This window comes from Scyliorhinus torazame, chromosome 14 (genome assembly GCF_047496885.1).
Source record: "Scyliorhinus torazame isolate Kashiwa2021f chromosome 14, sScyTor2.1, whole genome shotgun sequence".
Taxonomy (NCBI): Eukaryota; Metazoa; Chordata; class Chondrichthyes; order Carcharhiniformes; family Scyliorhinidae; genus Scyliorhinus; species Scyliorhinus torazame.
The window spans coordinates 98,401,897-98,546,075 of NC_092720.1; positions in this window are offsets into that span (position 1 = coordinate 98,401,897).

The following is a 144,179-nucleotide window of genomic DNA, read 5'->3' on the forward strand; positions in this document are numbered from 1 at the left end:
GGGAGCTCCTTTTAAGCGCACCCTCACCACTCACTCCCAATCAACACACAAGCATGGCAGATTGCAGACCTGCTCCTCGTTTTGGGGATGCCGACCTCACAAGACTTCTCTGAATGAGGGGCAGGGCACCCTGTTGCCTTGAGGGGGTTGAAGGACCAGCAGCAGGATCAGCAGTGCCACCGAGGAGGCAGTGGCAGTGACCGTCAGTGCAGGCTACATGAGCAGGAGGACCATTGTCCAATGTAGGAAGAAGACAAATGACCTCCAACGAGCTGCAAGGGTAAGCTATCACCTCTCCCCTCACATCAGTTCCACCTGCCACCCCTTAAATTCCCAAGCCCCCCCTCCCCCCAAAACAAACCACTGGCTGACACCTCCCACTCTCCCCACATCCAATCTTTGTGCTTGTTCCTCAGAACACCCAGCACTCACCAACATAACCCCCTTCATGTCCAGGTGTGGTGCCACACATGCCACTAGCTGTAGACCCCCTTGACCCATCAATCATGAGACTCACAATGCCTTTTCATTGCCCCTGTCAGAGAAGATATTCCATAATAAACACAAAAGAGCCAAGACCTGGGGGAGGAGGCCCAGATATTCGAGTCCTCACCCCCTATGAGGGATGAGCCCTGGAAATTGCGGAGTTGCTCGAGGAGAGAGCAGTCACCGACAGCAAGTGGCCTGTGCCAGAGGGGTGAGGGTCCACTGTCACTTCACCCAGATGACCTGATTCAAGTGAGTTGTTCATGTCAGACAAAATGATCCTTCTTTCTCACTGGCCACATATCCATTGTCTCGCAGGGACTCCATCTGATGAGGCTGGGCCATCCAGAGTTGTACCCTCCCTCCACCCAAGAGAACACCTTGGAGGAGAGCTCGGAGGAGACTACTGACTAGGCATGACAGCTACTACCCACACCTTCCACCAGCGCAGAGACACATGCCTTGGTCGGTGACATTAGCAGACAGGTTTCTGGGGCACAATATGGTGAGCACCACACGGTTACTGATGCACAGCAGGTGGAGGCATGAACATCCAAGGGAGACAGCAGTCTGAGGCCTTCTGGATCACCGGACATAGCTGGATCCTAGCCAGATGCTACGATTCTGGACAAGATTCTCCCAGAACTGACACAGATGATAGGACACAGCTATGAGATTCAGGTTGGACATCAGTGACTGCAAGGCTAATTGAAGGAGTTCAAACGGCTGCCAGCACAGGAGATGGTGCTGAGAAAGAGTGGCACCGAGGACAAAACTACTGGGGTGGCAGCCGTAGTGGAAAGCCTGAAGCATGGAATCCGCATCTTAAATGGTCGTATCCAAGGCTCAGTCAGGGATGACCATGGCTGACGGCCTCGGCATCATGTCCCAGTCGCTGAGGGATGTGTCCCAGAAGCAGGTAAACATCGCTGAGGCACTACAGAGCATGGCCTAGTCACCGAGGAGCATCGCTGTGGGCGTCAACACCATGCTGCAGACAATGAGGAGCCTCCTGGACTGGCAGTGCCAGATGACTCTGTGGCCTCTGGAGCTCACTCCAGTTGTCCCTCCATTGTAGGGAGTCACCCAGAACACTAGTGGCACCATCAAGCAGGAGGAAGGGCTGAAGGCCAACCTAGGACCTGCCACCAAGGAGATGATGGCAGTCTCCAATATTTCTGAATACTGCCCTCCAGAAACCGACGCATCGCGAGGGCAGAACAGCAGGCGACGCCACTGACTCTGGTAAGTCGGCCAGTTCTCAGTGGCACCAGGCCCTCCAGAGGACATCCGCCAAGGTCACCAAAGGCTACAGGGCGCAGAAGACAGCAGGCTGCCTCCACCTCTGATGCCCATCCTGGGGATACACCTAGAAGTAGCAGTGGACCATGGAAACCAAGAAGATTGAGAATCACTGAGTGGGCACTGCAGCGGTGGAGAATTGAGAGGGAGGGTGGGAAATGGAGAAATCGGGTGAATTTGGGGGAGGAGGAAAATGGGATGAGAGGAATTGGCGAGGAAGGAAGGGAAATGGGGGGCTATTTGGGGGATTAAGGGAAATGAGGGAGTGGGTTTTGGGGGAGAGAGAGGAAAATGGGGGGTGGACATTTGGGGAGAAGCAGAGTAATGGGGGGAGGGGGATTGTGAGGAGGGAAGGAAATAGGGGGGAGTGGATTGAGATGATGGACTTCATCCCAGGATAGTTCGGGAGACAATGAGGACTTCCCTGGTCCCCCTCGCATGTCAGTCCCTTGCCACCACCTGTCTTCTATCCTCTGGATCCTCCTCAGGCTTGTCCTCCTACCCCTCCTGATCCACCTCCTCCTCATCACCCTTCTCCTCAGGCGAGGCTGCAAGTCCCTCTACCTCTTCCTGCTCTTCCTCCTCCTCCTCCTCCAGCATGTTGCCCTGCTTTTGTGCCAGATTGTGGAGGGCACAGCTGACCACCATAAAGTGGGAGACCCTATTGACGGTGTACTCCAGGGCACCGTCAGAGCAGTCAAGGCATTGGAACCGCATTTTCAGCAGCCTGATGCACCACTCAATGACAGCATGGGTGACAACGTTGGCCTCATTGCATCAGGTCTCCACCTCAGTCTCAGGCCTCCGAACAGTGGGTATATACCTTGTCCTCATGTGAAAACCCGTCATCTTGGGTTGGTCCAGGGATCTTCACGTGCTCCAGGATTTAGCTGTCATGCATGCTCCCAGGGTATTGGGCACACGTGTATGATTCAGAGGTGGTGGTCGTACAGGATCTGAAATTCAGGGTGTATAACACCTTCCGGTTAATATAGGGCACTCCCTGATGCCCCGGTGCTCGCAGGGCAACATACGGGCCATTGATTGCCCAATGCACCTGGGGAATCCCAGTCATGGCAGCAATACTCTAGCTTGGGAATATGGTTGGGCCTGGTCCAGCTTGAAGGTCATACAGTCTGATGCCCAGGCAAGCAGAGCATGCATCATCTCCTGGATGCACATGTGGACGGATCACGGAGGTATGCCACAGATTTCCCTGCTCGAGTCCTGGAGTGACCTGGTGGCGCAAATGTTCAGAGCTCACTGTCCGTGTGGAGTTTGCACATTCTCCCCATGTCTGCGTGGGTTTCACCCCCACAACACAAAGATGTGCAGGTTAGGTGGATTGGCCACGCTAAATTGTCCCTTAATTGGGAAAAAAAAATAATTGAGTACTCTAAATTAAAAAAAAAAAATAAGTGTTAAGGGCTGCAGCGATCTTCATGGCCACTGGGAGCGAGTGTCCTCCTCCTCTACAGAGTGCCATGTCCGCGAGGACGTCGGGCCACCCCAAAGGTGCGGAATCCTCTGCACCTTTAGGGGCTAAGCCTGCCTCGGAGTGGTTGGCGCTCCGCCAGCTGGCGTGGAAGGCCTTTGGCGCTACGCCAGCCGGGGCCGAAGGGACTCCGCCGGCTGGTGTGAGTCCGCGCATGCGCGGGAGCGTCAGCGGCTGCTGACGTCATCCCCGCGCATGCGATGGATGGGGGTTCACCTACGCGTCACCCATGGTGGAGGCTGATGGTCGCCGCGTAGGAAAAGAGTGCCCCCACGGCGCAGGCCCGCCCACGGATCGGTGGGCCCCGATCGTGGTTCAGGCCACCGTGGGGGCACCCCCCGGGGCCAGATCGCCCCGCACCCCCCCACCCACCCCCCCCCCCCCCCAGGACCCTGGAGCCCACCCGTGGCACCAGGTCCCGCCGGTAAGGGACGTAATTCAATTTATGCCGGCAGGACTGGCCTAGAAACAGCGGGACTCCGGCCCATCGCGGGCTAGAGAATCGCCGGGGCGGTCCCGCCGACAGGCATGACGCGATTCCCGCCCCCGCTGAATCTCCGGTGCCGGAGAATTCGGTGGCCGGTGGGGGGGGGGGGGGGGGGGGGGGGGGCGGATTCACGCCCCCCCCGGCGATTCTCCGACCCGGCCGGGGGGGGTCGGAGAATCCCGCCCATGGTGTCTGTCAGCTCATTGAAAGACCAATGACTCCTGTACACCTTGGGCCGTCGCTGGCCTCACTTTCTGGGTCCCTCCTCAGCCAGATGTGCAACCAGGTCTTCAGGATGTGTGATGGCCCCCTGCATAAGGGGTGCTGCCTCTAGTCCGCAGTATTACTGCTGCCTTCTACAGCGTCTGCCCGCCTCAGCTGCCAGACGCAACACAAGAGCAGCCTCTGCAGGATCCACACTAGCAAACATAGTTTTATCTGGAAGAAATTGGAGAAAGGGACAGACAATCTGTTGGGGCTTCCACCCCGAGACCCTCAAATCCCCAAGCCTGCCCCAAACTTACATGTCCTGGCTTCTCTCAGAGTGCCATCCAGCAAGCCAGTTGTGCTAGCAAACCTTGCTCTCCACACTCAATCCTGGCTGCATCAGGAGCCCCTAGACCACAGGCCCCAGACCTCTGCCAGAAACATTAGTGAGACCGTGCTCAGCTGTCCTCCCCTCATCCGTGCGGTCACGAGAGGGTCCTCGGTGGTGACACCCAGCTCTCAAGTGTTTGATTGTTGACAGCTGCTTCCATGGTGCTGATGCTCCTCGAGTTCAGGCGCACTGTTCAGGCTCAAACGTTTGCTGGACATGCAGCGCACCAATCATCCTCTGAGAAATGGCACCCGTGCCCTCAAGGAGGCTATGAGTTCAGGACTTTATACCACAGTTGGAACAATTGCTCATTTGGATGATTTGCTTCATCTGCTGGCAAGACCGGATCACAAACCTCAAAATCTTAGACCGAGCCTCGACAAGAAGTATATGAGGCAAAGCTCCTGAGAGCCAAACTGTGCTGGGTAGGGCATGTAATTAGAGTGGAGGATCACCGCATTCTGAGACAGCTTCTGTATCTAGGGCTAGCATCCAGCAAAAGAAACCAAGGTCAGCTGTGCTCCAAGGACATGCTGAAGGGAAATCTGAAGTGGTGCTGCCAAGCCTATTGAGCTGGAAGAATCAGCACTGGAAGCAACTCACTGGAGAGCCCTGATCCAGAAGTCCTGCCCTGACACCACCCATTATCACGAGGGGTGGAATTGGAGGTGTATTCTCATGGACACATCCATGGTGTACAGAGGCAAACTACACATGTTTAAATGAAACTGCCTCAGGCTGATCAAACTTTCACTCGGGGGATGTTCAGAACATAACTATTGCACAGTAGACCTGGTAGGAGACCCTCTAAAGCTCCTAAAGAGGTATAGTACTCTTTTGGTGAGGTAAGATACCCTGGGTGTTAAGGTGCCCTTTGGGAGAAGTAAAGTGCCCTTTGCGAGATGGAAGGGGCACTTCGGGATTGTTAAAAGTAAACATGAATGTGTCTAAAAAGTGCATAAGCTTATTGAAACTGTCACACTCGTGTGAACTGTCCAGTTCTTTGGAAGTACCAAGGTTGGTGTCAAAATGAGCTGTCAAGAGTTTTTGAACAGAGCCATCAAAAGGAACCATCAAGAGAGCTGTCAAAGGGTGTCAGGGTGGCGCAGTGATTAGCACTGCTGCCTCATGGCGCTGAGGACACGGATTCGATCCCGGCCCTGGGTCACTCTCTGCGTGGAGTTTGCACACATTCTCCCTGTGTCTGCGTGGGTCTCACCCCCACAACCCACAGGGTAGGTGAAAGGGTATGATGAGCCATGAGGTGGGTGGAGGAGCATGAGATGGCATGGGCTGGCATGCATGGGGGTGTGCGGGGCAAGGGTTAGAGTGGTGTCTTTAGCTTTTTTTTCCCATTGCTTTGACAAATTATCAGTGTGCAAGGCAGGCCTCCCACCCAGCCCACCCAGGTCCTCCACACTGCTTTTGGGGTTAAAGCCCAGCCCAGCCCCCCCCCCCCCCCCCCCGCCCCCCCCAGGAATGAACATCCAAGGTTTCAGGAAACTTTCTCCTGGATTTGCAGAGAATTGTCCCAGCTCTGCTCTTCTGAACTGGGCGTAAAATTCAGGCCGACATCTTCATTGTTCTTACCTCTTCCCTGACTCACCTCTTACCATTGTGGTTTTGAAATAATTTCTCTTTGTCACGTTTGGCCTCAGATGCTATCCTTTTCTGCTGGTTTCTTTTGCCTTTCTAACTCAACACACAATCTCTCATTTTTGCAAGTTCTTTCCAGGTGGGCACCTGCCTTTTCTCCTTTATTGTTTAGAGAAGCTTTTTTTCTCTATCTCACTTCTAATTTGTTTGCTTATACATTAAGTGTCAACAGTTTTTAACCTGTGCTTCTTGATTTCAAGAAGGTTTTTATCCTCTTTGGTTTACCGACCAGCATTACGTCTAAAACACAATAATACTGAAACAAAATGGTGAAGACACTTGTGTTATGGGCCAGGGTTTAGAGAACCCCAAAGTGTACCATGGAGTTCACCTGACCCACAACTTTTAATAAATTGTGGTATGGGGAGCACATGGCCCACTTTAAAGGTATGGTACAGCAGAAATGGAAACATATTTTTTAAAGCAAAATAATGTTCATTCTATGAACTCAAGTTAACCTTTTTAAAACATACAGTGAACATCTTAGCAGCCATTAATTCAAATACAACCCCCAAAGAATACAACACTAAGTAATCCTTTAAGCTTTCCTTTTAACATCCATAAGACGTAAAACACCTTTTACCAGAAGCACATCAGGTTAAAGTCACTACTGTTATTAGTTTTAGATCACCAGGATCGATTTACATTCTTTAGATTACAGAGAGAGACTCTAACACACCTTCTGGCTGTGACTGCAGTTATCCAGCTCTGAAAACGAAACTAAAACACACCCTGCAGCAAACAGCTTAAAACGATAGTAAAAAGCTGACAGACAGCCCAGCTCCACCCACTCTCTGACATCACTGCAGTAATAAACACCTATTTCTCAAAGGTACTCTCACTACAGATATTTATATACACACCCATTTATAAACACCCATTTCTTAAAGGTACTCTCACATGACACTTGAAATTATCATTGTTGCGCAACAGATTTGACAACCTCACCAGATGATAGAGCTAGCCTGTCCTCATTAAAAGGATGTGCTGCAGAGATAATAGAAAACAGGTGAAGTCTAGAATGGCTTTTCATGACATTGCCTCCTCCTGCAGTATCACCCATGCCCTATAAATCCATGATGACGATAAATATAAAATTATGTTTCAATGATGAGAACATAAATTGTAGAATAATTTTAGAATTTGGGTGTTACGGTGGCACAGTGGTTAGCACTGCTGCCTCACAGCTCCAGGGACCCGGGTTCAATTCTGGCCTCGGGTGACTGTGTGGAGTTTGCACTTTCTTCCCGTGTCTCCGTGGGTTTCCTCCGGGTGCTCCGGTTTCCTCCCACATTCCCAAGATGTGCAGGTTAGGTGATTTGGTCATGTTAAATTTCCCCTCAGTATCCAAAAGGTTTGGTAGGGTTACTGGATTACGGGGATAGGGTGGAGGCATGGGCTTAAGTAGGGTGCTCTTTCCAAGGGACAGTGCTGACTCAATGAGCTGAATAGCCTCCTTCATAGAACATAGAACATAGAACGATACAGCGCAGTACAGGCCCTTCGGCCCACGATGTTGCACTGAAACAAAAGCCATCTAACCTACACTATGCCATTATCATCCATATGTTTATCCAATAAACTTTTAAATGCCCTCAATGTTGGCGAGTTCACTACTGTAGCAGGTAGGGCATTCCACGGCCTCACTACTCTTTGCGTAAAGAACCTACCTCTGACCTCTGTCCTATATCTATTACCCCTCAGTTTAAAGCTATGTCCCCTTATGCCAGCCATTTCCATCCGCGGGAGAAGGCTCTCACTGTCCACCCTATCTAACCCCCTGATCATTTTGTATGCCTCTATTAAGTCTCCTCTTAACCTTCTTCTCTCCAACGAAAACAACCTCAAGTCCATCATCCTTTCCTCATAAGATTTTCCCTCCATACCAGGCAACATCCTGGTAAATCTCCTCTGCACCCGCTCCAAAGCCTCCACGTCCTTCCTATAATGCGGTGACCAGAACTGTACGCAATACTCCAAATGCGGCCGTACCAGAGTTCTGTACAGCTGCAACATGACTTCCTGACTCCGGAACTCAATCCCTCTACCAATAAAGGCCAACACTCCATAGGCCTTCTTCACAACCCTATCAACCTGGGTGGCAACTTTCAGGGATTTATGTACATGGACACCTAGATCCCTCTGCTCATCCACACTTCCAAGAACTTTACCATTAGCCAAATATTCCGCATTCCTGTTATTCCTTCCAAAGTGAATCACCTCACACTTCTCTACATTAAACTCCATTTGCCACCTCTCAGCCCAGCTCTGCAGCTTATCTATATCCCTCTGTTCCCTGCTACATCCTTCCACACTATCGACAACACCACCGACTTTAGTATCGTCTGCAAATTTACTCACCCACCCTTCTGCGCCTTCCTCTAGGTCATTGATAAAAATGACAAACAGCAACGGCCCCAGAACAGATCCTTGCGGCACTCCACTTGTAACTGAACTCCATTCTGAACATTTCCCATCAACCACCACCCTCTGTTCTCTTTCAGCTAGCCAATTTCTGATCCACATCTCTAAATCACCCTCAATCCCCAGCCTCCGTATTTTCTGCAATAGCCTACCGTGGGGAACCTTATCAAACGCTTTGCTGAAATCCATATACACCACATCAACTGCTCTACCCTCGTCTACGTGTTCACTCACCTTCTCAAAGAACTCAATAAGGTTTGTGAGGCATGACCTACCCTTCACAAAGCCATGCTGACTATCCCTGATCATATTATTCCTATCTAGATGATTATAAATCTTGTCTCTTATAATCCTCTCCAAGACTTTACCCACTACAGACGTGAGGCTCACCGGTCTATAGTTGCCGGGGTTGTCTCTGCTCCCCTTTTTGAACAAAGGGACCACATTTGCTATCCTCCAGTCCTCTGGCACTATTCCTGTAGCCAATGATGACATAAAAATCAAAGCCAAAGGTCCAGCAATCTCTTCCCTGGCCTCCCAGAGAATCCTAGGATAAATCCCATCAGGACCCGGGGACTTATCTATTTTCAGCCTGTCCAGAATTGCCAACACCTCTTCCCTACGTACCTCAATGCCATCTATTCTATTAGCCTGGGTCTCAGCATTCTCCTCCACAACATTATCTTTTTCCTGAGTGAATACTGACGAAAAATATTCATTTGGTATCTCGCCTATCTCTTCAGACTCCACACACAACTTCCCATCCCTGTCCTTGACTGGTCCTACTCTTTCCCTAGTCATTCGCTTATTCCTGACATACCTATAGAAAGCTTTTGGGTTTTCCTTGATCCTACCTGCCAAATACTTCTCATGTCCCCTCCTTGCTCGTCTTAGCTCTCTCTTTAGATCCTTCCTCGCTACCTTGTAACTATCCATCGCCCCAACTGAAACTTCACACCTCATCTTCACATAGGCCTCCTTCTTCCTCTTAACAAGAGATTCCACTTCTTTGGTAAACCACGGTTCCCTCGCTCGACGCCTTCCTCCCTGCCTGACCGGTACATACTTATCAAGAACATGCAGTAGCTGATCCTTGAACAAGCTCCACTTACCCAGTGTGCCCAACACTTGCAGCCTACTTCGCCACCTTATCCCCCCCAAGTTCACTGTCGGGATTCTCTGGTTCTATATATTTCCTCACACTGTGGACAGGATTCTCCGTGAATTGGCACGATGGCCTAAGCCAAGCGCCAAAAATGGCACGAATCACTCCGGCTTCGGGTCCCCCGAAACGTCGTGAATTCTCCAGCTGGGAATGGGCTAGTAGCGGTTTGACGCCATTCACGATGGCATCACTCATCACGGCAAAAAAGATGCCCCCCCCGGAGACCTGGCAAAATGGCCACACGCCATATCCGTCCTTCACCCATATCCCCCTTCCCCCATATCCCCATCCCCATATTCCGCTTTCCCCCATATCCCCCCTTCCCACATATCCCCTTCCCACATTCCCCCCATATCCCCCCTTCCCCCATATCCCTCCTTCCCCCATATCCCCCTTTCCCCATACCCCCTTTCACCCACATTCCCCCTTCCTCCATAACCCCACTTCCCCATATTCCCTTTTCCCAAAATCCCATGAACCCAATCTCCCCTTCCCCCATATCCCCCTTCTCCCATAACCCCCGCCCCATATCTCCCTTCCCCCATATCCCCCTTCCCAAATAAGTCCATCCCCCATACCCCCCTTCCCCCATAGCCATCCTTCCCCATATCCCCTTCCTCCATTGGCCCCATATCCCCCCTTCCTCCATATCCCCATATCCCCCCGTCACCCAAATCCCTTCCCCCAAATCCCTTCCCCCACATCCCCCTTCCCCATACCCCCCTTCCCCCATGTCCCCCCATATCCCCCCTTCCCCCATCTCTCCTTCCCCCATTTCCCCCTTCCCCCATATCCCCCTTCTCCCATAAACCCCTCCCCATATCTCCCTTCCCCCATATCCCCTTCCCCAATAAGTCCATCCCCCATATCCCCCCTTCCCCATAGCCATCCTTCCCCATATCCCCTTCCCCATTGGCCCCATATCCCACCTTCCCCCATATCCCCATATCCCCCAAATCCCTTCCCCCAAATCCCTTCCCCCACATCCCCCTTCACCATACCCCCCTTCCCCATATCCCCCTTTACCCATATCCCCCCTTTACCCATATCCCCCCTTCCCCCATATCCCTCCTTCCCCCATATCCCCCCTTCCTCCATATCACCTTCCCCCATATCCCCCTTCCCCCATGTCCCCCCATATCCCCCCTTCCCCATCTCTCCTTCCCCATTTCCCCCTTCCGTCATATCCCCCTTCCCCCATATCCCCCTTCCCCATATCGCCCCTTCCCCTTATCCCCTTCCCCATATCCCCACCCGATATCCCCCTTCCCCCATATCCCCCCTTCCCCCATATCCTCCCTTCCCCATATTCTCCCTTCCCCCATATCCCGACTTCCGCTGTATCCTGCCTTCCCCCATATCCCCTTTCCCCCATATACCCCCTCCCCATATCCCCCTCCCCATGCCCCCATCTCCCATATCCCCCATTCCACCCATATCCCCCTTTCCCTATATCCCCTTCCCTAATATCCCCCTTCCCCTATCTCCATTGCCCCATATCCCCCCTTCCCCTATCTCCATTGCCCCATATCCCCCCTTCCCCATGTCCCCGATCCCCCATATGCTCCCTTTCCCCATATCCCCCTTCCCCATATCCCCACATCCCCCCATATTCCCCTTATCCCATCCTTCCCCCATATCCCCCTTCCCCACAACCCAGATATCCTCCTTTCCCTCATATCCCCCACCCCCCATATCCCCCTTCCCCATATCTCCCCTTCCCCCATATCCGCCTTCCCCGAAATCCCCTTCTCACATATCCCCGCTTCCCCATATCTCCCTTCCCCTTTATCCCCCCTTCCCCCTTATCCTCCTTCCCCCATAATCCCCCTTTCCCCATAACCCCCATATCCTCCCTTCCCCAATATCCCCCCTTCCCCCATATCCCCCTTCCCCATATCCCCCATATCCCCATTCCCCCATATCCCACCTTCCCCCATATCCCCCTTCTCCCATATCCCCTTCCCCATATCCCCCCTTCCCCATATCCCCTTCCCCTTATCTCCTATCCCCCTTCCGCCATATCCCACCAATTCCCCCTTCCCCATCTCCCCTTCCCCCAAATCCCCCTTCCCCAAATACCCCTTCCCCATAACACCGTTCCCCATATCCCCCTTCCCCCTTATCCCCCTTCCTCCTTATCCCCCTTCCACCATATCCCCCCATCCCAATATCCCCTTCCCAATATTCCCTTTTCCCAAAATCCCACGAACCCAATCTCCCCTTCCCCCATATCCCCCTTCTCCCATAACCCCCTCCCCATATCTCCCTTCCCCCATATCCCCCTTCCCCAATAAGTCCATCCCCCATACCCCCCCTTCCCCCATAGCCATCCTTCCCCATATCCCCTTCTCCCATTGGCCCCATATCCCCCCTTCCTCCATATCCCCATATCCCCCCTTCCCCCAAATCCCTTCCCCCAAATCCCTTCCCCCACATCCCCCTTCCCCATACCCCCCTTCCCCCATGTCCCCCCATATCTCCCCGTCCCCCATCTCTCCTTCCCCCATTTCCCCCTTCCCCCATATCCCCCTTCTCCCATAACCCCCTCCCCATATCTCCCTTCCCCCATATCCCCCTTCCCCAATAGGTCCACCCCCCATATCCCCCCTTCCCCATAGCCATCCTTCCCCATATCCCCTTCCCCATTGGCCCCATATCCCCCCTTCCCCCATAATCCCATATCCCCCCTTCCCCCAAATCCCTTCCCCCAAATCCCTTCCCCCACATCCCCCTTCCCCATACCCCCCATCCCCATATCCCCCTTTACCCCTATCCCCCCTTTACCCATATCCCCCTTCCCCATATCCTCCCTTCCCCCATATCCCTTTCCCCCATATCCCCCTTCCCCCATGTCCCCCCATATCCCCCCTTCTCCATCTCTCCTTCCACATTTCCCCCTTCCCTCATATCCCCCTTCCCCCATATCCCCCTTCCCCATATCGCCCCTTCCCCCTTATCCCCATCCCCATATCCCCACCTGATACCCCCTTCCCCATATCCCCCTTCCCCCATATCCTCCCTTCCCCATATTCTCCCTTCCCCCATATCCCGACTTCCGCTGTATCCTGCCTTCCCCCATATCCCCTTTCCCCATATACCCCCTCCCCATATCCCCCTCCCCATGCCCCCATCTCCCATATCCCCCATTCCACCCATATCCCCCTTTCCCTATATCCCCTTCCCTAATATCCCCTTCCCCTATCTCCATTGCCCCATATCCCCCCTTCCCCTATCTCCATTGCCCCATATCCCCCCTTCCCCCATGTCCCCGATCCCCCATATGCTCCCTTTCCCCATATCCCCCTTCCCCATATCCCCACATCCCCATATTCCCCTTATACCATCCTTCCCCCATATCCCCCTTCCCCACAACCCAGATATCCTCCTTTCCCTCATATCCCCCACCCCCATATCCCCCTTCCCCATATCTCCCCTTCCCCCATATCCGCCTTCCCCGAAATCCCCTTCTCACATATCCCCGCTCCCCCATATCTCCCTTCCCCTTTATCCCCCCGTCCCCCTTATCCCCCTTCCCCCATAATCCCCCTTTCCCCATAACCCCCATATCCTCCCTTCCCCAATATCCCCCCTTCCCCCATATCCCCCTTCCCCATATCCCCCATATCCCCATTCCCCCATATCCCCCCTTCCCCCATATCCCACTTCTCCCATATCCCCTTCCCCATATCCCCCCTTCCCCATATCCCCCTTCCCCTTATCTCCTATCCCCCTTCCCCCATATCCCACCAATTCCCCCTTCCCCATCTCCCCTTCCCCCAAATCCCCCTTCCCCAAATACCCCTTCCCCATAACACCGTTCCCCATATCCCCCTTCCCCCTTATCCCCCTTCCTCCTTATCCCCCTTCCACCATATCCCCCCATCCCCATATCCCCTTCCCCATATTCCCTTTCCCCCATATCCCCCCTTCCCCCATGCCCCCTTCCCCCATATCCCCCCACATCCCCATTCTGCCCATATCCCCCCTTCCCCATATCCCCTTCCCCCATATCCCCTTCCCCATCCCCGTCGCCCCATATCCCCTGTTCCCCATGTCCACGTTTCTCCATATCCCCCATATACCCCCTTCCCCATATCCCCCTACCCCCATATCCCCCTTCCCCCTTATCCCACCTTCCCCTTTATCCCCTTTCCCCACATCCCCCATATCCTCCCTTCCCTCATATCCCCCTTCCCCATAACCCCTTCCCCCATATCCCCCCTTCTCCCATATCCCCTTCCCCATATCCCCTTCCCATATCCCCTTTCCCCCATAACCCCTTCCCCCATATCCCCCTTCCCCATATCACCCTTTCCCCACATCTCCCCTTCGCCCAAATCCCCCTTCCCCTTATCCCCTTCCCCCATATCCCCCCTTCCCCCATCTCCCCCTTTCCCCATCTCCCCCTTCACCCATATCCCCTTCCCCCATATCCCCGCTCCCCCACATCCCACTTCCCCTTATCCCCATCCCCTTATCCCCCCTTCCCCCATATCCCCCTTCCCCCATAACCCCCATATCCCCCCTTTCCCCATATCCCCCTTCCCCATATCCACCCTTCCCCATAACCCCCCATCCCCATATCCCCTTCCCCCATATCCCCCCTCTCCATCCCCCTTCCCCCTGCCCCCTTATCCCCCTTATCCCCATATCCCCCTTCCCCCATATTCCCCCTCCCCATATCCACATATCCCCCTCCCACATATCCCCCTTCCCCCTATTCCCCCTTCCCCATATCCTCTTCTCCATATCCCCCCTTCCCCATATTCCTCTTCCCCTATAGTCCCCCTCCCCATATCCCCCTCCCCATATCCCCCTCCCCATAACCCCTTCCCCCATATCCCCCCTTCTCCCATATCCTCTTCCCCATATCCCCCTCCCCATATCCCCTTTCCCCCATAACCCCTTCCCCCATATTCCCCCTTCCCCATATCCTCTTCACCATATCCCCCCTTCTCCCATATTCCCCATCCCACATATTCCCCCTCCCCCATATCCCCCTCCCCATATCCCCCTCCCCATAACCCCTTCCCCCATATCCCCCCTTCTCCCATATCCCCTTCCCCATATCCCCCTCCCCATATCCCCTTTCCCCATAACTCCTTCCCCCATATCCCCCCTTCCCCCATATCTCCCCTTCCCCAATATCCCATATATCCCCTTCCCCCATATTCCCCCTCCCCATATCCACATATCCCCTTCCCCCTATTGCCCCTTCCCCCGTATCCTCTTCTCCATATCCCCCCTTCTCCCATATTCCCCATCCCACATATTCCCCCTCCCCCATATCCCCCTCCCCATATCCCCCTCCCCATAACCCCTTCCCCCATATCCCCCTTCTCCCATATCCCCCTTCCCCATATCCCACATATCCCCCTTCCCCCATATCCCCCTTTCCCCCATATTCCCCCTTCTCCCATATCCCTGATATCCCCCTTCCCCCATTCCCCCCATATCCCCTTCCCCCATATCCCACCTTCCCCCATATCCCCCTTCCCCCCATGTGGGGGATATGGGGGAAGGGGGCTATGGGGGAAGGGGAATATGGGGTAAAGGGGATATGGGGCCTATGGGGGAAGGTGATATGGGGGCTATGGGGGGAGGGAGGATATGGGGGAGGGAGGATATGGGGGAAGGGAGGATCTGGGGGAAGGGAGATATGGGGAGGGGGATTGACACACTGACACACAGGACACCGACACACAGGACCCTACACACAGGACCCTAACACACAGGACACTGACGCACAGGACACCGACACACAGGACACTGACGCCCACAACACCCGCACACAGGGGACGGATGGACAGGAATCACCACTCCAGGGGACCCCGGACTTCGGGTCGGATGTAGAGCCACTGCTATCTCCTACACCCTCCACCATCGCAGAGACACTCACCTCGGTTGGGCACTTTTGCGTTGAGGCATCTGGGACACTAACTGGTGCGCACAACACAGCCGTCCCGGTACAGCTGGTGGAGGCAGGAGCAGCCGAGGGGCCGGGCGGTCGGAGGGCAGCCCGGTGCAAGCAACCATCTGCCGCCCAGACGGGTCCCGGGTTCCTGGAGTTACCACACCCATCCATAGACCCAGTGCAGGTACGGACAAAGGGACGACCGAAGGGGGTGACGGCCGGCTTAGCTGCAGACGAAGGTGGAGGAGTACACCTGCTTCCAGGAGCAGGTAGTGGTGCTGGTCGTGCGTGCCATCCAGGCTGACACCGCACGGGTGGCGTCCGCGGTGGAGGCAATGTGTGCGACGGTGTCAGACATGGGTCGCAGTATGCAAGGTGTGGGGTTTTCTGTGCAGGCGGCGGCCGTGGCCCAGGACATGGCTGCCCTCTCACGGGCAGCCGTGAGCTAAAGCCAGCAGCAGATCGCAGAGGCGCTCAACACCATGGCTCAGTGTCAGCAGGCAATGGCCCAGTCTCTACAGGCCATCGGTGAGGACATCGAAGCCATTGCCCAGGTGCTGGCCGGCGTCACCCACAGGGATGGCCAACTCCTTGAGCTCCAGGCTGCAAACTTGCAGACCCTTGTTGATACCAGGGCGGGCCTCCAGGACTGGCAGCGCCAGGTGTCGGGGGGGCGTCGGGTGCTTGGTCCGTTCGCATCCCCGACCCATGTAGAGGCCCAGAGGCCACCGGGCACACCGAGGGAGGAGGAGGTGCTGGGGCCCGTTCTGGGTCCCCCTGTAGGGGAGGTCTCGGAACACCGCGACACCTCGGATTCCCCCCTCCTTCCGTCCCAGATGCATCTGGTGGGCAACGGGCAGGTCAGGCTGGCAGCTCGCCATCCCAGTTGCCCTTGCCGCAGCCTGGCCCATCTAGGCCAGGCCGCCCCAGGAAATGGGCACAAAGGGGTCCCTAGTCACTGGGCAGGAATCACAGGAGTCCACCTCCAGTTCTGCTGCACCGTCTGGGGAACCACCTAGACGTAGTCATAGGGACCCTATGGCCAAAAAATTAGACACTGTGTGATGCGCAATCACTCTCAAGACAAGGTCAGTCATAACTAATAGGCTTTACCCTGCTAGAACTCTTCCCCAGCAGCTTCGATACAGAAAGTGAAGGCTGCTAGGACGGCATCGGTTCTTATACTCCGCCTCTCAGGGCTGAGCTATGTACATTAGCCAATAGTAGACTCCTGGGTCTAACCAATGGTCATCCACCTCTCAGGCACCGCAATACCTGGTATTACCACATTCACCCCCTGTTAAAAAAGAGCCCTGCGGGGTGATGGCCAGCGTTAATAGTCGCCTTTCGCATGGTAAGACCAGGTATGGAGGTACTGTGTTGTTGAGGGTAATAACAAAGTGTTCATGGTGCAGCAATCAATCGATCGGGTGGCCTGGTCGTCCTTCTCGAGCGTCTGGGCTTCGGCGGTGATTCTGATGGGGGTGCCGGCGGTTGCGACTCCGGGAACGTGATGCCGTCCTCCCAGGCAGCTTCATCACCCCTAGGTGGCGCTGACCGTAGGGCCAGCAGGACGGTCTTCCAGACCGTTCCTTCCTCCCTCTTTACCTGCCCGTTTCCCCAGGGGTTGTATCTTGTCGTCCTGCTCGAGGCGATGCCTTTGCTGAGCAGGAATTGACGCAGTTCGTCACTCATAAAGGAGGACCCTCTATCACTGTGAATGTATGCGGGGAAACCGAACAGTGTAAAGATACCCTGGAGGGCCTTGATGACAGTGGTTCTGGTCATGTCTGGGCAGGGGATGGCGAATGGGAACCGGGAGTACTCGTCAATCACGTTAATCTCTGAGTGAATCTCTGCCGGCCAGGTAATGCCTCCAGTGTCGCACAGCTTCTCCTATGGCCTGGGCCTCCTTTTCGACCGAGGAGTGGTGGATTTCGGAAGCATGGAGAGTACGGGAGAAGAAAGCCACGGGTCTGCCCGCCTGGTTGAGGGTGGCCGCCAGAGCTACGTCGGACGCATCGCTCTCAACCTGGAAGGGGAGGGACTCATCGATGGCGCGCATCGTGGCTTTTGCAATGTCTGCTTTGATGCGGTTGAAGGCCTGGCAGGCCTCCGTCGACAGGGGGAAGGTTGTGGACTGGATCAGGGGTCTGTCTTTGTCTGCGTAATTGGGGACCCACTGTGCATAATAGCTAAAGAACCCGAGGCAGCGCCTTAGGGCCTTGGGGCAGTGAGGGAGGGGGAATTCCATGAGGGGGCGCATGCGCTCAGGGTCGGGGCCTATGACTCCACTTCGCACTACGTAGCCTAGAATGGCTAAACGGTCAGTGCTAAACACGCATTTATCCTTATTGTAAGTCAGATTAAGGATATACGCGGTCTGTAGAAATTTGCGGAGGTTGGTGTTGTGGTCCTGGTGGTCATGGCCGCAGATGGTGACGTTATCCAGATACATGAACGTAGCGCGTAAGCCGTACCGGTCAACTATTCGGTCCATCTCTCGTTGGAAGACCGAGACCCCGTTCGTGACACCGAAGGGAACCCTTAAAAAGTGATAGAGCCGCCCGTCTGCTTCGAAGGCAGTGTACTGGTGGTCACCATTATGGAGGGGTAGCTGGTGGTAGGCAGACTTGAGATCCACCGTGGAGAAAACCTTGTAATGCGCGATCCTGTTCATCAGGTCGGCTATACGGGGGAGAGGGTACGCATCCAGCTGCGTAAACCTGTTGATGGTCTGGCTGTAGTCAATGACCAGCCTATGTATCTCCCCGGTCTTTACCACCACTACTTGAGCTCTCCAGGGACTGTTGCTCGCTTCGATGACCCCTTCCCTCAGCAGCTTCTGGACCTCCGACCTGATAAAGGTCCGGTCCTGGGCACTGTACCGTCTGCTCCTGGTGGCGACGGGTTTGCAATCCGAGGTGAGGTTCGCAAACAGGGAAGGCGGGTCTACCTTAAGGGTCACGAGGCCGCAGACAATAAGGGGGGGTACAGGGCCGTCGAATTTAAAAGTCAGGCTTTGCAGATGGCACTGGAAATCCAGCCCAAGGAGGGTGGCTACGCAGAAGTGCGGCAGGACGTACAGGCGGAAATTGTGGAATTCCCTGCCTTGGACAGTGAGGTTCGCTAGGCAGAACCCCTTTATCTCCACCGCGTGTGACCCGGAGGCCAGGGAGATCCTTTGATTTACGGGATGGGTGACAAGAGAACAGCGCCTTACCGTGTCAGGGTCAACAAAGCTTTCCGTGCTCCCAGAGTCGATCAGGCACGACGTCTCGTGGCCGTTGATGGAGATCGTCGTTGTAGCTTTCACCAGCGTCCGGGGCCGACTCTGGTCCAGAGTCACCGAGGCCAGCTGCAGTAATGGAGAGTTCTGGTCGGGCAGCATGTAGTTGGCTGTGCTGGGGGCCTGGGGCCCCATCCAAGATGGCGTCACCCATGGGTCGCACATGGTGTCCGGGGATGAAGAAGATGGCGGTGGCGAGGGACAAAATGGCGGCGCCCACCCGTCCAGAGTGGTGTCCGGGGGGCAAAATGGCCGCACCCGCGGGTCGCACGTGGCCTTAGGATAGGGGGGTGGTGGTGAGCGCTGGGCGTTTGGGGCCTGAAAGGGGGGTTGCCGATAGTCGTTGGAGACCGCGGCCATGGCGCGGGCCTGGCAGACCCCTACATAGTGGCCCTTCTTGCCGCACCCTTTGCAGGAGGCGGTGCGGGCCGGGCAGCACGGGCGGGGATGATTCGCCAGCCCGCAGAAGAAACAGCGGTGTCCGGTGGCGTTAGCGGGCCATCCCGCCGCACAGGCTTGCGAGGTCAGGGGAAAGGTATGAGGGGCTGCCGCTACAGAGTGCCACGCAGCCCAGGGGGCCGCCGCGTGATCGGGAGCAAAGGACAGCGCGTTTTTATATGCAACATCCATGGACCCCGCCAGGGCCCGTGCCTCTGCAAGTCCCAGAGTGTCCATTTCTAGGAGCCTTCGGCGGATATCGGGGAAGGTCATACCTGCCACGAAAGCATCCCTGATCAAAAGTTCCGTGTGCTCGTTCCCCGAAACTGGCGGGCAGCCACAGTTTGGGCCCAGCACCAGCAGCGCCCGGTAGAAGTCTTCCAATGTTTCCTCGGGGCTTTGCCACCTAGTCACCAGCAGGTGACGAGCGTAGACCTGGTTCACAGGGCGGATATAATGTCCTTCTAGCAGCTCGATCGCGGCAGCATAATTCGTCGCCTCCACAATAAGAGGGTAGATCCCAGGGCCGACCCGTGAGTGTAGGAGATGCATCTTTTGTCCTTCCGTGGGGGTGTCGGCGGCCGTGTCGAGGTAGCCTTAAATCACGCCAGCCAATGTTTGAAAATAGCACCAGAGTTGTCCGCGTGGGGGCTGAGCTGAAGGCACTCCGGTTTGATACGGAGATCCATCCTTTCAACTGAAGTTGTAGCAGATTAAATTGATGCGCAATCAATTACTCTCGAGACAAGGTGAGTCATAACTAATAGGCTTTAATCTGCTAGAACTCTTCCCCAGCAGCTTCGATACAGAAAGTGAAGGCTGCTGGGATGGCATCGGTTCTTATACTCCGCCTCTCAGGGCGGAGCTATGTTCATCAGCCAATGGTAGACTCCTGGGTCTAACCAATGATCATCCACCTCTCAGGTACCGCAATACTTGGTATTACCACACTGAGTAAGTTGGCACGGGCGCAGGGCACAGATTAGTTCTGGGGCTAGGGCACGTGTATGAACTGTTTATTAAAATCACTTTCAAACCTACAGAAGCTGCCTTTGTGCTCTGTCTAATGCGTGCGGGGTTGTGGTGTGAGGTGAGCGCCAGTGGGTGTGTGAGGGGTGGTAGAACATCGGCCTCAGGTGAGTGTGCTCCTCCCGCCCCCCCGAGTTGCCCTTGCCATCCCCCCGGGCAGACGACGGGATCGTGCGCTGCACTGTCACAGCCGCATGCAGGGACGGTCCAGGTGGAGGATGGTACTGTGGCCTTGGGTCAGATATTGTCCAACGTTGTGGAGCCCATCGCAGAGCGGGTTGTCATCATCCCCCGTGGCCTGCAATAGACACGCTTCCACTGGCGACCGTGTGAGTCCGGTTAGTTGTGCCACAGGTGGATGTGCAATGAAGGGGTGGTGTGCATGCGGGTGGGGTGAGGGTGGTTGGTGTTGGGTGAGTGTGTGAGGGTTGTTGGTGTTGGGTAGGTGGGGTCAGGGTGGTTGGTGTTGGTGTTGGGTGGGTAGGGTGAGGGTGGTAGGCTGGTGCCGTGGTGTGCAGTCTGTGCCCATACTCGGCGATTGCCACACCCCACGGAACGTGAAGCGGGTGGCTATCAGCCTGTCCCATGCCCGCTGGCCCAGCCGGTAACGGTGGGCAGCCTCCCGTCCATGTCCACCCCATCGGTCCTGACCATTGCCCCCATCCTCCTCACCTGGGGAGGCCTGCGCCTCGTCTTGCTGCTCCTCCCCTTGCCTTTCCTCTGCCTGCAGCACATCGCCCCTCTGCTGGGCTGTGTTGTGCAGGACACAGCAGACCACAACGATGCGGCCGACCCTATCTGACGGGTACTGGAGGGCCTCTCCAGAGCAGTCCAGAGGGGTCCCTCGAACATGGTGGGGATGAAAGATTGCGCCCATACGAATGAGTCATGTACATTACCCGGGTACCAGGCACAGACATGCAGGATCATCATGCGGTGGTCACAGACCACCTGAATGTTCATGGAATAGGTCCCCTTCCTATTCGTGAACACGGCCTTGCTATCCGCAGGTGGCCGCACGGCGACGTGCATCCCATCGATCGCCCCCTGGACCATGGGAATCCTGGTCACGGCAGCAAAGCCCGCTGCCCGGGCATCCTGGCTGACCTGGTACACAGGGAACTGGATGTAGCGGTACGCAATGGCATATAGGGCTTCTGGCACTGCATGGATGCACCGGTGCACCGATGCCTGCGAGATGCCGGACAGGTCCCCACTCGGCGCCTGCAATGACCCTGTGGCATGACGTTCAGGGCCACCGTAATCTTGACGGCCACGGGGAGAGGGTGTCCTCCCTCAGTTCCACGCGGTGCCAGGTGTGCCATCAGGTGGCAGATGTGTGCCATGGTTTCCCGGCTCATCCGGAGGCTCCTCCTGCATGCCCGGTCCGTGAGGTCCTGGTACGACGAGCGGGGCCGGTACACACGGGGCCTCATCGGGCGTCTCCGTCACCGTGACACCACCACCTCCTCCTCGTGCTCCTCCTCCTCGTCCTGTCGTGCGGGCGGCCCTCCAGCCTGGGCGGCTGCCACCTGCTTCGCTGCGGCACGCTCCTCTGTGGCAGCCTCCGCCGCCTCCCTGGCACGCTCCTGCTCCAGCTCCTCCAGGGCAACATGTAGAAGTGCGGCTCCCACCACGGCGGCCAACATCACTGGGTGATGATCAATCATAACGGCCTGCAGGGGATGGGGGGATGGGGGTGGGGGGAACAGACGACATATCACCATTGCCCATACCCCTTCCCCCCCCTGCAGCCAGCAGCCATGGGCTGCAAGGTCGCGACTGTTGCCAGCTGGCACATGGCCTGGCAGACACCCCCCCCCCCCCCCACCCCCTCCCTACAGTCCCCAAACCAACCCCACCCTTCCCCACCGGCATGCACCCTCTCCATCACTCGCCCTTCCCAGGCCCCCCCATCCTCTCCTCCATGTCACGCACCCTCTCCATCACTCGCCCCCCACCCCCCTCTCCTCCCCGGCACGCACCCTCTCTATCACGCACCCTCCCCAACCCCCCTCCCCTCCAGCCCCTTCCCCCCTGCCCCTCCCCATAACCCCTCCCCCCTAGTCCCTCTCCCCAGCCCCTCCTCCCAGCCCCTCCATCCACCCCTCCAGCCCCTCCCCACAGCCTCCCCCACCAGCTCCTCCCCATCCTAGACCCTCCCCATCCTAGACCCTCCCCCACCCCAGACCCTCCCTCCCAGCCTCTCCCCCCCCAGCCTCTCCCCCCCAGCCCCTCCCCCCCTACCCCTGCCCCCAGCCCCTCCCCCAGCCCCTCCCCCAGCCCCTCCCCCAGCCTCTCCCCCCTGCCCCACCATCCCAGCCCCTCCCCCCCCAGCCCCTCCCCCACCAGCACGCTCACTCCAATGGCTCCTGCGACACCCCCCACCACCTGCGGCCGTGCCGTCACTTCTCCGGCAGCCGCCCCACGCCGACCCCTACCTCCGCGCTGGCCGGCGTCAACCATCACGACTGGTTGACGCCGTTAAATAGGTGGTTTGATTTACGCTGGGACCTCGGCCCATCCAGCCCGGAGAATTGGGGCGGCTCCAGGGCCCATTGCATCGCGACGGTGCGATTCACGTCGTCAGGACTTTTGGGGGCCGGAGAATATGGCAGGGCGGCTGGGCAGGATTTACGCCACCTCCCGGCGATTCTATGACCCGCTGGGGGGGGTCGGGGAATCCCGTCCAAGGCGTGCGGGCCACTTCGGCGCCGAGGAGAGCCGTGAACCACTCCAGCGTCGGGCCGCCCCGAAGGTGCAGAATCCTCCGCACATTTAAGGGCGAGGCCGGCGCTGGAGTGTTTGGCGCCGTTCCAGCCAGGCAGAAGGGCAGCCACGCCAACTGGCGCCGAAGGGCCTCCGCCGGCCTGCGCGGGTTGGTGCATGCGCGGGAGTGCCAGCGTGTACTGGCGTCATCCCAACGCATGCGCAGGGTGGTTCTTCTCCGCACCAGAGGTTGACAACGGCCCCCACAGCACAGGCCCGCCTGCGTATCGGTGGGCCCCGATTGTAGGCCGGGCCACCGTGGGGGCACTCCCCAGAACCAGATCCCCACCCCCCCTCACTGCCCCCCCCCCGAGGACTCTGCAGGCCGCCCGTGGAGCCACGTCCCGCCGGTAAGGACCTGTTGTGATTTATGCCAGCGGGACCCGCCGAAAACGGGCGGCCACTCGGCCATCGCGGGCTGGAGAATCGCTGCGGGGAACCGCTGCCAGTGGCCGCCGACCGGCGCGGTGCGATTCCCGCCCCCCCACCCCCGGCGGGGTGTCGGAGAATCCCGTCCGTTATATTTAAAGACAGAAGACAATTCAATAGAGTAAGACAGCAATAGAGAATGATAATCAGAGTGTGGCAAGAAGGGACAGCGCATACTAACTTAAGAGTGAGGCAGCAAATAAGGCCAGAAGTTCTGAAATAGTAAAAGGACAGAAAAAAAGGCTCCGAATTTAAATGCACATAGCACTTGTAACTATTCTCCCCCAATAGCATTTCCCGATCGCGGCATCGGCTAACAGAGAATCCCACCCGTTCTCTTTCACTGAGACTTTGGCAACATCATTTACCTCAGTGAAAACCCTGGTGAAGTACTTTCTTATTACCTTAGCCAGCCCCGCTGCTTCCATGCGTAAATTCATCTTTCACTTCCTGACTGGCCCACCCATCCTCTTCCTACCGTTTTACTATGTGTATGCCTGTTGGATTCAATTTCAAGCTAACTGCTGATCTTTTCTCATACTCAAATGGGTTGAAATGTTTTTGAAGAAAAATAAACAGCCATCCTTTGTTTTTGGGTTATTTTTTATTTCCCCAGACCTTTTGCAAGCACTGACTCTTTGCCGATGCATGATATTAAGGGAACCAGTACATCATCTGGGTCTGTACTCATTGGAGTTTAGAAGGATGAGGGGGGCTCTTATTGAAACTTACAGGCTACTCATCACTATCACTTCCGGTGGCGGCCATGTGAGAGTAGGTCGCGAATACGGCAGCTCCCGCCGTGAACTGACTTACGGGCCCATTTTAGGAGCTTTAGCGGCTCTTCCTTCGTGAAATTCAGCGGGGCAAGCAACGCTGGAAAAGTTCCCCGCATCGGTTTGTGGAGGGGACCAGAAGTAGGGCTGCGAAGTAAGCGAGTGCTGAGAAGCGGGTGGAACGGGCGCGGGAACACAAAATGGCGGCTGGCTCGGATCAGGCAGCATGGGCCCAGTGGTCCCGGGAACAGCAGGACTTCCTCAGAAGCTGCTTTGCAGAGCTAAAAACGGAGATGCTGGCCCCGATGAAGGCCTCAATGGAGAAGATGGTTGAGACCCAGGAGATGCAGGAAAAGGCAATTAAGGAGATCGAGAAAAAGGTCTCTGATAACAAAGATAAGATACTTGGTCTGGCCGCCAGGGTGGAGGCGCATGATGCCTTGCATAAGAGATAGCAGGAGAGATTGGAAGACCTTGAAAACAGGTCCAGGAGACAAAACCTGCGAATTCTGGGCCTCCCTGAGGGTGCGGAGGGGTCGGATGCGAGCACATTCGTGACCACGTTGCTGGGGACTCTGCTGGGGACAGGGGCATTCCCTCGGCCTCTGGAACTGGACGGGGCGCACAGAGTCCTTGCAAGGAAGCCCAAGACTAACGAACCGCCGAGGGCTATGGTGGTGCGATTTCACCGCTTCTCAGACAAGGACCGTGGCTTGCGGTGGGCCAAAACGGAGCTGAGCAGCAAGTGGGAGAACATTGTAATTCGCATATACCAGGACCTGGGAGCAGAACTGGCCAAGAGGCGCGCTGGATTCAACCGTGCTAAGACGGCCCTCCACAACAAAGGGGTGAAGTTCGGGCTGCTGCATCCAGCGAGGCTTTGGGTCACGTATCAAGACCAGCATCATCCGGATGAGGCGTGGACACTTATCAAACAGGAAAAGTTGGATTCGATCTAAAGGACAGCTACACTTTGATGAAACGCTCTGGCGGGGATGTGTAATATGATGCTGTCCTAACATAAGATCGTGAGTAATATTAAATGCTTGAGGGGACTGGGGAGGTGGCTGGAGGGAGGTATGTTATGCTGTTTCCCTTTTTGTTCCCTGTTTCTCTGGCCATGCTCTCTGCTTTTGCGGAGTTCAGCTACAGAGGCGGGAGAGAGGCCCTATACTTAGGGCTGCTCTTCAGGCATCTGGAGCCGTTTCTTTTATGGGGCCAGGGTAGCGTCTGGGATTTGTTTCTTGTTTCACTGGAGGGAGGGGGATACTCTTTGGGGGCTGTAAAGGCAGTTAAATTGGGCCTTCCATGGGAAGAGAGGGGCCTGAATAACAAGGCAACAGGATGATCGGAGACAGAGGCGGGAGCGTCCGGGGTCAGCATGGGTCTGCTGCCTCACAGAAGCGTGGTGGGGGGAGAGTTAGTGTTGAGCTGGTGTTTGACTTGGGGGATTGGGATCGTGGGGTTGCTGGGGGGTGGGGGGGTGCTGCTTTGCTGACAGAAGAGGAGCCAACTTTGGGGAACAGATGGAGTGTCGGGGAGGGGGGCCTCCAGTGGGAGGGCTTGAGTAAGCGGTGGGCGCGGGCTCCTGGCTGCCCGAAAAAGGGGGATGGCTAATCGGCAGGGGAGGGAGGGGTGGGATAACCCCCCCGTCCAGGCTGATCACATGGAATGTGAGGGGTCTGAATGGGCCGGTCAAGAGGGCTCGCGTGTTCTCGCACCGAAAGGGGTTAAAGGCAGACGTAGCCATGCTCCAGGAGAGGCATCTAAAACTCGTAGATCAAACGAGATTGAGAAAGGGATGGGTGGGCCAGGTGTTCCATTCTGGGCTGGATTCAAAGACCAGAGGGGTAGCAATTCTGGTCAGTAAACGGGTGGCATTTGAAGCAGGGAGTATTGTGGCTGACAAAGGGGGCAGATACATAATGGTTAGTGGGAAGCTGCAGGGTGGTGCGAGTGAACATCTACGCCCCGAAATGGGATGACGTGGAATTCATGAGACGCATGCTGGGTAAAATCCCGGATTAAGACTCACATAATTTGATCATGGGGGGTGACTTTAACAGTCATTGACCCTGTATTGGACCGGTCAAAGTCCAGGTCAGGAAAGCGACCAGCAGCGGCTAAGGAACTGAGGGGTTTCATGGAACAGGTGGCGGGCATAGACCCATGGAGATTCGCTCGGACGAGGGCGAAGGATCTCTCTTTAGTCTCCCACGTTCACAAAGTTTATTCTAGTGTAGATTTTTTTTTGTTGTGAGCAGGATGTTCATCCCAAGGCTGGAGGGGAGACGGAATACTCGGCCATTGCCATCTCTGACCATGCTCCGCACTGGGTGGACTTGCGACTTGGTGAAGAGAGAGGGCAGCGCTCACTCTGGAGGCTAGATGTGGGGCTGCTAGCGGATGATGAGGTTTGTGGGCGGATAAATAGGAACATCCAAAACTACTTGGAAACAAACGATACGGGAGAGGTAACAACAACTACGGTTTGGGAGGCTCTGAAGGCTGTTATTCGAGGGGAGTTAATTTCTATCAGATCCCACAGGGAGAAGAAAGAAAGGGCGGAGAGAGAGAGGCTAGTAGAGGAGATACTCAGAGTAGACAGGAGTTACACGGAGACCCCCCGAGACGGGGCTACTGAAGGTGCGCCGGAGACTGCAGGCAGAGTTTGATCTGCTGACCACAGGGAAAGCGGTAGCACAGCTGAGGAAGGTAAAAGGGGCAGTCTATGAGGATGGGGAGAAAGCGAGTAGAATGCTGGCGCACCAACTTTGTAGGAGAGAGGCGGCCAGGAAAATTGGGGGAGTTAGGGATAAGGAAGGTAACATGGTCTTGGACCCAGAGGAGGTGAACAAAGTCTTTCAGGAGTTTTATGGTAAACTGTATGAGTCAGAACCACCGGCGGGTGTTTTGTTATGCTCTTGACATAACATAAGCTGCTTCCTTGATGTGCACTCTGACAAAGGAAGATTCAGACTTGGAGATAGCTTTAACACGTTTATTAAACTATTAACAATTCTCCTACTTGGATTCGACGCTACTGTTAATCCTTCTATTGCTACTCAGACTGATGAAACAGTCTGCTACAATCCACGTGGTGGGTGTGATGTTCAATCAACCCTGTTGTCTGTACTCAGAGTGTCTCCACTGGAAAGAGACTGAGCATGTGTGATGTGTCCTTATATATGGGTTGGTGTCATGCCCTCCTGTGGTAGTGTCACCTCTGTGTGTATCGTGACTGCCCATTGGTCATGTCCTATCTTACTGACCTATTGGTTGACTGGCTGTGTGTCATTTCTCTGGTGCTCCCTCTAGTGTCTAGCTAGGTGTAGTGTATGTACATTAACCCTTTGTGTACTTACAGTGATGTATATCACCACAGCGGGAGGGGAAGAGATGAAGCAATTCATGGACCAATTGAGGTTTCCAAAGGTGGAAGAGGATCTGGTGGAGGGACTGGGGGCCCCGATAGAGTTGGAGGAGATTGTTAAGGGCCTAGAGAGTATGCAGTCGGGCAAGGCCCCAGAGCCGGACAGCTATCCTGTAGAATTCTACAATAAATTTTCGGATCTGTTGAGTCCACTCCTGCTAAAGACCTTTAACAAGGCTAAAGAGAGAGGGACCCTCCCCCCAACAATGTCACAGGCCTCGATCTCACTCATTCTCAAACGGGAGAAGGATCCGCTACAATGTGGGTCCTACAGACCGATATCGCTCTTGAACGTAGATGCCAAATTGCTGGCCAAGATTTTGGCCGCTTGAATAGAGGACTGTGTCCCAGTGGTGATAGGGGAGGATCAGTCAGGCTTCGTTAAGGGCAGGCAACTGAAGTCCAATGTGCGGAGGCTCCTAAATATTATTATGATGCCCTCAGAAGGAGGGGAGGCAGAAGTAGTGGCTGCAGTTTGCGTGGGTTTCGCCCCCACAACCCAAAGATGTGCAAGGTAGGTGGATTGGCCACGCTAAATTGCCGCTTAATTGAAAAAATTAATTGGGTACTCTAAATTTATTTTTAAAAGTAGTGGCTGCGATGGATGCAGAGAAAGCTTTCAACCGGGTGGAATGGGAGTACCTGTGGGAAACGTTAAGAAGGTTTGGATTCGGTGAGGGATTCATAGGGTGGGTCAAACTACTTTATCAGGCCCCCATAGCAAGTGTATGCATGAACAGGGTGAGGTCGGAGTATTTTAGGCTTCACCGAGGGACGAGGCATGTGTGCCCCCTCTCCCCATTACTATTTGCCCTTGCAATAGAGCCGTTGGCCACAGTGCTGAGGGCTTCAAAGAACTGGCAGGGGTTGGTTCAGGGGCTGGGGGAGGAGCATCTATGCGGATGATCTGCTCCTGTATATTTTGGACCCACTAGAGGGGATGGGGGAGGTCATGCAGATTCTGAGTGACTTCGGTAACTTTTTGGGGTACAAATTAAACGAGAGGAAAAGCAAGATGTTCATGATCCAAGCTAAAGGGCAGGAGAAGAGACTGGGAGAGCTTCCGCTTAAAATGGTAGAGAAGAGCTTTCGGTACCTAGGCATACAGGTGGCTCGAAACTGGGATGCCCTCCACAAGCTTAACTTGTCCCGGCTGGTAGAGCAGATGGAGGGGGACTTTAAAAGGTGGGACATGCTCCTGCTTTCTCTAGCCGGGAGGGTGCAGACAGTTAAGATGACGGTCCTCCACAGATTTTTGTTTGTCTTCCAGTGCCTTCCCATCTTCATCTCTAAGTCCTTCTTTAAGCGGGTGAACAAGATCATCTCGGGATTTGTATGGGCAAATAAGACCCCGCGAGTAAAGAGACTGTACCTAGAGCGCAGTCGGGGGGGGGGGGGGGGGGGCGGTTGGCGCTGCCGAACTTTTGCAGCTACTACTGGGCAGCTAACATAGCCATGATTAGGAAATGGGTACTGGGGGAGGGGTCGACGTGGGAGTGGTTAGAGGCGGCCTCATGCAAAGGCACCAGCTTTGGGGCACTCGTAACGGCACCTCTGCTGTTCTCGCTGGCGCGCTACTCCACATGTCCGGTGGTGGCGGCGGCACTAAGGATCTGGGGTCAGTGGAGAAGGCACAGGGAGGTGGAAGGAGCCTCAGTGTGGACCCCGATACGCAACAATCACAGATTTGTCCCGGGAAAGATAGACGGAGGGTTTCAAAGCTGGCATAGGTCAGGTATTAAAAGGATGGGGGACCTGTTCATAGACGGGACTTTTCCCAGCTTGAAGGCGCTAGAGGAGAAATTTAATCTGCCCCCTGAAAATGCCTTCAGATACCTTCAGGTACGCGTCTTTCTAAAAAAACAGGTGGTGACATTTCCGTTGCTACCCCACGTAGGATACAGGATAGGGTGGTTTATGGCACCTGGGTAGGGGAGGGGAAGGTATCGGACATCTACCAAGAACTACAGGAGGCGGAGGTAGCCCCAGTGGTGGGACTTAAGGGCAAGTGGGAGGAGGAGCTAGGCGGGGAGCTGGATGCAGGCCTGTGCCAGGCTTAGCTTAATTCAGTTTAAGGTGGTCCATCGGGCACACATGATGGCAGCGAGAATGAGCAAGTTCTTTGGGGTTGAGGATAGATGTGCGAGATGTGCGGGAAGCCCAGCGAACCATGTCCATATGTTCTGGGCATGTCTGGCTCTCAAAGGATTCTGGCAGGGATTCGCTAAGGCAATGTCCAAGATCCTGAACACGCGGGTGGTGCTGAGTCCAGAGGTAGCGATCTTTGGTGAGTCGGACGATCCGGGAGTTCAGGAAGCGAAAGATGCCGAGGTTTTGGCCTTTGCCTCCCTGGTAGCCCGGAGACGATCCTTTTAATGTGGAGAGACTCGAAACCCCCGAGTGTGGAGACCTGGGTTGGTGACATGGCTGGGTTTGCCTTGAGAGGGTCCATGATGGGGCTCTCTCGGAGGTGGCAGCCGTTCCTCGACTTTCTAGGAGGGCATGGAGGGGGGGAATGTTCATTCACTGCATATTCTTGTTTTTTTTCTTTATATAATGTTACCGTTCACCTTGTTTTGTTAAATGTTGTTAATGGTTCTGTAAAAGATTTTGTTTTGCTAAAAATCTGAATAGAAATATTTTTTTTTAAAAGAAGAAACTTAGAGGATACTGCGAGGCCTGGATAGAGTGGACGTGGAGAGGATGTTTCCACTTGTAGGAAAAACGAGAACCAGAGGACCCCATCTCAGACTAAAGGGACGATCCTTTAAAATAGAGATGAGGAGGAATTCTTCAACCAGAGGGTGGTGAATCTGTGGAACTCTTTGCCACAGAAGACTGTGGAGGTCAAATCAAGACAGAGATAGATAGGTTCTTGATTAATAAGGGGATCAGGGATGATGGGGAGAAGGCAGGAGAATGGAGATGAAAAAATATCAGCCATGATTGAATGGCGGAGCAGACTCGATGGGCGGAGTGGCCTAATTCTGCTCCTATGTCTTATGGTCTTATGTTAATCATTCCTGTACAATTCCTGACAATAGCATTGATGGGCTGATTACCTATGGGGGGGAGGGGCTATGCAACCATGTCCAAGCTACAAACAAATGCACTGGCAGACAACATGCAAAATTGAGAGATTTCTTGAGTGCTCTGTGAATAGTTTCAAGGCTTTATGGTATTGGCACTCTTGCTTCGCAAGAATCCTACAGAATCTAGCATGCTTGTGGGAGAGTGAATCCACTGTTGTTTGTAGTGTTTCTATCATCAAATTTGCAGAGCGCAGCTAACTCAACACAGGCTGGGGATTCAACAAGAAACTTCTTGGCCTCTATGGCATGGTTATTTATATGATAAACATTCTGAAGTACTGCCTCTCCAGTTTCTGACTGCATTCTCTTTCTTCTTTTAATTTGCACAAACCTGATCAATCCACAGTAAATTAACTCATCTTTTTTGATCATTTTATTTCAAATTTCATTTTCAAATTTCCAGCACTTGTGGCTGCTCTTGTTATGCTCCTTTTTCATTTATTGCTTCCAACAGTTTGTGATGATTATTAGAGTGAAACCAGGCGTTACATAGAGGTCACTTCCTTTGAAATCCCCACACTTTGTTCAAACAACTGTTACAACCAAATCAGCAAGCAATCAGGACAATTATATTTACAGCATCGAAAAAGCTTTATTCTGCAGCTAGGTTTCATGCACAGTTTCATGGGCTGACAGATAGGAATCTGAAACTATTTTATAGCCTTGTTTACTGATTTCACCTTTCACACTTAAAGTCTCATTTTGAGTTGAGGCCTTTTTTCCCAACTGATGTTGTACAAATATATTTTACACGTAAAGCTTAAATGAACACTGACTGAGGAAGTATCGGGTCTATTTATACATGAGCGGGTTAAACCCTTCAAACGGTGTTTTAGCCGGATCAGTCAGCTCCGGGGCAATCTAGAGAAAAGCAACATTCTTCCAGACCTTTCAGACTAAATTATTTTCGCCTCTCTTCAAACTCACTTTTTAATTCAACTTCATTTATCTTGTGCCCATGATGTCCAAATAAACAACATCTGGAAAACGACCAAGCACCCACTTACATACTCATTTATATCCATGTAGGAATTAACACTTTCTGTTTCTGTGAAATGAAGCAGTATCAACAAAAGCTTAAATAAAAATATCCAAATTACAACAGAAAGCAAAGAAATGACTTAATGCTGTTGTATTATGTTATTCATATATATCAGTAAAAATTAAGAGTGTCAACATTCTTTTAGTTAGTTTAATTATTAGTGGCAGTGTGTCAGTTGATACGAGTCACTGGTTTCCTTTAGAATTGCTGAGCTGAACGCAAGTGAGAAAAGAAGAAAACCGTGGATGCTGGAAATTTGAAATAAAAACAGAAAATGTTAGAGACACTCAGCAGGTCTGGCACCATCTGCAGAGAAACAGAGTTGACATTTTAGGTTGATGACTTAATCATCAGGATTTATTATTGAATGTAAGTGAGACTTGACAAGCAGTAAAGCCCTTTAACAAATGAAGGAGGCTTGGGTGTGTTGCTGGTGTTGGATTGGGGGGGGGGGGGGCGGGGGAGTTGTGAAGGGGGGTCTGATCGAGGGCAGATTGAGGTGGGCTTTTACTGGGTTGTTGTTGGGCCTGGAGGAATCATTCCTTCTCCTCTTGGCTAACAAGCAATGCTGCAAAAGTGCTTACTTCATGGAGTCAATCCTTCTTGGTTGCTTTCAGCTGTCAGCTTTCCTAAATTCTGGAAAACTGGGCACCTGTGACGAAAAATAGATGACAGTGTCTCCTGCCAACTCAATATGGCCACCAGCATATGCGCACTGGTCTGCGCAGAGGTCACCCTGTTGCACCCAAAACATGGGTTTTGTAGGCAGGAAATGTATGCAGGTCTCAATAACTGCGCACTCACCATGGCCAGACCGGCTCACAATTATATCGAACAATTGTCAAAGAGGCATTAACAAATCACAAAAGAGGCAAGAAAAATATTGCTGATGCTGCAACTCGGAAACAGAAAACTCTGGAGCTATTCAACACAAGATGCTTCCTGAGTGTCGGCAAGATTTTACGTTCTCAGTGGCTATCCGGGAGCATCTAAAATTAAAATGTTGGCCAGCAGTTATGATGGGGACATTGAAAGGGTCATGCGCAGCTGCCCAGCATGCCAGGAGTATCAGAAACTCCCACCGGCAGCCTCTCTTCATTTGGGAATAGCCAGGACGCCGAAGGGTACACCTACATGCAGATTCTGCGGGAATGTATCTGCGCTCCATGTTCCTCATGCTCGTGGATATTCACTTGAAGTGGCTCGAAGTGTGTAAGATGGCCTCCAGTGCCAGGGTAGAGAAGCACCGGGCCATTTTTAGCACCCTTGGAATCCCAAAGGTCCTGGTGACGGATAATGGAACACCGTTTATTAATAAAGAATTCACCGTAATTATGAAGAGGAACAGCATTTGGCATATTCAAACCGCTCCGTATCATCCCTCAGTGGTCGAGCATAAAAGGCGGTCCAGACCTTCAAGAGCGGCTAAAAGAAACAATTATTGCATGATGCCCCATGTGACGATGGGAATCGCCCCAGAGGAGCTGTTGATGGGTTGCAGACTCAGAACCCGGCTGAGTCTTACTTTTCCAAGTCTCAGAAGGTAGAGGTACAACAGAAAGGTCTATGAAATCCTTTTCTGCTGCCTCTCTGATACAATGTGCTGATGGCTGTGTGGTGATGCACAGAGTATACCTTACCAAGACGCGTATGAGCAAATGGAGGTGGAGGACAAGAGTCAGCAGTGTCGGGGGTCCAGCCAACAACACCCATATTTCCTGGTCCTGCCCCAGACTCAGGGAATTCTGGACAGCTTTCTTGGAGGCTATGTCCAAGGTGGTAGGGGTCGAGATGGAGCCGTGCCTGTCTGAAGCGGTCTTCAGGGTATCAGCGCACCCAGAGCTGGACACAACGAGACCTGGGACTGGTAAAACTGCCTTATGCTGTTGAGCGGCGGGAAAAATTAGGCCTTTCACCCAAAGGTTCTGATTTGAGGATGTCTGGGCATACATTTCACTTTGGGGATGAGGTTTACATTTGCAATTTTGGTGATGGAGCGTTGTGGCTCCCAGGAGTAGTGCTGGAATGAATGGGTCCAGTGTCTTAGAAGGTCCGGATTCAAAGGAAGGTCCACCACAAGCACTTGGACCATCTGATGGAGAGGGAACCCACACAGCTCGACACCTGATCTACAGTGTTGGCATCTCCGCCGTGTCAAGAACCACCCATCAGCCTGGGGACCCAGCCATCCGGTACAATGCCCAGTCCTGGAAGAAGAGGATGACTCCGAATCCGACACGGATGTGGAGGAAACCATTCCAGTAGACGACAGTATATCTTGGACTGAGGACCCAGCGGTGGTCGGCCAGGAAATGATGGTCGGCAAATCGATACACTCCACCCGACCCAGAGCCGCAACAGGAGGAAGCCCAGCCGCAGGCGGAGCAACTCAGCAGGTCCCCACCATTGGCGGCTGAAGTGGTACTTTTGGACTTTGGAGAGGAGAGGTGTCATAACCCCATGAGGACCATGAGGAAACCATCATTGATCTCCCCGTGGGACTAGTGGAGTACGGGCTCCCCAGATACGGGGTGGAGGCTAACCACCTGGAGCTTGTTATGGACTCATATGAAAACTAGCCCAAAGCCGGGCCTTGTGTGGTTAGTTCACCCAGCAAGGACTGTACTGGGAGCGATGTGCTGCTTTGAGCAGAACTCTGGAAATAGATTAATAAATTAATGTTCATTTATCACCGGCCTCCTCAAGTTACGAAAATAAGGAAACATAGGAGGACGCTCAAGTGCAGGACAACAGTAGGGTTGCTTGGGCCAAATAGCCCGTTTCCGTCCTGTATAATTTGTGTGATATTCTCTAAAGGTTGATACCTATGAATAATTGAAGCAACTGAAAGAAGTGATTGCGGACAGAGATTTAAAGGAAGTAGAAAAACTGCAATTGTTCTGATTTTGCTATTTTAACAGCACTAGTATTGGTGTTGAACATTTTTGTGTGCTACTGTCCTGAAATAATAATAATAATAATCTTTCTTGTCACAAGTAGGCTTACATTAACACTGCAATGAAGTTACCGTGAAAAGCCCCTAGTTGCCATAATTTGGCGCCTGTTTGGGTACACAGAGGGAGAATTCAGAATGTCCAAATTACCTAACAGCATGGGCAGGATTCTCCGACCCCCCGCCGGGCCAGAGAACAGAGAATCGTCGGGGGGGGTGGCGTGAATCCCGCCCCACCGCCCCCCACCCCCCCCCCCCCCCCCCCCCCGACGGCGGCTGCCGAATTCTCCAGCGCCAGTCTATTGGTCCGCGATGGTCTGAGCAGCCGCCCGTTTTCAGCCTGTCCCGCTGGCGTAAATTACACAAGGTTCTTACCGGCGGGACCTGGCTCTGCGGGCGGCCTGCGGAGTCCTCGGGGGGCACGGGGGGATCTGGCCCCGTGGGGGGGGGGGGGAACCCCCACGGTGGCCTGGCCCGCGATCAGGGCCCACCGGTCTGCGGGCGGGCCTGTGGCGTGGGGGCACTCTTTCCCTCTGCGCCAGCCGCAGTAAAGGTCCACAATGGCCGGCGCGGAGAAGAAACCCACTGCGCATGTGCAGGAATCACGCCAGGGGTTCTGGGAACACGGTTGGCGCAGCGCCAATCACTCCAGCGCCGGCCTAGCCCCCGAAGATGCGAAAGTGTCCACACCTTCCGGGCGGCCCGACGCCGCAGTGGTTCACGCCACTCTTTGGCGCCGGTACGGCCCGCCTGCCGGATACCGGAGAATCCCGCCCCATGTCTTTTGGGAAAGGTGGGAGGAAACCGGAGCACCCGGAGGAAACCCACGCAGGCACAGGGAGAACATACAGACACCGCACAGACAGTGACCCAAGCCGGGAATCGAACCTGGGACCTTGACACGGTGAAGCAACAGTGCTCACCCTCTTTGCTACCTAAATGGTCCTCATCACGCATGGAAAGAATATTTTGAAGCTGTAGACACTTCATGTAGCGCAGTGTGGCTCAGCCGAATTGAAGTTTTGCAATTTGTTCCCTTAAATGCTGATTCAAAACTACTTTTTAAAACTATTTTTTCTTTTACAAATTTGGAGTACCCAATTTGTTTTCCAATTAAGGGCCAATTTAGCGTGGCCAATCCACCCACCCTGCACATCTTTGGGTTGTGGGGGTGAGACCAACACAGACACGGGGAGAATGTGCAAACTCCACGTGGACAGTGACCCGGGGCCGGCGTCAAACCCCGATCCTCGGCGCTGTGAGGCAGCAGTGCTAAGCACTGCGCCGCCGTGCCGCCCACTGATTCAAAACTAAACTTCAAGTACAAAAAATGTGAAAAATCATTTCGCTTTGAAAAAAGCAGCTTAAAGAAATATATCACTGACTCTGAAATTCCTCTTTCAACAAAAGAAGGTAAAATGCTGTGTTGCTCCATCATGAATGATCCTGCGGAAGTTAATTGCATATTTAAGGTTGCCAGAGTAAAAAAATGCAGCTTTAACCGTTATGGTATGTAAAGTTTCTCGAGGGAGTGGCACTACCATTGTGTCTAAAATTACTTATTAATGCTGCATTAACTTGGATTAGAGGAGGGTGGAGCCTGTGTGCTGGTACCCGACCAATAGACATAGCTCTTTTGTCCCGAGGAGAGACGCCGAGGCAAATGTTTTAGCACTGGAGGCACTGAGAGCAGGCGGCTTCACTGAATCCATTTAAGAAGTTAATATAAAAACAACATTCGACAAACACAGCGAGATTAAATTTGTCTTCTGTTGGACCCAAGGAAGCAACCACATGGGAGCGTAAAGGATATGGGCATGGTAGCACAGTGGGTAGCACTGTTGCTTCTAAGCGCCAGGCTCCCAGGTACGATTCCAGGCTTGGGTCACTGTCTGTGCGGAGTCTGCACGTTCTCCCGTGTCTGCGTGGGTTTCCTCCGGGTGCTCCGGTTTCCACCCACATGTCCCGAAACATGTGCTTGTTAGGTGAACTGGACATTCTGAATTCTCCCTCGGTGTACCCGAACAGGCGCCGGAGTGTGGCAAGTCGGGTCTTTTCACAGTAACTCCAGTGCAGTGCTGATGTTAGCCTACCTGTGACAATAATAACGATTATTATAATTATTAAAGGTTTATTGAAAGTAAAACAAAACTCTTTACACCACCACTTCCCGAAGGGACTCCTCCCACCAGCCCACACCCAGGCCGGGGTTTTTATGTCCAGGTTTGTTTCCAGCTAGTGAGGGAGCCCCCCTAGCGAGGGAACCCCCCCCCCCACCCCCTGCTACCCCCCACCCTGTCATGATATACATCAGCATATCATGGTGCAATCACACACACACTGACACACTGATGGACATACAGTAGGACCAACCAGCATACACAACATCGCAGCCAATCACCAGTGAGAGCACACGCACTATAAAGACAGGGGACACCAGAGTTCCCGCTCATTCTATCAGCAGCCAGCTCAGAGCACAGAGCTCACAGCCTGCCTCTCAGACATTCACCATGTGCTGAGTGCCTCACCTAGATAGTGATAGGACAGGGTCCACAGATAAGCTGGTAATGCACGCACCCAAGCTTACAGTACGTTATTACAGTTGAGTTGTTAATAAAATATAGTTACACCATCTCCAGCCGTGTTGACCTGTTTGTAAACCAGAACACCCAACACGACATGGTTCCAGGAGTGGACACATACTAGCCCCTGTGAGACCTACCTGCAACTTATCAGCAATCCGCCATCCTGCAGCATGGAGAACATCAACCCGCCGCCGCCGCTACGCATCGCTGGCAATCTCGGGGTGAATTGCAAGCTTTTTAAACAGCGCTTTCAGCTCTTCCTAGAGGCCACAGACAGGGAGAATGCATCGGAGACCAGGAAGATTGCCCTTCTTCTCTCCACGGCAGGGCAACACGCCATCCACATCTTTAACTCCCTTACATTCGCGGACGGCGAGGACAAAACCAAATACAAGACGGTGCTCCTAAAATTTGATGAACACTTCAGCATTGAAGTCAACAAAAGCTTCAAAAGGTACCTGTTCCAGCAGTGCCTGCAGGGTAAGGACGAGCCTTTCAAGTCTTATTTAATGGACCTCCGCATCTTTGCACAGTCCTGCGGCTATGGGCCCACCTCTGACTCCATGATACGCGACCAGATAGTTTTCGGGGTCATGTCGGACACCCTGCGTCAGCAGCTCCTTAAAATCAAGCAACTCACCCTAGCGACGGCCATCGAGACCTGCGTCCTGAATGAGAACGCCACCAGCCTCACACATCCAGGCGGCTGAAACGGCACGGCAGGAGCCCCACGAGGCGGAGCGGGTCCAGACGATCGAGTACCTCCCGGCCCGCGGCCCGGAGGAGGGCGGCCGTTTCGCGCGTTTTCCAAGGCCTCCCGTGCTTGTACGTGCCAAAAGAGGGGACGCTGAGGTGGACGAACGCGATGCGCAGGCACGCACTACGCAAGACCGCACCACGCATGCGCGGTGGCGCAACGAACGCACTGACATCATGACGTGCGGCAACTGTGGCTCCGCCCATTTAAAGTGGCAATGTCCGGCCAAAGCGCGACAATGCCTACACTGTGGCAGGCTTGGCCACTATGCTGCCTGCTGTCGAGCACCTAAGCCTGCCAACTCGCAACAGTTTAACCAGCCTCGCAGAAATGTTCGGGCAATTCTACCCACGTTCACCGAGTCCGATCCTGACATCTACAGACCAGTGACACTGAGGACAGGGAGCCTTTCCGCACTGCTGTCATCAACAAGAACAAGCTGTCCCCGAGTCGAACGCACCAGCCGCTGTCGGTGCACAGCATTGATCAGGACGACGGGTGGTGTGCCACCCTGACGGTCAACCGATCCCAGATCACATTCCGCCTGGACACTGGTGCTTCCGCAAATCTCCTCGCATGGTCAGCATTCCAGACCCTGAGGGTCAAACCAGCAATTCTTCCATCCATCGGTCGACTATAATGGGAACGTCATCCCCGCCACGGGGTCGTGCCAACTCGAAGTGACGCACAACTCGCGTAAAGCCATCCTACCCTTCGAGATCGTGGGCTCTTCAAAGGACTCTCTGCTCGGTGCACAGGCGTGCAAACTCCTCCACCTCGTTCAGTGAGTACACTCTCTCTCTCCAGAAGGCACGTCTGACTTCCAAGATGCGGAATTCAGGGCGCAACTAAACTCAATCCTCTCTCACAACCAGGATGCTTTCGAGGGCATGGGTACACTGCCCTACACAAACAAAATCCTGCTCAAACAGGATGCCACCCCGGTAGTTCATGCACCTCGCAGGGTCCCAGCACTCCTCAAGGACCGCCTCAAGCAGCAGCTGCAGGACCTTCAGGACCAAGGAGTGCTTTCCCGGGTAACGGAGCCGACTCCATAGGTCAGCTCCATGGTGTGCGTCAAGAAGCCTTCCGGCGAGCTCTGGATCTGTATTGACCCGAAAGACTTAAATCGCAATATAATGAGGGAACATTATCCTATACCCAAACGTGAGGAGATCACGTGCGAGATGGCTCGGGCAAAAATATTCACCAAGCACCAAAGGGCTTCTGGCAGATTCAATTGGATCAGTCCAGCAGGAAGCTGTGTACCTTCAACACTCCATTTGGCAGATACTGCTACAATAGGATGCCTTTTGGAATCATATCGGCCTCTGAGGTTTTCCATCGCATCATGGAACAGATGATGGAGGGCATCGAAGGCGTGCGCGTCTATGTGGACGATATCATTATTTGGTCTACCACACCGCAGGAGCATATCAGTTGCCTCCAACACGTCTTTCAACGGATACGGGACCAGGGCCTGCGCCTTAACAGAGCCAAATGTTCTTTTGACCAAACCGAGCTCAAGTTCTTGGGGGACCACATCTCCCGGTTGGGTGTGCGGCCGGATGCCGACAAGGTGGCAACCGTCACGGCCATGCAGAAGCCCACAGACAAGAAGGCGGTGCTATGCTTTCTAGGAATGGTCTAGGAACTTCCTGGGAAAATTCATCCCTAACCTCGCTTCCCACACCACAGCTCTCCGGCACCTTGTCAGGAAGACAACTGAATTCCAGTGGCTTCCCACCCACCAGCGTGAATGGGAGGAGCTCAAAGTCAAGCTCACCACCGCCCCGGTACTGGCGTTTTTCGATCCTGCACGGGAGACGAAGATCTCGACTGATGCCAGCCAGTCCGGCATTGGGGCGGTCCTCCTGCAACGGGATGACGCCTCATCATGGGCCCCAGTTGCCTATGCGTCACGTGCCATGACCCCCACAGAGCAGCGCTATGTGCAAATTGAGAAGGAGTGCCTAGGCCTGTTGACTGGCGTTGACAAGTTCCACGACTATGTGTATGGCCTTCCCTAGTTCACTGTGGAGACCGACCATTGCCCGCTGGTCGGCATCATCCAAAAGGACCTTAATGACATGACCCCTCGCCTCCAGCGCATTCTGCTCAAACTCCGGAGGTACGACTTCCAACTTGTATACAGCCCGGGTAAGGACCTGATCATAGCAGACACTCTGTGCTGGGCAGTCAACACTCCATCCGATCCAGAGGGGTACATTGGCCAAGTCGACGCACATGTAGCCTTCACTTCTGCCAATCTGCTGGCTACTGACGAACGCCTTGCCCACATTCGCCGTGACACTGCGACTGACCCCCTTCTGCAATGTGTGATGCGCCACATGACGGACGGGTTGCTCAAGGGACAATGCCCACAGTTTTACAACATTCGGGATGACTTGGCAGTAGTGGATGGTGTCCTCCTGAAGCTGGACCGCATTGTGATCCCACACAGCATGCACCGGCTTGTCTTAGAACAGCTGCACAAAGGCCATCTCGGCGTTGAGAAGTGCCGGTGGAGGGCCCCCGAGAGGCTGTGTACTGGCCGGGAATAAATGAGGACATTGTCAACACTGTGCTCAATTGCCCCACCTGTCAGCGGTTTCAGCCGGCACAACCACATAAGACCTTCAGCCACATGAGTTGGTCACGTCCCCCTGGTCGAAGGTGGGCGTGGACCTGTTCCATGTGCTCGGCAGGGACTACATCATCATCATCGACTACTTTTCAAGCTATCCTGAGGTCATACGCCTGCACGACACCACGTCATCGGCTGTCATCCGGGCCTGCAAAGAGACCTTTGCTCGCCGCGGCATTCCGCTCACCGTGATGTCTGATAATGGACCCTGCTTTGTGAGTCAGGAATGGTCTTCCTTCGCTAGTGCATACAACTTTGCACATGTGACGTCCAGTCCCCTGCACCCTCAGTCAAATGGCAAAGCAGAGAAGGGCGTCCACATTGGAAAAAGGCTCCTATGCAAGGCTGCTGATGCAGGATCTGACTTCTGTCTCGCCTTGCTGGCCTATCGGTCAGCCCCACTGTCCACGGGCCTATCGCCGGCCCAACTGCTTATGGGTCGCACCCTCAGGACCACTGTGCCGTCCATTCACGTCCCAGACCCCGACCATGCTCCGGTACTTCGGCGGATGCAACAAGAGCGTGAGCAACACAAGGCGGCTCATGATGCTCGGGCGACTGATCTTCCTGCCCTGGTGCCTGGAGATCATGTCCGTATACATCTTCCGGAGGGTGGCTGGTCGGCAACCGCTGAGGTTCTTAGACAGGTGGCTCCCCGCTCGTTTCTGGTTCGTTTGCCTGATGGCTCCATTCACCGCCACAATCGGCGTGCCCTTCGTCTGGTTCCACGCTCACTACGAAATTTTGACACGGTGCCACTCCCTCCTGTTGTCCCTGACATGGACTTTGTTGAGCTTCCGGATGCCTTGCCTCCTCCTCACTCAACCGTGGCCCATCCCATTCCTCAGCTGGTGGGTCTTGAACCACCCTTGAGGCGGTCAACCCGAATTCGTCGCCCACCCCAAAGACTTGATTTATAAACCTTGCACTTTGTAGCGCACAAAGACTCCGAGAGACGAATAGAGTGAAGTCGATGAGGCTTTATTAAGCGTTACTGTTCCCCCGCAGTTCAGTAGTAGACTGCCTGCGGGGGAGGTCTCCTGGTTCTTATACTCCGCCTTCAGGGCGGAGCTAGAGGTCAACGGCCAACCAGGACCCGGGATCTGTCAGCCAATGACATCACGGCTTCACAGTCCCACATGACCCCTAATGCATACCAGACTAAGGCGTTCAAAGGGGCGGGAAGCCTTAATCAGGTGCGCACCATCCGGCCTGAAAAAATGCGGTTTGCACTCTGCGCAGATGTGGCAGTTCCTTGTGACTGTACGGACCTCCTCCAAAGAGTATGGGAGGTTGCGGGACTTAATAAAGTGGTAGAACCGAGTGACCCCCGGGCGGCAGAGGTCCTCGTGGAGGGTTTGGAGGCGGTTAATTTGTGCGTTGGCACATGTGCCGCGGGATAGGGCATCGGACGGCTCGTTCAGCTTTCCGGGACGATACAAGATCTCATAGTTGAAGGTGGAGAGCTCGATCCTCCACCTGAAGATCTTGTCGTTTTTGATTTTGCCCCGCTGTGCATTATCGAACATGAAGGCTACCGACCGTTGGTCCGTGAGGAGAGTGAATCTCCTGCCGGCCAGGTAATGCCTCCAATGTCGCACCGCTTCTACTATGGCTTGGGCTTCCTTTTCCACTGAGGAGTGGCGGATTTCTGAAGCGTGGAGGGTTCGGGAGAAAAAGGCCACGGGTCTGCCCGCTTGGTTAAGGGTGGCCGCTAGAGCTACGTCGGAGGGGTCGCTCTCGACCTGGAAGGGGAGGGACTCGTCCATGGCGCGCATCGTGGCCTTTGCGATATCCGCTTTAATGCGGCTGAAGGCCTGGCAAGCCTCTGTCGACAGAGGGAAGGTCGTGGTCTGTATTAGGGGGCGTAGTATGAAAAGAACCCCAGGCAGCGTTTTAGGGCTTTTGAGCAGTGCGGGAGGGGAAATTCCACGAGGGCGCGCATACGTTCGGGGTCGGGGCCTATTATCCCATTGCGCACTACGTAGCCCAGGATGGCTAGCCGGTTTGTGCTAAAAACGCACTTGTCCTCATTGTACGTGAGGTTCAAGGCTTTAGCCGTCTGGAGGAATTTTTGGAGGTTGGCGTCGTGGTCCTGCTGATCGTGGCCGCAGATGGTTACATTGTCGAGATACGGGAACGTGGCCCGTAACCCGTGTTGATCAACCATTCGGTCCATCTCTCGTTGGAAGACCGAGACCCCGTTTGTGACGCCAAATGGGACTCTTAGGAAATGGTATAATCGCCCGTCTGCCTCGAAGGCTGTGTACTTGCGGTCACTTGGGCGGATGGGGAGCTGATGGTAGGCGGACTTGAGGTCCACGGTGGAGAAGACCTTATATTGGGCAATCCGATTGACCATGTCGGATATGCGGGGGAGAGGGTACGCGTCTAGTTGTGTGTACCTGTTGATGGTCTGGCTATAGTCTATGACCATCCTTTGCTTCTCCCCTGTCTTTACTACTACCACCTGTGCTCTCCAGGGACTATTGATGGCCTGGATTATGCCTTCCTTCAGTAGCCGCTGGACTTCGGACCGAATGAAGGTCCGGTCCTGGGCGCTGTACCATCTGCTCCTAGTGGCGACGGGTTTGCAATCCGGGGTGAGGTTTGCAAACAAGGATGGGGGTTGAACCTTGAAGGTTGCGAGGCCGCAGATAGTGAGTGGGGGTATTGGGCCGCCGAATTTGAAGGTTAGGCTCTGTAGATTGTACTGGAAGTCTAATCCCAGTAATGTGGGGGCGCAGAGTTGGGGAAGGACGTAGAGCCTGTAGTTTTTGAACTCCCTCCCTTGCACCGTTAGGGTAACTATGCAGAAGCCTTTGATCTGTACGGAGTGGGATCCTGCAGCTAGGGAAATCTTTTGTGCGCTGGGATGGATGGTCAAAGAACAGCGTCTTACCGTGTCGGGGTGGATAAAGCTCTCCGTGCTCCCAGAGTCGACCAGGCATGGTGTCTCGTGCCCGTTTATCAGCACCGTTGTCATCGTCGTCTGGAGCGTCCGGGGCCGTGCTTGGTCCAGCGTCATTGAAGCCAGACGTGGTCGTAATGGTTGAGCGTCTTCTTCGAACCCCGTGGAGCCGTCGACACTGGGGTCCGTTGTTGCCGTCCAAGATGGCGTCGGGGGTGAACAAGATGGCTGCCCCCATGCATCGCACATGGCTGGGGGGTCACAAGATGGCGGTGGGGGTGGACAAAATGGCCGCCCTCATGCGTCGCACAGGTCTGGGGTGGTCCAAGATGGCGGCACCCCTCCTCCCCTCGTGGTGGGCGGGACCCAAAATGGCGGCGCCTGCGGGTCGCACATGGGACGCTGGGGGGGGTTGGGGAGCGTTAGGAACACGCAGGACTCCCTCTTCTCTGGGGACAGCGGTGGCCAGGACCCAAAGTGGTAGCGCCGGCGGGTCATACATGGCGCACGGGGGAGGGGGTTCGGGAGCGTAAAAGGCGTGCAGGGCTCCCTGTTCTCCGGGGAGAGCGGTGGTCAGGACCCAAAGTGGTTGCGCCTGCGGGTCGTACATGGGGCGCTGGTGGGGTTGGGAGCGTAAACGGCGTGCAGGGCTCCCTGTTCTCCTGGGACAGCGGCGACCTCCCGGGACCGGCACACAGCCGCGAAATGGCCCTTTTTCCCGCAGCTCTTACAGATCGCTGCGCGGGCCGGGCAGCGCTGCCGGGGGTGTTTCGCCTGGCCGCAGAAATAGCAGCGGGCTCCCCCGGTGCGACTTGGCGTTTGAACCGCGCAAGCCTGTGGGGTGTCCGGGGGGGGGGTGGGTTTGTCGCAACGGGTGCGTACGGAGCCCAATGGGCTGCCGCACGGTCGGGGCCGTAGGCGCGGGTGTTTCGCGCGGCCACGTCTAGGGAGGCTGCTAGGGCCCGTGCCTCTGAGAGTCCGAGCGACTCTTTTTCTAAAAGTCTTTGGCGGATTTGGGAGGAGTTCATACCTGCCACAATAGCATCGCGCATTAACATGTCCGTGTGTTCATTTGCGTTCACCGGCGGGCAGCTGCAGGCCCGCCCCAAAATTAGTAGCGCGGCGTAGAATTCATCTATCGATTCTCCGGGACTTTGCCGTCTCGTTGAGAGTTGATAGCGAGCGTAGATCTGGTTTACTGGGCGAACATAGAGACTTTTTAGTGCTGCGAACGCCGTCTGGAAATCCTCTGCGTCTTCGATGAGGGAGAAAATCTCCGTGCTTAACCTCGAGTGCAGGACCTGTAGTTTTTGGTCTTCTGTGACCCGGCCGGGGGCCGTTCTGAGGTAGGCCTCGAAACAAGTCTGCCAGTGCTTGAAAGCTGCTGCTGCGTTCACTGCGTGGGGGCTGATCCTCAGGCATTCCGGGATGATCCTGAGCTCCATAGTCCTTTAGTCACGCTTAATAAATTGTAGCGCACAAAGACTCCGAGAGACGAATAGAGTGAAGTCGATGAGGCTTTATTAAGCGTGACTGTTCCCCCGCAGGTCAGTAGTAGACTGCCTGTGGGGAGGACTCCTGGTTCTTATACTCCGCCTTCAGGGCGGAGCTAGAGGTCAACGGCCAACCAGGACCCGGGATCTGTCAGCCAATGACATCACGGCTTCACAGTCCCACATAACCCCTAATGCATACTACCACACACTATTGGACTCACTGACTTGTTCTGCCGTACTGTTTCAGAGTTTTTCATCGTTTGTTAATAGCATTTGTTTTGTTCTTGGTGTAACATAGTTTCCTCTGCACCTGGCACCTTCCCGTGTATATAGCATAGCCACATGTACATATTGATGTAAATAATGCACACACATGATCAGACACACTCACTACACTTTATTTATTCTCATGTAGGCACATATTCTTTGCAAAAAGGGAGGATGTCATGATATACATCAGCATATCATGGTGCAATCACACACACACTGACACACTGATGGACATGCAGTAGGACCAACCAGCATACACAACATCGCAGCCAATCACCAGTGAGAGCACACGCACTATAAAGACAGGGGACAGGAGAGTTCCCGCTCATGCTATCAGCAGCCAGCTCAGAGCACAGAGTTCACAGCCTGCCTCTCAGACATTCACCATGTGCTGAGTGCCTCACCTAGATAGTGATAGGACAGGGTCCACAGATAAGCTGATAATGCACGCACCCAAGCTTACAGTACGTTATTATAGTTGAGTTGTTAATAAAATAGAGTTACACCATCTCCAGCCGTGTTGACCTGTTTGTAGACCAGAACACCCAACACGACACACCCCTAGCGGGGTGACTCGTATTCCTCAAGAGTCACGGAGAGCCTAATTGGCTCCCCTGTAGGTTTTAACATCTTTGTAGCTGTGAAACCCAGTGACTCAGGGAACAAAAAAAATATAAGACTTGCATTTATATAACGTCTTTCACAATCTCATGATGTCAGTAAGTGAAACAAAAACAGAAAATACTGAATAACCTCAGCAGGTCTGAAAGCATCTGTGTAGAGAAAAGGGAGCTAACCTTTCGAGTCTGGATGACTCTTTGCCAAAGCTGGAGAGAACTGGAAATTAGGTCAGTTTATACTGTAGTGAGGGCTGGGGGCATGGAACAGTGGGGCTGGATAGGGGACCAGCGATAGATGGAGATTACTTTCTAAGTAAATTGGTTTTGTCACTCATAAATGAATATAATTACGTTCCGAAGATTTGTCTGAATGCACTGATCCATGGAAGAATTTACTTTCGGCATATGCAAATAGGTTTCAGTGAAAACTCACAAAAGAAAACACATCTTAAGGTCTGTGCAATTTTGGTTGTAATTTGCATTCAGAAAGGCAATTTCACCCAAAATGCAAATTCTTGAACATAATTTGTCACAATATACATCTATGCATACAATGGAGTGCAGACAGGCAGTGATTGACACACAGGATGACCAGTAAGCACACAGAGCAGAGCAGCCAATCACCAGACAGGACACAACCACTATAAAGCCAGAGGGCACCAGTTTTCCCGCTCTCTCGGGACCCAGCCTTTGAGACAGTCAGAGTTAGTGAGCTGGCCAGTGCCAACACCATGTGATAGCTAGTCAGCCTGGTTAGGCTAGTATCAGGTCTCCAGTCAAGTCAGCATAGTGTCGACCGACAGTTGAACAGGTATAATAGTTTAGATGTTAAATAAAATCGTGTTGCATCTTATCAAGTGTTGGCGGTCTGTCTCTCGCTACACTGCATCAAGTGCAGTCCACATCGACCCAGCCTACCCAACACATCATGGTACCAGTGAGTGATGCTGAAAATTGACGGACCTACCTTGAGTGAATCAGCGTTGACCAGCAAACAGCCATCCGGTGACATGGAAAATGTCCGCCCTCCTCCGCAGCTCCGCATCGCCGGCAACCTCGGTGCAAATTGGAAGATCTTCAAACAAAAGTTCCAACTCTATCTAGAAGCCACCAACCTCGAGGCCGCATCAGACGCCAGGAAGGCACTATTCCTCTCCACAGCCAGGGACCACGACATCCACATCTACAACTCGCTTACATTCGCTGAAGGCGAAGACAAGACGAAATTTAAAGCAGTCCTGCTGAAGCTTGACAGCCACTGCGACACTGAGGTGAACGAGAGCTTTGTACGGTACGTTTTCCAGCAGAGGCTTCAGGGTAAGGATGAACCTTTTCAATCCTTTCTGACCGATCTCCGCATCCTCGCACAGTCATGTAACTATGACTCGACCACTGATCCGGGATCAGATCGTTTTCGGGGTCCACTCTGATTCCCTTCGCCAGCAGCTCCTGAAAGTCAAGCAGCTCACCCTCACCATTGCCATTGAAACATGCGTTCTCCACGAACATGCTAACAACCGGTACTCCCACATCAGGGCGGCAGGAACGGCAAAGCTAACCTCCCACGAGGCGGAACGGGTGCAGGCCATCGCACAAATGCAGGGCCTAAGTATCGACGAGAGTGGCCATTCCGTGCGCTTTTCCAGGACCCCTGCGCATGCGCGCCATGACCGAGGGGATGGCGAGAACGACAACCAGACTGCGCAGGTGCGTACGTCGATCGACCGCACTGCGCATGCACGATGGCGCACGGAGCACGCTGACATTGGCGTCATGACGTGTCCGAATTGTGGCACCGCCCATTTAAAGCAGCAATGTCTGACAAAATCACGACGGTGTCTACAGTGTGGCAAGCTTAGCCACCACGCAGCCCTTTGCAGATCTGCTCCACTGCCCAGCATCCAGCGATCCCAGTCACGGCGCAGAAGCATCCGTTCAATACAGCAGGCCATGCCAGACTCCGACCCCGACAGCCCAACAGATCCTGATGCTGTGTGCCTCAAATCTCCATACCGGGTGGGCATCATTATGAAGCATGCGCTGCCTTTCTCCAAGACAGCGAAACACCTCCCGATCCTCAGCATGGATCCCGATGACGAGTGGTGTGCTGTCCTCAAAGTCAACAAGGCTCGCATCCAGTTCAAACTGGACCCGGCGCATCAGCGAACCTCATCTCCAAATCCGATCTCGACACCATCCGCGCCAGGCCAAGCATTCTTCCACCGGCCTGCCAGCTCCTTGACTACAATGGCAATGCCATAGCTGCTGGTGGCTCATGCCAACTCGGAGTTTCAGTGACTCAGTGTCATTTAAAGCGACACTGCGATTTGAGATTGTGGAACCTGACAGAGCATCCCTGCTCGGTGATCAGGCCTGCAAACTCCTGAACTTGGTACAGCGAGTCCACACCATGTCATCCTCACAGGCGATGGCCTCGTCTGATGAGAACGTCCAGGCTGAAATTGATGACATCATCACGCATACCACAGCGTGCTCGACGGAATGGGTACACTCCCATACCGATACAAAATCCTGCTCAAACCAAACGCCAGCTCTGTGATCCACGCACCACGTTGGGTGCCGGCACCCCTCAAGGACCGCCTCAAGCAGCAGTATCATATCAAAGGTGACAGAACCCAAGGACTGGGTCAGCTCCATGGTCTGCATCAAGAAGCCGTCAGGGGAGCTTCAAATCTGCATCGACCCCAAGGGACATCATGAGGGAACACTACCCGATACCAAAATGAGAGGAGTTGACCAGCGAGATGGCTCATGCCAAACTCTTTACAATGCTGGATGCCTCCAAGGGGTTCTGGCAAATACAGCTGGATGCATCCAGTTGCAAGCTGTACACGTGTTCCATGATGCTGTCTTTCACAGCATCATGGAACAGATGATGGGGGGTATCGAGGGGGTGCACGTGTATGTTGACGATGTCATAATCTGGTCCACAACTCCTCAAGAACACATCGATCGCCTCAAGCAGGTATTCCACAGAATCCATGAGCATGGCCTCCGACTTGACAGAGCCAAGTGTTCGTTCGGTCAATCAGAAATCAAATTCCTTGGTGACCACATCTCGTAGCAAGGTGTGCGGCAGATGCTGATAAGGTCACGGCAATCAACGCCATGAAGACCCCAGAGGACAAGAAGACGGTCCTCCGCTTTCTAGGGATGGTCAACTTCCTCGGGAAGTTCATTCCCAACATGGCGGCACACACCACAGCCCTCCACCATCTTGTCAAAAAGTCGACGGAATTCCAGTGGCTGCCCGTTCATGAGAATGAATGGCGTGAGCTCAGGGCAAAACTCACCACAGCCCCGGTTCTGGTGTTCTTCGAGTCTACCAAAGAGACCAAAATATCCACTGACGCAAGCCAGGACGGTATTGGGGCGGTGCTCCTCCAGCGGGATGACTCCTCCTCATGAGCCCCAGTTGCGTATGCCTCCAGAGCCATGACACCAACTGAGCAATGGTACGCTCAGATCGAGAAGGAATGCCTGGACCTCCTAACGGGAATCGACAAATTTCACAACTATGTGTATGGCCTCCCAAAATTCACAGTTGAGACGGACCACAGGCCACTAATCCACATAATCCAGAAGGATTTGAATGACATGACGCCTCGGTTATAACGAATCCTTCTCAAGCAACGCCGCTATGACTTTGAACTTGTCTACATGCCAGGCAAAGAACTCATTGTTGCAGATGCCCTTTCCAGGTCTCTCACCACGTCTTGAGAACAAACTGACTTTGTCTGCCAAATCGATGCACAGGTGCAATTGTGTGCCTCCAACCTTCCGGCCACTGATGAGAGGGTCATCCAAATTCGTGAGGAAATGGCCAAGGATCCTCTGCTACAGCATGTGATGCAGCACCTCATGAATGGCTGGCAGAAGGGACAGTGTCCCCAGTTTTACAATGTCAAGGACGACCTGACAGTGAGGGACGGCATTCTCATGAAGCTCGATAGGATTGTGATTCCGCAGAGCATGCGAGCTATGGTGCTCGCCCAACTCCATGAGGGTCACCGGGGGTCTAGAAATGTCGACGCAGAGCTCGAGAGGCATTCTATTGGCTGGACAGCAGCCAGGACGTTGCCAACATGGTCCTCAACTGCCCCACATGTCAGAAATCTCAGCCAGCTCAACCCAAAGAAACTCTGCAGCAACATGAGATAGTGACCTCCCCATGGTCCAAAGTCGGTGTCGACCTTTTCCACGCCAAGGGGCGTGACTATGTCCTTCTGGTCGACTACTTCTCCAATTACCCTGAAGTGGTGAAACTGTCCGACCTCACATCGAAGGCGGTGATTAAAGTATGCAAAGAAACGTTTGCCAGGCATGGGACTCACGGTGATGAGTGACAACGGTCCCTGTTGTTACAGCCAGGAATGGTCTGATTTTGCCCGCCTATACAACTTTTGTCACGTAACCTCCAGCCCCTCAAATGGGAAGGCCGAAAAAGGGGTCCATATCGTCAAAGAATACTATGCAAGGCTGCAGACTCAGGTTCCGATTTCAACCTGGCGCTGCTGGCATACAGAGCATCCCCGCTGTCCACTGGGTTGTCTCCCGCGCAAATGCTCATGAATCGCACTCTGCGAACTACGGTTCCAGCCATCCATGTTCCAGACCTTGACCGCCTCACGGTCATACAAAAGATGCAGCAGTCTCGGGCCCAACAGAAATCAGCATACGACGCTCATGCCACGGATCTCCCCCAGCTGGTCCCAACTGATCGTGTTCGTGTGCAGTTGCCTGACGGCGGCTGGTCTGCCACAGCTGTGGTGGTCAAGCAAGTGGTCCCGAGATCGTTGCTCGTCCGCATGGCTGATGGCTCCTTCCTACGATGCAACAGATGGTCGTTGCGCAGATTTCCACGCCCGCCACCTAACCATGATGTTCTGCCTCACACAATGCTTCCGCTGGACGTGCCCTACCACAAGGCCATCGATCTACCAGCAATCCTGCCGACCTCTGCGACCACCGCATTGGCGGCGGTCCCGCCTATCCAAGTGCAGGCGGCCCCTGATATACCCTTGAGGCAGTCAACCAGAATTTGTCGCCCGCCGCAGAGACTAAACTTATAGACTGAACTTTTGCTCAACTGTTACCTTATCATTTTGACCTCTGTAAATATCGTTGTTACCGTTTCATCTGCCCTATATCTGCACTAGCGACACCTTCCTGTGTACATCAGGTCATTTTAGCACATTCTGTATATAGTCACGCACATATACACATCCACACGCACATGCACCTTAATATTTATTATCTCAACACACACAATACAGAACAAAGAAAATAAAGGGAGGGGAGATGTCATAATATACATCTATGTATACAATGGCATGCAGACAGGCAATGATTGACACACAGGATGACCAGTAAGCGCACAGAGCAGCCAATCACCAGACAGGACACAACCACTATAAATCCAGAGGGCACCAGTTTTCCCGCTCTCTCGGGACCCACCCTCTGAGACAGTCAGAGTTAGTGAGCTGGCCAGTGCAAACACCATGTGGTAGCTAGTAAGTCTGGTTAGGCTAGTATCAGGTCTCCAGTCAAGTCAGCATAGTGTCAACCCACAGTTGAACATGTATAATAGTTTAGATGTTAAATAAAATCGTGTTGCATCTTGTCAAGTGTTGGAGGTCTGTCTCTCACTACACTGCATCAAGTGCAGTCCACATCGACCCAGCCAACCCAACACATCATAATTGACTGCCTATTCTTATTTGTTTTAAGTGTGATTGTCATGCTGGAAATAGGTGAATATGTAACAAATTGCTACAAAGAAGTATAAAAGCAATAAAACTGGATGGATTACCCAGGATTGACCTATGAACTAGCCACACCAAAAGCACACCTTCCCAGTTAACCCTGCAAAGTTCTCCTCACTAACATCTCAGGACTAATACCAAAATTGATAGTGCTTCCGCACAAACTAATAAAGGAAAAGCCTGACATATTCATGCTCACAGAATCAAGCTTCCAGGCAACATCCAAAACTCCTCCATCACCATCTCTGGGCAGGGGCCGCACGGTGGCGCAGTGCTTAGCACTGCTGCCTCACGGCGCCGAGGACCCGTGATCGCCACTGGGTCACTGTCCGGGTGGAGTTTGCACATTCTGCCCGTGTTTGCGTGGCTTTCGCCCCCACAACCCAAAGATATGCAGGGTAGGTGGATTGGCCATGCTAAATTGCCCCTTAATTGGAAATAAAAATAATTGGGCACTTTAAATTGAAACATAAAATCAATATCTCTGGCTGCATCAAGCAGGACTGAGTTACCAGGGATGATGACACTACAGTTGGGCGAGAATGGCCTTGGAATTGCTCAATGTTGACATTGGAACCCTTGAAGTCTCATCACATCAGATCAACCGTGGGCAAGGAATCTTCCTGTGGACTATCATCCACCACCACCCTCAGCAGATGAATCAGTACTTCGCCATGTTGAACATGGCCGAAGGTAGCAATGGCACAGAACGTACTCTGGGTGAGAACATTACTGCCCATCACCAAAAGTGGTTCAGTGGTCCCACTGCCGTTTGAGCTGATAGAACAATGGAGGACATATCTGCTAGATGGTGCCTGAAGCAGGTGGTGAGATAACCAACAAGAGATAAAACCCTCCTTGACTCATCCTCACCTATCTGTCACAGATACTTCTGTCCACAGCAGTATTGACAGGAGTGACCACAGCACAGTTTCTGTGGTGGTCAAGTCCTGCCTTCACACTGAGGATATTCTTCATTGTGCAGTGTGACTCTGTGCTAAATGGGATAGATCAAAAGATCATAGATCATAGAATTTACAGTGCAGAAGGAGGCCATTCGGCCCATCGAGTCTGCACCGGCTCTTGGAAAGAGCACCGTACCCAAGGTCAACACCTCCACCCTATCCCCATAACCCAGTAACCCCACCCAACACTCAGGGCAATTTTGGACACTAATGGCAATTTATCATGGCCGATCCACCTAACCTGCACATCTTTGGACTGTGGGAGGAAACCGGAGCACCCGGAGGAAACCCACGCACACACGGGGAGGATGTGCAGACTCCGCACAGACAGTGACCCAAGCTGGAATCGAACCTGGAACCCTGGAGCTGTGAAGCAATTGTGCTATCCACAATGCTACCGTGCTGCCCCTGGCATTATCATAACTAATAGGAACAGGAGTATGTCATTTGGCCAATCGAGCCAGCTCTTCTGTTCAATAAGATCATAGCTGCACTGATTGCGGCCTTAACTAAACATTCCTGCATATCCCCCATAACCCTTGACTCCCTTGTCAATCAAAAACCTGCATGGAACCCAGCCTTGAATATATTCAATGACCCTGAAGCATCTATTGCTCTCTGTGGAAGGGAATGCCAAAGGCTAATGATCTTCTGAAAGAAGAAATTCCTCCTTACCCCATCTTAAACTGTTCCCCTTCGTTCTACATTTCCCCATGAGAAGAAACATCCTCTCAGCATCTACCTTGCCAAGCCCCCCCAGAGTTTTATATGTTTCAACAAGATCGCCTCTAATTCTTCTAAACTCAGTACTCACCCAACCTGCTCATCCTTTCTTCATAAGACAACCCATTCATCTCAGGAATCTTCTTTGAACTGTTTTCAATGCAAGTATATCCTTAAGTCAAGAGACCAAAACTGCATGCTGTAAACTAGGATATCTTACCAATGCCCTTTACAGTTGTAGCAAGACTTCCATTCTGTTATACTCCATCCCCCCTGTAACAAAGGCCATAATTACTTGTTGACCCCAGGCATCCAGGTCCCATTCTACTAATGATGTGGACATACTGCCGTTGGACTGGGGTGAGCATAGTAAGAACCTGAGGAAGGAGCAGTGCTCCGAAAGCTAGTGTTTGAAACAAACCTGTTGGACTTTAACATGGTGTTGTAAGACTTCTTACCATTCTACTAAGGCACCGTGCAGTCATTCTCCATCTAAATAATATTCTGCTTTTCTATTCTTCCTGCCAAGTGGGCAACCTCATAATTGCCCACATTATACTTCAACTGTCAATTTCTCCCTGCTCACTAAACCTATCTATATCCATTTTCAGGCTCTGTTAGCTCCTCATAACTTGCTCCCCTGCCTATCTTTATATCACCCATATGGCTATTAAAGAAACCAGTCCCTTCATCTAAATTATTAAAATATATTAGGCTGATTCTCCTGTTCCCCAACTGGGTGATTCTCGGTGGAGCGCCGTTCACTGGTGGTGGGATTCTATATTCCTGCCGCTTGTCAATGGGATTTCCCATTGAAACCGCCCCACGCTGCTGCAAAACCCAGGGGCGGGGGTGCATTGCCAACGGGAATAGTGAATCGCAATGATAGGAATATTCATTGTATTTGTTTTATTCATTCGTGTCATGTAGGCGTAACTGGCTGGGTCAGCCCATCCTCATTTGCACTTGAACTGTGTTTCAGAGGGCATTTAAAAGTCAACCATATTGCTGTGGATCAGCAATCACATGTCAGCCAGGCCAGGTCAGGACTGCAGATTATCGTCCCAAAAGGACATAGTGAACCAGATGTTTGTTTTGCAACAATCAGCTTGGTTTTGTGGCACTGTTGTGGGGCAGGGCCTGAAGGGGGGGACTGAGAGCGAGAGGCCTGAAGGGGGGAGAGGTGTGGATTGGAGCCTGAAGGGTGGCGGCCTTTGGCAAATCCATAGTTGGATGTCACTCACTTTGGGAAGGGACGCTTACCAGCAATTGGGGTGGGTGGGGGTAGAGAAGTGGGGTGGCTGCAATGTTATTCTGATTTCGGGGCACCCTTTACCTCTGAGGATCCAGCCTTGCTGGCTTCTTCGGGTCCCACAGCGCGAATTACCCTGGGTGGGTGGATAGTGGATAGTCAATCCACCTGATGGGAATCGCGCCTCATTTCCCACCGGAGACCACACTTCGGAATTTATTGGGAGAATTGTGCCCTATGTTTGCTGCTCGTTAGCCAATCCTATATTCATGCTAATATGTCACCCCCAACACCATAATTTCTTACCGGGGTCCCCTTTTTTGTGGCACCTTATCAAAAAACGTTTGGAAATCCAAATACACTACATCCACATATTACATCCTCAAAGAACTCTAATAAATTTGTAAAAGACACTTTTCTCTTTACAAAACCATGTTGACTCTGCCAGGTTGTATTCTGATTTTCTAAATGACTGCTACTACCTCCTTAATAATGGACCCCAGCATTTTTCCAATTACAGATGCCTATGGTTTCCTGCTTTCTGTCACCTTCCTTTCTTAAATAGTAGCGTTACATTTGTAGTTTTCCAACCTGCTGGGGTATTTCCAGAATCTCATACAGATGTAGCAGATTTAGTGCAATATATCATCTCAAAACTGGGCATCCGTGAGTTGCTATGAGCCAGTAGCAGTAGAATTGTACTCAGCCACAATTTTTAATGTCATGGCCAAGTATATCCCTTACTCAACCATAACCATCAAGTTAGGAAATCATCCCTTGTTCAATGATGAAGAATATGCTAGGAGCAGCCCCATAGCTAAACATTAGTTCCCAAGTTGGTGAAGGTATATCGCAGGACTTGTGCATGGTAACCAGTGCAAGCAGCATGCGAAGCTGACAGAGACAAAACTGAGCAATTCCACAACTAATTCCTGCCACTTCGAGTCATGAATGGTGGTGGACAACGAAACAACTAAACATAAAGGGAAGCTCCACAAATATCCCCATCCACAATAATGGAGGAATCCAGCACATCAGGGCAAAAGACAAGGCTGAAGAAGCTTCAACCAAATACAGCCAAAAGTGCCAAATGCATGATCCACCTAAGCTTTCTCCTGAAGACTCACATCCAGAGAAGTCAGTCTCAACCAATTCAATTCACTCTACATGATATCAAGAAACTGACGAGCTCGCTAGAAGCAGCAAAGGTCCTTGCAACATCTCAATAGAAGTGCTGAACTTATGTTTCAAAACTAACCACACCCCTTTCTAAGCTGTTCTCATGCAGCTACAACACTAACATCTAACTAATAATCTGGAACATTGCCCAGGAATGTCAACAAATACAGGAAAAACCCAATCTGGCCAATTACCATCCCATCAGTCAACTCTTAATCATCAGTGAGGGTATCATTGATAGTGCTATCGAGTGCCACATACTCACTAATAACCTGCTCTGCTTGGGTTCTAACCGGACCACCTTGCTTGACACATCATTACTGTTCCAACAACACTCAACACCGTCCATAACAAAGCAGCATGTTTGATTTGCATTCCATCCTCGAAAACCTTCAACACCCCCATTGCCAGAACACAGTGGGCGGGATTCTCCTATCTGAAGGTGACAATTTGGTTCCTTTTGTTCCCTCAGTCTGGTCTCAGTAAAATTACCAAGTTGGAGTTGGAGGTAAAGATCTATTTTATTCCAAACAGCTTGCAAGCTACTCACTCTGATAACTGCAGGACACCACCAAGTTTCCTGAAATCCCCAGAGCAAGTAAGAGATAAAGGGACAAAGCATCTCTTTTCATATACATTCATGTAGCATCAAGTTTCACATACACACGACCAAATAAGGCAACGGTGGCAAATGCAAAGCTCCCATAGGCTTTCCCCCACATTCCTTAACCCTGAGGCCCCTTTCATCAGTCTCTCCTGCAACAAAGAAATGGTCCCAGTGGCTGCCCATCCCCCTCTTCCTGCCTTGAATCCCACTTGCAGGCTGCACATTTTCCCCAGCATAAACTAGAGATCTTTACAAAGTCCGCTAACCTAACTCCTTATTCTACTGCAGTAAGATTTTACTCCTAACTTGGCCTAACTACCCATCATGCCTTTCTGTTCATTTTCTCAAAGGCAGAGTGTTGATGCCGTCGTAAAAAGTGTAGAATTTAATGACGGCGTCATTGGACTGCTAAGTGTAGCGATCCTCTGCCCCACAGAAGGCCAGCACGGCCTTGGAGCGACCCACACCACTCCAGCTGCCGATACCGGCGTCAATGGGAGCCGCGGGTCTGCACACGCGCTGCGACCGGCGGGAATGCATGCATGCGCGGTAGCTTCCTTCTCCTCGCCGGCCCCAACACAAAATGCCGTTGGGCTGCAGGGGCTGGCGCAGAGCAAAAGAGGCCCTCACCACGAGAGGCCGGCCCGCCGATCGGTAGGTCCCGATCGCGGGCCAGGCCACGGTGGAGCCCCCCCCACCCCCCCGGGGTCGGATCCCCCTTCCCACCCCCCACCAGGCCACCCCTGATAGGATGGACGCTGAGGTCCCGCCGGGTAAGACCAGATGTGAGTGGCGCCGGCGGGACTCGGGCTTTTTTAGGCGGACACCCGGCCTATCCCGGGCGGAGAATCAGCGGGACCGGTGCCGCGCCAGCCATGCCGGCGCCAATGCCGCCAATTCTCCGCTCACCAGAATCGGCGGACCGCACCGCGGGATTTGCGCCCGGCCCGGCGATTCTCCGAATCGGCGTGGGCTGAGAGAACCCCGCCCCATGTCTGCACTATGTACCAGATGCAATTCAGCAACTCACCAAGGCTTCTTCAACGGCACCTCCTAAACATGCAAGCTTTACCGCCTGGAAGTACAAGGGCAACAGGTAAGTAGGAACATCATTACATGCGAGTTCCCCTCCAAGTGACACATCACCCTCACTTGGAAATATATCATCGTTTCTTCATTGTCACTGGATCAAAATTCTAGAACTTCCTATCTAACAGCACTGTGGGTGTATCTACACCATACGGACAGCACCTGACTGTTCAAGAAGGTAGCTCACCACCATTTTCTCAAGGGTAATTGTGGATGAGCAATGCACCCACATCCCATGAACAGATAAAAAGAAATAGGAAGCACTGCACAAATGCAAATAGCATCACATGATTTGTTGCAGGGGAAAAGTAAAACTAAGGTCTGGAAAAATGCACTTTACTTGCACAGCGTTTTTACTTATTGTAAGCTGGTGATTCTGACTTGCCTTCTTGTGAAATAAATACAGAGTACTAAAAGGCTTGCAGCAACCACATAGCATTATTCAATTTTGTCTTCTGGCTGACAGAATGAAACCGTTGAATATTCACATATATTGAAACTTCATATTAACGCTGTAATTTCCTGGTAAAATACAGTCTTTTCAACCTCTATGTTATGTTAACTACTATACCTCTACATTATGCATTTCAGGTAACACATTTGTCAAGTGCTTAAACCATCAAGGGGCTGATGGTTTAAACTAAATCAGCATTTTTTTTCAATGGAATATGACAGGTTCAATGTCATCAATCTTTACTTTTCTCATTAACTAACAGAGCTTTAAATGTTAACGTTATGGTCTCTGCAGATGGTTGTTCTCAAGCTCTGGGTGTTGAATTTTAATTTTCAGAGGCTGAAATGAAATGTTGATCCATTTAACAGGGTGCAGCGGTCTTCATTTTGAACCGAATCTGCAGCAAAACACATCTTATTTGTAGATGATCCAGATTCACTTTACAGTTAGCAAATTCAGAGGAGCAATCCAAGGATATTTCTGAGATCTATTCCATTAAATTTGCAGAGCTTAAATATAAGAGAGCTCAATATCATAGATTCTATCTATTCTCAGTGTCTGCTACCTAAAATAGGCACTGCTGCTTAATACTGTCCCAGTGCGAATGTTCTCTGACTTCCTATCCCTGGTGCGTCAATTCTAAGTGATACACTCTAACATCATCTTGCAAACCTGATTCAGTATCAGTATGCAGTTGGATATCTGCAGTGTTTATTGCGATAGATTGGTATAAATAAAGATTTTACAAAGTGGTCATGTTTTAAGCTATCTTTTAATTCAATGTAAAAAGGAATAGTGGAGAGTGGCACATTTTGCTTGTCGATAAGCTATTGTGACATGGTTGCCATGTGTACAGGGGCCCAGGTCAAGCCTAATTTTATTTTATGGCTTTATGGGATGTGGGTTTCGCTGGAAATGTCAGAGGTTGTTGTCCATCCCTAATTGCCCTTAAACTGAGTGACTTGGGAGAGCATTTCAGAGGGCAGTTAAGAGTCAACCACATTTCAATGGATCTGGGATCACATGTAGGTCAAACCAGCTAAGGATGACAGATTTCCTTCCCTAAAGGACACCAGTGAACAAGAAGGGTTTTTATAACAATTGATGATGGTTTCATGGTCACCAGTGCTGAGACTAATTTTCAACTCCATATTTTATTAACTGAATTTAAATTCCATTAGATGCCATGATGGGATTTGAACACATGTCCCCAGAGGATTCATCTAAAACTCTGGATTAATAGTCCAGTAACATTGGCAAGATGTCAATGTTTAACTCCAGGAGACAAAGGAAATGGTAGCTAGTGTTGCTAACTTTTGGTTGGTTCACTTGGCTCTGTTTTATAACCTTTGCTCTCGAGTCACCAGTTATCTTTATGATACCGCCACGAGGATCAAGTTCAAGTAACGACCAATAACTCAATGCACCGATTAGTAAGATGTAAATCAAAGCACATTTATTATACACATTCTACGTCTAAGCTACTTCTACGACTAACAGGCCTATACTTAACTTCGGACTGGCCCACCAGGTCAGGGGAACAAATGGCCTTTCGTTCAGATTCTGAGTCTGCGGGATTCAAAGTTGGTACGGATTGATAGCTAGGAGCGCCTATCTCGTAGCGAGCGTTGACTTAAGACTTACAATCTCTCGGCGGCCACTGGACCGGTCACGGTCAATGTTGGTTCGCATTGCTGGGTGACCCGGTCAAGAAGAAGAGGGCCGATTTGAACTTGGGGGCTTAACTTTATAGTCCCCAGGGGCTTCTTGCCTTTCGGGGCGGACCCTGTACCTGGTTCTAGGTGATTGGAATTTGTTCCAATCGCTTGGTTTAATTTCTCCAATACTGGAGCGGTTCCCTGATCGATGGGCGGTCTTGAGGTGTCCGTTAACCTCTTTTGTGTTGGCTCCTGCTGGCGCCGGGGAGTCTGGCTCAGTTTTGTTTGTCCCAAATGTTGCTATTGTTCCCGGGGATTGCTTATTAGTATGTGGTTGGTTGCTACATTAATATGCAGATGGCTGCTAGTATCGATGCTGTCTCGGCCTTTGCAGAGTTAAATACACAGCAAACTTACATCTGCTTGTCTTTGCCTGTGTTGGCTGAATTTCCCTTCAGCCTTTGCCGTTCGCCATTTTAAATTGGGACTTGGCCAACTCAGGTGGCTACACTAGCATTACTACTGCCAGACTTACTGACTCAGAAACCCTGGATAGAAGGACAGAGCCCCAGAGAGAGAGAGAGGAAAACAGTAGCTGTTGTAAACAGCAGAGGAAACGCTCTATGCTGTTGTTCACTAGATAGGATTCTAGTGAGAACTTGTTCTCTGATCATGAAGATGAGACCTGTAGACATCTAAGGTCACTGGAAGATTCATTTGGTGTGACTGGGAGAACGAGACGCTTGAGTAGAGCTTGCTGCTAGAAGTTGATTCAAGGAATCTCAGAAGACTGAAGAAAACAACTTTTGACAGATATTCGATGGTATTGCTCAGCAAAATGGGGAGAAGTGAGCCTATTGAAAGCTGGAAATAACTTTGGAATGGTTCCTGTAAAGGCTACTGTAGCCATCTGGGACGGCCACTTACAACAAGAAACATGGACGTTCGCAAAGCCTAAAGGGAAATATGGACAATGTAAGATTCAGGCAGGCACAGAGCCTGCAATATATATTCGTGAGCAGAGAATCCAGACAGCATCGAGACCCCCAACCGATTAGCATTTTAATGACCCATCTCCAGAAGACAAAGGACTGATACTCAGGTAACCGATACAATTCCAGACATCGGCGCCACTCCCTTTACTCAGGAAACATAAACAGCAAGGTCAATGACCGCTTAGGACACGCCCAGCCATCAAGGCACCCGCCCCTTTATTGGCTCAGATCGAATGCACTGATCGAGAATTGCCCAATTAATTGGGTCCAAACCTAAGGACCGCCCAAAAAGAGCGTGAAACCCCCCAAGGATAAAGAGAGACACTGCCATGTGTTCGATCTCTTTTGGAACTGGTGCTCTGGCAACGTACATTTCCAGCTGCCGCACAACGACCAGAAGCAATGCCAAGTTTAACGCTCGCTACCAGATGGATGAGTCTAGCTGAACCGCAGTTACTTCCCCAGACCCAGCAGATCCAGATTCGAACAAAGATCACTGTTCCTCTGACCTAAGCCGGGTGCCTGAAGTTAAGTACTGGTTGTCATAGTTGTTAGGTGTAGTTTAGCTCGTAGTGTTTATGTTGCATGTATAAGTTAATCTTAGGTGTAAATAAAGCATTATTGAACTTGAACTAACTAACTGGTTGTTGGGTCTTTGATCGATATCCAGTTGAACCTTGTGGTGGTATCATTTAATACCTGGCGACTCTAAAAGCAATATAATATCAATATCTAGATAAAAGAAGGGCAACCTTATTGACTGCCATATTTATGGCAAGTAAATACAGCAACATTTATTGGTGACCTCTGACGGGATTCGACCCAGAAGTGATTTTGTCACTCCGAGAGAACCCACAAAATGTTTGAATTAGAAATCCAATTGGAAAAGTGAAAGAAACCACAAGCGTAAGACCAGTATCGATCAAACCTCCAAGATTCGGAAGTGTGTAGTAATTTGCATGCGTACTAACAGGGTCATAATATAAACTCGTTAGATATTGTTGCGTGAAACTTTTGGGAGTTGTGTGAACTGGAAAATAGCTAAGATGTACCCGCTGTTTGCATCACCGCTTTATTCCCCCCTGTCCTAAATTCATGGTAGAGATACAGAGACATCATTGTAGAAATGGCAATGAAAGCAATGGAACGCTTTATGTACCCACAGGAACCTGAGGTCGCAGCGACCAATAGAGCAGAGCAGTGTCCCATATAGGAAGAGTAAATTAGGAAGTACCTAAAGAGGAAAGGATGGCCCCTATGGTCTGAGTTTTGTGCAAATGAAGAGACAGTTTCTGGTAGTACAGGACAAACTTGGTGGGATAACCTGACCGAGATCCATAAAAAGAGTTTAGGTAGAGTTCGTAAGCCGATTGGCACAATGGCGAGGCACAGAGGAGGTCATGAGGACGCTCCGCAGACAGCTTGTAGAGAAAGAGAAGAGTAATGAAGGAAAGGTTAGTGAATGCGAAAAAGTAAATGAGCAACTCCGAGAGCAGCTAGCAGCAAAGGACAAGGAGATGGCTGATGTCAAACGGGCACACCAATCTTGTCTAGCTCACCTAAGCAGCTTTCAGACCCAATATGATCAGGCCTACCAAGACACGCAACGCGCAGTTTTGGTAAGGGAAGAAACGGAATTAAAGAAGCAATGCGAGGACTTAAAAGCAGCCCTACGAGCACTCCACAGTTCCACAACAGAACAAAGGGAGAGTTCGGTAGACCATGCCAAATGCAGGCAGCAAATTGCAAAATTGTAATCACTGCTCTCAGTTCAGAATGGTTTCAGAGATACCTTTGGACCAAATTTAGACCAGGAAGATGGCCTCAATTGGCAGGAACTTAATGAAACTGCCCATCGATATGTAAATGGAACAGAGATTCAGAATAGAGCCCCCCAGGCCCCGAAAAGGAAAGCACCCGCATCACCGACTGCACAGGCAAAACACAACCCTATGAATCCCGTCACCATGCAGCGCAGGGTACCGACGGAAGACCAACCTGATTTTGTGTACACCACCCCACTAACCATCACCCAGTTAAGGGAGGCCCGCGATAAAATAGAACCCTTTCACCCCACTTCAGACCCACTACATTTCTTTGAGCGAGATAGACAACAGGCAGTCATGTACGGTCTGGATGAGCAGGAGCAAGTGAAACTCATAGTAATGAGCCTTGACCCATCCGTTAGTTCAGCCCTTCCTGACCCACAAAATGTAGGAGGAGGTAGCGTCCAGGATATGAAAACAGCCATCCTTGATGCAATTGGCTACAATAGAGGAGATCCCGTAGAAGGACTCAACCAATGGTTTCGCTGGTTTAGCACAGGGCTAAATCGGTGGCTTTGAAAGCAGACTTAAGCAGGCCAGCAGCACGGTTCAATTCCCATACCAGCCTCCCTGAACAGGCGCCGGAATGTGGCGACTAGGGGCTTTTCACAGTAACTTCATTTGAAGCCTACTTGTGACAATAAGCGATTTTCATTTCATTTTTCATTACATGTAGGCAGAAGGAAGGAGAGCATCCAACAGCATTTGCTGGATGCCTCTGGATACACTTCACAGCAGTATTTGGAGATATAGCCCACGCCCATTTAACTGCAGACAATACGGCCAAATGGACCCGTATTTTAGTCTCCCACACCACAGATGCAGGACAAAAAGCATGTGCAAATTATGACCCCCTCAGACCCAGCACACAATGAAGTGTGGGTTCTGAAGAGACTCTCTAGAGCTTGGGAACAATCCCTACATAAAAAGGCAGAGCAGGAGAAGGTAGAAGCAAACATGAATCCAGTAAAGACACATCAAGAGTCCGCATGGGTAAATGAAGGTAGAAATAACACGCAGCACCCTAAACTGCAGGGATGCTACAATTGTGGATAGAAGGGACATTATGCCCGAGAATGCAATGCCCCCCCGAACCCGCAACGGAATCAGCACGCAAATGCCACACATAGGAACAATGCCAGGCCTATCCACAGTGTGAGCGCCTGTTCAGATAATTTGGCCACAAATGGCACCGATTGACAGTGTTCGGACTCCCCAACTTGGGTCTGCGACATGCTCTGGTACAAGTCTGGAAGACCAGTAGTAACAGGCACAGTCCGGGGACACCCCGTAGAGTTCCTTTGGGATACAGGAGGGCCCCGAACCACGTTAAACTCCTCCACGATGTACCAGCGGGTTATATGGCCCACTACAGACACTATCACTCTTAGTGGATTTACAGGACACCTCCAGCAGGGACACATTACGGCCCCTGTGGATATTCAGATCGGTAACATTAGAACCAAGCACTCAGTCATTTTGGAAGATTTACCCCAGACAGCTGAACACATCGTGGGATAGATTTCATGAGCTCACACAACCTTGCTTTTGACCCCGTGAATAAATGTGTGTGGAAAATGGCTAGAGCAGCACGAGCCCCCGCCACGCTCACAGTAGGAGACTACGAACACAGGATTAGCTCAGTGGGAGATTACTAGTTTGATCCACAAACCATTACCACAGACAAAACAATTAGGGAAGTCTTGAAGAAACACAAAGCATCTTTTGCCCAGCACAAGCACGATTGCGATAAAATTCCAGGAATGGTCACCATTACAGGTCCCAATCCTAAGCCCCAGAAACAATAGGGTTTTCCACAGCAAGCCGAGGGAGAAATAGCTAAGGTGATTCAAAGTTTATTGGTTTAAGGTGTAATTCGGCCCGTAGCCTCAATGAACAATGCCTCGATTTGGCCGGTAAGAAAACAAGATGATTCATGGAGACTGACCATCGATTATAGAGAATTAAACAAAGTAACTCCGTTAGCAGCCCCCACCATTGCCACGAGTCCCGAGACCATGTTAAAGCAGGGACTACAGTCAGAGGTTTTCATGGTTCTGGACATTAGCAATGGCTTTTGGTCCATTCCATTGGATAAAAATTGCCAGTATAAATTTGCGTTCAGCTTCCAGGGACAGCAATACACGTGTACATGCCTTCCACAAGGTTTCCACAACTCCCCCTCCATTTTTCACAGACAATTGGCGAATGGATTATCAAAATTCTCCCGACCTGAATGCCTCATTCAGTATGTGGATGGCTTGCTCCTACAGACTGACACCAAGGAAGAGCACATTTTGCTTCTTTCCGAACTATTAGGTCACCTAAAAGAAATTGGATGTAAAATCAACCCCAAAAAAGCCCAAATTCTCCAAGAAAATGTCACTTATTTAGGAACAGTTATAACGCATGGTAAATTGAGATAGAGCAAAAACGTATTAATTCAATTGTTAAATTGCCCTTGCCCCATAATGTTATAGCACACCGGTCATTTTTAGGACTGGTTGGTTATTGCAGGCCATATAGACGGTTTTGCGACAAAGGCAGCCCCACTTTCCGAACTCCTCAAGAAACAGGCCCCATGGAAATGGCTTCCACAGCACACGGATGCCGTAGATACAGTGAAACGCGTCCTAAGTACAGCTCCCGCTTTGCAGGCACCAGACCCACACTCCCCATATGCAATAGAGGTAGCAACCACCGACCGAACCCTTTCGGCCGTCCTTCTCCAGGAAAGGCACGATCGTTTAGGACCCGTAGCCTATGCCTCACGAGTTTTAGATCCGGGAGAGCAAGGATTTTCAGCCTGCAAAAGGCACTTGCTCGCAGTTTTTTGGGCTGTTCAGTACTTCGCGTTCATAACAGACTCAACCCCGTAACCATTTTGACCGAGCACACCCCAACACAGCGACTGTTAGACGGTAGGCTAAAAGACGGTACAGTAAGCCAAATTAGAGCAGCGCACTGGACCCTACACCTACAAGGACGTGACACCACAGTGAAGAGGCTGCTTTAGCACACTGGGCTAAATCGCTGGCTTTTAAAGCAGACCAAGGCAGGCCAGCAGCACAGTTCAATTCCCGTACCAGGCTCCCCGAATAGGTGCCAGAATGTGGCGACTAGGGGCTTTTCACAGTAACTTAATTTGAAGCCTACTTGTGACAATAAGCCATTTTCATTTTCATTTCAAGAGGACAAAGACACACACATTTCTGGCCGATAATTTACAATATGCAGGAACCCCATATGAGTGTGAAATCATTGCAGCCAAGCACAACACAGGATCCTTTATTCCCAAATCGCTTCCGACAAAAACAGGCATCAGACCACAGAGAACCCAGCCCACAGATAATTCGCTAAAAATTTATGTAGATGTCTCCTCCACCATTGATAATGGAAAAAGGATTACAGGATGTGGCATATATGGAGAAGACGCACAGGGGCGTGCATTAGAGGAGATAGCGTTAAAATTGCCAGGACATTTAGGTTTGCAGGCAGCCGAGTTAGCAGCCATTGCATACATTGTGCAGCACCCAGATTCATTCCCGACCTCAACAGACATATATTCGGACAGTTTATAAATTGTTTATACACCGATTTAAAAACTGGTGTAACCCACTACATTGAAAATTGTTAAATTTGCGCTCAGAACAACCCAGACAGATACACAAAGAAAGGTCAGCTAAGACACACCCGCCCTGTTAATGGCCCATGGATGAACTTACAATTAAATTAAATTGGTCCCCTCCCACCCCTGCAGAAATGGATTTAAATATGTGTTGGTCGTGATGGGTGGAAGCATTTTCTTCCAGGACAAACACGGCTAAAGTGACAGCAAAAATTCTAACCCAGCAAATACTTACCACATGGGGACTCCCCCGTAGTATTGAGTCGGACCAAGGTTCGCACTTCACAGGAAGAGTAATGAAAAACGTCCTAACAATTTTCGGAATTAAACAGAAGTTTCACATTGACTATCACCCACAATCCAGCGGCATTGTGGAACACATGAATCAAACCCTAAAGACAACACTTAGGAAGATGGTGCAACAACATAATACAACATGGGACACAGTTCTCCCATTTGCACTGATGTTTATTAGAAACACGGTGTTGAGTTCAACAGGCTACACCCCCCACACTCTCATGACCGGACCACCCATGAAGGGTACCGATTATTTATTTGGACTTGATTTGGCCAGCCCCACAGTCACCGCCCTTACCCATGAAAAAGCGGTCCAACAAATAATGGAAAATATTAAAGCAGCACAGCTCGCTGCAGCTGTTCGACCAGGCGCTAGGAAAAAGCAGAGTAAGGCCTGCTTTGATAAAACAGTACACCCGGTAGAGTATACAGTTGGACAGCAAGTCATGGTCTCCCTGTACAATCCGAGTTCATTCCTCTCCCCCAAATTTGCAGGACCCTACTTGATTTCTGATAAAGTAAGCCCCTCAGTTTATAAGATAACGCATCCAAATGGAAAGTCAGGATGGTTTCATATAAACCAACTTAAGGATTATGGAATTCAGTGAAGCCATTCACACCACATTGCACTGGCAATAGCAGACAATGACGACCCGTCCACTGGCAACCTAATCCAACCCTCCCCCAGCCTGGACAGCACGTCCACAGACATGACTTTGACTCCGCCCCCAGAGAGTTTCTGCCTCGCACTTGATTCGGCCGCTAGCGATAACGATAGGGCCAGCGAAAGCACAACGGATGCACTTGAAATCCCCGACCAATGGCAAAACAGACCAGGCCCCAGTCATAACAGCCCCAGTGACACCGACCACGATACGTTCGGCCCTTCAGAGACCATTTATTTGCCACTACCAGAACCTGACCAAACGCCCTTGCCGCTATCGCCCTACAGGATAAGAAACAATGGCACCGCGATAACTCTTATCGACTGATAAGAAACGACAAAATGGATCCCACATCAGCCCACGCCGCCATGGCACAGGAGCTCCAGTCACGAGTTTGGCAAACCGGGAGATGGTGACGACTCAGAGTCTGACTGCCACCATGCTAACCCCTTTACGACCCTTTGCGGAATGGAACCCTGAGGTGTCCAGATGATGAGAGAAAGGAACCAATTGTGATTTATGGTGTCCTATTCTCTGATGGAACCTGCCCGCTTTCTTCCTTTAGTTTTTTTTTAATGTTGAATGTTTGTCTCTTGTACGACTTTGTGTGTCGATCTCATGCCAAATTTCTTAATACAGTCATAACTACTCTTTTGACGCCACATGGTAAGGAACAAGTTTGTCGGAAGTCCATAGATATTCAAATTCTCTCCGTTCTTGTAAGGTCACCCAGGCAGCGGAGTAACGGCATTGATCCCCGCCCTGCCTGAGGACACCCTATGTATTTGGTCAGCCATGCTCGGGTAGTGGAGCAACGGCACTGATCACTGCCCTACCCGGGGATTCCACCCATTCTTGCCCTGCTGCGGCTCATCTGCACACCATTCGTAAAGTTCTTTTTGAAACTCTTTTACTGTTCTTTTAAAGTGTGGTTTAAGGAATGCACTTTGCCACAGTTTTTGTTTGCTTTTTGGCGACCGTTCAGTCGCTAACCCCCAACTGCTATTTACATGTTCAAACACTTGGTTGAAACAAATTTGCTGCTAGGAAAAACTACCTCAACACTGGACGGAGAAATTATCCGCCCACTCAGCACATCGACCACAGGCTGCGAGAGTGCTCGCACTGTGACACAATTTCTTTCTCGGATGTCTTGTCTCCCAAATGGTTGGTTTAAAAAATAATAATTTTGTCACATATGGTGACAATTCTAAACGGGAAATTGATGTTAAGGAGGAACAGACAGACAAACGAGATATTAAACAACAAGATAATAACAGATAACATGCTCGTACCCCCAGGAATATACGAATATACCAGGAAACAGAGGAGGATAAAGACAAAATGAAGACGGACCTGATGACCTGCATCATGATCGTCGTTGGATCACTAAAGTTGCGCGCGTTATCAGCCCCTATATCCTTCACCACACAGGCCCTAAACATGACCACCCAACACGATACCCCTAGCCCGGACACCACACCACACATAGAAACAGCCACTGATACCCCGACATGGTGCGATAATATCATAAAGTGGTATTCCCTTTCTTACACGGTAAAAGCCCGATTGATTAGAGCGATACTTTGCAGTGTCATCCAGACGATCAGTCTTTGGAAGTGGTGAAGGAGAGTCTCCCGCCCCCTAGTATACACACTCAGAGCCCCTTTTCTCGGACTTCAACAGACCCCACACTCTTTCTGAACCCTTTTCTGCCTAATAAATTCCGCGGTTTTCAAGACAAATTACTTTCTCTGTAAATGGCATAAGTGTTAAGTAGGAATGTGATGCTGCTATTGTTTATTTTGTACTGTAATATACGTTCTTTTGGTTATTAGCTAGCAGCATAAGTGTAGTTTGGGTAAGGACAGTTAGAGGTTTCCCTTTGTGTAAAGAAGTTGAAATGTATGATTGAATGTTATAGTGCCCCCTTAGAATTTTTTATAGATGTGTGATGTATTAAAACTTAGGTAAATGTTCCAATCCATAGGACAGAGTAGTATGGAACCTATCCTTGATTAAGGCTACCTGGCACACCAGAGAACAGAAGAAGATTCAGTAGTATGATCCATCACGCTTCGCGTTTAGGATCAAGAGGACAGACTGTAGCCATTTGGGATGGCCACTTACAACAAGAAACATGGACGTTTGCAAAGCCTAAAGGGAAATATGGACAATGTAAGATTCAGGCAGGCACAAAGCCTGCATGTATATTCGTGAGCAGAGAATCCAGACAGCATCGAAATCCCCAACCGATTAGCATTTTAATGACCCATCCCCGGAAGACAAAGGACTGATACTCAGGTAACTGATACAATTCCAGACACATCGACGCCACTCCCTTTACTCAGGAAGCATAAACAGCAAGGTCAATGACCGCTTAGGACACGCCCAGCCATCAAGGCACCCGCCCCTTTATTGGCTCAGATCGAATGCACTGATCGAGAATTGCCCAATTAATTGGGTCCAAACCTAAGGACCGCCCAAAAGAGCGCGAAACCTGCAAGGATATAGAGATACACTGCCATGTGTTCGATCTCTTTTGGAACTGGTGCTCCAGCAATGTCCATCTCCAACTGCAGCACCACGACCAGAAGCAAGTCCAAGTTCAACGCTCGCTACCAGACGGATGAGCCTAGTTGAACTGCAGTTACTTCTCCAGACCCAGCAGATCCAGATTTGAACAAAGGCCACTGTTCCTCTGACCTAAGCCAGGTGCCTGAAGTTAAGTACAGGTTGTCACGTTTGTTAGGTGTAGTTTAGCTCATAGTGTTTATGTTGCATGTATAAGTTAATCTTGGGTGTAAATAAAGTATTATAGAACTTGAACAAACTAACTGGTTGTTGGGTCTTTGATCGATATCCGGTTGAAACTTGTGGTGGTATCATTTGATACCTGGCGACTCTGAAAGCAATATAATATCAATATCTATAGCAAGTAAATATAGCAACATTACAATAATGAGGAGAGTGGTGTAACATATGAACGAGGGGTGTTAGGAAGTGAAGATAGACTTTATTTCTGTAGTTTAGTATATTAATTGTCTACTAAGCAATGTTTGGTTAGTCTGCTAAGCAATGTTTGGTTAATCTTAGTTTCAGTTTGTTTGTTACAATGAAAGTTTTTAAATGTGAAATATATCATTGTGTGAGTTTTTGAGTTAAGGGTCACTGGGAATTCAAATTGCTTATGAAAGATTGTCGGTCTCCACAAGGATCATAACAAGATATAGGACAGAATCATCTTGGTACTGCAGAAACAGGCTTCATGGTGGCACCAGGAGGAATTTTGGAGGTTGATGCATTTCCATCTTCAGTCAATCTTCCTGGCTAGCATGAGCAGAGACCGCCAGCCCATGCTTAACCTGATACCATGAGACTTCAAGGGTCTGGACATCTAGTCTATTCGTTGTCGCTTGGTCCTCCCCAGCCTGCTTAACTGGAATAATCTATCAATAGGGAATCTACCTAACTCTATCACTAGGTCACCTTCGAGACTACAACATAAGTAAATAAACTAAGGTCCTTGAACATATTTTAGCGATTGAGTTTCTTTAAGCTAGAGATAAGAAATCAATCCCAAACTTGTGAAGCCATTTTTGCCCCGATCAATTTTGGGAATAGCTGGAAATACATATTCTAAAACTGCTCTCCAAAGTGAAAGAGAGGGAGCTGGTTTTACTGATAGACTTCTGTCATGTGACAGAGGAACAAGTTAGAAGAATTGATCTCTCACTAATTGGGAACACAGAGTGACAAGGATCAAGGCAGTCAGCCAACCAGGTCTGGCAAGGAAGCCTGGTCTAACAAGGGGAAATACACTCAACTCAAGCCCAGAGCTGTCAGAATCAGATAACTGGCCAGGAAATCTTAATCAAGCCCATTAGTCGGGATAATGTAACTTGGGTTTGAAATTATTTTGCTTGTTCTTTGGAAGTGACTCTACTTGATTGAATGAGATTTCATTAGATCTGTTCACTTCCTGTGAGTAAAATAAAGCAGCTTAAACATTTGTATCTGACCTCATCGCAGCATTTGTTTCAGTTTGCTTTAGTGCAAGTTGGAGGAGCACATGCGAGAAAGCTTATGTAGAAGATATAATTCACAAATGTCATATCCCCAAAGGTTGCAATGTTGCATAATTAAATGTTTTTCCCCCCCCTTTTTTTCTAATAAACTTAGAGTACCCAATTCAGTTTTTCCAATTAAGGGGTAATTTAGCATGCTCAATCCACCTACCCTGCACATTTTTGGGTTGTAGGGTTGAGGCCCTCGCAGACACAGGGAGAATGTGCAAACTCCACACGGACAGTGCCCCAGGGCCGGCATCAAACCCGGGTCTTCGGCGCCGTGAGCCAGCAGTGCTAACCACTGTGCCACTCCGCTGCCCGAATTAAATGTTTAGGCACACCCTTATTTATGCCATACCAACATTACAAGACTTCAGAAGTACTTCACTGCCTGTAAAATGCTTTGACATCTGGTGGCTGTGATGTGTTATGTAAATTCAAATCCTTCTTTTCAGAGGAAGAGGATCAACGTTAATGGTAGGAGCCATGCTGTGGAAATCTGCTCTGGGTTTTTTTAATGTCTGACATTGGGTCAAGGCCCTCATCGGCTCGATGGTCAGGGCCGGATGAAAGGGAGAGGTGGCCACTTTTCCTGGGTTTTAGTTTCACGAGTAAGCCACCAGTGACTCAACAGAGAGGTCAGAAGTCAGGCAAGTAGTCACAGACCTTAAATCTTGCAAGGTTACTCAGCATTTCGGGAATGAGAGACAATACACACAAGACCAATTCTGTCCTCACACCATGTGCAGATTTGATGGGAAGTTAATGGACAGTCAACAGAAGTGTTTTTCTTCTATCCCTCGTTTAGCTGTGTTTTACAGCTCCAGGCACAGCCAGTTAACTCAGCACAAACTGAGAGTTGAACCTTTGGCCATCTGGTCTGTCACTTCCACATGAAGCAGTGCACTTACCAACAGGCTCAGGAAAGGAGCCACACTGGACTTTGATATTTTACAAAATGATACTTCCCCTATGCTTTTGTGAGTTATATCCTTCCATTATTTTGATTTTGCTCTATCACGTGCTTTCAGTAAGAGATTGCAAGCTCCTCTCAGTCCTCTGCCAATATCACACTTCAGGTATCTTTTCACGTTACAGCAGCACAGCCAACTGTATGAGCACCATTCTCCCTCTCTGGCTGAACTCATTTAGCAGTAGGTTTTGCATGTGCAAAAACATGTGTGGGTCCTTATTTTAAAAGTCAGAATAATGTGCTGCCGAGTTTATTTCTCGCCTGCTCATGACAGAATGTTATCCCTCCAGTTTTGGTTGGGCCTCATTAAATCCCACTGGCCAGCTTCCTACCAAGTCAGGATAGGAAGTGATGGAAAATTACCCTGCCTGGAGGTTGACTGCTGACAGTGAATATATGACAGTGTCAGCTGCAAGCTAGTCTGCAGGAGCTCTATCATAATCGGAATGGGGGGTGGGGCAGCTGTGCGGAGAAGAGGTGAGGTTTCATTACTGAAAGAAAAGTGCATAACTCACTTTTTCAAGACTTCTCTGCCTCCCATCTGAAGCATAAACAGCGAAGTGGACTTACCTTAATAGAGGCAAAGTTTATTTTAAATACTGTTTGTGAAAACCGCTCGCCAGGTTTTCCTGCAGTAAGGTGCTGGGTAGCTTAAGGAAGTAATATTTCAAGCTTGCACGGACACCAAATTAACAAATGGTCCCCGACTCGGGCAAATTACTCTTATTAATATGTTAAAAAATTCCTGTTCCTGTTCTAAATGGTTGCCAAGGGACACATAGCGAACAATTAGAATTTTGGAATGTGCAAAGCTCTACATAATACAAGCTAATTTTAAGCAAACTGTGATATTTTTAAAGGGTAGGTTTGCAGAGCACGAAGGTACAAGAGCTTTATTGGAAAGGTGTTTACTCTACAGGCTGTTAGGATAGACTGCCCGTTTGCTTGCGCAAATGACCAATGATAGCATCAGTACGTCACGAGACCAGACTCTTAAAGTGACCTTATTGCAACTAGGAACAAAAATATTTTCCTCCCCCTTTACATTAGAGGTTCCTGCAATGAAACACAATATAACGTTAACAATCAAAATTTACAATATGGACGATTAATGAACACAACTGTCAATATGTTAGACATTTTAGCGGACGTTCATTTCTATTTGATTGTCCGCACACCTCAAGCATCTGCATTTGACTGTCCGAAGTTATCTCACCCATAGTCAACATCATGTTCACAGGTTGACTCGGTGTTGAAATGTCCTCAACTGGGATACTGTCTTCCACAGTTGTTTCTGGTATTGTCAGTGTGGTGGCTCGAGATATTGTTGAGGCTTCCAATAGTAACAAAGGGGTTTATTGATTAAAGGCAAAGGCTGGTACATATACAGGCACAGAACGCAACGGGTTCACACTGCCTGGGTCCCTACTCCCAGGGCCCCAAACAAACTCGTTATTATCCAGGGCTCGCACGCTAGACTGGACCCAAGTTGGTCACGTGGGTCGCCAGGCCTGCCCTCTTAAAGGGGTCCCACTACCACATCCCTTCCCCCTAATTATATTTTACACAATAACTATGTACAGATATTATATATATGGCAAAAGACATCAGGGAAGAGAGTGTTAATCAGAGAGTTAGTCTGTTCAAGTCCTCCCTGCCCTCCATAGTCCTTCCATGGGCCTAACAGCCTGCGAGGTAGTCATGTTGCTGTCGACCAATGACAGTTAAGGAGGTAACATCTGCTCAGTAGGGTAACTGGTCTAACCAGCTTCCCCGTACCTTGGGGTTGCCATCCCTCAGCTCCTCAAATGGTCAATATGCTTTTGGCAGTTCTGCCATTCACATCCACCATGTATGACATGGGCCCTGACTGGGGTACACTCCACCCAGCTAGGTATAGTGGTGCCAAGGCATCTTTATTGTAACAAGTAGGCTTACATTAGCACTGCAATGAAGTTACTGTGTAAAGCCCCGAGTCACCACATCCCGGCACCTGTTCGGAGGGAGAATTCAGAATGTCCAAATTACTTAACAGCCCGTCTTTTGGTGCTTGTGGGAGGAAACCGGAGCACCCAGAGGAAACTCACACAGACATAGATGTGCTGTTAGGTGATACAAATAAAGATTATTCTTATTATTATAGTTACAAAGGAGTTTATTAACAAAAGGAAAGGCTGTTACATATACAAGTACAAATCACAATAGGATGGATCTCACCTCTGCAGCTTTGGGGTCCACCCTGCATTGGCCCCTGCTCCCAGGGCACTGTGCTAACTCGCTATTGGCTGGTGATCATGTGCTTCCATTAGATTGGCCCTGAAACGGTCATGTGGGCCACCCGGGTCATGCTACCAAAGGCAGGTTCATAGGAATGTCCGGGTCGTCACTTGACACAGTTTGTTGCCAACTCGTGGTTGACTCTGTCTCTGGCGAGTTCCAGTTACTAAAGTTGATCAGCGTGATTTCTCCACACTGCATCATCCTATGTTTGAATGGTGTAGGAGACCGGTCCTGTCTGTGCTAAGATGCTGGGAGGTATGCACTTCTCACTGGCAGTATAGTTCCTTGCCAATACTTCCTGACCTTTCTGAAAAACATGGGGCTGGATTCACCGTCTCAGCGGCTAAGTGCCGGCTAAAACAGAGAATTCACGGGTGTTTTATGACACCACAATCGCCGCTGAACCCGCACCGATTCTGGAACCAGTGAAGGGCTAGCAGTGGTGCCGGGTGAAATGCCTGGCTCCTGTGTCAAAAATGGCCGGAGAATGGCCGGGTCCCTGGCTGCACATGTGCATGACGACAGCCTGCAGCGGTCGCGCCGTACAAATGGCGCTGGCCGTGCGCGGACCTGACCCACCAAATGTGACCCCATAGGTCACCCCATGGCCACCCCCGCCAATCCCCCAGCCCAAGCCCCCCTGCCAACAGCATAGATCCCGGCTGAGTATGGTGCCGCTGGACACAGTCCGCAGCTGCCACGCCGGGTTCCCGACCACTCAGACATACGTCAACTGCGCGGTAGGGAGCTTGGCCCTTTGGGGGTGGAGCATTGCAGGAGGGCTTGCTGATGACGCGCCAACACCGTTGCAATGGCGTGTGGTGCACAATGCAATGATGCCATTTCAGAGGGGGCGATACCAGGCGCCAAACTGATGCCGCCCCCATTTTGGGCATCGGAAGGGATTCTCCAAGCAATCGCACATTACAGTATCGGGCAATGGAGAATCCCACTCATGGTGCTTAGCTTTGTTCTCACATCACAAAACCTGACTTTGCTGATTCCTCTCAACTATTTCTCTTTTCTTAGGCGGCTTCAGCAGATCAAACACTATGTGAACTGACATATTATTAACAGTAATGACGAAGAACTTTGAATTGTTGAATGTGTCGGATTCCTGTATGACATCAGGAATTAGCTTCATCATTTTGGCAATGATCCTTGCTCATTTGTTACCATCATTGTTTGAACAAACCTTTCAGCCAGCCCATTTGTGGCCAGGGTAGTCCGTGGTCAGTGGAGGTTATGGGTGGTCGGTGGGGGAGACAGGCAGGGACTAGGGTTGCCCCCCAAACGGGTACACACAATCCCGGGGTTGGCATGGCGAAGCCGCGCACGATTGCCCCCAGCAGAGCCTCTCTCCGATTTGCCCAACCCCCATGGAGGACCACCTCAACCAAGGGTGGACCCTCCCCTGCGGTTTTCCCCCACAACCAGCCATCGAGTACAGGGGCAGCAAGCCCAGTGCCCCGAGCTCTTTGCCTGTTCACAAAGGTGGCTACTCACCTCCTCAGCTCCCCACAGCAGCCCTTCCGCCAGGTTCACGTTTTTCAAAAGAATTACAAATTGGCACCAGCGTGACCACTTGCTGGGGAGGCCACTGAATTACGGGAGGCCGTTGGAAATGGAGTGACTCCCATATTGTAATTGTACGGAAATAGGTCTTAAGTACTGATTATTGGTTTCTCGCCACACTTTGGCGGAATTCCGATTTCAAAATGGCTTGGCGCCCGGTGCGGTTTTCGTTTTTGGCCTCTCCCGCTATTCACCGGCCTCGTCGCGCTCTCACTCGAGCGCAACGATGCCACTGAATTGCATCATTGTCTAAGTAGCACTGGACTCCTTCTTGTCCACTTAGAATTTGGCACTTTGGACAACGCAAGTGTAGACATGTTTCCAAATGGAAGTCTTTTATATCTGAATAGTCCTTTGTATGTCACGATTGTCAAATATTTTTGTGGATCTGGATCTACATTTATCTGGAGATAAACTTGACTAAGGTCAACTTTACTGAAAAGCAGGCCTCCAGATCAACCCAGCAAATAAATCATCAGTTAAAGACAGAGGGTACTGCTCTGCACACAGTACCAGATTGATAGTGAGTTTAAAATCTCCACATATCGTACTGAACTATCTTTCTTCATCAGGGGTACTATGGACGTGGCCCAATCACTTGCAGTAATGTGGTTCAGGACACAAGTGTGGCTAGACCAGCTTCTCAAATTCTGCTTCGACCTTAGGCCTGATGATGTACGGCACTAACCTAGCCTTGAACCATCTTGCTTGGCTTTCATCCTTAATCTTTAGCTTGACTGAGATCTCTTTTATGCTTCTCTCTATTGAAGGCCATGGCATGTTTCTTCAAAATCTTCGGTAGACCTGTTTCAGACTCCGACATGAGAGTCACTATGGGCCCAGTTTAGCTTGATTCTCTCCGGCCAGGCTCTCCCCATTAGGGCTGGATAGTTATCTTTAACAACTTGCAGGGACAAGTCTGCCGTCTGTCCATTTAGCTGCACATTAACATTGATACGGCCCCTCAATGCACTACTTCCTCGGTATAGGTTTTAAGTGTTATCTTCAATGGTTTTAAGGTGGTATGTCGTAGTTTCTCTTGGTAAACAGTTTCTGATACCGATGAAATGACTGTGCCAGTGTCCCCCACCATTTTCACTCGTTGCCCATCCAGTAAAAGAGTGACACAGTGAAGGTTTGTTGCACTCGCAGTGACCCATATGTTGAACGACAATGACTGTGGGTCTGGTCCTTTTTCGTGCCTTTTTTGTATCACGTGGGCCTTATTCTCTCTATTCAGTTTTCCATTTAACACACTCGTATCTTGCTCTTTCTAGTTCTTGTTGAGAACTTGTTGTTTCTTTCCCCAACATGCACGTTCGATATGCCCCTTTTTACCACAATTCCTGCATTTTGCATCTTTGCAACAGCAGTCTGCCACTGCCTGCTCAGTTTTTGATCATCGGTGGTCATTTCAAACCTGTGCCTGTGTTCGGGTCTTAGCTGACATTTTGTGGATTTCCATGCTTAGACTTAATTGTTGGGCTTCCTTAGCTGCTAATTCCAGAAAGATTGTGGCTTCTAAAACTTTCTTTAAGCTTAAATTGCTTTCTGTTAACAGCCTTTTACTGCTAGCTTTACATTCGTCTATCTCCAATGGTGTTGTTCACGATATCTCCAAATTCGCAGTGTTCAGCTAATTTCTTCAAAGTAGCTATGAACTCTGTGATTGATTCATCTTCTTGTTGTTTACATTTACTGAACCTGAATCTCGAAGCGATGATCAAAGGTTTAGGTAAGAAGAGGCCTGTAATATCTCCACAATCTCATCATACGTATTTGAGCCTGCGATTTATGGCTTCGCCAGACTTTGCAGGAGGGTGAAGGATTCTCCCCTCACTGGGACTACGTGCCTAGCTCTGTGGCTTCATAGTGCCAGGGTCCCATGTTCGATTTCCCTCTGGGTCACTGTCTGTGTGGGGTCTGCACGTTCTCCCCGTGTTTGCGTGGGTTTCCTCCAGGTGCTCCGGTTTCCTCCCACAGTCCAAAGATGTGCAGGTTAGGTGGATTGGCCATGCTAAACTGCCCTCAGTGTCCAAAGAAAGGTTAAGAGGGGTTATTGGGTTATGGGGATAGGGTGGAAGTGAGGGTTTAAGTGGGTCTGTGCACTCGATGGACCAAATAGCCTCCTTCTGCACTGTATGTTCTTTGTTCTATGTTCTTTGTTCATATTTACTATGGAAAGGGCTTGCATAAGCACGATGTGCCACAAAATCTATTTAGTACAATCTCACTTCCTTTTTTACACACAAGGTACCCTTGAGTTCAGCCTGCTTCCTCCAAATTTTGAAATACCCCGAGCTCTATGAAATGAAATGAAAATCGCTTATTGTCACAAGCAGGCTTCAATGACGTTACTGTGAGTCGCCACATTCCAGCGCCTGTTCGGGGAGGCTGGTACAGGAATCAAACCGTGCTGCTGGCCTGCCTCGGGCTGCTTTAAAAGCCAGCGATTTAGCCGAGTGTGCTAAACTATGTACTTGCTACTCAGTGCTTCCTGTACTGTTCCAGATATTTCTGGGCAGAGCACATGACAAACTTCTTTTCGTTATAGTTTTCTATGAAAGCTATGGTGAACATTTGGTTCTTTCAATGGCTGCTACCGATATTTGGCACCCCTCCGTCACCAGCTTTGGTGAGGCGAAGTTTTTAGCTTCTTAATTATTTTCGGATGTCAGCGCACGGATCGAAGATTTTTCTGTATTTTTTATACTTGTCCTCAAGTCTACCAACACGGTTCCAACCTTCGCGTTGCCAGTTTTCTTTGTGGTGTTTTTAAAGGATAGGCTTGCAGACCACCAAGGTAGAAACATTCATTGGAAATGTATTTACACAACAGACTGTAAAGAGAGGCTGCCCATTTGCTCACGCTAATGGCTGATTACATCATCAGTACGTGATTGAACTCTTAAAGTGACCTCGTTCCAACTAGGAACAGACATGAATTCACAACACAAACAATCCCCTTCATTGAACTATGTAAGAGTCTACTGAAATCAACTCAATCCCCAAGAAACATCACCCTGCTCATTTAAATCTCGGACTATTTACAAGAATCACATTAAACAATTGGACTCTGGACAATTTGGTCAGCATCCAGAATGTGGTGCATCGTTTAAGTCATTAGCAAGTGCAGTGGAACTGCCATCCAGAACCTTATTATTCAATCTCTTTCCTCAGTTCAATTAAGCACCTTTGCGGCTGAGTAAGATAGATGGTGGTCATTTGGGAGCTGTAAAGCACAATCTATTGAATGCAAAACTATTATGGTCTTAAACGGATTTACACTTGTTCTCTCCTGTTCTACAGCAAGGGCCTTCAATTGAAATGCAAGGCCAATGATTGAAAAATCTTTTCCTGTCCTCTGTCCTATTGCCAAGCTAGTAATCAGAGTCTTGATTCAACAGAATGTGAAGGCAATGGCGACAATTAAATTGTGCATTGTTACTCTGTACATTGGGGAAACAATCGGATGGTTGTCAGTGCTGCGTCTGAAGAATGATTGTTATTCGTGACTGCAACCTGCCAATACAGCTTTGAGAGCATATTACCTCTTCACCTTTTAGTGAATTATTCTCAATGGCATCCTTAGATTATTCCTTACCACTCTATACTGTTCATCATTCACAGTCAAGCAAGGCTTTGACCATGCCCTAAATTTGTCACTCCAAGTTTTGCAAAGTTATTCTGGTTGATTTATTTTTTTCAGTTCTCTTCTCCCTTGGTAATGTTTTACATCCATGCACAACTAAGATCTTCAAATCTTCGGGAGAAAAGCCTCGCTTACACCATTCTATGCAGTCAAGCACCAATCGATTGAACAAGGACCAGCTCAGCATTATATATCATCATGCTAAAGTTCATAGATTGTAATTTCTGAGCATGTATCAATTAGCACACATGCTAAATAATGCAGGAAATGGAAAATTTCGGAGACTTTATGAATTGCGTTCTATTTGAGCTGTGTGGAATTTTAGCACTTTAAACCTATGGACCATGTTAGCACCGTGCATTGTCTGAACTGTGGGGAATATCAGCACTTCACATTGTCTGACTTGCAATTAGTGTTACCAATGTACATTTTCTGAACTGGGAACCAAATTAGAATTATTCTTTATCTGGATTGTGGGAGTGTTCGCACTGTGTGTTTTCTGAGATCTGGACAGTGCTATCTCTGGGCATTATCTGAGGTGTGAGAAATGGTAGCCCTTGTGTGTTGCCTGAATTTCCAACATTCCCAACACGATACATTGTCTGAGCTGGAAGCAGCTGTGTGTTACCTGCACCATTGACAAGTACCAGCACTACGCAATATCTGGGCAGTGGGCAAAGTTGGCACTGTGCATTGTTTGGGATCTGGGCAGTGTTAGTGCTATGCATTGTCTAAGCTGTTGGACAATTCCAGCATTATGTGGTTAGGTATCACAATTTTATAATACTCCTTAGATTCAGGAACTGTGCTTATCAATTGGGAAATTACAAGAGTCTCTCCATCGTTGAAGAAGAGAGGGAGAGCCAAATTTGAAAACTACTGTACTATAAGATTAAGGTCAATTTTGGGGAGATAGGACAGCGCGGTGGCACAGTGGTTAGCATTGCTGCCTCATGGCGACGAGGTCCCAGGTTCGATCCCGGCTCTGGGTCGCTGTCTGTGTGGAGTTTGCACATTCTCCCCGTGTTTGCGTGGGTTTCGCCCTCACAACCCAAAGGTGTGCAGGGTAGGTGAATTGGCCACGCTAAATTGCCCCTTAATTGGAAAAAATGAATTGGGTACTCTAAATTTATTTTTAAAAACATTTTGGGGAGATTGCTGCAATCAATCAAGACAGGTAGAATGACTGAGCATTGATCAAAAAGAAACAGCATGGATTTGTGAAGGGTAGCTGATATATGACTAATCTAGTTTATTCTTTTGAGGAAGTCAGTAGCATGGTGGGCAGAGGAGAGCCAACAGATGAAATATATATAAACATTTGGAAGGTATTTCATAAAATTCTACATAAGAAATTATTTGCAAATTATGAGTGCATGAAGTTGGCATTAATCTTGGGACATGAGTTGGCAATTGATTGAGAGGTTGGACATTGAGAGTAGGGTAAAGTCAGTGGGGTAAGAGAATGCACTCTGATTTTTAAGGTGTGACAAGTCGTGTTCTCCAGAAAGCTGCACAGACATTTCAGCTTTTCACCACTTGTATACCATATATAATTGTGCAAAAGTTGCATTTTTTAGGTCAAATCTTTGGCCCAAAATGTAGGGGGTCAACTTCTACATGAGTAAAATCTTTGAGGGGTTGAAATCCATTCTTCCTCATGGTTTTGCTACCCGTTTGCTGATCGCAGATTTGCCAAGTCAGAGACTGTTCCCATAAAGCCCACTCCCAAAATTAACCAAAATTTATTCAAATGGCAAAATGTTATTTCTCCTTTTAAACAGTTTAATAAGATGGAGTGTGAATAAAAGAGGATGATGTGAAAGTATTTTATTATTGAATTTTTATATATAAAACAAGATGTGCTGCAGGATTGCATCTTCCAAACCCATGTTTGTGGATGGAATGCCAATCAAGTGGGCTACTTTATCCTGGATGTTGTCAAGCATCTTGAATGTTATTGAAGCAGCACCCATCCAGGCAAGAAGAAAGTATTCTATTACACCCCTCCTGACTTGTACCTTATCGATTATCGACAGGCTTTGGGCAGTTGGGAGGTGAATTCTTACATGCAGGATCCCTAGCCTCTGATAAGGGGCGAAATTCTCCGACCCCCCCCCCCCCCCGCCGGGTCGGAGAATCGCCGGGGGCTGGCGTGAATCCCGCCCCCGCCGGTTGCTGAAGTCTCCGGCACCGGATATTCGGCGGGTTGGGGAATCGCGCCGCGCCAGTTGGCGGGTCCCCCCGCTCGATTCTCCGGCCCGGATGGGCCGAAGTCCCGCCGCTAAAATGCCTGTCCCGCTGGCGTAAATTAAACCACCTACCTTACCGGCGGGACAAGGCGGCGCGGGCGGGCTCCAGGGTCCTGGGGGATGTCGCGGGGCGATCTGGCCCCGGGGGGTGCCCCCACGGTGGCCTGGCCCGCGATCGGGGCCCACCGATCCGCGGGCGGGCCTGTGCCGTGGGGGCACTCTTTCCCTTCTGCCTCCGCCACGGTCTCCACCATGGCGGAGGCGGAAGAGACTCCCTCCACTGCGCATGCGCGGGAATGCCGTCAGCGGCCGCTGACGCTCCCGCGCATGCGCCGCCCGGTGATGTCATTTCTGCGCCAGCTGACGGGGCACCAAAGGCCTTTTCCGCCAGCTGGCGGGGCGGAAATTCGTCCGGCGCCGACCTAGCCACTTAAGGTTGGGGCTCGGCCCCCAAAGATGCGGAGCATTCCGCACCTTTGGGGCGTCGCGATGCCCGTCTGATTTGCGCCGTTTTGGGCGCTAGTTGGCGGACATCGCGCCGTTTCCGGAGAATTTCGCCCCTGTTCTTGTAGCCATAGTATTTATATGGCTCGTCCAGTTCAGTTTTTGGTCAATGGTAACCCTCAGGATATTGATAGTGGTGAATTCAGTGATAGTGCCATTGAATGCGAAGGTGCAATGGTTAGATTCTCTCTTGTTGGAGATGGCCATTGCCTGCCACTTGTAAAGTGTGAAAGTTCCTCCCCCACCAGTGATTTATCCTGTGGCATGCCATTTTAATTCACCATCTTGCTCTAATAGCCACATTTCTATCCTCGGCCTGCAACAATGTTGCCCAGCAGTGAAGCCCAGGACAAACTGGAGGAGAAGCACCCCATCTTCTGATTAGGCTCTTAACAGCCTTCTGCACGTAATGGGCGGGATTCTCCCAACAGGCGGCTAAGTGCCGACGCCCGAGTATAAACAGGAGTGTTTTACTCCAGCGTCGGCGCCCGTTCCGGGATTCCATTCTGCGGCCCACAGGGGGCTAGGACGATCCCGGCGTGAGCCCGGCGCCACGGGGTCCACACATGCGCAGTTGGGCCGGCGCCAACTAGCGCATGCGCAGTGGCCTTCTTCCCCGCTCCGTCGTCCATTTTAATATTATTTTCTAAACCGCTCCCCTCCCAGTTTGTAACGTGCTCTCATATTTTGCTTTCAGAGAACACTGATTCTTGTTCTGCTATTAACACATTCTGCTAACTGACTGTTATGCCACTTTCAACACCTGCCTTGGTGTTTAACACTATCATTACCACACCCTTTGCCTTGCATCCATGACATTTTTGTCAAATCTCTCCTGGGCCCCGGCATAGAACATATAGAACATAGAATAATACAGCGCAGTACAGGCCCTTCGGCCCACGATGTTGCACCGAAACAAAAGCCATCTAACCTACACTATGCCATTATCATCCATATGTTTATCCAATAAACTTTTAAATGCCCTCAATGTTGGCGAGTTCATGACTGTAGCAGGTAGGGCATTCCACGGCCTCACTACTCTTTGCGTAAAGAACCTACCTCTGACCTCTGTCCTATATCTATTACCCCTCAGTTTAAAGCTATGTCCCCTCGTGCCAGCCATTCCCATCCGCGGGAGAAGGCTCTCACTGTCCACCCTATCCAACCCCCTGATCATTTTGTATGCCTCTATTAAGTCTCCTCTTAACCTTCTTCTCTCCAACGAAAACAACCTCAAGTCCATCAGCCTTTCCTCATAAGATTTTCCTTCCATACCAGGCAACATCCTGGTAAATCTCCTCTGCACCCGCTCCAAAGCCTCCACGTCCTTCCTATAATGCGGTGACCAGAACTGTACGCAATACTCCAAATGCGGCCGTACCAGAGTTCTGTACAGCTGCAACATGACCTCCTGACTCCGGAACTCAATCCCTCTACCAATAAAGGCCAACACTCCATAGGCCTTCTTCACAACCCTATCAACCTGGGTGGCAACTTTCAGGGATCTATGTACATGGACACCTAGATCCCTCTGCTCATCCACACTTCCAAGAACTTCACCATTAGCCAAATATTCCGCATTCCTGTTATTCCTTCCAAAGTGAATCACCTCACACTTCTCTACATTAAACTCCATTTGCCACCTCTCAGCCCAGCTCTGCAGCTTACCTATATCCCTCTGTAACCTACTATATCCTTCCACACTATCGACAACACCACCGACTTTAGTATCGTCTGCAAATTTACTCACCCACCCTTCTGCGCCTTCCTCTAGGTCATTGATAAAAATGACAAACAGCAACGGCCCCAGAACAGATCCTTGTGGTACTCCACTTGTAACTGAACTCCATTCTGAACATTTCCCATCAACCACCACCCTCTGTCTTCTTTCAGCTAGCCAATTTCTGATCCACATCTCTAAATCACCCTCAATCCCCAGCCTCCGTATTTTCTGCAATAACCTACCGTGGGGAACCTTATCAAACGCTTTGCTGAAATCCATATACACCACATCAACTGCTCTACCCTCGTCTACCTGTTCAGTCACCTTCTCAAAGAACTCGATAAGGTTTGTGAGGCATGACCTACCCTTCACAAAGCCATGCTGACTATCCCTGATCATATTATTCCTATCTAGATGATTATAAATCTTGTCTCTTATAATCCCCTCCAAGACTTTACCCACTACAGACGTGAGGCTCACCGGTCTATAGTTGCCGGGGTTGTCTCTGCTCCCCTTTTTGAACAAAGGGACCACATTTGCTATCCTCCAGTCCTCTGGCACTATTCCTGTAGCCAATGATGACATAAAAATCAAAGCCAAAGGTCCAGCAATCTCTTCCCTGGCCTCCCAGAGAATCCTAGGATAAATCCCATCAGGACCCGGGGACTTATCTATTTTCAGCCTGTCCAGAATTGCCAACACCTCTTCCCTACGTACGTCAATGCCATCTATTCTATTAGCCTGGGTCTCAGCATTCTCCTCCACAACATTATCTTTTTCCTGAGTGAATACTGACGAAAAATATTCATTTAGTATCTCGTCTATCTCTTCAGACTCCACGCACAACTTCCCATCCCTGTCCTTGACAGGTCCTACTCTTTCCCTAGTCATTCGCTTATTCCTGACATACCTATAGAAAGCTTTTGGGTTTTCCTTGATCCTACCTGCCAAATACTTCTCATGTCCCCTCCTTGCTCGTCTTAGCTCTCTCTTTAGATCCTTCCTCGCTACCTTGTAACTATCCATCGCCCCAACTGAAACTTCACACCTCATCTTCACATAGGCCTCCTTCTTCCTCTTAACAAGAGATTCCACTTCTTTGGTAAACCACGGTTCCCTCGCTCGACGCCTTCCTCCCTGCCTGACCGGTACATACTTATCAAGAACACGCAGTAGCTGATCCTTGAACAAGCTCCACTTATCCAGTGTGCCCAACACTTGCAGCCTACTTCTCCACCTTATCCCCCCCCCCCCAAGTCACGTCTAATGGCATCATAATTGCCCTTCCCCCAGCTATAACTCTTGCCCTGCGGTGTATACTTATCCCTTTCCATCATTAACGTAAACGTCACCGAATTGTGGTCACTGGCTCCAAAGTGCTCTCCTACCTCCAAATCCAACACCTGGCCTGGTTCATTACACAAAACCAAATCCAACGTGGCCTCGCCTCTTGTTGGCCTGTCAACATATTGTGTCAGGAAACCCTCCTGCACACACTGTACAAAAAAACGACCCATCCAATGTACTCGAACTATATCTTTTCCAGTCAATATTTGGAAAGTTAAAGTCTCCCATAATAACTACCCTGTTACTTTCGCTCTTATCCAGGATCATCCTCGCCATCCTTTCCTCTACATCCCTCGAACTATTTGGAGGCCTATAGAAGACTCCCAACAGTGTGACCTCTCCTTTCATGTTTCTAACCTCAGCCCATACTACCTCGGAAGATGAGTCCCCATCTAGCATCCTCTCCGCCACCATAATACTGCTCTTGACTAGCAGCGCCACACCTCCCCCTCTTTTGCCTCCTTCTCTGAGCTTACTAAAACACCTAAACCCCGGAACCTGCAACATCCATTCCTGTCCCTGTTCTATCCATGTCTCCGAAATGGCCACAACATCGAAGTCCCAGGTACCAACCCATGCTGCCAGTTCCCCTACCTTATTTCGTATACTCCTGGCATTGAAGTAGACACACTTCAAACCACCTACCTGAACACTGGCCCCCTCCTGCAACGTCAAATCTGTGCTCCTGACCTCTATACTCTCATTCTCCCTTACCCTAAAACTACAATCCAGGTTCCCATGCCCCTGCTACATTAGTTTAAACCCCCCAAAGAGCACTAACAAATCTCCCCCCCAGGATATTTGTGCCCCTCAGGTTCAGATGTAGACCATCCTGTCTGTAGAGGTCCCACCTTCCCCAGAAAGAGCCCCAGTTATCCAGAAATCTGAATCCCTCCCGCCTGCACCATCCCTGTAGCCACGTGTTTAATTGCTCTCTCTCCCTATTCCTCATCTCACGATCACGTGGCACGGGCAACAACCCAGAGATAACAACTCTGTTTGTTCTAGTTCTGAGCTTCCATCCTAGCTCCCTGAAAGCCTGCCTGACATCCTTGTCCCCTTTACTACCTATGTCGTTAGTGCCAATGTGGACCACGACTTGGGGCTGCTCCCCCTCCCCCCTAAGGACCCGGAAAACACGATCCGAGACATCACGTACCCTTGCACCTGGGAGGCAACATACCAAACGTGAGTCTCTCACGCTCCCACAAGGTCTCCTATCTGTGCCCCTGACTATCGAGTCCCCAATTACTAATGCTCTGCTCCTCTCCCCCTTCCCTTCTGCGCAACAGGGACAGACTCCGTGCCAGAGGCCCGTACCCCATGGCTTACCCCTGGTAAGTCCCCCCCCCACAAGTATCCAAAGCGGTATACTTGTTTCTCAGGGGAACGACCGCAGGGGATCCCTGCACTGACTGCTTCTTCCCAGTCCCTCTTACAGTTACCCTTCTATCTCCAATCTTTGGTTTAACTAATTCCCTGAAGCTGCTATCTATGACCCCCTCTGCCTCCCGAATGATCCGAAGTTCTTCCAACTCCAGCTCCAGTTCCCTAACTCGGTCTTGGAGGAGCTGGAGATGGCAGCACTTCCTGAAGGTAAAATCAGCAGGGACACTAACGGCATCCCTCACCTCAAACATCCTGCAGGAGGAACATTGCACTCCCTTCCCTGGACCTATCCTTGACGTTCTAATTTGCTCCACTTGGTCCACCCCCTTGTCATGATATTCAGGTAAACATCATGGTGTTAACACACATACATACTGATGGACAGATCAACGGACCAATCATTACACACACACACCACAGCCAATCACAGGCAAGAGCAGACACACTATAAAACGGGGAACACGACACTTCCCATTGATTCCAGCAGGAGACAGCTCAGGGCACGGAGCTGAAATGAAAAAGCTCACAGCAAGCCACTCAGACATCCACCATGTGCTGAGTGCCACTCCAAGATAGTGTTAGGGATAGGTCCACAGATTCAAGGGTAATGAACGAACCACAGTAACTAGTCTACCATTGTAAATATTGTTAGTAATAAAACTGAGTTGTACCATCTGCAACCGTTTTGATTAGTCTGTGTAGCAGAGCACCCAACACGAAACCCCTCTCACATAAAACCCACCACATTTCAGCCTCCCTTCAGCTCTAAAGAAGTCGTACAGACTGAAAACATTAACTCTGCTTCCCTCTCCACATATGCTGCCAGACATGCTGAGATTTTCCAGCATTTTCTGCTTTTATTTCAAATTTCCAGCATCTGCAATATTTATTGAAGTGCCTTAATTGTTTCGCCCTCTTGTGCCTGTACAATAGTTTAATAATATTTGGCTATTAAAGGGTTTATGAGACTTTCAAAATGTACCTGATTTAGGTTAACCATGCTCATTTGCATCTTGTTATTTCTCTGTTACATGTTCTTTTTACTAGATAAAGCACCATTGATATATAACAGACTTTTATTTAATTGTGCTTGAAACTCTGCTGCACAGTTTTATTAAAATAGAAATATGATGGTGCCTTCACTCCGATGATATTGTACATGGAAGCCCTTCTCATTTCATTTATTGGCTTGACAGAGAAGATTGAACCAATCCATCAGATTTCTTTCTCTGTTATTTTCTCTAATTTTATAATCAGTTGAGAGGATAGTTTGAGCAAAATTGAAAAAATACAGAAATCCTATCCCGCTCTGGTACATATGTACCTACTGTTACAAAGTGGTGGAAATAATAATGTTGACAGCTTCAGTTTTAGCAGATCAGATTATTGAGTGGGCAGGATTTTCTCTTTTATTGGCAGAGTGGCATAATGGGCGGGAAAACAGCAGTAAAGAATTCGGCTACAATGGACGTTTCCTCCGCCATATCGTTCGGCCCGTAGCCAAATAAAAATGGAAGGAGCGGGTCCCACAACGTAACGCTGGACCCAGGAAAATGAGACTTCAAATAAAGTAATTCAATGCGATGATCATTGCTTGAATTTTGATAGGATTTCAACATATTCCTCATTATGTATCAATTACATCAGCTCAACCCATTGTGTGGACAATGGAAGGCACTGATACTGCCATAACATGACTGAAATTGACAAGACCTGGCTGAAGAGGAAGCTGATAGCTTCTTAATCAGCAAGGGCAGCCCAACAAGGCAGTCCGAAACTGGCACCTCAGAAAGACAGATCACCCAGCAAAAGGAAAGAACACTGCCTTGATAGGACACCCACCTGAGGCAGTGAAAAGGGGTTAATTTATTTTGTCTGCAAGATTATGGGCGCGATTAAATGACAGTATTGCACTCGAGCGAGAGCGCAACGCGGCCGTTAGATCGCAGGAGAGGCCACAATCGAGAACCACGCTGGGTGCCGATCGGTTTGCGATTGAACCGGCCCGCTTCCGTTGCCAAAATCAGGACCCTGCCACGGCATGGCGGGGGACCAATAATCACCACTCAAGGCCAATCTCCATACAACTAACGGGACCCCCTATCCAACTGCCTTCCGTGATCTAACCGCCTCCCCAGCAAATGGGCACACGGACACCGATTAGTGCACCTTTTAAAAACACAAAGCTGGCGCAATGGCTGCTGTGGGGATCTGAGTAGCCATCATCGCTCCCAGGCAATGAGCCCAGGAGCATTACCCTGATGCTCGGCGGGGGGTGGGGGGGGAGTATTTGGTAGGGGAGCCCCCGGGTGGTTAGCCTTGGTCAGGGTGGGCCGCCATCGGTTGGGGAGAGGTTGACCCTGGGTTGGGGGGTATCTCAGTGCCCACAGGTCCGCCATGCCAACCGCTGGATCATGTGTACCCATTGGGGGGGAAACCCCAGCCCCTGCCTGTCTGTCCCACCAACCACCCATAACTCCCACTGACCGTGAATGCCTCTGGTTGTGCAGCTGAAGGCTATTGCCAATAGGGAATAGGCAATCATAGTCAAGTGAGCACTTCACAGCTCCCAAGTTGATTCCTGTGGGTAGCATGCCATGTAGCACGTGGAAATTATTGCCTAGCATCCCAATCGGACCGTGATGCCTTGACACTACCTGAAAACTGCAGGAAGCAACACCACGGATGCAGCAGCCAACACCCGAACATCTATGGGCTGGGCCGCAATACTGGGGACATTTCCGTGACCAGAGGGTGGGTGTGTGCTCCGGAGAGGGGACCAGCGACCGTCCAGGTAACATTAAATGCGGGTGAGTGGGATACATGGTGTGAGGTCCAGTGACCAGGGCCTCCCACTGCGGCCAGGAGTGTGTTGGCAAGGCCTGTTGGATGGCATGGGTGTGGGGAATTTAGGCGGGAGCAATGGGGCAATTGAGAGACCGGAGTGGAGGGCACCACTGGTTGTCAGTTTCCCACCCTCTCTAATTCCTTACAGATATTTCATGAGGTGGATAATACCTTGGAATCCGCGCCCTCGTGGTGTTGTTGGCAGGCCAGGCAGCTGGACACCAGATGAGGCAGAGGCTCGAGGCCCATGTACCGGGCCCCACCCCACACCCTGAGGACCCGGCCGCTCATCAAACCAGGGAGGGACTCAGAGAGGAAAGCTAGCGACAGTCCAAGGTGTACAGGTGTCGCTGGCCTTTTGAACAGATGACGGACAGTGTGGGCCGCAAGTGTCTCCACCTCAACAAGGGGACGGTGCAGCACCTGTGTCCTGTCCTCGCAAACTTGGCTCGATGTGGAGGAGGAGGACACCTGCTTTTGCCATCAAGGTCACCGCAGCCCTGAACTTTTACACCTCAGGATCATTCCAGGGCTTGAGCGGGAACTTGTGTAGCATCTCACAAGCTACAGCCCATAAGTGCATCTGTGAGGTCCCGGATATATAAACATTGACATGGACCAGGCCCAATGAGATGCCCAAGCAGCTAGATTCTCTGCCATTGGCGGGATGCCCAGGTCCAGGTGGCAATAGGTGGCATGCACATTGCCTTGCAGACTCTGGGCTGTCAGTGAGTGCCCTACATCAACAGGAAGGGGTTCCACTCCCTGAATGGCCAGATGATGTGCGACCACCACCTGAAGATCATGCACAGTGTTCACGCTTCCCAGGGCATGTACACGATAGCTACCCCAAGGGACCACCCCAAGATGGCCGGTTGGCTCTGGGGGGATAAGGGGTACCAGCTGAGGACTGAGCCAGAGGCCAGTATGGAGGACACTGACCGATGTGGAGACCCAATGCAACGAGGCCCATGCGGCCACCGGGCTGTCATTGAGTGGTGCATCAGACTCCTCAAAATCTGGCTCCAATGCCTCGATCGCTATGGTGGTACACTGCAGTACACCTCGCAGAAGGGCGCCCATTTTGTGGTGGTCTACTATGCACTCCACAACCTGGCACAGCAGTGGGGCAATGTGCTGAAGGTGGACGGGGAGAAACATGTGACAACCTTCAAGGAGGAGAATGAGGAGACACCAAATCAGGAGGGGCTGGAAGACGAGCCCGGGGGGGGGGGGGAATCCGCAGGACCAGCCGAAGGATGTAGGTCCTGCGGGAGAATGGACATGTGGTCAGTGGGAGGAATGGGTCAGTTTGTATGACATTAACAACTCACGTGTGACAGGTCATCTGGGTGGGACCAGTGGATCCTCACCTCTGCGACATACGCCAGCCTTAATGTTTGTGACCAATCTGTCCTCGGCCACCCTTTGACCTCCAGGGCCCGTTCTTCATAGGGGGTGAGGACTCTGATATTCAGCGGCCAGCCGATGGTCTGGGCCCTTTCCTGTCTGTTGTTGGCCAACCTCTCCTGTGGGGACACAGAGGGGGCATCGTTAGCTGAACGCTTTGTTCATCGCGGGAGTGGGGGGCAGGAAGGAATATGGTGTGGATGGGGTTGGGGGTTATGGGGGGATGAGGAGATGGGGAGTATGGTTGGAAGGATGGGGAGTGCACAGAACAGAGCAGCTAATCACCAGGCAGGACACGACCACTATAAAGCCAGAGGGCACCAGTTTTCCCGTTCTCTCGGGACCCAGCCTCTGAGACAGTCAGAACTCGTGAGCTAGCCAGTGCCTACACCATGTGGTAGCTGAGTTAGTCTGGTCAGGCTAGTGTCAGGTCTCCAGTCAAGTCAGCATAGTGTCAACCGACAGTTGAACATGTATAATAGTTTGGATGTTGAATAAAATCGTGTTACATTTTATCAAGTGTTGGAGATCTGTCTCTCGCTACACTGCATCAAGTGCAGCCCACATCGACCCAACTTACCCAACACATCATGGTACTAGCTGAGTGATGCTGAAAATTTGACGGGCCTACCTTGAGTGAATCAGTGCTGACCAGCAAACAGCCACCCGGTGACATGGAAAACGTCCGCCCTCCTCCGCAGCTCCGCATCACCGGCAACCTCGGTGCAAATTGCAGGATCTTCAAACAAAAGTTCCAACTCTATCTCAAAGCCACCGATCTTGAGGCCGCATCGGCCGCCAGGAAAATCGCACTATTCCTCTCCACAGCCGGGGAACACGCCATCCACATCTGCAACTCTCTTACATTCGCTGAAGGCGAAGACAAGACAAAATTTAAAACAGTCCTACTGAAGTTCAATGGCCACTGCGACATTGAAGTGAATGAGAGCTTTGAACGGTACGTTTTCCAGCAGAGGCTTCAGGGTAAGGATGAACCTTTTCAATCCGTTCTGATCCATCTCCGCATCCTCGCGCAGTCATGTAATTATGACTGATTCCATGATCCGGGATCAGATCGTTTTCGGGGTCCACTCTGATTCCCTTCGCCAGCAGCTCCTGAAAGTCAAGCAGCTCACCCTCACATCGCCATCAAAACGTGCGTTCTCCACGAACATGCTAACAATCGGTACTCCCACATCAGGGCAGCAGAAACAGCAAAGCTAACCTCCCACGAGGCGGAACCGGTGCAGGCCATCGCACAAATGCAGGGCCTTAGTATCGATGAGAGTGGCCATTCCGCGCCCTTTTCCCAGACCCCTGCGCATGCGCGCCACGACCGAGGGGACGGCAAGACCGACGACCAGACTGCGCAGGTGCGTACGTCATTCGATGCACTGCGCATGCGCGATGGAGCACGGAACGCGCTGACGGTGGCGTCATGACGTGTCCGAATTGTGGCTCCGCCCATTTAAAGAGGCAATGTCCGGCAAAATCACGATGGTGTCTCCAGTGTGGCAAGCTTGGCCACTCCGCAGCCCTTTGCAGATCTGCTCCAATGTCCAGCGATCCCAGCCACGGCGCAGAATCGTCCATTCAATACAGCAGGCCATGCCAGACTCCGACCCCGACAGCCCAACAAATCCTGATGCTGCGTGCCTCAAATCTCAAATCATTACGAAGCATGCACTGCCTTTCTCCAAGATAGCGACGCACCTCCCGATCCTCAACGTGGATCCCGATGATGAGTGGTGTGCTGTCCTCACAGTCAACAAGGCTCGCATCCGGTTCAAACTGGACATCGGCGAACCTCATCTCCAAATCCGACCTCGACACCATCCGTGTCAGACCAAGCATTCTTCCACTGGCCTGCCAGCTCCTTGACTACAATGGCAATGCCATAGCTGCCAGTGGCTCATGCCAACTCGGAGTTTCCAATAAGTCATTTAAAGCGACACTGCGATTTGAGATCGTGGGACCTGACAGAGCATCTCTGCTCGGTGCTCGGGCCTGCAAACTCCTGAACTTGGTTCAGCGAGTCCACACCATGTCATCCTCACAGGCGATAGCCTCACCTGATGAGAACTTCCAGGCTGAAATTGATAACATCATCACGCAGTACCACAGCGTGTTCGACGGAATGGGCACACTCCCATACCGATACAAAATCCTGCTCAAACCGAACGCCACCCCTGTCATCCACACAACACGTCGGGTGCCGGCACCCCTCAAGGACCGCCTCAAGCAGCAGTTACAGGACCTCCAGGACCAGGGCGTCATATCAAAAATCACAGAACCCACGGACTGGGTCAGCTCCATGGTCTGCGGCAAGAAGCCGTCAGGGGAGCTTTGAATCTGCATCGACCCCAAGGATTTAAACCGCAACATCATGAGGGAACATTACTCGATACCAAAACAAGAGCAGTTAACCGGCGAGGTGGCTCATGCCAAACACTTTACGAAGCTGGATGCCTCCAAGGGGTTCTGGAAAATACAGCTGGATGCATCCAGTAGCAAGCTGGGCACATTCACTACCCCGTTCGGTCGTTACTGCTACAACCGGATGCCTTTTGGCATCATCTCTGCCTCAGAGGTATTTCACCGCATCATGGAACAGATGATGGAGGGTATCGAGGGGGTGCGCGTGCATGTTGACGATGTCATAATCTGGACCACAACTCCTCAAGAACACATCGATCGCCTCAAGCAGGTATTCCACAGAATCCATGAGCATGGCCTCCGACTCAACAGAGCCAAGTGCTCGTTTGGTCAATCAGAAATCAAGTTCCTTGGTGACCACATCTCGCAGCAAGGCGTGCGGCCAGATGCTGACAAGGTCTCGGCAATCAACACCACGAAGACCCCAGAGGACAAGAAGGCGGTCCTCCGCTTTCTAGGGATGGTCAACTTCCTCGGGAAGTTCATTCCCAACATGGCGGCACACACCACAGCCCTCCGCCATCTCTCCACAAAGTCAACGGAATTCCAGTGGCTGCCGCTCATGAGAACGAATGACGTGAGCTCAGGGCAAAACTCACCACAGCCCCGGTTCTGGCGTTCTTCGACCCTACCAAAGAGACCAAAATATCCACTGATGCGAGCCAGAACGTTATTGGGGCGGTGCTCCTCCAGTGGGATGACTCCTCCTCATGGGCCCCAGTTGCGTATGCCTCCAGAGCCATGATGCCCACTGAGCAACAGTACGCTCAGATCGAGAAGGAATGCCTGGGCCTCCTAACGGGAATCGACAAATTTCATGACTGTGTATGGCCTCCCAAAATTCATGGTTAAGACGGACCACAGGCCACTAGTCCACATAATCCAGAAGGATTTGAATGACATGACGTCTCGGTTACAAAAAATCCTTCTCAAGCTACGCCACTATGACTTTGAACTTGTCTACACGCCAGGCAAAGAACTCATTGTTGCAGATGTCCTTTCCAGGTCTCTCACCACATCTTGTGAACAAACTGACTTTGTCTGCCAAATCGATGCGCAGGTGAAATTGTGTGCCTCCAACCTTCCGGCCACTGATGAGAGGGTCATCCAAATTCGTGAGGAAATGGCCAAGGATCCTCTGCTACAGCATGTGATGCAGCACCTCACAAATGGCTGGCAGAAGGGACAGTGTCCCTAATTTTATAACGTCAAGGACGACCTGACGGCGGTGGACGGCATCCTCATGAAGCTCAATAGGATTGTGATCCCGCAGAGCATGCGAGCTATGGTGCTCGGCCAACTCCATGAGGGTCACCGGGGGTCTAGAAATGTTGACGCAGAGCTCGAGAGGCAGTCTATTGGCCGGGCATCAACCAGGACGTTGCCAACACGGTCCTCAACTGCCCACATGACAGAAATTTCAACCAACTCAACTCAAAGAAACTCTGCAGCAACATGAGATAGTGACCTCCCCATGGTCCAAAGTCGGTGTTGACCTTTTCCACGCCAAGGGGCGTGACTATGTCCTCCTGGTTGACCACTTCTCCAATTACCCAGAAGTGGTGAAACTGTCTGTCCTCACGTCGAAGGCGGTGATTAAAATATGCAAAGAAACGTTTGCCAGGCATGGGATACCGCTCATGATGATGAGTGACAACGGTCCCTGTTTTTACAGCCAGGAATGGTCTGAGTTTGCCCGCCTATACAACTTTTGTCTCATAACCTCCAGTCCCCACTACCCGCAGTCAAACGGGAAGGCCGAAAAAGGGGTCCATATCGTCAAGAGATTACTATGCAAGGTTGCAGACTCAGGCTCCAACCAGGCGCTGCTGGCATTCAGAGAATCCCCGCTGTCCACTGGGTTGTCTCCCGCGCAGATGCTCATGAATCTCACTCTGCGAACCACAGTTCCATGTTCCAGACCTTGACCACTTCACAGTCGTACAAAAGATGCAACAGTCTCGGGCCCAACAGAAATCAGCATACGACGCTCATGCCACGGATCTCCCCGAGCTGGTCGCAACTGATCGTGTTCGTGTGCAGTTGCCTGACGGCGGCTGGTCTGCCACAGCTGTGGTGGTCAAGCAAGTGGCCCTGAGAGCGTTCCTCGACCGCATGGCTGATGGCTCCTTCCTACGATGCAACAGACGGGCGCTGCGCAGAGTTCCACACCCGCTACCTAACCATGATGTCTCGCCTCACACAATGCTTCCTCCAGACGTGCCCTACCACGAGGCCACCGATCTACCAGCAATCCTGTTGACCTCTGCGACCACCGCATTGGCGGCGGTCACGCCTATCCAAGTGCAGGCGGCCCCTGATCCACCCTTGAGGCGGTCAACCAAAATTTGTCGCCCGATGCAGACTGAACTTATAGACTGAACTTTTGCACAACTGTGTTACCTTATCATTTTGACCTCTGTAAATATCATTGTTACCATTTCATCTGCCCTATATCTGCACTAGCGACACCTTCCTGTGTACATAAGGTCATTTTAGCACATTCTGTATATAGTCACGCACATATACACATCCACACACACATGCACCTTAATATTTATTATCTCAACTCACACAATATAGAAAAAAAAAGGGGGGGGAGATGTCATAATATACATCTATGTGTACAATGGAGTGCAGACAGGCAGTGATTGACACACAGGATGACCAGTAAGCACACAGAACAGAGCAGCCAATCACCAGACAGGACACGACCACTATAAAGCCAGAGGGCACCAGTTTTGCCACTCTCTCGGGACCCAGCCTCTGAGACAGTCAGAGCTCGTGAGCTAACCAGTGCCTACACCATGTGATAGCTAGGTTAGTCTGGTCAGGCTAGTGTCAGGTCTCCCGTCAACTCAGCATAGTGTCGACCCACAGTTGAACATGTATAATAGTTTGGATGTTGAATAAAATCGCGTTGCATTCTGTCAAGTGTTGGAGGTCTGTCTCTCGCTACACCGCATCAAGTGCAGTTCACCTCGACCCAGCCTACCCAACACATCAGTCTCCAGCAGCCATAACCGTCTGCCTTTGTGCTCGGTATGATCCCCTGATTCCCATTGACTTTAATTTTGCTCAGGCTCCTTGGTGCCACACTTAGCCAAATGCTGCCTTGATCAAAGGCAGTTACCTAACACAACTCCAGAATTGAACTCTTTTGTACATGTTGAGACCAAGGTTGTATTGAGGTCAGCAGTCAGGTGGCCCTGGTGGAACCCAAACTGAGCATCAGTACCAGGTCATTGATCACACATCACCTGACATATAAGGCGAGTGATGGATTATTTGATCATAATATAAGAACAACAAAGTAGATCAAACACTCCAATAACTCAGGTCATCATAGAATTCCTACAGTGCAGGAGGAAGCCATTCAGCCCATTGAGGCTGTACTGGCCCACTCCCCACTGTCCCGTAACCACACCCAACCTGCACATCTTTGGGCTGTGGGAGGAAACCGAAGCACCTGGAGGAAACCCCACGCAGACAAGGAGAAAACATGCAAACTTGACACAGACAGTGACCCAAGGCCGGAATTGATCCTAGGTCTCTGGTGCTGTGAGGCACCCGTGCTAGCCACTGTGCCACGATGCCGCCCATTTGCTCACTTCATAGATGCAGAACACAACTAATATCTAACATTTTACTTCATAGAGTCATAGATGTTTCCAGCATGGAAACAAGCCCGTCAGCCCTGCTTGTCCATGCCACCCAGTTTCTGTCACTAAGCTAGTCTCCCTTACCTTCATTTGGCCCATATCCCTCTGTACCCACCCTGCCCATTTAACTGTCTAACTGCCTTTTAAAAGACAAAGTCGTACTGCCTCTACCACTGCCTCTGGCAGCCCGTTCCAGATGCTCACCACTCTCTGTGTGAAGAAATTTCCCCTCTGGTCTCTTTAGTATCTCTTCCCTCTCTCCTTAAACCTACCGTGGGCATCATGGTAGCATAGAGGTTCGCACAATTGCTTCACAGCTCCAGGGTCGCAGGTTCGATTCCCGGCTTGGGTCACTGTCTGTGCGGAGTCTGCACGTTCTCCCCATGTCTGCGTGGGGTTCCGTCGGATGCTCCAGTTTCCTCCCACAGTCTAAAGATGGGCTGGTTAGGTGGATTGGCCATGCTAAATTGGCCTGAGTGTCCAAAAATTGCCCTTAGTGTTGGGTGGGGTTACTGGGTTGTGAGGATAGGGTGGAGGTGTGGGCCTGGGTGGGGTGCTCTTTCCAAGAGCCGGTGCAGACTCGATGGGCCAAATGGCCTCCTTCTGCACTGCAAATACCATGATCTATGCCCTCTATTCCTTCCTTTGGGAAAAGATGTGGACTATCTACCTTATCTATGCTCCTCATTTGTGAGGGGAAAATATATGATTGCATTGGACTGTCTGTGGCCTGAAATTTCTAAACACTTTTGGCCAGGTCATGATTAAAAATAAAGGTTTACAGCCTTCATCATCCTTTCTACGAGGATATTTACATACTGAATGCCATAATTAAACAGTTTATAATCCAATCAGTGGATCCACTACCTGACTGGAATCTTTCAGCTAACTGAAGGTCATTTTCATGCTAAGGAACACAGCATGGGCACCAGACCAAGTAATTCAATAAACTATAAATTAAACTGCAGTTTGTTCTGAAATCATTATTTAAAGGATACATATTCGATTGCAGGGTCAAAGTAAGAATATTTACATTGGTGTCAGATTATGGTCCAGGCTGAAGGAATATCATTTGAGATACTTGAGTGCAAAAATTTCTAGGTACCGTTTCTGTGTCATGCAGAATGTTTTGTTCAAGACACCATGAGAATAGATAATGTACATCAAGATCACACTGCAGAGAGGACATTAATTTACATGTTGTATGCGACATGAGATAAGATAATGAATGTAGCTCGAGAATAATATCAAATTATATTGTGTCAGGAGTGAAAAAAAAGTCCTGACTTGGCTTCTGTATACAGGTTTCTTTTCATATTTCAGACAGCTTGCAGCACAATGTTAAAACAATCCACATTTCCAACCAACATTTTCAAAACAAAAGTTCTTCTTGCAATACCTTATATATAAGGCTGCATTGGTGTATCTCTCCACAGGAATCCAGAGCGAGAGGCAGCAAGATTCAAACTTCACTGTACATATGATTCTTTCCCCAGTCAATTAATAACTTTCAAATGTTGTACTTATAGCTTGATTGCAACACTTGTAAACCAGTTAGAGATTATTTCAAGAACTTAATGTCATACACTCTGAGTAATAAATCTTTGTCATTGTCGTGCCGTTTAGATTGATACCTCGCTGCCCGTGTTATATGCAAACATATATCCAAGCATGCACATGTGGTTCTCATCATTTTACCACCGAACTAGAGGTCATGAAAATTAAGCTAGTGAACCACATGCAGCCCCAGAAATGAAGTGATGTGACTCCAAATATGGTTACTTTTATGGTAAACAGTTTAATTCACATTCAGGGCCGTGTTCTGGGGGAAATTGTACTTCGAGGACACATCCTTTATGCCATCATGAACACATGTTTACCCGAGTTGAATTTGGCAGCACTGCATGGCACCAGTTTATTTCACTTTAAATCTTTACAATTATGTAAATTGACTATCACGGTCTGCAATGCAGCACCATGGAGCATTGCATGCTGCATATCCAAACTACTCGATCGTGTTGTGGATATATTTAGAAGCGCTCAATACTATTGGATAGATCCTGAGCTCTTCAAGGCTGCTCTGATATTCTCTGACCCCCCGCCATGCCGGAGAATCGCCAAGGGGCGGCGTGAATCCCGCCCCGCCGCCCCGACGTCGGCTGCCGGATTCTCCAGGGGTGGGAATCGCGCCGCGCCGGTCGGGGTCCATTGGCAGCAGCCCCCCGGCAATTCTCCGGCCCGCGATGGGCCGAGTGGCCGCCCGTTTTTGGCGGGTCCCACCGGCGTGAAATATACCAGGTCCAGACCGGCAGGACCTGGCTCTGCGGGTGGCCTACGGATTTTCCTGGGGGGGGGGCACGGGGGAGCTGGCCCAGGGGGGCCCCCACGGTGGACTGGCACGCGATCGGGGCCCACCGATCCGCGGGCGGGCCTGTGCCGTGGGGGCACTCTTTCACTCCGCGCCGGCCGGTGTAACAGTGCGCCATGGCCGGTGTGGAGAACCCTCCTGCGCATGCGCTGGGATGACGCCAGCACACGCTGGCGCTCCCGCACATGCGCCAACTCGCGCTGGCCGGCGGAGGCCCATCGGCACCAGTTGGCATGGCACCAAGCCCTTCGGCGGCAGCTGGCACAGCGTCTACTCCGCCGGCGCCGGACTAGCCCCTGAAGGTGCGGAGGATTCCACACATTCCGGGCGGCCCGACGCCGGAGTGGTTCACACCACTCCTCGGCGCGGTACGGCCCGCCCCGCCGGGTAGGGGAGAATCCCGCCCACTATTACAAACACTTCCAAATGTCCAACAGAGTAAATGCCAACGGTTTTAAGTACTTATCATACAGCTAGTTAAATGTGACATTTATTAAACTTCCAAATGCCCCGCACTGATTGTCCTCTCTCTCTTCCTCTTCCTTCTTGGTGCCCGTGACAGTGTATCTTCCTGGTGCCTTCCCTTTGGGCTTCAGCTGCTCATGTTGACTGTCTTCTGCTGACACTATGTGAGAGGGTGCTGTGTACATCCTCTATGCTTCCATGGGCAAAGCGGTATACACACTTTCAAAATACTAATTTATTTCTCATAATTGGCTGAAAGACTCAATGGAGGCAATGAAACCTTGCACTGGCAGACAAGCAGCCCCACTCTCTTGGGGCACATTATGACAGTGAGAGTTAAACTCCTGGCATTTCTGAGGCACTAAATGAAAACTGCAAAATCATTTTGTAGAGATACCTCACCCTTTCGTGGCTCTCCAAAGCAAGCATCCAGAAAATGCATTTCCTTTGGCCTGGTCTGCTTTGCACATTTTCGGATTCGCACTGCTGGGTCATAAGACAACGGAGGCAGCTGGTGATGTAAATGGCCAGCTGTCTCCACGAATCGTGAATGTGTAAACATCGGCCCGACTCCAATCCCGACCTGCAACGATGGGAAATGACGGGTTCGGTTACGGGACTTATAAATTTCTGGGATTTTTGCCATGGAGAAAATCTCCATCGTGGTGGAAATCTGGGCAGATAGAAATAATGGGCATGGGTCCAGAGTGGCTGCCAAAATGTACCCGTTCGAAAGCACTTTCTGTGTTTGTGACTGCAGTCACAAGATTTGGTGAGAGATTAATTAATGATTCTGTCATGTTCAATTATGAAGCAGTTATATTCACTGCTTTTTAAACCAAAAAAATGTCTGAAGACATTTGATAGTTAAAATTGAGAAAAAGCTGTGGGAAGAAATTCATTTCTGTAGTGCCACTTTCTAGTTACTAATGGCACAACATGTACTCACGGTAATTCCACATGGCAGGCAATACCTTGAACCACTGGCTGAGTGGCCTGCATGATGTTCTTCAATGATATCAAAGAAGAAATCTGCACAGGTTGCACAGCGAGTGATAAGTGACATTGCCTGCCCCAGGTAAGTCTCTCCCCTTGTTATCCTCACTCAAGTGTAGAGCATGATTCCAACTGGAATAGAAACACAGCCTTCCTAATGGGTTAATGATGTACGTGCACCAGATGCTCTTGTACTGATCCACACATACCAAATAGGGCCCAGAGCCGGGATCGAACCTGGGACCTCAGCGCAGTGAGGCAGCAGTGCTAACCACTGCGCCACCATGCTGCCCCAATAACATCAAATTTATTACTATTATTAATTATAATCCTACAATAAAATGTTTCACAAGTATATCCTATGTGATCTTATGTAAGCGTTTTAAATTTCTGATGGCAGTACAAATGTTCCCTCTTCTTCCTCCCTCCTGCCTATCGTATCATGCGGTATTTGTATCCTTTTGACTGACTAGAAAACACATTGCCCCAAAATATGACAGAGAAAATACTTCTCCGTACATGAGCATAACACCACAGATTTGTCCAACACTGACCCTGCTTAATGTAGATTAATCCCAGAATAAGGAAGAAAAAGCGATTTGACTACACAAAGTACATTTTAAAATATTTCTCGTCAAAACTTCTAATAGACTTCCCTCACTGATCTAAGCAGGCATTCTGCTGTTTCCATTATACATGTGCGATGATGGATCGTATTTTGACAGCCTCTGATGAACTTGTTCGCCAAAATGATTAAATCACACCCGCCTGCAATGTGTAGGTAAAATCTAATTCACTCTTAAGCAATCCACACAAAATATTTATGCTGGGGTTATATTCATCCCTGCTTTGATGTTTCCAATGAATGTTATGAATTTCCATTACATCTATTTTTCATTGGTTGGCCACTGTAAACCTCTGTGTTATTTTAGCAAGAACAATTTTGGCTTAGATGAGATAATGGAAATAAATTTAAAACAGAAGGTGTGCATAACTTCATGAAGTGAATGTTTTGGGTTTTCTCAGATGGAAACAGCAGGAGGGTGATGAAAATACTCTGTGTGGACTCTGAGTGAGTTCTAAATAAAAGGGTGAGCTGAAGGAACTCAATAGCCTTCTTCCATTCCAACCTTCTTATATTCTATAACAAACAGAGCATGCTTTTGTTACATTTATTTAAACATTAAGGAAACATGCCATTTACCCTCAAATGTGGTCTTGTAAAATTGAGCATAACCAAAGTGTATGATGAACGAAGATTGACGAGGGCGATATTTTTTAACAATAAGAGGAATGTGGGCGTTTTACACTATTTTTATATGCCCCCAAAGTCTAGCCTTAATGTGATCAAAATTCATCATTGTATACCCATTGAATTATTATCTCCAAAACTTTTAACTTGTTAAATATGTTGGTTATTTCTGGAGTATGCCAAATCAAAATTCTCCTGACAATACTGAGAGACAAGCGTATTTACTAAGATCATTATGTGTATAGAGGACTTTAACAAGAACAATTGCAAACACGCTGTGCACAAAACGTTTCCAAATATTCAGCAGACTTTCAAAATAACACATAGAACATGAACATTTTAGGTATATCTTTATTTGACTGCTTTTAACAAATAATTATGGCTGGGAATTTAAGCAGAGCCTCACCCCCACTATAAATGTCAGGGAGATCCTGCCCCCATTTCTGCTGGCTCGCCCCTCAGACGTTTGTCAGCTCCCACGTCACGAATTGTCTTGAAACAAGACTTCCATCTGAGAGGCCGTCCTGCTGCCTTTGAGTGACTCCCTGGACCAAGCAGTACCACTAGGGGTGGTGGCTACTGCTGGGGCTGCATCAAGTCTCTGAGTAGGATTATCAGCAAAATTGGTTGCAAATGTAGGTGGAGTTTGTATCGCTGGGGTCAGGCTGGCAGACTCCAGCCTGAAGGTGGGGGCCAGGGTAGACAGGTCGGGGGAAGGGAGTGGAAATGTCAGACCTTGCTAGGGAGAGAGGGGGTGGGGGAGCATCCAATGGGTACGAGGGCCTATAAAGGAGGTTAATGCCCCCTCCTGTCTGCCATCAGCCTCAGAAGTGAAAGCTGCTGGTCTTCATATTTGGCATGGGTCCCTAACAGTCACAAGTTAAATCCCAGTGGTGGCAGAAATAAGTGCTTATGGGGAAATTATAGCTGCTTAAGGGCCTCAATTGGTTCATGTCATGATGCATATCCTGCCACATCAGGTGCCTGCTGAACATGATAATCACCCTCTCCGGGAAGAGAACATCAGAAGTGATCATCTCCCTGGACACAGTAAAGGCCTTTGACAGAGTCAAATGGAAGTACCTCATAGAGGTGCTGGAACGGTTTGGATTTGGGCCAGCGTTCGCTTTCTGGGTGAAACTACTGTACAGTGCTCTCATGGCAAGCGTACGGACAAACACCACCAGCTCTGGATACTTCCAGCTGCACAGAGGCACTTGCTCTGGAAATTCAGCCATTGGTGATCGCCCTCAGAGCGGCAAAGGGGTGGAGAGGTGTCCAAAGGAGGTACAGAGAGTTTCAGTCTACGCGGATGGCCTGCTCCTCTACATCTCAAACCACCTGACCATCATGGAAGGGATAATGAAACTCGAGCCTTCTCGGGTTACAAACTTAACCTGGGCAAGAGCAAGATCTTCCCTGCAAACCGACAGAGAGGAGGAACAGAGCTGGGGAGACTGCCGCTTAAGCAAGCCCAGAGCAAACTCCGTTACCTGGGATCCAAGTTGCCCACGACTGGGCACATATCCACGAATGGAACCTGATGTGTCTCGTGGAGGAAGTCAAAAAGGAAACACTCTCCCTCACAGGGAGAATACAGATGATCAAAATGAACGTGCTGCCCAGGTTTCTATTCCTGTTCAGATCCCTCCCGATCCACATCCCCAAGGCTTTTTCTACACCATTGACAAGCCAACTATGGTGTTTGTGTGGGGAGGGGGGAAGAGCCTGAGGATCTAAAAGGAGGTCCAACAAAGGTGAAGAAACTTGGGAAGCCTGGCCCTCCCAAACCTACAGTTCTACCACTGTACGGCCACCACAGAAAGTTAAGGAACCGGGAGCAGAGTGGGTGAAGATGGAAGAGAGTTGCTGTACAATGTCATGTGAGAGTACCTTTAAGAAATGGATGTTTAAGCAATGTACCTTTAAGAAATGGAGCTGATCATATGACTGAAGTGATGTCAGAGGGTGGGGGGAGCTGAGCTCACTTCTGCTTTTTTGAGTTTCAGTTTGAGAAGGCAGCTGGGAGTGTCTGTGTGTTTTGCTGAGAGATGCAGGAAGAAACACAGAGCTGGTCTGTTGATGTATGCAATTCAAAGAGTATAAATATATTGAATGTAACCTAATGTATTATTATTTTTGAAGGTTTGAAGTCTTTTGGATGTTTAAAAGAACAGTTTGAAGGATTATTTAGAGTTGTAGTCTTTTGGGGTTATCTTTGAAGTAATGGGTGTTGAGATATTCAATGTTTGTTTTTAAAATGTTCACTTGAGTTCATAGAATAAACATTGTTTTGTTTTAAAATACACTTGTCCATGTCTGCTGTATCACACCTGGAGAGTACGCCGTGTGCTTCCCATACCATAATCTATTAAAAGTTGTGGGTCGGTTGAACTCCATGAAACACTTTGGGGTTCTGTAAACCGGACCCATAACAATTGGGGCTCGTCCGGGATCAAAGTCTATCGATTGGATTGGCTTAACGAACGTAAAGACAGTGAGGGGTGAGCATATTGTGGTTGCTTTTCAGGTGTGGTATTTAAATTTAAGTGGGGAATGTGTGGTGGACAATGGCTCCTTCAGAGGCTCAGGAATTTTTGGGGGTGGACACGGTAACACGCAATACCTCATGGACAGAGACTAAAAGCAGACTGTTAGATTTGGCAAAAGCATTGCAGTTAACATTGCCTGGCAAAATGAGAAAAGATGAGGTACTTACAACGGTAGTTGAGCATTTAAATTTGCCTGAGATACATTCTGACTCATTAGAAATGGCAAAGCTCCAGTTGCAGATTAAGCAATTTGAACATGAAAAAGAATTAAAGCAGCTTGAATATGCAATGAGAGAAAAAGAAAAGGAAAGAGATGAAAGAAACAAAGATAGAGATAGAGAGGAAAAAGAAAAGGAGAGAGAAGAAAGAAACAAAGAAAAAGAAAGAGATAGAGAGCAAAGGTAAAAAGAGAGAGAGTTTGAAATTCATAAAATGGCTATGAAACATGAAAATCAGTTAAAATTGGCAGACGCAAAGGGAAATATACAGTTGGATGAGATTGATGAGGATAGTGAGACAGAGCGTCATAGTCGAAGACGTGGTGGGGATCTATTTAAAAATGTCCAAGCATTGCCAAGGTTTGACGAGAAGGAGGTAGAAGCCTTTTTCATATCATTTGAGAAGGTAGGTACGCAAATGAAATGGCCACAGGACATGCGGATATTACTGATTCAAACAAAGCTGGTAGGTAGAGCTAGTGAAGTGTTTGCATCACGACCAGAGGAGGTATCTGGAACGTATGAGGAGGTGAAAAAATCCATCTTAGGTGCATATGAACTAGTGCCTGAATCTTACAGTCAAAGGTTTAGAAATTTAAGGAAATAATATGGTCAAACATACATGGAGTTTGAAAGGCTCAAACAGAGTAATTTTGATAGGCTGATAAAGGCTTTGAAAATAGACCAAACGTATGAAGCTCTCAGAGAAATTATACTTTTGGAGGAGTTTAAAAATTCAATTCCAGATGTAGTGAGAACTCATGTGGAAGAGCAGAGGGTTAAAACTGCGAGATTAGCAGCAGAAATGGCAGATGATTATGAATTAGTTCATAAATCAAGGCTTGGTTTCCGACATTAGTTTCAGCCGGTGAGGGATAGAAACTGGGGACATGAGAAATACTCAAGTGGTAAAGGTAAAGGTGATCTGATGGGAGATAATAAAGAGAGTGTACCTCAGATTAAAAAAGAAATCCAGGAGGGTGGAAGAGAAATGAAAAGTTTCAAATGTTTTCACTGTAATAAACTAGGCCATGTAAAGTCACAGTGTTGGTGGTTGATGAAAAGCACTGGGAAGGCTGATGTGGTAGAACAGGATAAGACAGTGGGGTTTGTTAGAGTGGTAAAGGAAAGCCCAAGTGAAGCGAAGGAGGTGCAAACGATTGTACAGCCTGTTCAAGAAGTAATTGATAAGAAGGTGCCAGATGTCTTTAAAGAATTTATTTGTGTGGGTAAGGTTTACTCATGTGTATCAGGAGGAGCAGGTAAAGAAGTCACAATTTTAAGAGATACAGGAGTTGTCAATCTTTAATGGGAAGAGATGAGGAATTATGTAGTTTGGGAAGAATGTTGCCAGAAAAGGTGGTGATATGTGGAATTCAGGGTCAGAGGAGTAGCGTTCCATTGTATAAGGTAAAGTTGGAAAGTCCAGTGAAGAGTGGTGAAGTGGTAGTAGGAGTAATAGAGAAACTATCTTGTCCAGGAATACAGTTTATCTTGGGTAATGATAGAGCTGGATCGCAAGTGGGAGTGATGCCTACTGTGGTTGATGAGCCAGTGGAAAATCAGACAACTGAAGTGTTGAAGGATGAATATCCTGGGATTTTTCCGGATTGTGTAGTAACAATGTCGCAAAGTCACAGGTTAAGACAAGAGGAGAAATCAAAGAGTGAAGATGAAGTAGAAGTGCAATTATCAGAAACGATTTTTGATCAGATGGTTGAAAAAGAACAAGAACAGGTGGAGGATGAGGCGGATATTTTTAGTTCAGGAAAATTGGCGGAGTTACAACAAAAAGATGTAGAAATAAAACGGATATATCAGAAAGCATATACAGAAGAGGAATCTGAGAGTATACCAGAGTGTCATTACAGTAAAAGTGATGTCTTGATGAGAAAATGGAGACATGTACATATGCAGGCGGATGAAACGTGGGCAGAAGTTCATCAAGTAGAATTGCCGATAGGGTATAGAAAGGAGGTGTTGTGAGTGGCATATGAGGTACCAGTGGGAGGTCATTTGGGGATAAGGAAAACTCAAGCTAAAATCCAGAAACATTTTTATTGGCCTGGACTGCATAAAGATGTAGTTAAATTTTGTCAATCATGTCACACATGTCAAGTGATAGGGAAACCTCAAGCAGTGATAAAACCAGCGTCCTTAATACCCTTTCCAGCATTTGCTGAAGCTTTTACAAGGGTCCTAAATGATTGTGTAGGACCGCTTCCTAAAACAAAAAGTGGGAATCAATATCTTTTGACTATGATGGATGTGTCTACTAGGTTTCCAGAGGCCATTCCAGTACGTAATATTACAGCTAAAAAGATTGTGGAGGAGTTACTTAAATTCTTTACAAGATATGGACTACCCACAGAAATTCAATCGGATCAAGGATCAGATTTTACCTCAAAGTTAGTCAAAGAAGTTATGGATAGTTTAGGAATAAAATAATTTAAATCAACTGTGTGCCATCCAGAATCGCAGGGAGCGTTAGAAAGGTGGCATCAGCCATTAGAGACAATGTTGAGGGCTTATTGTCAACATTATCCAGAGGATTGGGATAAAGGAATTCCATTTGTACTGTTTGCAATTAGGGATGCACCTAATGAGTCAACCGAATTTAGTCCTTTTGAACTAACTTTTGGTCATGAGGTAAGAGGACCACTTAAATTGATTAAAGAAAAATTGGTGGGTGAGAAATCAGAATTTACACTATTGGATTACGTGTCAAATCTTAGGGAATGATTAAATGGAGCAGGTGAATTGGCTTGACAACATTTGAAAGTTGCACAAAATGTGATGAAACGGGTAGCGGACAAGAAATCCAAAGTTCTTAGTTTTGCCAGTGGAGATAAAGTTTTAGTGTTGTTACCAGTGGTAGGTGAACCTTTAAAAGCTAGGTTTTGTGGACCTTATCAGATTGAAAGGAAATTAAGTCAGGTGAATTATGTGGTAAAAACACCAGATAGAAGGAAGACTCACCGAGTGTGTCATGTGAATATGCTTAAAAGGTACTTTGAAAGGGAAGGAGAGAAAAAGAAGGTTTTAATGATTCTAACTCAAAGTGACGAACCAAATCCAGATGACTGTGAATTTAACATACCTCAAATTAAATTGGAAAATGAGGATGTTCTTAAAAATTGGGATAAATTGTTAAGTTACCTTCCAGAGGAAAAACAAACTGACCTGAAAGAGTTATTGATATCACATGGGCAAGTTTGTAGAGATAAATTGGGAAGTACTAAAATGGCTATACATGATGTAGATGTGGGAAATGCTGTTCCTATCAAACAACATCCAAATGGACTTAATCCTTTAAAATTGGCACAGGTTAACAAAGAGGTTGAGAGTATGCTTAAAAATAGCATAATTGAAGTGGGTTGCAGCCAATGGAGCTCACCCATAGTGATGGTACCTAAACCAGACGGTACCCAACGGTTGTGTGTGGACTATAGAAAGGTGAATGCAGTTACAAGAATGGACTCTTATCCTATCCCACGTTTGGAGGATTGCATTGAGAAAGTGAGACAATCTGCTTTTATTTCCAAATTGGATTGACTTAAAGGTTACTGGCAGGTACCTTTGTCCGAAAGGGCAAAGGAGATTTCAGCTTTTTGTGACTCCAGATGGTATATATCAATTCATAGTTATGCCATTTGGCATGAAAAATGCCCCAGCCACATTTCAACGGTTAACTAATACAGTCGTTTCAGGATTACCCAATTGTGCGGTATATATCGATGACCTGGTAGCTTTCAGCCAGACATGTAAAGAACATTTACATCATCTGATGGAGTTATTCGATCGACTTCAGGTAGTGGGTTTGGTGATAAACCTAGCCAGAAGTGAATTTGGAAAAGCCCAAATCACTTTCCTTGAGGAGTTTCCGATACCCTCAAGACGAAGGGAAATAATGAGATTTCTTGGATGAGTGGATTTGATCGAAACTTTGTACAAAAGATTTGTCGCGCGTTTGCTCCACTGATGGACTTGCTGATGAAACGCCAAAATTTCAATGGACAGCGGATTTTCAACAGGCATTTGACTGCTAACAACAGGGACATCCTTCTGAGTCCCTAGCCACAGCCGCACTCCCACCCCCACCGGCCAAATACCCAAGGAACCTAGTGGTAGTAGCCACCCTCCGGACTTGGTACCAAATGAAGCAATACTTTGTCCTAACCAAAATGTCCATCGTGGCATCCATCTGCAATAACCACAGGTTCACTCCTGCAATAATGGACACCACCTTCAAAAGTTGAAGACAGGACGATTGAACTCTGCCGGTTAGGGACATGTACACGAGCAATAGAGTAGTGACCCTGGGGAACTCCAGTTACCAAAAGGAAATTACCTGAAATACATTCCTCCCCTGGGTGGCACGATGGTGCAGTAGTTAGCACTGAGCCTCGCGGTGCCGAGGACCCGGGTTCGATCCCAGCCCCGGATCACTGTCCGTGTGGAGTTTGCACATTCTCCCCATGTCTGTGTGAGTTCCACCCCAATAACCCAAAAAGATTGCAGAGTAGGTGGATTAGCTACGCTAAACTGTCCTTTAATTGGAAAAAAATAACTGGGTACTTTAAATTTATTTTTTAAAATCTTCCTCCGTAAGGAAGCAACAATGTACCTTCAGATACCAGGACACTCGCTAGTAGAAGGACTGTTGGATGCAGGTGACCTAGGGAAGGGAAACTGCGCATGTGTATGGGCGACTGTTGGAGGAGGTACACTCCCCCCCTGGATGAGACAAGGGAAAAATGGGAGGACAAAATAGACATAGAGATAGAGGGAGGACACTGGTTTGAAGAACTGCACAGGGCAGGTTCACTTCCATGTGCGCAGGGCTGAGCCTAATGCAACTAAAGGTAGTGCACACAGTGCACCTAAACAGAACTCGAATGAGTGGGATCTTTCCAGAGGTGGAGGACAAATGTGAACAGTGCCAGGGATGCCTGGCCAACCGTACCCGAATGTTCTGGACTTGTGCCAACTTGTCAGGTACTGGACGACCTTCTCTGAGGTCGTGTCCAGGGTTGTGGGAGTGAGAACGGAGCCAAGCTCAAAAGTGGTGGTCTTTGGGTATCAGATCAGCCACAACTCTTTATGGCGAGAGGGGCCAATGCCCAAGCCTTTGCCTCTCTGATCGTCTGCCGGAGAATCCTGCTTGGCTGCCAATCGGCAGCACCACCCAAGGCTGCAGACTGGCTGTCCGACCTAGCGGACTTTCTCAGGCTGGAGAAAATAAAATTTGCCAGCCGTGGGTCAGAAGAGGATGTGGACGCCATTCACCAACTTGTTTCAAGACCTGTTTGTAGCCAGCAACCAGTAGAGCAAAGGGGGTGGGGGAGGCATGGATGAGCCGCAGGACAGGAGGAAAAGGAAAGGTGGGGGGGGGAGAGGGAAGAAGGTGGGAGAAGGAAGAGGGGGAGGGGAGGCGAAGGCACGCATGAGAATGCGAGGGACAAGGGACAAAGGTGCGGAGAACCGGTCCGAGGGCAAGCTAAGGCCCAAACCAAACTCGAAAGAGACACTTGTAAATCAGTGCTTTGGCCATAATTGGGATTGCAAAATATGTATGCCAGGTAAAAGTGGGGTCATGACCACAGTTCTGGAGAAGACGCTTGCTTGTAAAAATGTGTTGGGTCCTTTTTTCTCTGTTTGTTTGGCACGGTTTTGTAATTTGTAATTTATGGATTGATGAATATAAAATATGAAAATTCAACAAAAACATTATCAAACAAAAATGCCGACCCTGCCATGGATAGAATTATGGCAAGGGCAGGTGATTTATACTGGGAACTTCACCCACAGCATTTTGTCAATTGTATGATCCCCTTTGCCAAACTACTCTAAAGAGGGGCGTGAAATTCAGTCCGTTTGTGTGTAAGAGTGTCACGCAGCTGACTACTTGTTCAGCTTTTTTAGAGTCCTTCTGTTCCTCCTGAAAATCCAAATTAGTGAAAAAAATCTGAACTAATTAATTGTACTTGTTTAAACATTCATTACGATTATTAACAGGGTTCTGGTTGAACATTCTTCCGCTTTACAATCAAATCAAAAATGATTTTTGTTCCATTCTAGAGATAACTTAATGAGCCTTGGAACCATCACTGTTGTGCTGACAGAAGTGAATAGAAAGAAAGAACATGCATTTATATAGCATCTTCTGCGACTTTAGGACAAACCAACTTATCGCAGAACTTACGAAGTGCAGTCAAATGTGAGAAAGGTCTCCTTTGAAGTAGGCACTGTGGGCTCACTGCTTTTATAAACAACTGTAACTTTCGCTTATGTGATTTTATTATATGGAATATGTTCCACACAGCCATGGATGAACATTTAAAAGTGGGGACCAAAGGCTTGATCGAAAAGGTTGGTTTTGAAAAGCTGGTTGTTTTGAAGAGGGATGTGCAGGTGTGGAGGGGTCTGTGGAGAACTGAGCCACCTGAAGGCTATTTCACCAAAGCTGAGGTAAAGGGAGGATAGGAAGCTCAGAAGGTCAAACTTATGGGAATTGAATATTCAGGAGGAGACAGAGGGCGTCAGAAAACTGCAGTGATAGGATCAGGCAAGATCATAAATCACTTATGGGCAAGGGTAAGGATTTAAAATTGAATGCATTAGAAGATGGGGATGTAGAGTCAGTCAGCAAGAAGGCAAGGTGCAAGAGTTGGGTGCTATCTATTGTGGGACAAGAAAATTGCACAGAACTTTGACAAGTTGAAGTGTATGGAGAGGAAGAATGGAAGGCAGCAAGGAGAACATTGGCGCAATCTAGAACAAAGACAACCAAAGTGTTGATAAGGTATTTATGTTATTCTCTAAGTCTGAATAAAGAGTGTAGACTTCCAGTTAACACAAATACTTTATTCAATGGGTCCGTACTGTTTCTGGAGCTTAACTAGATATAATACAGTCAAAAGATATGACCAGTGAAGCTAAGGTAAGCTGCCTATGCTGAGCTGTCTCTGGCTGCTGCTGCTCCCTGGCCCTGTGCTTCGGAAAGAGGCGGATCCTGCCTTGGGCTCGACCCTTTATACCCGTCTCTGATGCTGCCCTCTAGTGATGCTGTGGCTGTTACATCTGTGCTGCAGACCCTGGTGTATGTGCAGATGTATGTACAGATGTACAGATCACTACATCCCCCCCTTTTGATATGTTTTCTAGATTGGCCGCAAGAAAACTGTACATAACAAGTGGTGAGAATAAGCAAATCTGCACACTGCAAAAATAATAAAGTAATTCAGAAACAATTAACAGTGTTATGAGTCCATCATGAGAAATGTTCACATTCGTCTTGTGGGTGTGTTGAAGTGTCGTTACAAATCTATCGGTCGGGTGCCTTACGGTTTCTGCTGGAGCGTCTTAACGGTGGTAGTAGGGATGATGGTTTGATGTCATCAAGAGTACTGTCTGGTGTTGTGTGGCGAGGAACGTCCTGTGGACAAATGGACTCAGTCAAGTCCAGTGTGGGAAATACTGGCGTTGTAGGTCAAATCTCTAATAGGTCCCGACGGATACTTCGAAAAAGTACTCCTGCAGACGATTTGACAATGTAGGACCGCGGTGCCTCCTGCCTGATCACCGTAGCTAACTCAGACCATCCACCTTCTGGGTCCCTGATTCTGATGGTGTCAGCTATTGTCAGTGGTTTGAGTGGGATTGCATGTTGATCGTAGTATAGTTTTTGTTTGGAGCATAGTGCCCACATGTCGTCGAGAACCGATGAGTTACCGGGGCCTCGGAATTGCTTTGCAGGGAGGGTTGTCCGGATGTCTCTGCCGAAGAGCATTTGCGCTGGCAACAGTCCTGAGCTCAATGGGGTTGCTCGGTACGATAACAGAGCTAGGTTGATATCGGAACGTGACTCGGCTGCTTTGCAGATGAGTTGTTTAATGATGTGAACACCTTTTTCCCCTGTTCCATTTGATTGTGGGTAGCGATTCTGTGTCGCACCGTTGTCTGACCTCAACTTTTTCCTGTGTTTGTGGTATTGATTCTGTATGTCATCGTTCGTGAAAGCTGTTTTGCTTGTTTGTTCTGGAGCAGATGTGAATTTGTGAGATTCTTTATCATGCCATGGCATGTTTGTAGTCTTGTCATTGTTTTGCAGTGTGCTGTGGCATTGCCCTTCACGTGCAGAGTTGTACCATGTTGTACAGGTCGTTTTTTCATTGTTGTTGTTTCTGTTGTTTCTGTCTTTGTTGTTTTCATTGTCGTTTTTGTTGTTCTTGTTGTTGCGCTTGTTGATTCTGTTGTCGTTGTTTTCGCTTTTCTTCTTGTTCTTGTTCTTGTCGTGCTTGTTGTTTCTGGGATGCTTCTTGTTGCTTTTGTCATTCTTGTTGCACTGCATGTTGTTTTTGTTGTTTTTGTTGTTGTTCTTGTTTCTGGTGTGCTTCTTGTGGTTTTTGTTGTTCTTGTTGCGCTCAATGAATGTGCCTAATGGATGATTTGAGTCATTGTCACAGTTATTGGTGTCAGTGTCCTTTGTGGTATTTGCTACATTGAGCGTTTCTTCTTGAGAATTATGAGAATGATCTGATGTTGCATTGATGTTGGTGACATCAGTCATTTGTGGTGGATTCGATTCCTCTTCTTTGCTTACTTGGTACTCCTCCTCGAGAGTCATTTATGGTTCACTTGAATCATCATTGATTTCTAGGTGCTCCTCCTTTGGAGTTATTTCAGGTTCACTTGAATTGTCATTGAGTTCTTGGTGCACCTCTTTTGGAGTTATTTCAGGTTCATTTGAATCATCTGTGATCTTTTTGTGCTCCTTTTCTGGAGTCAAAATCTTCACGATTTCTATTAACATGGTATCTCTGGACTCTTGGTGCTCCTCTTCTGGAGTCAAAATCTTCAAGATTTCAATTGATGTGGTCTCTCTGGGCTCATGGGTGGCCGTCCTCTGATTATTGAGTGCTTCTGTGCAGACGAGCTGAGATATGTCAGTCTCGCTGTGATTCTGTATGGGAATTGTGATTTCTTCGTCTTTTGTTTCACATACAGTGCGTAGACATTCAGTGTCTTCTTCTGGTGGCTTAAATAAGCTTGATAGATCTTCATGGTCCTGTACATGTGTCATGTGAGAGTGCCTTTAAGAAATGGATGTTTACACAATGTACCTTTAAGAAAATGCAGTGATGTCAGAGTGTGGGTGGAGCTGGGTTTTAGGTCAGCCATTTTGAAGTTTCAGTTTGAAAAAGCAGCTTGTGTGTGTCCGTGTGTTTCCAGAGAGCTGCAGTTTGAGAAGAGCTTGGGAGTGTCTGGTTTGCAGTGAGCTGGACCTCTGCCATGAAAGACTATCTCTGAATCAGTTGGGAGATTTAAACTCATAATAGTAAAGCCTTTAACCTGATGTGATTCTGTTTGAAGGTGTTAAGTCTCTTGGAAGTTTGAAGGAACATTTTGAGGAATTATTTACTGTTGTAATATTTTCACAGTTATTTTTGAAGTAAGGGGTGTTAAGAGATCCAATGTTTATTTAAGATGTTAAGTTGAGTTCATGGAATAAACATTGTTTTGTGTTTAAAAATCCACGTGTCCATAATTGTACTCCCACACCTAGGGAACAAGCCGTGTGCTCGGAAAAGCAATAAATACATTAAAGGGGGTGGTTGGTTGAACACCATGATATATTTTGGGGTTCTGAAAATGCCTCGCCCATAACATATGCATGGCGTTTGCTATGGAGTATTTGCTTGCTTCCATTTTTGAGTCTGTCACCGAGCTGTCTGTGGAGGCTTGCATCTCTCTCTTTGTGGAGGCTTGTGTCGCTCTCGTTATGGAGTCCTTCATTGCTCTCTCTTTGGAGTCCATCATCGCTCTCTCTGTGGAGTTGTTCATCGCTCTCTCTGTGGAGTCTGTCATCGCTCTCTTTGTGAAGTCGTGCAGTGTTCTCACTGTAGAGTCGATCTGTGCTCTCTCAACTGAGTTATTCTGTGCTCTCTGTGTGGCGTCGTCTTCGTCTTGGGTATTGCTGTCATCCAATGTACCGACGATCTGCTGTGGCACCATGGTATTGGATTCATCTACCATGAGAAGAGTCGTATTGAGCTTTTCAACCGTGTTGCTGATGCTGTGATCAGGATCTCTGAATAACTCAGCCATGCCTGAGTAGTATTGTGTGTATTGTTCGTTGGCCAAATCATCGTTTTTTGTTTCGGAGTTGTGATTGTTCTCTTATTGTTCAATGAACAAATCATCTTCTTGTGTGGAGGCTGGAACCTTTCGTGGTGCGTGGACCACTCTCTGTTTCTTGGCGTAAGGCCACAGCATAATCCTGCACTCAAGAGTCGGGATGTAATATATGCTGGGCTTAAGATTCCCCAATCCGAAGAATTCATCGTCGGGGTCTTCATGGTACAACACCTCTAGTTGCGGTTCGGATTTGGTACTGGGGTAGCCATCTCCCAAGATGAAATCTTCGTCTGAGTCATAGTCTACAAGGACCATATCACCTTCTAGGGCGGTGCTAACTGCTTGTTCCGGGGTGTTGTGACAGTTATTTGCAACTGCTGGTGTAAGTTCAGGCATTGTTCTGTCTTTTGAGGCAACAAAATTGGGTTTTGCAGCTTTAAATTTATTTTTGTTCATTTTCGTGCATTTCCCTTTAAAGTGGGCGTGGTCCTGGTCCTCTGACGTCATGACGCTCGTGACATCATGCGTAGGACTCGATTGCCCATGCGCACTCTGAGTTTCCTGTACCATGCGCTCTTTTCGCAACTGCGCATGTGCTGCTCCTTTCTCAAGATGGCTGCCGCTCAGAACTTCCTTCAATCCTGCCTCGGCCTCGTGGTAAGTTTTGGCGCCGTTTTTTCCGATTTTCTTTTCTAGACACTGATACTGTGTTTGTAAAGACTGACAGGATTGATTTTGTTTTTGTTCATAAGCAAGGCATTTTTGTATAGCAGTTTCTAGAGTTAGATGCTTATTTTGTGATAGTTCTTCCCTCAAATTTTTATCAGATAGTCCAGAAATTAATTGATGCATTATCACAGTGTCTCTGAAATCAACATTATCACAGCCTTGTGGTATTAACTTGAGATTTGTAATAAAATCAGAGATGGGCCCTCCGTTTCTCTGACAAGAGTTAAATCTTTCCAGCACCAGCCTGACTGTTACAGCATTTAGCAAATTGTTTGAGTATATGTCTACTTTGGTGTTGTCTTCACCTTCTAGGTAATTAAAGCAATTATACTTTTCTCTAGCTTCATGCCCTCCTGTTGAGACTAGTAGGGCTATTTCTGTTGCATCAGAGGCAGTGCTTAAATCATTAGCTGTGCTAAATATTTGGAACAGTTGTTCAAACATTTTCCAGTTATAACTTAAATTACCAGTTGTTTCCAGCTGCCATGGAGTTCCAACAAGTTCCGTCAAATCAGTTAGTCGTCGAGGATCCATTTGCAGTGAAGTCTTCCGCAGTCGAATATCCGGTTTAAGTTATTCTTCTCTTGCTGGTGTCTAGCTAGCTTTCTGAACTCACTCGTGGTACCATATGTTATTCTCTAAGTCTGAATAAAGATTGTAGACTTCAAGTTAACACAAATACTTTATTCAATGGGTTTGTTCGGTTTCCAGAGCTTAACTAGATATAATACAGTCAAGAGGTATGACCAGTGAAGCTAAGGTAAGCTGCCTATGCTGAGCTGTCTCCGGCTGCTGCTCCTCCCTAGCCCTGTGCTTCTGAAAGAGGCGGATCCTGCCTTGGGCTCGACCCTTTATACCCATCTCTGATGCTGCCTTCTAGTGATGCTGTGGCTGTTACATCTGTGCTGCAGACCCTGGTGTATGTACAGATGTATGCACAGATGTACAGATCACTACAGTATTCAATGGAATAGCTGGAAATTTGAACTGACCTTAAATTGATGTTGGATAGACAGAGGTGACAGTGGAATCAGGGGAAGTGTTAATAAGATCAGACTGGATGTGAGGGCGGCACGTGGCACAGTGGTGACCACAGTTGCCTACAGCGCTGAGGACCCGGGTTCGAATGCTGGCCTTGGGTCACTATCCGTGTGGAGTTTGCACATTCTCCCTGTGTCTGCGTGTGTTTCACCCCCACAACCCAAATATGTGCAGGTTAGGTGGATTGGCCACGCTAAATTGCCCCCTAATTGGAAAAAAAATAATTGGGTACTCTAAATTTTATTGATAAAAAGATAGGTCTGGATGTTATCAGATTTGATTCAGGCTTCATGCTGGAGCAAGTGGGTGAGTTCAGTAGTTATTCTGACAAACTTGCTCTCTTTCCAGAGAAGTTAAATTCTTGGTCATTGGCTGTATCCATGACTTTGCACTGCACCTAATGGTGGGATTTTCCTCTCCAATTTTTGGGGGTTGGGAATGACTGAAGGGGCAGAGAATACCGCGGGAGTTCCAAAACGGATTTTATGCTTGTGGGATATCCCTGATTGATTGCCTCCGCTAATAACAGAATGGGAATCCCGAGTTTAATAATCTATCTCTATATTACCAAGCCTTCACGCCTGATGCTCCCTCCCATATTAAACTGTCCAAACATGTCGTCGTGAGGGCATGCTGACATGAATCACGACAGGCCCCCCACGACGTGCACCAGGCGATCGGGTCCCACCGGAGATGCACAGGTGGGTACGCCCTCAGGGGGAGAGAGTCATGCCCAGGCAATACCTCGGCACTGCCATTGCTCTGTCCCAAGCACTACCCAGATACTGCCAGAGAACAGAGCCAGGGGGCAGTGTCGGTGGGGGAGGGGGGGGGGGTGGAGGTCTGTGCGGGAGAGGGTTCCGTGGCAGGGATGAGGGAGTTCCATGGGGGCGGTGCTGGAGAGTATTGATGGGGAGGGGGAAGAGAGTTCTGTGGGGAGGGGAGGGGGGTGAGTGGTGTTTTGTGAGGGGGGGAGGTGTCTTCATTTTTGAAAAGAGCACCCTGATCTTTCAAAAACCTATCTTGCTGGTTGGGCGGGCTCTGAATGAGAGTTACCCACCAGTGTGACATTGTAGGAGCCAACTTTTCACTTTCTTTTGTCAGTTAGTTTAAAAATCCGGCAGGAAAGCTGACCAATGCTGCTAGATGACCACACTCCACTTTTCCTGCCTAAGATGACACTTGAAGAAAAAAATCATAAAATTCCACCATTGTCTTCTTTGCAATGGAAGGAGGTGGGGGGTGGGGGAGAACGCAGGGTGGCAATGGCTGTCCTCCCTCTGAAAAAATGGCTGACACTGCATTACCATAGATCCCGGACTATTTAGTGCCTGGTCTGTATTACCTCTGCTTTCACTGAAACATGTTGGATACAAATTGAATACTTCACTGCAAACCTGAATTCACAACATTTTAGACTTCATATTGCATAAGTTACTTGCCAGCAACTCAAGACGTATTAAGAACTTCGTTATACAAGTATTTCGTTATTCATCTTATTTTATTTTGTCTAACTACATTGAATTACATTTTCAGAAATTATGCATTTCAAAGTTGCAGATTACATCAACAAGGTCAGGGACTCAATTGCACATCTATTTTTCTGAATATGTATCAAATGAGGAGATGAACAGTGACCTGCAATGGTGTGGGTGGAATAAAACATAGAACATACAGTGCAGAAGGAGGCTATTCAGCCCATCAAGTCTGCACTTAAGCCTTCACTTCCACCCTATTCCCATAACCCAATAACCCCTCCTAACCTTTTTGGTCACTAAGGGCAATTTATCATGGCCAATCCACCTAACTTGCACGTCTTTGGACTGTGGGAGGAAACAAGAGCACCCAGAGGAAACCCACACAGACACGGGGAAAACGTGCAGACTCCGCACAGACAGTGACCCAGCGGGGAATCGAACCTGGGACCCTGGCGTTATGAAGCCACAGTGCTATCCACTTGTGCTACCATGCTGCGAATAGAATAAGCCCAATGTTTTAATATATTGAACTAGTTCTGGATAAAAAAAGACACTTAGAAATTTCTGGCTATATATGCAAACTGTCTAATACTGTGGTGAAAGTTAAGCTGCAGGAAGGTGTCATTATGTTGTTGAAAGAATAACAAGGACATTCAGAAATGATAGCTCCTACTATCACACCATGATTTTTTTTACCAAATTGCAAAGCACCAGAATAAAGCATATTTTATTTGAATTCAATTTATTTAATATCAATAAAAATACATTTTACTTACTTCCATTCATTAGCTGTTCCTGAACTACACAGATTCTGTGGTCAGCGGGCAAGACATTTGACCTTAATTAAAATGTGCCTCTGTGCGATTTGAACTAGATGTTAAATGGGTTGTCGGAATGTCCCTGTATCACTTATTCTCTAATTTATCTTTGATTTATATGGGAACATGCCAGGCATTTATTCTGCACTTCTATTAAGCAGTTTGGCTATGTTATATATCTGAGGATATAGTCCTGCTGGTTCTGCGTTACATGGTGTGCAGCGACATCAGCAGAGTTTTTGCGCGGGGTTTGAGTAGATCGGCACCTTGATTATATGAGCAACACCATCAATGAACCTCTCATCGTGTTTTACAAGAATCCAGAGTGTGGGCACCTCCATATCATTTGTCTTTGCGGTAGCAAAAAGCTATAACAAGTTTGGATCAGTATCATGCAGGGAACCAGGTCTATTATCTGCTCTTATCTTGCTTGAATTTAATATCCATTTGGAAGGAAACGGCTATCGCACTAACCTTAAACGTTTGTCATTAAGATGTTCGTACCACACCATTCTGCTTTCTTAGCAGAAAATACCTAAAACTTGATACTGTACTACATCAGACCATAAGAGCATATGGGTAGCACTGCTGGCTCACGGCACCGAGGACCAGGGTTCGATCCCGTCCCCGAGTTAGTGTCATGTGGAGTTTGCACATTCTCACTGTGTCTGCGTGGGCCTCACCCCACTACCCAAAGGTGTGCAGGTTAGGTGGATTGACCTGACCACACTATATTGCCCCCTTTTTTTTTAACAAACAATTTTAATGAGATATTTTTGGCATTACAAGCAACAGCAGTATAAAAATAATGTACAAAGAACAATAATCATAGCGCAAACACCGACACACGTCCCTCCAAGGCCCACCGATTTAACCCCCTACTCTATGCTACCCTAGCCCCCCCCCTCCCACCCCCCCACCCACCCCCCCACCCCCCCACCCCCACCCCCCCCACCCCCCCCCCCCCCCACCCCCTGCTGACGATTAATTCTCCGCAAAGAAGTCGATGAGTGGTTACCACCTCCGGGTGAACCCTAACACTGGCCCTCTCAAGGCAAACTTAATCTTCTCCAGGCCGAGAAAGCTCGCCATGTCGGTTAACCAGGTCTCCGACTTCGGAGGTTTTGAGTCCCTCAAAGCTACTAATATCCTTCTCCGGGCTACCAGGGAGGCAAAGGCCAGAACATCTGCCTCTTTCTCCTCCTGGACTCCCCGATCTTCCGACACCTCAAAAATCGTCACCCCTGGACTCATTTCCACCTTTGTCTTCAATACTCTGGACATGACGTCCACAAGCCCCTGCCAGTATCCCCTAGTTTTAGACACGCCCAGAACATGTGGACATGGTTCGCTGGTCCACCCGCACATTTTACACACCTGTCTTCCACCCCAAAGAATCTGATCATCCGGGCCACTGTCATGTGAGCCCGATGGACCACCTTGAATTGGATCGAGTTAAGCCTTGCGCATGTAGCGGTAGCGTTGACTCTGCTCAACGCATCCGCCCATAGGCCGTCCTCCATCTCTCCCCCCAGTTCCTCCTCCCACACGCTTCAGCTCCTCGATCTGCGTCTCCTCCGCTCCCATTAGTTCTTTGTAGATGTCCGAGATGCTCCCCTCCCCCACCCATCCCCTTGATACTACCCTATCCTGGATCCCCCTTAGTGGCAGGAGTGGGAAGGGTGATACCTGCCTGCGCAGAAAGTCCCGCACCTGTAAATATCTGAAGTCGTTCCCTGTTGCCAACCCAAACTTCTCCTCCAGTGCCCCCAAGCTAGGGAAGCTCCCTTCCAGGAACAGGTCCCCCATCCTCTCAATTCCCACCCTTTGCCATACCCAAAACCCCCCATCCAAGCTCCCCGGAGCAAACCGGTGGTTGTCACATATTGGGGACCAAACCGATGCACCCACTGCTCCAACGTACCTCCTCCACTGACCCCAAATCCTCAGGGCCGCCACCACCATGGGACTGGTGGAATATCCCGCCGGCGGGAACGGAAGAGGTGCCGTTATCAATGCCCCCAAGCTGGTGCCCCTACATGAAGCTGCCTCCATCCGTTCCCAAACCGACACCACCCCCCCCCCCCACCCCCCCCCCCCCACTCCCCCCCACCACCACCACCACCCACTTCCTTATCATAGCAATATTGGCCGCCCAGTAGTAATTACTGAGGTTTGGCAGGGCAAGCCCCCCCCCCCTCCCCCCCCGATTCCTCTCAAGCATCACCTTCTTCACCCGTGGGGACTTACCCGCCCAGATAAAGCCCAAAATGATTTTGTTAATCCTCTTAAAAAAGGACCACGGGATGAAAATCGGGAGGCATTGGAACACAAATAAAAATCTCGGTCAGACCGTCATCTTAACCGTCTGCACCCTCCCAGCCAGCGACAGCGGTAGCGCATCCCATCTCTGGAACTCGCCCCTCATCTGCTCGACCAACCGAGACAAGTTCAACTTGTGTAACCGGCCCCAGTCGCGCGCCACTTGTATCCCTAGATATCTAAAATTGTCCCCCACTAACCTAATAGGTAACTCCCCCAGCCAACCCTCCTGACCTCTTGCTTGGACTACAAACATCTCGCTCTTTGTCATATTCAGTTTGTATCCCGAAAACCGGCCAAATCCCCCCAGAATCGCCATGATCTCCCTCATCCCTGCCCCTGGATCTGCTACATATAAGAGCAGGTCGTCCGCATATAGCGAGACCCTATGTTCCACTCTCCCCCCTAACCAACCCCTTCCAACCCCTTGAAGCTCAGAGCAATTGCCAACGGCTCTATGGTTAACGCAAACAGCAGTGGGGAGAGGGGACATCCCTGTCTTGTCCCCCGGTGCAGCCTAAAGTAGTCCGAGGTCATCCTGTTCACCCTCACACTAGCCTCCAGGGCCTGGTACAGCAGCCTAACCCAGTCGATAAAGCCCCTACCGAACCCAAACCGTCCCAACACCTCCCATAGATAGTCCCACTCCACCCGGCCGAACGCCTTCTCTGCATCCATGGCCACAACTACCTCAACCTCCCTGCTCTCCGGGGGCATCATAATCACGTCGAGCAGTCTTCTTATGTTGGTCACCAACTGCCTACCCTTGACAAATCCGGTTTGATCCTCCATAATCACATCCGGCACACTATCTTCAATCCTGGAGGCCAAAACTTTGGCCAGCAGCTTAGCGTCCACATTAAGCAGGGAGAATGGCCTATAAGACCCACATAGCTCCGGGCTCTTGTCCCGCTTCAATATTAACAAAATGGTGGCCTCTGACAACGTCGGGGCAGCAACCCCTATCCCTCGCCTCGTTAAAAACCTTGACCAGCACCGGCCCCAGTATCCCCCGAGAATTTCTTGTAGAATTCCACCGGGTACCCGTCTGGCCCCGGGGCTTTACTTGACTGCATTGCCTTCAAGCCCTCAGCTATTTCTTCGGCCTTGATCGGAGCCCCCAACCCATCCACCAGCTCCCTGCCCACCCTTGGGAAGGTCAGCCCGTCCAGAAAGCGTCTCATCCCCTCGGACCCCGTGGGGGGTTCCGAGCGATAGGGTCTGCTGTAAAAGTCCCTGAACGCACTGTTTAACCCAGCTGAGTCCCCTACCAGGTTCCCATCCCCATCAACCACCTTTTCTATTCCCCTGACCGCTGCCTCTTCCTAAGCTGCTGTGCCAGCATTCTGCTGGCCTTCTCCCCATGTTCATAAAACGTCCCCCTCGCCTTTCTAAGCTGCTCCACTACCTTGCCTGTGGACAACAACCAAAACTCAGCCTGCAGCCTCCGACGTTCCCTTAACAGTTCCACCCCCGGGGTCGCCACATACCTCCTATCTCTCTGTAGGATCTCCTTAACCAGTCGGTCCGTCTCTGCCCTATCCGTCCTGTCCCTATGAGCTCGGATCAAAATCAGCTCCCCCCTCAACACTGCCTTCAGCGCCTCCCAGACCACCGCTGCTGAGACTTCCCCCATGTCGTTGACCTTCCTTTGCACTTCCTTACTCTCTCGCACACCGCTTTGTCCGCCAACAAGCCAACGTCCAATCTCCACTGCGGGCTCTGGAAGCTCTCCTCACTAACCTGCAGTTCCACCCAATGTGGGGCATGATCCGAAATAGTGATGGCCAAGTACCCCGTGTCCACCACCCCCGCCAGCAGAACCCTGCTCAAAATGAAAAAAATCAATCCAGGAGTACACTTTATGTACATGCGAGTAAAAAGAAAACTCCCTTCCCGTCGGCTGCCTAAACCTCCATGGGTCGATGCCCTCCCCCCCCCCCCCCCCCATCTGCTCCATGAACCCTATCAGTTCCTTTGCCATTGCTGGCACCCTCCCCGTTTTCGAACACGACCGGTCCAGGCCGGGGTCGATGACCGTATTAGAATCCCCTCCCATCACCAGCTTGTGCGAGTCCAGATCCGGTATCTTCCAGTACCCTCTTTATGAATTCAACATCATCCCAGTTCCCCACGTACACGTTGACCAAGACTACCTTCCTCCCCTCCAGCCTACTGCTCACCATGACATAATGGCTCCCCCCGTCCGAGACTATACTACCCACCTGGAATTGCCACCCCTTTTGTCTTGGTGTCCAGCCCCGAATGAAAGACCTGACTGATTCAACCCTTCCTTAGCCTAACTTGATCCGCTACTTTCAGGTGTGTCTCCTGCAACATCACCACGTCCGCCTTCAGGGCCCTCAGATGTACTAACACATGAGCCCTCTTGACAGGCCCATTCAACCCTCTAACATTCCAGGTGATCAGCCTGGTTGGGGGGCACCACGCCCTCCACCCTCCACCGATCAGCCATCCCCTTTCATGGTCCAGGCACCAGCCCATGCGGCCCGCCTCCATCGGCCCACCTACTGGCAGCCCCCACCCCCGACCTCGTCTCTGTCCCAAAATCTCTCTCATCAGCAGAGTAACTCCCCCCTTCCCCCCTCCCCCCCCCAGCAACACCACCTTGTAACCTAACCCCTGCCCTATATTGAACCTATACACCCCCCCACTGTGCTTCCGTAGACTAGCTCGCCCAGCTAGCCTTGTGACCCTCGCCTCTGGCGCCAAGACATCTCCCACCTATTGTTCCCTACAGCCCTACCCCCCGCCCATCGAAACCACTTCCCTCATCAAACCGAGACCGAACTATTTCCCAATTACCATAGGAGACAACCCAAAACAGACAAAACTTCCCACAAGGAACCCCCCAATAGTGCAAATCAGAGTAATAAAAAGTAAAAAGCCCCCACCAGCCACCCCCATCAAAACACAGAAAACCCATAGAAACCGAATAACTTTTACTCCCCCACCTTCGGCCAAACTTAAAAAGCAGAAGAAAAGCGACAATCAAAACATATATGCATCGCTCAAAAAAGGCTGTCACTTAAGTCCAAAGAGTTCTCAGTTCTGCGCCAGTCCCTTTTTCTTGGCAAAGTCCATCACGTCTTCGGGCGACTCGAAATAATGGTGCTGGGCCTCGTGCATGACCCAATGACGTGCCGGATAGAGGAGCCCAAATTTCACCTTCTTCTTAAACAGGATCGCCTTCACTTGCCTGAAGCCTGCCCTCCTTCTGGCTACCTCCACACTCAGGTCCTGGTAGACCCGCAGTATGCTGTTGTCCCATTTGCAGCTCCTAGTACGCTTGGCCCACTGTACGCTTAACACACTACTTATCCAAAAATCATTGGAACCGGACCACCATCGCCCTTGGGGGACCTCCGGCCATGGCTTCCTCGCCATCGCCCTGTGCGCCCTGTCCACCTCCAACGGTCGAGGAAAAACTCCCTCCCCCAGAAGCTTCTTGAACATATTCGCCACAAACGCGCCAGCATCAGCCCCCTCAGCCCCTTCAGGGATACCGACAATTCTGAAGTTCTGACGGATCTTCCATCTTCTCCAGCAGCCTCTTTTGTTGATCCTTCAGCATCCCCACCTCTAGCTCGACCACTGTTTGGTGCTCCTCCTGGTCTGCCAGCGCTTTCTCCAACTTCTGAATCGTCCGATCCTGGGCATCCAGCCTGCACTCCAGCCGATCGATCGACTCCTTTATCGGGTCAAGACAGTCCCATTTCTGTCTGGCAAAGCCCTCCTGGATGACCTGCATCAGCTCCTTCATCGATGGCTGGGCCGTCGCAGCAGGGGCCCGAACATCAGCCATGTTGTCTTCAGCGGCCACCTCTACCCAGCCCTTGCTTATCTTTTTATTTCTTCCTTTTCGGTTCATGCACCACTGTGTGGGTCCAGCGCCTAAATGTCTACACCTTCAAAGCCAAAACTCAAAACCACGAAAAAGTCAGGGAAAAAGGTCCAAAAGTCCGGCCAGAGCGGGAGCCACCAAGTGTGCGACTTACTCCCTCACAGCTGCCATCAGAAGTCTTGCCCCTTTTTTTTTAATCAAAAAAAAATTGGGTACTTAAAATTGTTTTTTTTTTAAACATAGGAGCAGAAGTAGTCCATTCAGCCCATCAAATCTGTTCTGCCAATCAATAAGATCATGATTGATCTGATATGATAATCCTCAACTCCACTTTCTTGCCTCATCGCCATAATCCTTGATTCCCTTACTAATTAAAAATCTGTTGATTTTAGCCTTGAACATACTTAACGACCCAGCCTCCACAGCTCCATGTGGTAAAGAATTCCATAGATTCACTGAGAGAAGAAATTCCCCCCCATCTCTGTCTTAAAAAGGTGACCCCTTACTCTGAGATGATGCCCTCTGCTTCGAAACTCTCCCACAAGGGGAAAGAACCTCTCAGCCTCTACTCTGTCAAGCCCTCCTGAGGATCCACATGTCTTACAAAGGTAATCTCATTCTTCTAAACTCCAATGAGTACAGGGCTAATCTACTCAACCTCTCCTCATCAGAAAATTCCTCCAGACCGGGGATCAATCTGGTGACCCTTTTCTGGACTGCCTCCAAAGGCAGTTAATTTTGTTAGAAAGTGAAGCACTGTAATTTTTCTGAGGGTCCAGTATAAACAAAATGTCTCCATTTTAGTTTAGCTACTCGAGGGAAATGTACTGTAATAAATAAATAAGCATGTTTTGTGCCTAGCTATTATTCATCCTGTGATTATACTGACTCGTGGCTGGAGAATGTAATTTACCATTATGATTACCAGTTTAATATAAAAATAAATAATTAGTTGTTCGCTTAATTTAACCTGTTGGTTAAATCCTTTGAAAATCCCAGAAAAATAAACAGAGATAACATAAATATAATATCATTTGATTTATCGGGGAAAGCTTATACTTGCATCAAAGCAACATGTTTTTGTGATTTAGATTTTATTGGGTTTTATTTTTATTTTATTTGTTCCAGATTGAAGTACATTCCAAGTTCAGATTCTTAAAGGGGCATGCAGTGTCTTTTTGTTTGAGAAGTTGGAGGAGTCAAGAGAACCAAAAGTCATGATGATATTATGTAGAAGTGATAAGTACCTTGACACAGTACAGTGCAAGTTACCTCACCTCGGTGTGTTTGGGGATCAGTTATCAGGCTTGGTCACATTTTGGTGTGTGAAGGCAGTGTCAACTAAAATTCTCATTTTAAAACATCACTATTTAAGAATTTGTCACTAGTTCCCCTTTGAAAATGGTTTAAGCAACGAGCTTGTTATATGAAACCAAGCAATTTATACTCATGAGTAACCTTTAATGCTATTTAAACAGCTTGATCCAATATAATACAATCCAGCAGAGAGAGTTTTAATCCTGTCCCTCACCCACTCCTTACCCTCCCGCCCATCTCCCACCCCAGCAGGTGGGAAAGGGGAGGGGGGCGGGGGTTAAATTAAATTTTTTTAAATCTGAATTCCATCCCCAACCCACCTCAAACACACCCACTTCTGGATTTACTGAAGGCTGTTTGGGGGCAGGAGAAGGACCAGCTGCTCCGAGGCAGGTCAGTTATTTAAGTACACTAATGAGATTGCGTGACTCAATTTTTAATGGCCGTTTAATGCAGTGGTTGTAGGCCGGGTCTACCACTGCTCAGGAAACCCGACAGCTGAAGGGGGCTGGTTTCAGCAGGTAAGTGCTCTCTAAGCATTCTAAGAGGAATCGGAGTGCTTCCTCCAGCCCCTCAAACAGCATGCTTCCTTCCCATGCTCCATCCTCTCCATTCCCTGGCTGTACGACACAAGTAGACGTCTTCCCATCTCCCAAGCTGGCCAGAGAAAAACAATTCAAAAGAGGCCCTGCCATTAAATTCACAGGACTCCATCACCCCTGTCCCTGCACTTAAAGGTTTCTCCAACATGCCGACAATGCCCACCACCCCACTTTCTACCCACCTCCTTGTAAATATTGGAAGACGGAATTGTTTGCAATGTCGACATAGATTTCAGAATGTGTAGGTATTCCAAATTTTCTCAGAGTTAGTGACCTAGAAAGGACACTAAGTCATACAGATGAGATGATCCTGGGTTAACTGTTTATCTCTGCTGTTTGCTGATTTGGATTGGATTTGTTTATTGTCACGTGTACCGAGGTACAGTGAAAAGTGTTATTCTGCGAGCAGCTCAACAGATCATTAAGTACATGGGAAGAAAAGGAAATAAAAGAAAATACATAATAGGGCAACACAACATATACAATGTAACTACATAAGCACTGGCATCGGATGAAGCATACAGGGTGTAGTGTTAATGAGGTCAGTCCATAAGAGGGTCATTTAGGAGTCTGGTAACAGCGGGGAAGAAGCTGTTTTTGAGTCTGTTCGTGCGTGTTCTCAGACTTCTGTATCTCCTGCTCGATCGAAGAAGTTGGAAGAGTGAGTAAGCTGGGTGGGAGGGGTCTTTGATTATGCTGCCCACTTTATCCAGGCAGCGGGAGGTGTAGATGGAGTCAATGGATGAGAGGCAGGTTTGTGTGATGGACTGGGCGGTGTTCACGACTCTCTGAAGTTTCTTGCGGTCCTGGGCCGAGCAGTTGCCATACCAGGATGTGATGCAGCCAGAAAGGATGCTTTCTATGGTGCATCTGTAAAAGTTGGTAAGGGCTAATGTGGACATGCCGAATTTCCTTAGTTTCCTGAGGAAATATAGGCGCTGTTGTGCTTTCTTGGTGGTAGCGTCGACGTGGGTGGACCAGGACAGATTTTTGGAGATGTGCACCCCTAGGAATTTGAAACTGCTAACCATCTCCACCTCAGCCCCGATGATGCTGACAGGAGTGTGTACAGTACTTTGCTTCCTGAAGTCAATTACCAGCTCTTTAGTTTTGTTGGCATTGAGGGAGAGATTGTTGTCGCTACACCACTCCACTAGATTCTAGATTCTCTATCTCCCTCCTGTATTCGGACTCGTCGTTATTCGAGATCCGGCCCACTATAGTCGTATCGTCAGCAAACTTGTAGATGGCGTTGGAACCAAGTTTTGCCACGCAGTTGTGTGTGTACAGGGAGTAGAGTAGGGGGCTAAGTACACAGCCTTGCGGGGCGCCGGTGTTGAGGACTATTGTGGAGGAGGTGTTGTCGCTCATTCTTATTGATTGTGGTCTGTTGGTCAGAAAATCGAGGATCCAGTTGCAGAGTGGTGGAGCCAAGTCCTAGGTTTTGGAACTTTGATATGAGCTTGGCTGGGATTATGGTGTTGAAGGCGGAGCTATAGTCAATAAATAGGAGTCTAATGTAGGAGTCCTTGTTTTCGAGATGCTCTAGCGATGAGTGTAGAGCCAGGTAAATGGTGTCTGATGTGGACCGGTTGCAGCGGTATGCGAATTGCAGTGGATCAAGGTGTTCTGGGAGTATGGAGGTGATGCGCTTCATGATCAACCTCTCGAAGCACTTCATTACGACTGAAGTCAGGGCCACTGGTCGGTAGTCATTGAGGCACGTTGCCTGGTTCTTCTTTGGTACCGGTATGATGGTGATCTTCTTGAAGCAGGTGGGGACCTCGGAGTGGAGTAGGGACAGGTTAAAGATGTCCGCGAATACCTCTGCCAGCTGGTCCACGCAGGCTCTGAGTAGACGACCAGGGATCCCGTCCGGGCCCGTCGCCTTCTGAGGGTTCACTTTCAGGAAGGCCAATCTGACTTTGGAAGCTGTGATGGTGGGTATGTGTGAATTATGGGCTGCAGGGGCACTCGACAGCGGATTGTTGGTTACCTGCTCGAACCGAGCATAGAATGCATTGGGTTCATTGGGAGGGGTGCGCTGCTGCCAGAGATACTGTGCGAGATTCTCCGACCCCCCGCCGGTTCGGAGAATCGCCGGGGGCTGGTGTGAATCCCGCCCCCGCCGGTTGGCGAATTCTCCGGCACCCGATATTCGGCGGGGGTTGGAATCACGCCGTGCCGGTTGGCGCCCCCCCCCCCCCCCCCACCCCGGCGATTCTCCGGCCCGCGATGGGCCGAAGTCCCGCTGCTAGAATGCCTGTCCCGCCGGCGTGGATTAAACCACCTCTCTTACCGGCGGGACAAGGCGGCGCGGGCGGGCTCTGGGGTCCTGGGGGGGGGCGCCATGCGATCTGGCCCCGGGGGGTGCCCCCACGGTGGCCTGGCCTGCGATCGGGGCCCAGCAATCCGCGGGCGGGCCTGTGCCGTGGGGGCACTCTTTTCCTTCCGCCTTCGCCATGGTCTCCACCATGGCGGAGGCGGAAGAGACCCCCTCCACTGCGCATGCACGGGGATGCCATGAGCGGCCGCTGACGCTCCTGCGCATGCGCCGCCCGACAATGTCATTTCCGCGCCAGCTGGCGGGGCACCAAAGGCCTTTCCCGCCAGCTGGCGGGGCGGAAATCAGTCCGGCGCGGGCCTAGCCCCTCAAGGTTAGGGCTCGGCCGCTCAAGATGCGGAGGATTCCGCACCTTTGGGGCAGCGCGATGCCGGACTGATTTGTGCCGTTTGTGGCACCGGTCGGCGGACATCGCGCCGATTACGGAGAATCTCGCGCTCTGTTCGGCTTCGCTTTGTGGCCCGTTATGTTGCTTAGTCCTTGCCACAATCACCGAGAGTCTGTCTGTGACTCGAGCTTGGTTTGATAGTCTCTCTTGGCATCTCTGATTTCTGCTGTAACTCGTAAGGATGCTGTAACCAGATTGGGCTCATGTAGATATTATCGATGGCCAAATAGCTAGGACAGTCACAGTTTCAGCCCACGGAGGATCAATAGCTGATTTAGTAAGGTAATGGATGAGCTAGCACCTTTAATTTTGGAGATAGCAGAATGAAAATTGACCAGGTCATACCTTGGTAACTCCCCAATTAACTTTTGGTGCCTGTTCCTTTGAAAACTCTGCCCTGTTCCATTGCTCTCATCTCGCCTTTCAACCCATGTTGTGTACTGGCCCTTGATCGCTTCCTCAGGGGCGAGATTCTCCGTTGGCCGGCGCAAAATCGGGATAGGCAATTGGGCGGAGCATTGGTTCCGACGCCAAAATCGCGGGAGGCGCCATTTGACGCCAAATCGCAATGCTCCAGCACCTTGACAGCAGCATCAATGCATTCTGGAACGCTCGTACAATAGACACCGTTTGCATATCATTAGTGGGCCCAACCAGGTATTCTCTGGGGTCTCCGCGATTCCCCACCTCCGATGGGACGAGTTGCCGACGGTGTGGTTCACTTGTGCTTTTAAAAACCGTGAAACCGGCGTGGCGGCTGCTGAGGGAGATAGAGGGGGTACGTAACGTGTCCAACATCGCCATAGTTGAATCCCGGCCCTGGATCACTGTCCGTGTGGAGTTTGCACATTCTCCCCATGTCTGCGTGGGTTTCACCCCCACAACCCAAAGGTGTGCAGGCTAGGTGGATTGGCCACGCTAAATTGCCCCTTAATTGGAAAAAAAAAAATTGGGTACTCTAAATTTTTTTTTTTTTGAAAACATCGCCATAGTTTGCTGACAGTTGTGCCGGTGGCCAGGGCCGGGGTGATTACTGGGGGGTAGCCAGGAGGGGGCTGTGGGGTCGGGGGGGAGGGGCGGGCATGGAACACCATTGCCGCAGCCGGCATGGCAGCCATGCAGCTGCGCACACCGCTAACAGCCCACTTTGAACTTAGTGCCACGGGTCACATAGGTGACCCCCCAGGGCATCCCCCCCAGGTGCCCTCTGGCCCCAGCCTACCCATCAGCTGGATGGGCATGCTCCAGGACAACCAGTGCCACCTTGTTGGCTGGAATGAGTGTGTGTGTGGGGAGTGTAATGTGTGTCTGCGGCTGCAGCTTGTCAGCCTCCCGAGAGTCAATCACTAACCTAGCGAATCCTGCACCATTTTTCATTGGAATCGATTGTGTTCCGTGCGGCGCCAGTGCTAGCCCCTTAATGGCAGCGGAATCGGTCCAGGTGTGGCACCAGTTTTTCTGTCGTGAAAATACACGAATTCTGCATTGGCGTCAACACAGAAACAGGGAATAACGCCCTTGGTCTTTCCTTGAGATAGCCCCCTCCTATCCTCCCTCAGCCTCCACACTCAGCAGATCGTCACCCTTAATGATTTCAAGCTCCATCATGTTGTGTATTCATGTTATTTCTAGTGGTTCCTCACTAGCTGCCTTGCAGTGGAACAGGGGCACTTTAAGAGACATCATTGGACGTCATCGGCCATTTGTGAGGACAAATGGGCAGTGTAAAATAGCAGTCTGAAGTGTTATCATCATGTGGTGGCTCGAGACATACACTGGAGGCTTCCGGTCATTAACAAGGGGGTTTATTGGTCAAATGCAGTTAAATAACAGGCACAGAACATTATACAACAGATTTTAACACTTAGGCGCCTAGGTCCACACTGTCTGGGATCCTGCTCCTAGAACCCCACACAAACCCGCTGGTGGCTGGCATTTGCACGCTCCTGCGAGCTTGTCCCTGAACCAGTCACGTGGTCTGTGGGGCCTGCCCCCTTAAAGGGACCACGCTATTACTTCCCTCCCCCCTTAAGTCCTTAATTATAACTACCCTAAAAACTATATGCAGAAGTTACAAATGTTAACAAAGACAACAGGGGAAAGCGAGTTCATCAAAAGGTCAATTGGTCCGAAGATCCCTGGGTCCTCCCAGACCTCCATAGCCCAGCCACAGGCTCGGCACTCTTTTGGGCAATCGAGTGGTCAACAATCGGTGTTACCTCAGGAGGCACCACCTCAATGACAGGTGAACTGGCCTCAACAAGCGCAACTGGTTGAGCAGAATCAGGAGTCCCTAGCCCCCTTTGGTTGGGCATTTACAGGAGGGTTCTCGCGCTAGCTGCACGTGTCAATGCCAAGTTAGGGATCGCCATCGCCACCCCTCGACTCCTCAAGTGGTCGACCTGCTTTCTGATGGCCTTCTCGGTAACACTGACCCTGACTGGGCCACAACCCGTCCTTCTAACCAACGCGGGTCCAAAGTAACATTATGGACAAAAAACGGATCACCCACTGGGAACAATCTGTCGCCCCTCTGCTCTAACCGCTGACTCTTCTGGGATGTCCCCTCCCTGACAAAATTAGAAACAAAAGATCCAATCGGGTTCTCAACCAATGGCCCATGAGAAGCTCGGCTGATGTGACCTTCATGGTGTAATTATTTGTACAATAACAAAAAAGTAGTCCATCACTGGCAAAAGTGTTTTATCAAATTGCTTTCTGATGGCATTCTTGAAAGTTTGAATGGCCCTCTCATCCGGACCATTCGACGCTGGATGGCAGGGGCTGTCCTCGTATGATGTATGCCATTTGCTCGCACAAAAGGAGCGGTTGAGGACTCTGGGTCTGTACTTGTTGGAGTTTAGAAGGATGAGGAGGTGATCTTATTGAGACTTAAAGGATACTGAGAGGCTGAGATAGAGTGGAGGTGGAGAGGATGTTTCCACTAGTAAGAAAAACTGGAACCGAAGGCACAGTGTTAGACTGAAGGGACGATCCTTTAAAACTGGGATGAGGAGGGATTTCTTCAGCCAGAGGGTGGTGAATCTATGGAACTCTTTGCTGCAGAAGGCCAATAAGGCCAAATCACTGAGTGTCTTTAATACAGAGATAGATAGGTTCTTGACTAATAAGGGGGTCAGAGGCTTTGGGGAGAAGGCAGGAGAATGTGGATGAGAAACATATTAGCCATGGTTAAATGGTGGAGCAGACCTGATGAGCCAAATGGCCCAACTCTGCTCCTATGTCTTATGGTCTTAAAAACCAGGAAATCGTCACTGGTGAAGGGGGAGCTATTGTCCAAAACAACTGACTCAGAAAATGATTTACGGATCAGCTCATAATCATCAGCCATTATCATCAGTCACCATGTGGAACAGCGGTTAGCACTGTTGTCTCAGTGCCAAGGACCCTACTCTAATTCAAAGTTGGGTGACTGTCTGTGTGGTGTTTTCACTTTCTCTCTGTGTCTGCAGGGGTTTCCTCTGGGTGACCCGCCTTCCTCCCACAGTCCAAAGATGTGCAGGTTTAGTGGATTGCCCGTTCTAAATTGTCCTTTAATGTCTAAAGAGTAGGTGGGGTTATGGGGTTACAGGGATAGGTCGGGGGAGTGGGCCTAGGTCGGGTGCACATTCAGAGAGTTGGTGTAGACTTAACGGGCAGAATGGCCTCCTTGCACTGTAAGGATTCTCTGATTCTATTGCAGCTTGACTGATAAGTGGTAATAACGCTTTGGTCTTCAACATGAATTCTTGTGACAGAAGGTAGTGAATCCTTAAATTTTCCAAGAGAATCATTACTCTTAGAGCCTCATAGGTCATTTCATCTCCCAACCTGCCTGTCCACCTATTAAAATTGCTCTGCTTAACCCTTTCAAAGTGACCCTAAGTCGGGTGCCCGTTCAGAGTGTCGGTGCAGACTCGATGTTCTGAATGGTCTTCTTCTGCACTGCAGACATTCTACGGTTCTATCCAATATGAATTATCTTTTTTACCTCACTGTAATCCTTAGACGACCACTCTGACAGGGAAATGAAATGAAATGAAAATGAAATGAAAATCGCTTATTGTCACAAGTAGGCTTCAATGAAGTTACTGTGAAAAGCCCCTTGAAACATCAACTTCCTGAACCCAGTCTGTCAGTTTGCTTTGCATGAAAAATGTCCACTTTTCCTTTGGACACTCCATTTGAGTTGCTATTTTCTCAAATACCATGAAAAATGCCTCGACATCCTTTTCTTCAAATTATGATAGGGCCTGTACATATTTGAACATATCTTCATTAAGGAATGGAATGGGAAGGATTACTGCTCCCTCTTGACCTTCCTCAGCTTCTGCCTTTAACTCCAACCTTTACGTTGATATTCTCTCTCTCTCTCTCTCTTGTTCCCTAACTTCCTTTACTAATCTTTCCATTTCCACATCAGGTTTCCTCACTTCAATTTTCTTCTGAATAGGTCACCTTTCTCCTTTCTTCATCTTTTTCTCACATCCCCAGTGCTCGTGTGTGTGAGGGGCGTGGGGAACCTTCAGGGGTGTTAGGGTTGTTTGGGGGGGCTGGAAGGGTCCAGGTCGGGGGGCACCCCAGGGTTAGGGATGGTGTGTGTGAAGGACTTTGCGTCTGTGAGGTCTTCAAGTGATCTTTCAATTTTGTAGAGACCGATAACAGGGGAACCGCAGTTGTATCCTACCTGTCTTACCAATCTCTCCCAGGACAGAGTCCTGCTGTGTTGTGTATTCACGATATTTCTAGTATTTTTCACTAGCAGGCTTGCAGTGGAACAGGGGCATTTAATAATAATAATAATACTCTTTATTGTTACAAGTAGGCTTACATTGACACTGCAATGAAGTTACTGTCAAAAGCCCCTACTCGCCACATTCCGGCGCCTGCCCGGGTACATGGAGGGAGAATTCAGAATGTCCAAATTACCTAACAGCACGTCTTTCGGGATTTGTGGGAGGAAACTGGAGACCCGGAGGAAACTGACACAGACACGGGGAGAACTTGCAGACTCCACACAGACAGTGACCCAAGCCGGGAATCGAACCTGGGACCCTGGAGCTGTGGAGCAACAGTGCTAACCATTGTGCTACCATGCTGCCCATATTTCTAAGTACTAACCAGGCCTGAGTCTGCTTAGCTTCCGAGATCAGACGAGATCGAGCATTTTCAGAGTTTGGCCTTAGGCATTAGGTTCCATAGGCTGGTCAGAATTCCTGCAGCCAAATGGAGAATAATTCATTTGGAATTTCTGAAACATATTGAACTACAGTTATTTTTATTCTTTGTGGTTCATCATTCTTGCCATGGTAAGACCACTGACAACACTGGGACTATAGACAAAGCCAGGCTGTCTTTATGATAATGGGGAAGATCTCCCAAATGGCCACATGAATGCTGTGGTGATGTTGAATCCCAAAAGATCCCACACCCTTTGAGGGAAACCACTCTCATTCTTGGAGAATCAACCATTTTTGATCTACATCAGTGTGCGGGAATTTCCACCCTCCTGCCAGAGGGATCTTCTGGTCACGCCAAAATCAACGACTCGCTGCAGCCGCCACGGGGTTACCTGCCATGACAGAGCCAGAATATCTCGGCTGGTGAGCCTTAGAAGAAGTAAAACTAGTCAGATTTGTAGCATTCCCACTCGCTCAGCTGATAGTTCATTGGATAAATGTATCGTCTGGCAATGCAGTTAGAAATACAAACAAGACGGACTCCAAACATTTCACCGATGCTGCCTGACCTGCTAGGTATTTCCAGCATCTTCATTTTTGCTTTGTGTGAAGGATGATTCCTCGTTCAATCCCACATCTGGGGTTGAATATTCATTCAGCCATGGACGTAGGATCAGGGACAAGTGAGACCACAACTTCCCGCTATCAGCTGACGTGCCAGTTTGTCGGCATGTTCCCACCTCTGGGCCATTTTGGATCAGGCTGTTTTGAGGGTTGGACTTGACTGCTATCCACCAGAAGCAACAGGTAGATAATTAAACCAACTAAACAACCTATTAGGGCCAGTCTCGAATACTGACTAAGATTTTCCAGTCAACAAGGTGGCCCTCACCCCAGTTGAGGCTGCAAGCCAGCCAACGAACAGCGGCAGCTTCCCAGCGGCCTCGTGAAGTTTCCTATCCGTAATGACAATCTAACTGTTCTGGCCATTTTTTATCTTTGTCTGTTTGAAGTTTCTTCAGCGGATGCCTCCATATTCAGGTGCCCTCTCTTTCCCCTGCCTATATCAACAGCATCCACTTCTTATAATGGGGTTGCTGATCTTTCAGTGCTGGAGGGCCTCCGATTGGACGGCAAGCATGCCATCTGGCCACAAATTGTCCACCATGGGTTTTCTGGTGGTGAGGGGCGCATTCAACAGGAAACCCCGTTGGTAACGGCAGGACTAGAAGATCCCGCTGACGGCCAATAGCCGGCTGCCTCCGTCATGCAAAACCTGCGGCAGGTTGCGTGGAAAACCCTGCCCAGGGAGTAAGATTTGGGAAAGAGAAAAGTAATTACAATTGCCATAATGTTTAAATTTGAAGCGGACTGTAGAAAATATGTACAGCATCCAACACTTCCCTGCACCTACTGATGATGACATTTTATGTGAAATTATGGGTAATGTGTAAGACAGAACTTCTGGAACTACCATTTGATAAAATGGAGCTTTGTCAAAATTATCTAATCCTAACTAAATGAAAATAAAACTCGACTTTACTGTAACAACGACTAAGAAGGGACTATATTGGGCACAGTAACTGTTTACTTGAAGTCAGTAAAAAGGGCCTTATTTTCTATTTCAAATGTTAAGCTTGAGGGGGTTTAAGAGACCGATCACGTGACATGATTAGAGATAACCTCATCGGCCATTTGCCTTCTTTCTCCACAGATGCTGTCAGGCCTGCTGAGATTGTTCAGTATTTTCTGCTTTTGTTTCAGATTCCAGCGATCCACAGTAATTTGCTTTGATCTTTGGGCAGTCTATCGTTGCAGCCTGTGGCGCTTACATCTTCAAATAAAGCTCTTTGTTTGTTTGAACCTCTGAGGCCTGCAGACTTAATTTTAAAATCACCATACATCAGAGCTCCCTCTCTCCCCTGAATCCACAGACATCGAGGATATACATAACACGTTTGTTGCAACCTAGCTGAGTCATTTAACCCATTAAGTCCCGATAGCTTTGTTCCAAGGTTAGTATATTCTTCTGGAGAAGTGGTGCTCAAGACTGAATGAATGGGGTATGACCAAGGTTCGAGCCAACTAAAGCAAAACATTTTTCACTTTTAAATTCATACCTCACCTTGAGATAAAGACAAATGTTCAATTAGCCATTTTGGTTTTGAAAACTGTGCACTCGCTTTGAGGGATTTGAGTGCCTGGGCACTTTGTGTCTCACAATTAAGAAAATATTCCAATTTGTCTTTCAATGACCTCTCCATATTGAATGGCGTCTTTCATAGTTTTTCCCACTCACTTTGTCTGTCCCTTTGCAACTTCTTGTTTTCATCTACATAACTTACAATGTCTTCTAGCTTCGTGTCACCTGGAGGCTTGGATGTCTGATTGTCTATTCCTTCATCTAGAAATATATATATATATATATATATATCTGTAAATGTGTATGTATGTGTTTGTGTTGAAAACTCTATTATATCCTCTATTGCAAATTATAGAAACTCACAGCAAGAGGGAGGCCATTCGGCCCATGATGCCTGTGCCAGCTGAGAAGGAGCCATCCTTCTTCTGCATTGTTTGGCCCATAATGTCATGGGCCAATAACCTCTGTTGTGAAGGTGGGATTATTCTGAGTATCTCAGCTGCTATTTCACACGACTCACAGACACTCCTTTTTCCTACTGCTGCTCAGTCTCTCCCCGTTCTCTTACCCACAAAACAAAAAGTACACTGCAGATGCCTCCAAAGAGTTCAGAATGTTTTACCAGCACCACTAACTCGCCAAAATAGCAGAAGTCCCATAATGTAACACAATTCCCCAAAACCTTCCAGTATTATCATATATAGAATTCCTACAGTGCAGAAGGTTGCCCATTGAGTCTGCACCGACCCTTGGAAAGAGCACTTTACTTAAGCCAACGTCTCCACCTTATCTCTGTGACCCCATCTAACTTTTTGGACACTAAGGGGTGATTTAGCAAGGCCAATCCACCAAACCTGCACACCTTTGGACTGTGGGAGGACATCGGAACACCCAGAGGAAACCCACGCACACACGGGGAGAAAGTGCAAACACCACACACCTGAGGCCAGAAATGAGCCCAGGTCCCCGGAGCTGTGAGGCAGCAGTGAGCTATCGTACTATTGAGAGCAGCTGAGTGTCCCTGTGAATATCACTGGAAATAGCTGTCCACCAACATATACCAGAAATGATTAGAGTGGGCAGATGAACAGAAACACAAATGGCTTTGATGGTTCTGACATTGGCAGCATACCCCAGTTACACGGTGTAATTGTTCACCTAATTTTGGTATGAACTCTGGCCACTTAAATTGCGGCCTGTCCAAAAATACGAATGGAGAGGTGACAAATAGTGAGCCAAAGTCCCCATGTGGTTGTGATCCACGTTTGGTTTAGGCAGGTCCTTGCGAGAATGGAGTTGTGGTTTGTACTATGTGTTATTTGCTTTTCTTTTTGTACAATACTATACAATGTCATTGTTTTATATGCCAAAAATACCTCAATAAAATTGTTTTTAAAAAAAAAAGCCTTGAGCTGGGATTTGATGGCATCACCATTTGAACCAATCAAATGACTCAAAATATTTTTGGAAAATAAATACATTTAGGTTTTAATTGGTGGTGTTAGGATCTCTCAAAGTTTTTGAAATTCAAATGTTTCCTCCACATTATTATTCCATCAACTGAGAAGGTTTTGCTGGAAGTTCTGCATGTGTCATGTGTATATTTTGAACATATATCTATACAGCAACAAGAATGTGACTTTTTGGCTGAGGATTTTCCAGCTTTCCCACAATGTGTTTCCCAGCAGAGGGGGCGGCTCACCATCGAACGTCAGAAGGGATCTTCTAGTCTCGCTGAGGTCTAACGTTTTTGTATGGTTCGCCTGCTCCGGCGCTGGGGTACCCCCACACGGGGGTTGCCTTCAGCAGGACTGGAAGATCCCGCCAGCGAGGAGGGCTGGAAAATACCACCCATTAGGGCAGACGAGCAACATCTTGCTCGAAGAGGTGCGGTTTCAAGGATTTCCTTAAAGGAGGAGAGAGAGGTGGAAAGGTGAAGAGGTTTAAGGAGGGAATTACAGGTGAAGACACAATCCCTGAAGGAACTTGGGGAATGCACAAGAGGCTGGTAAGGATTTTTTCCATACACACAGAAAGCAGTGTTCCTTCTCTGTGCAAAGGCATTTCTCAGCTTCTTTATCTGAATGACTCCCAAACAAACTGGAGAATTAATTCTCACTTTTCACTTTTCTGTCAGGTAAATGTAAACTATCTAAATTGTTACCAATTACTTAACCTACCATGAACTGCGTGCTTTATTTCAGAGAGACAGCCTGGATCAGATAAAATCAGACAAAGATTAACAACACGTGTGCATTTTTGTTTATACTTGGTAATCCAAAACAGTGACTATTTATAGAAAATGCGTTTTCTCAATGGATAAATCCTTACTTAGTTTTCCACATGATTTTGAACCGGGCTGGAAGAAAATTTTAATTTTTTGTTGTACTTTGCTGGCAGGGTTTCCATATAAATGTCCTGGGCATTCCTGAGTATCCATCTTCTATATCAATCCCAACAAGTCCACCACTCTTCTCTACAGCTTGACGACAATGGTGGTTAATGATCATCCTCGTCTAAGCCAAGTTAATATTTATAATGTCAGCACTTGCGTCGGTAAAACAAGTTGGCAGATTGGAAGGTGCTGGCTGTGGGGGGGACCCCCTGGCAGAGGCTGTAAAGCCTGTCAAAACTATGGTCATGACCTTCAGACCAGGAAACCTAATCAGATCAGGGACATATATTTGTTCCAATTCTCTTCCTGCACCTCGCGGTGCATTGAAGCAGACGTTTGTTTGTTTCCATAGCTAGGGTATTCCTGGAACAGGTCGTTAATCTGTCGCTAGAGTCTATTAGCTTGAGGAACGCCACTCCATATCAAGCGTGGCTGACCAGGAGTCTCTCCTGCTCTTACCGCCTGCCATGTAACCCAATTCCACAGAAGCGGAAAGTCTGTGTTCTTCCCCTTGCATTAAGAATGAGATATTTTTCTTAATTTACCTGCATTTGGTTTCACCAGTCTCAGGGTTTGGCTCACAAATCACTTCCCACCGATCACCGTAAAGAATATAATCTGCCTTTACATGGTGAGCACACAGCACTGCACATATACATGTAGGTTCTATGTTACACTTCGGCCTGAATCTCTTGCAGAATTATCTTCAAATTCTTCTGCCAGGCTCGATTTGGTTTGACAGTTGAGGGGCTGAAATTTGACATTTAATCTCATGACTCACTGAGCCAGTGTACTAGATGAATGATTCTCTTCAAGAGATGATGAGAATGAATTAGACCATTTCACAACATAAGGTTTACTCAGCTTTCAACAAAATTTCTCAACAAAACTTGACACCAGTGGTCGGATAATTGCTATTGCAGGAGACAATTCACAATTGAAACATTTCTTTTAAATGTGCAATGGAATACAAGACTTTTCATTTGCTGATAATACTTAATACAAGTATTTATGCAACAAAAAATGAAACAAAGAGGCATCTCTGGCAGTCATTTTCTTTTCATACATTTGCTGACATTTAATAAATTATGGGGGCGTTTAAGCGAACTGAAGTTAAAATCTGCTGAACGGCATGTTTGGCTGCAGCGCTGAGAAACAACCAACTATCCAACTGCATGTTGCCTTTCTTTTGGCTGGGGGATATTCTCTCCGCTTCAGCCGCACATAGAGTGATTTGAAAGGTTCTTCTCAGATCAGGGCGCCATTTTGTCCAGCAGCCCCAATTCTTCCACCCCCCACTTCAGGCCCCACCCACTCTTATGAACCACCTCTTCCCCCGGGAACTTTCCTCATCCCCCCCCCCCCCCCCCCCCCCCCCCCCCCCCCCCCCCCTCCGCCACTCTACAAGGCAAGGCTCCCCTGGGCCTGACTCTTGGCAATACCAACCTGGCACCCTAGCACTGCCAGTCTGGCACTTCCATGGTCCAAGCTGGCAGTGCCAAGGTGACCGGATGCCGGATACCAGGGTACCACCCTGTACTGCTCACCTGGGGGTCTCCAATGACCTGGAACTTTGGCATGAAGAGTTATAGTGAGATGGGTAGCATTTGGAAGAGGCTGAATACAGCTGAAGAACCTTGTAGGGCCATGTATATGGCGGTCTAGCTGAACATTACCACAAAACCACATCGACATAATTTGCTTCCATCTCCTTTCTGCAGCCGGATACATTGAAACTAGGCAAACGTCAATGAGAATACTCCCTGGTCGTTGAAAGGGTAGGAGGTATTTTTCTGAGGTGTTGGGATGGGGATGATGAAGAAAGTTGGTTGTGAATGGGGCTTGAGAGGGAAGGTGTGACCAGTGATCGCAGGAATGACGAGAGCGAAGCCACAATCGTCAGGGAGGTTTTCTTAAGAGGCCCGGGGCAGCGTCCGGTCCTTCCAGGCCCACAAGCTATTGTATACATGATTTTCTTTTGGAGTGAGTGGGCAATTTGAATGCCCAGCTCCTTTAAATAACTTGTGCGTAGCCTGCTCGTAAACCTTTGGGCTGCTGCATGATCAAACAACAAGAAAGAACACAATCCACAAGGAGTGTTTTAAAAGGCAATTTTACAGCACTTGTGGTGCAACTGATTTAAAGATATTATTGAAGTATTTTGCTTCTCCATGGCAAGAAAATCAGATGCCTCAAAAACTATCGCCATTAAAATGACAATGGGTCATTGTGACAGATTGGGTTTACATGCTCAATTTTTACATTTTTACATTTTAATCTACTACACCAAACCAGTTCCCACCTGTTTGTCCCTGCATGTTTGGGGAGAGGGCAGTGTTAACATCAAGGCCTTGGGCTGATAGATGTGAAATGTCAGTAATGGCTGAACATTGTATGGCAATTATTTTCAAACTCAGGGTCACGACCCGTGAGAGGGTCATGGGTGGTTGACAGGAGGGTGACGGGGACATTGGTTGTGGCATTCCCGATTGCAGGAAGAAGTGCCCGACGGCCGTGACCGGTTTTTAAAAACTGCCGGCCACGACTGGCTTTCAGAATGCTGGCCATACCATGCATGCATACCCCCTCAGCAATGCACATTCCTGGAGCAGATTATTAAAAAAATTGATCGAGTCTTCTCTCCAGAAGCAACAGCAGAGAGCGGGTCACTGTAGCACAATCAATCACTCTTGAGACGAGATGAGAAGGAGTCAATTGATGGCTTTATTACGCAGACTTGTTCCCCAGCAGCACAGTTACAGAATGCGTCTGCTGGGAGAACCCGGGCTCTTATACTCCGCCTCACTGGGTGGAGCCAGTAGGCGGCTGATCCAATCGGGACCTGGCATCTATCCACCAATAGCCGCATGGCATCATAGGGTACCGAAATAACCCGAATGCATGCCACCACATTCACCCCTTGTTAAAAAAGAACCCGGCGGGGGTAGTGGGCCGTATGGTGGTAGGGGTTTACAGAGTCGGTACCTGGGATGCCACTAACACAGCGGCTATGCTCCAATAGAAAACTACTAGCACTATTTACAATGCCACTTTTACTGAGCAACTGAATTATTTACAGAGGCATTTCTTGCTTTGTTATAAAGATTCGATGAGTCGAATGGGTGCCCTGGTCGTCCTCCCCGATCATCTCAGCCCCGGTGGGGATGCAGGCGCTGGTTCGGGCACCGTCGTCTCTGGGAGCGTAGCGATGTCTCTTCCTGCTTCACTACCCCTAGGCGGGGCCGGTGGAAGGATCGATCCACCCGGGAAGGGGGCGGCTGTGGGGTGCGCCGGTGGGAGGGAGGGGGTGATTGATGTTGGGGGGATGTGTGGAGTTCCGGTGGGCGCCAGGTCCCGCAGAGAGACCATGTCCTGTCGGCCATCGGGGTATGCCACGTAGGCGTATTGAGGGTTCACGTGGAGGAAATGAACCCTCTCGACAAACGGGTCCGATTTGTACACCCGCATATGTTTTCGGAGCAGGATGGGTCCTGGGGCTGCCAGCCAGGTCGGGAGTGACATTTCGGAGGAGGACTTCCTAGGGAAGACAAGGAGGCGTTCGTGAGGTGTTAGATTTGTTGTGGTATAAAGCAGCGACCGGATGGAGTGGAGGGCGTCCGGGAGGACTTCCTGCCAGCGGGTGACTGGGAGATTTCTGGACAGCAGGATGGTCTTCCAAACCTGTCCATTACCCAGGGGGTTGTAACTGGTCGTCCTGCTCGAGGCAATGCCTTTGCTGAGCAGGAATTGACGCAGTTCGTCGCTCATAAAGGAGGACCCCCTATCGCTATGTATGTAGGCGGGGGAAACCGAACAGTGTAAAGATGGTGCAGAGAGCTTTAATGACCATGGCCGCGGTCATGTCGGGGCAGGGGATGGCGAATGGGAAACGGGAGTACTCGTCAACCACGTTCAGGAAGTACGTGTTGCGGTCGGTGGAGGGGAGGGGGCCTTTGAAGTCCAGACTGAGGCGCTCAAAGGGACGGGAAGCCTTTATCATGTGCATTTTATCTGCCCTCTAGAAGTGCGGTTTGCACTCTGTGCAGATTTGGCAGTTGCTGGTGGCTGTCCTGACCTCCTCGATGGAGTAGGGCAGGTTGCGGGTCTTCACGAAGTGATAGAACCGAGTGACCCTCAGGTGGCAGAGGTCCTCGTGGAGGGCTCGGAGGCGGTCCACTTGTGCGTTGGCACATGTGCCGCGGGACAGGGCATCGGAAGGCTCGTTCAGCTTTCCGGGACGATACAACGATACAAGA